At 35.6% G+C, this 144,179-nt stretch overlaps 4 pseudogenes; 2 read left to right on the top strand and 2 right to left on the bottom strand.

Moving 5' to 3' along the window:
- Positions 1-23,916: 23,916 nt before the first annotated feature.
- Positions 23,917-71,698, top strand: LOC118837647 (annotated as a pseudogene).
- A 342-nt stretch (positions 71,699-72,040) lies between these two features.
- On the top strand, positions 72,041-90,824 carry LOC118837651 (annotated as a pseudogene).
- A 28,220-nt stretch (positions 90,825-119,044) lies between these two features.
- LOC118830661 lies at positions 119,045-120,813 on the bottom strand (annotated as a pseudogene).
- Positions 120,814-134,367: 13,554 nt separating this feature from the next.
- LOC118837660 lies at positions 134,368-134,852 on the bottom strand (annotated as a pseudogene).
- Between the last annotated feature and the right edge of the window lie 9,327 nt (positions 134,853-144,179).

The following is a 144,179-nucleotide window of genomic DNA, read 5'->3' on the forward strand; positions in this document are numbered from 1 at the left end:
TTATCATTCATTCAGCCTTAAGATCTGACATAATTATGTGTAGGCCATGAAAATTTTAGGGGTCATTTTGGTATACATTTTTTTCATTCGAAAGAACACATAACAATTACACAGAGATAAAATTACAATTACTATGGTGAAGACTTGACTAAATACAAGGCTTCTAGTAATTTTCCAGCAACTATAGGTTTGTATTAGATGTTCATTGAGAGCTCTCTGATTATTTTCCAATAGTTGCTTAAGCTTTAAGGAGGAATTCAATATGGAAATTAGAGGATCCAGTGACAAGTAAATAGAAGGCTGGGGTACCTAAGAAAGAATTCCATCATCCACTTGGTCAGGAGAAAAGTAAAAATCCTCATCCTGCCAATAGAGATAAGAAATTTTTGTTAAACATCCAGCAAAAGGGTCTGTCTGCCCTACAGAACTCAAATCAGTTTGATTTTTAGAGACAATGCAAACATGCTGAGCAGAAACTTCATTTAACATGGAAAATTAGATATAGGATACAGGGTAAGGTTGCATAGGTTGGAGAAATGGTTAAGCAGACAGGGTTCCATCTGACACATGGCCATTCCACATATAAGTCCATGATTACAGCTAGTACAGTCACTTAGAAAATGAGTTGTGTTGTAAGAATCTATATATTGTCTATTAATATGGGGTAAAGCAAAGTACTCATGTAGTAAAAAAGGTATAACATGGCAGTTACACATTATAGCAACAGAGGACACCTTGAAGTATATAATAGTGCCAACACACAAATTGCTAGTACATTTAGAGCACACTACGGTGTCTGATACCCAATGATCTGGGGGTATATAGTCTTTGAATACAATCTCCCATAGTTGGGAGTCTTCTGTCTGTAACAATCTTGGGCATTTTCTTTTTGTAATAACATATACATATTTGCCATAGAACATTGTGACCAATTAAATAGCAAGGAAACATTAGTATAGGCATATAAGGTAGCAAGGGTTGAGGAATTAAAAATAGTGAAAAATTGTTTCTACTAATTTAGAGTAAGTTGGTGGGGTAGGATCGTCATGGGCAGCCACTGAGCATTAATAGTTAAAGCTTGGGACATGTCATGTCCAGCACTGTGTAGTCTGCTGGAAAGGGTCTCAAGATCTACAGAGTTTATCATGCCCCAACCTGTCCCTGCCTCACCAAGCAAAGTGTCATACCAAGCTCCTTTGCATCGAGCACATGGTTTCAATGGAGGAAAAGTAATATTAGAATGTAGCATTAGTTTTTGCATACTCTGGGTTACGTTAACACAGCTATTAGGGACTCTGACTATTGAAGAGGAGTATCTTATTGGTTGGGCAGGTTGCAGGACAGGATCAGTATCCCTAAAATGCACTTTATTCATACAAATTACATGGATTAGTGTAACAACATGCCAAGTATCTTCACCAGGATAGCAAACTAGTATAGTATTATTTTCCCCTTCAGCAATAACTTCGGTGGCCTTTGGTCTATCTGTGGGCTTACTTTTTACCCAAACTTTGGATCCAACCTTTTTGTCTGTAGGACCAAAACCACCTGTCTGAGGTGAGGATGACTTGGGTTTTGATGCCTTTTCCCAATTGACACTAAAACGAGGGATAATTACAAATTGCTCAACTCATTTTCCTTCAAATGTCTTGTTAGACAAGATGAATATAAGGGAGTATACATTTGACTATGTCTAGGATACATATCAGGAAGGTCAGTAAGTAATAAATATTATTATGTCCCAGTGCACAGCCAATCAGCATGTACACGAGGAGGTGGACCAATAAATTCTATATTGCAGCTGGCCACTGTATCAGGAGGAGAGATAAGTGTTTTGCTAAGGCATGCTGACCTTTAACTGGAGAGAAACTGCTAGAGTCAATGCTTTGAAGCTAGGGAGAGATATGATTTTAGAGCTGGGGTCCAGGCACAGGCAACCAAGCAGAGGCTAATGAGAAATGTTAGAATTAGGGTCCATGCACAAGCACTCCAGTACCCCATAATTTCCCCACTTAAATAGATGAGACCCAAAATCATTTGGGGTAAGGGATGAAGGTCTCAGCTTCTGGATTTGCTTCATGCTGAGAGTGGACGTAGAGCTGTCCCTGCCTACTAGGGTCTCTCATTCAAGGAGTTGGGTCTGTAGCCAGTGTCTGGAACTTGGTCAATGCCAGGTCCAGGGGGGCCATGGCCTTGAACAGAGGTTGGTATCCAGCTTGAGCTGTCATCTGCAAGTGGAGTGCACTGAGCCTAGAAGAGACAAATCTGACAAGGAGAGTTAACAAACAATGATCAAAAAAGCAGTGGGGTGAATATAGATTGGTAGAAATTTGATTGAACTATCAACTTTCAAATCAAGTTACATAATTTTTCTTTCTTAAGCCATCATTCAGATTACTTCACTTTCCTTTATATTTCTACCTTAGACAAGATAGCTCATAAGTTATTACTCTTCACTAACATAACTGTACTGTCTTAAACAAAAGAGGTTCCTGACTTGAAGCTTACAACTGAATACATTGTTGTTTCACATGTTTATTTATCTTTTCTGATTATGTTCACTATGGAAGAAAGAGATACTTCAGAAGTTGAATCTTTTGCATATAATAAGTTCAAACATTAATTTAACTGTTGCTTAGGTCATGGAGTGGCTACAAATTCAGATCAAAACAGCAAGATCTATCCTACTTTAGAACTCATTATATTGATTTAGCAATTAATTATCTTACAAATGAAAGTTTAGTAGGCCTTCTAAAATCACAAAAAAGATTTTTAACATGTTTTCTAAAAGTGTCTCCCCTTTTAAAACTGTTTTAAAATTTATCCCGATGTTAAGAGAAATAATCACTAAACTTTTTTGAAGAAAATTAGTTGAAAACCTATAACATGATAGCTGTCTTTTTCACCTTAAAGCAAAAATAAACCTTTAAAATTGAGATTCATTATAACTAAGTTGGTGTAAAATATCCTTAAGCAATGTAAATTCTCAAAGTATTATAGCAAACAACATTCCTAGTTATTGCAGAATTCCTAGATAGCACAAAGTTTCTTAGTCAAAAAGGTATTGTAATGAAATCTCACATTAGTGACAGTAAGAGACTGATCACAGGGAAAAAAATACTGCTGCTCTTAGAATCCATTTAAGCAAAGGGAACATCTTAAGGTGAATCTTGAGCAGTTTGCATAAATTTCTAATTCTAGATAAAAAATATTAGATTTCCCAGTAAGATAACACAAAAGAGCTCATATCTTTTACTTACTACTTGCTCTGATCACAGAAATTTGCTATAGAAGGAAAAAAGCAGGGGCATGTGACATACCAAATACTACAGAATAAAACATCCTCAGCTTTGTTTAAATTCCGATATAGTTACAGTTCTCCAATCATGCAATATCTGTCCCACCTCATAACTAAACTCAGGAATAGTCAGGTGGGAAACATTTCTTTCCAAAGGAACACAATGGGGAAACTGATCCAGGAGGATCCCATCCTAGATTGAGGCTAAGATTGTCCCCTTAGCTTTTCCGAAATGCAGACCTCCACCTGTTAACAGTACAGGATCACATTCCCTCTAAGTAGCTTGTGGCATTTCTCTCAGACACTGATTTAATGCAGACAACTATACCCAAATTCAAACTCAAAACCAAATTAGTTATGGTCCCAAGGACTTTTTGCCTTAAACAGCAAGTTTCACTTATCACAGCTTAGAGCCAGATAAAGCAATAAAGATTTACAAGGACTCACATATATGAGATTCCATTAAACAGCTTTCCTTCTCAAATTTAAACTTGTCCTGGTGTAAAAACCAATCATTAGAATCCTTTCTGTCTATCATACATAATCTTTGAATTTCTCAGCAAGTTAAATTCATTGTTTAGGACCTACATAAATCAAACAAGTTCTTTTCCCAGGGCTGATGAACTAGCCCATAGACATGGTTTACATGGGCCTTGGCAATTTGTAAAATAAGGAGAATTAACATGGATCCCAGGAAGAGGTTAATACTGGTGCCCTTTGCCTGTTGACCTCCATGCATACAGTATGACTATTCTGAATGGACAGAACCAACCCAATAAGGCTTTACACAATTTTCTTCTTTCCACATACAGCAAAACAAAAGAGTTTTAGGTTTTAGCTTTAAAACAGTAACCCCAAATAACTTAGTTAACAATCTTACAGGTTTCATAAGTGATCGAAATGGTAGTTATAAAACATTATAAGACAGAGTTAGCAAGGCTGATAAAGTAACCTAACTATTTTTACACAATTTCCTCCATCTTTTAGTTTCAACAAAATTCAGATTGAAAATTGCTTTATCTAACACCATTTCTGACTCATGATGGTCACTAGTTTTACAATAGAGGAGAATCTTACTACAACTTAGCTATGCTTTCCCCCTTTTTCTTTTCCCAGGAGGGTAACTCAAATTAACTACCATTACTCCCTTCCCTTGTCTGATCTGGGATGAGAGGAGCTTTTAGCTGCTCTAACTTTTAGTGCAGCCCTGGCTGGGCCAGAGACAGGATGGCAGGGTGAAAGATCTTAAGGGTTCTAACTTTTACTCAAGTAAACTTCACTTTTGTGTTCACTCTTAAAAAACTTTGCTTTTGAAAGTGAGAACTTTGAATTCACCACTCAAGGTGAGTGGGACTCTCGAAAAAATCCAGTGGCAGCTTGTCCCTTCTCCCCCATACTGGGAAGCTCAAAGTGTCTCTTTTTCATATTTATGCATTTCCCAATTTGCCTTAGTGCCAAATAGTATAATAAATTCTGACTTATCTTAAACATCCAATTAAGAGTAACTCATTTCATTTAAATCTGAGGGAAAAGTTTCCTGCTTTCTTTCTTATCTCTCTTCAAATTCCAAATTTGGCCAGAATTGGAATGGAGGGAGAAAGAAAGACAGTTTTTTTCAACAACTTCCCAAAAGTTTCCAAACCTTTTACTCTCAAAACCTCTATTCACACTGTTCATGCAAATAGATTATATCTTCCTTAAACTTTCTTGCCTTTCCTTTCTAGTGGACTTTGATTAAAGCCCCTTTAAAGCTGTGCATACCTTATTTCTTTCTAGTTTTGACCTGATACTTCTCTTACCCTCTTCAACTTGCCTTTTCCATTATATAACCTAAACAGCAAAATACTTTTCTCTCTCTTGTCCAACCGCTCCTCTGAAGAGGCTGGAATCAGAGAGGGAGAGAAAGATAGAGATAGTTGACATTACAGGCTGTTAGATCACACACTTCACACAGAAACACAGACAAAAAAAATGACAGAAAACTCAGAGAGGATTCTTAGGAATCCTCTGTACAAATTACACATTGCTTGGCCCTCAGGAATGTAATGGAGGCCAGGTGCCATGCTATATTGGGGTAGCTTTCTTTAGGAATGGCATATGGCACGCGAATTCTGTACATGGCGCCAATTTTGTGCAATTAAGCTTAATTAGGTTTGGATTCACACCTGCAATAAGACACACTCAGACACTCCCAATGGAATAATGCTTTTATTAAAAGGTGGGGAATACTACATTGGATTTACAACAGCAATTACTAATAATTCCTAATAACACAGCAAAAGTGACAAAGACACAGACAACATAAAGCATCACCATTAAGGAGAATTCTGACATCTGAGTTTTCAAGCTGGGGAATTCCAGTACAGCTATCAGGTTCCTGAATAGGAAGGTCCCAGGCAGAGCATCCTCTCCATGGGTGAGATTCCAACACAATTTATCCACATGGAGACTTATATAAGGCTTTGAACAAAGAAAGCTCACTGCTTACTACCCTGGATATTCCCATTGGGAGGGGAGCCACCCCTCACAATGGAGTCTAGCTAGATGTTATTCTTAGGAGCTAGCTAGGCTCTGAGAATGTCAGTTTCTCCATATGTTTAACCTCAAGAATGTTTATTATTCTTTGCTCAAGATCTGGTCATGTGTGAGAGTTCTGCACAGAAGACAACCTGATACATACGTGCAAAGCCTGCACTATAATATGAAGGATCTTTTGTATATAATGATTTGTCATTCACATAAGTGTACTAATTTTCTTAAATTGATCATATTCCTCATGGACAGGCTAACAATGATGGAGGCTGAAGGGGCCACCTAGTCCAAATACCTAATTTTAAAGATAAGGAAACTGAGGCCCAGGGAAATTAAGTAATCTGTTCAAATTCATTAGGCATCAAAGCAGGATAGACATAAAAAAAATTCTTCTTTCCCAGTCCAAAGTCCTGAGACTATAACATGATTATACATGACTTACTACACTTCTGCTTGATTTATAGATACTAGGGCTGGCACAGGTGCCTATTTTGGGGCAACGCCCAGAAATTTGAAGAGTGGCAGGAAAAAAAAAACCAACTATTGCCTTCTGCACCTTTATTCTCTTCATTTCCCCCATCCCTATACTAAATCAATGCCAATTTATCTCATGATGGTTAATGTGCATAAATTTTCAGTTATTATTCATTACCAGCTAGGTCTCTTTTATATCTCTGACAATTATTAAAATATATTTATATATCTCGAAGTATTTAACTAAAGATTTTTATCACTCTTTAATTTTTATTATCTTTTAAACATTTCAATTTTTAAAATTCTATTAAATGTGAACACATATTTCATGAAAAATTTAACATTTCCCCTTTCTTTTTTTAGTGTATAATGATCACATTCATTATAATTTGAAATAAAGCTTAAAGGAAGAGAAATATGTTGTATATGACAGATATGTGGAAGAAATACATTAGGGAGTGGGAAATATGGGTGCATACAAATACTGGGGAGCTGGCATGACAAAATCAAGTAGAAATTATTAGCTGGAAAGAATATAAAAAAAGCAATGTTGAGCACAGATGATGCGTAGCATGTATGAATGGAAATATCACTAAGTAAAGTTAGGAAAATAGATTGGAGCCAGACTGTATGTGAGGAATTTGCATGTTTTTCTTTAGGCACAGAATTGGTAGTCACTGATGGCTTTTTAGGAGGAGAGTTATAGATAGTGTAGTAGATTAAACAGCAGAGCTGGAATCATGAGGACTTGAATTCAAATCTGTCCTCAGATACCTAGCAACAGTTTGACGTTAGGCAAGTGACTTAATCTATTTGCCTCAGTCTCTTTAACTATAAAATGAAGATAACAATAGCACCTACAACCTCAGTTTATTGTGAATATCAAATGAGATAATAAATGCAAGGTGCTTAGCATGGAATCTGTCACATAGTAAAGGCTATATAAATACTAATGATGATGATGATGATGTTGATTTGAGCCACCATGTGAAAGTGAGGGAAGTGCTAAAAGCAAGATGTATTCTAAATTTCTTCACAAATATTTCCTGAAAAATTTATTAAGAAAGGAGAATGATGCTCTCATGGTTTTAGGCAATTTACTTTTTGACAGTAGGAGTGAGAAGAATCTGGAATTCTTAAGGCCTCTTTACATCCATCATGTTAAACCAAATTAAATCAGTCACTTCTAATTTTCTGTTTGAAGATTTTCTACTTCTACAATTATAGGCTGTGACTCAAAGGGAAGAAAATAGGTAAAATAGTTCTTTTGTATGGTGTAGTGGCGGGGAGACTAGCTATAAAAATTAAGAACAACAACAGCAAAGACAATAGCTAAATGGAGTTTTGAAATTCTCTCCTTTCCACAGAACTACACACAAACTTTTATAGCTACTTCATGGCTTTCTTTAGGTATAATACTTAAAGGTAACTGCTGCTTTTTATCTAATATAATTAAGATTTCTTGTATAAATATCTCTTTCAGTTCTTGGTTTTTTTCTTTTTTTAACAGCCCCAGGAGAATGGGGAATTATTAATGTTATCAAATCCCTACAAAAATACTGGAGAATAAAAATAGGGCACAGGGTACAACAATTAAGTACATCAAACATATCCACAGATTGACAGGGTCATTGCTCTTTCTGCTGCCCGTGGGCTGAATTCCATAAGCTATCTGGGTTATATTGTCATGATAACTGTAACATGCTCTGTAAGCATATCCTAATGACTTTCAAGAATATTACAATTTGATTCACTAGGATGTGAGTCAGCAGTTTTAGATTTTATTTGCTTTTTGGTTTCATTTATTGTTATGATGAGCACATACCAATTTTTCAGATCCTCTGTTTCTGTACAATGAATGGACCAGATTATTTAATACTTAAGATCCCTTTCATTAATGTAAATTGTTGAAAATTTTTCATAACACCTTATAACACATTTATTTAACTATGTGACAATGGCAATCAGTTGTAGACAGAAGGGAAAAAAATAGAAATAATAATGATATGACCTAACTAAAATTTACCTCCAAGGCTCTTTCATGTTATAGAAGGGACTTTGTATTCACAAAGGGTATGGCAGCTTGAAATATGAGTATAACGGCTGTGTGCATATTTTTTCTTTATGGCCTAGCTTAGGAAAATATGTATAGAATCATCATCAGGTTGCCCATAGGGCACTGATTTTTTTTTTTTGCCATAAGACTTCCTGATCCAAGCTGTAGAGGGATTGCGATGTGTACTAGTGAAGGAAACACCCTTGAGAACTGAACTCTATTATCACTGAAGTTTCAAAGTATGCACTAAATGTAATAGTTGTTTATTCTGGCATTTGTGCAATTTTAGCAAAATCTACTTAAAGCTTATTTAACTGAATTTATGTACAAACTTGTTCAAATGAGTGTAGATAAAATTTGATGAAAGTAAAATGTCCCTAGTATGTAACCAAAAATGCCTTTAATGAGCTACTAAAAAAACTGAAGCTGTTAAGCATAAATAATCACATTATGATTCATTGCATTTTGCCTAGGTAGGCGGATAACTCAAGAAGTGATTAATTTATGTTTTTAAACCTTAAATTTCTTAAAATTAAAATTAAGTAAATTTTATTAATCACTGCAATTATTTTTAATAGTTTGAAACAATAATGCAATTTTTCCAACTCCCTTTCAAACAAATAAATCTCCTAGCACTTAATTTAATGTTGGCAGTGGCTTTAGATTCTAGAGTCTGTATTTCAGAACATTCAGTGATACAGAGCCATAGGGCTAGCTCTGGGAAAAATGGTAAAGTAGAAAGAGTTCTTCTTCAGTGGCCTTCCATTCCCTTTCCTTCAACCCACAGCTTCCACCTCACTCTAATCTCTACAGTTCTCATTTTCTCTCTTTTTTTCAGATGTCATCCAGTACAATGCCATCATTTCACAGATGCACAAGTCAAGACCTAGGAAGATCAATTGGTTTAGTCAAGGTTACACAGTTGATAAGAGAGGGATTCAACTGTACAATCCTTTGACTTCAGAATGTTCTTTCCACTGTTTCATTTTGATTCTCATAGGCCTATCTTCTCTTTCCTTATCCATTCCTATTCCTTGCAAGGAGTTTGAAACTGTGCTGACTACATTGTTAGGAACTGTTACAAGGGAATCAAGATCTCTTTTAACCCATTTGACTTATCTCCCCCTGTCTGCTCTATGCTTACATAATATAGTCTTCCTTCTGAAAAGGTCGTGGAGACATTATCTCTATGTTATTTCAGCCTTACAGTCACTAAGGTATAACTTCTCCTTTGCTATACTTTTGGTTTCTAGGATGCAATATGGCTATAAATGCCACAGAATCACACAGTCAAAAAAACTGCCATCATTCTTTTAAAGTTAATCTAAACAACAGCAGTACCATCTCTGATGCTTGCTCCCTTTGTGTCTGTGGGAAAACTCAAACAAGATTATCTATATTTCTCTAACGAATTGTTAAGGATGAAGATACAAAATCAAAGACAGCCCTTGATGCCCTGGCAAGATATAACCTATGGTTATGCCACAAAAGGCATTGGTGGCCAGAGGGAGGCACTTTGGTTTTAAAAGTTACAAGGATGATAATTGTGTCCATAGGAAAGTAGTAGCCTTTCACTCCAGTGCTTTTCCTGAGTATCTGAAGGACATCACCATCATAAGGTATCGCTCTTCAACCCATACACTCTGCTATATGTACTTTATTTCAGAGATACAATTAGTAAACATACGTTTACCTCTATTATGCTTTACCTGATATTAATTGTCAGATAGTCACCAAACAAATATATCTGCTTCTATTTCATTCAAGGAATCTATCCTAGTTTTGTACATGCTTTGAAGACAATTTATCTGAGTAAAGCCTTTATGACTGTATTTTGCTTTACATCATCTAGATTATAAATTTTGATAAACATAAGCCAAGTAGGAAAAGCAAAACATATAAACAATTCAGCAGAGAAGCTCAAGGAGAAACAAACCAAAAAACCAGTGCCAATGGTAAGTGGAGTGGCTATATGTATACATTAATAAGAGGAGTGGATTTGGTAGAAAAAATGAGGTCAATTTTAAGATGACGTGGACTTCCAGGTGGAAATATTCAAAAGGTAAGTGGTGGTGGAGGACTAAAGATCAGGAGACATAACTGTGCTATTTACATAGCTTAGAAAGTCATCTCACTATAGGTAACAATTTAATCCACAGGAAGGGATGAGATAATTAGCATACACAAATACACACACACATAAACACACATGCACACACACACATATGTGGAGGGAGAGAGAGAGAGAGAGAGAGAGAGACAGACAGACAGAGACAAAGACAGAGAGAGAGAGCATTTTCATCAATAAATGTATTATCAAAAAGAGATGGGCTAGTCAACAGTGAGGGATAACCAAAGAAAATTTCATGTACTCTAATGGAATTTTTACAACATCAAGATAAAGCCTTGGAAGATTTCACATGGATGCTCTTAGAAATTCTTTGAAATATTAGAGTATGTTAGCATGGTTCAAAATGGGAATCACAGAAACTGAGTTTCCATCCTGATTCTACCATTCACTATCTCTGTGATTTTGGTTAATTCACTTGTCTTCTAAGATCCTTTACAACTCTAGATCTATGATCCTTTGATACTTAAAATGATTTTTCTATTTTCCTAGTTCTTAAAATATTAATGAGTAAGGACAAAATCTCACACTCCTCTCAGGAAATAAAATAATATTTTAGCAAAGCCTCTTTGAGAAAGTAACTTGATTTGAATTAAGTGACTTTAAAAGTGGAATTTTCAAATGTCTTAGCATGCAAGTCCAGAAAATATTTGGGAACTAATGGGACCTGAAATACACTAATAATCAATGCACTGTTGCTCATATACTTCAGGCCTTATTCCTATGAGGAATATATAATTCTTCAGTTTATTCAATTCCTGCTTTCCAGCCAATGTGTAGATTAGATAAATGTTTTAGTAATATGACTTGATGAGACAGAAAAATGATTCATGAAAACACCCTCTATCAAAACGCATCAAAAGCTATTCCTCTCCAAAGTAATATTGTGTGAGTTGTCAGCACGTTAAAGTAATACATAAGTGCAAAATCCTTCTTTTTAGCCCATTATCTTAAAACTGGCAACACATTGCTACCAAATAAAGTTCAAGTCTCTGAAGATTTGGGATAAGAATAATCAGCTTTTGTTCAATTAATTTCAAATCCCATACTGTATTGAAATTTTAATGAATATTTCTTGTGCTAATTACAGAATTTCTATATTTATAGAATACTGACACCTCATAAATATCACATTCTGCTATTATCTCCATATGTGCTTGTTCCCTCTAAATATAGAAAAGTAGTAATTAGCATTAGAAATATTCATTAAAATTTGAAGGAAGATAAATAAGAAGCCAGAATGTCAGTTATTCGTTCAAATTTGCAAAGTAAAAATATCTCCTGCTATTCCCTAGCAGAATCTAACTTATACCAAAAATTTAACCCAGCTGAAGAAAATTTAAAAAGTCATCCTGTTATATCAGTAAGGCAAGATCCAGGACCTCGAGGGTGACAATGAACATGCCTGTATGGTTCAGAATTGCAAAGTATGAAAAGCTCTCGAGGTTCAGGGCAGAGGGAGTATAACATTTATTTAGACACCAGAGTATTAAATCCCAAGACCAATAACTCCAATTCAATATAGCAGTAATTAAATTCCAAAACCAGTAAGCCCACTTCAATGTAACAACAAGGAAATTATAGCACAGTATCATAGCAAAGAACCAAGTCATCCTGTAACCTTCCCCCTTGCTAGGGCCTTTCTGTTAACAATCACTCATGAATCCTAACTGTCTGCTTGCCTGTGTCCTCTCCTGCAGTTCTGAAAGCCCTTGCAGTTCTCAGAGTCCTTGCAGTCTCCTATATTCTCTGGATTATCAGTTCTCCAATCTCTTGATGCTGTAGATTCTCAGCTGTTTGATCTCCACAACTCTGTGGTCTGCACTCTGTGCTCTGCAGACTCTCTCGATGCTGGCTCTCTTAATGTCTACTCTTCAATCCCTTCTTGATGTCTGCTGCCTCAGCATCATCTTGATGTCTGCTTCTCAATTCTGCTGCTCTCACACTCTGGGCTCTCCTTATACACAGTCCTAGCTGGCATTTGATTGGTTACAACACCTATCTCTGACTGGCTGAATTCAGGCACATTTGATTGGATAGAACTCAGTGCACACACAATTGGTTCTAGTCTTAGCACCTCTCCTTAGGGCCCTGAGGGCTTCCCCCATCTTGTGACCTAATTAGTAAAAGGGTGTTGGCCTGGGGCCTTGCACCTAGTAAGTAAAGGGTGTAAATAAAGGCCCCATTGAATGGGTGAGGAAGATCTTTATCACATTAACACCATACCTAGGAACTCTATCCCTATTTTGCTAAGCTAGAGTAACAGTTAAGTTAATAAAGCAGATTATTAAGTGTCTTCTTTTTACTTAAAGAAATGTCCAGAACAAAGTTAAATAGTATAATGGATTTTAAGTTATGGTCTGAAAACCTATTTTGCAACAGAAATAATAATATAAAGAATAGAGTATGCTTAGAGAAATCTGAAAGAAGAAATCCCCATTGAGATAGCACTAGTTAGGGAGGTTAGAGAGTTCATTTAGACTGAAATAAAACAAAAATCAATTCATGATAATTAGAAGAAATTATCTTATGAAATTGAGGCCAAGATAAATGAAGCAACTTGCCCAAGGTGACCAAAAAGTAAGTGACAGATCTAGGTTTCAAGTTTAGTTTTTTTTTCTAAATTAATTGATCTTTCTACCACACAAGATTGTAAAATATAATATGATAATAAAAGTTTTCTTTATTGACAATCCTTTCCACTAGGTTTCTTCTTCTGAATACTATTTCTTCCAATTTAATAATTAATATACCATGTCAGAAAAAAATATGAAAATTGTCCACTAAACTTGCCTTTCTTTAATCCTTTTTATCTACAAGGATTTTTCTAATCGTATTATGTTAAACATTATAATTACATGAAATTTTCTCATGTAAATACCCATAATAATAAAAACAGAGTAGGAGCAGATTTCCTGACATCTTTAAGGAATAAATTGTCCCTCAGAACATAAAAAGACACTTATTCTCATTACTCACACAAAATAAAATATGATAATAATACTTTAAAATTAATAATTTTGTGAAAAATCATTTTGAAATGCATCAGATACTTCTCTCCTTATTTGTGTATATACAATATACTTTAATCCTTTACTTGATCAGTCTGGATCAAAATTTTCAAAATCAATTATTGTACAATGCTTTTCCTGAAGACTAATTGAGGTATATAGGCCAATTTATCACTACATTAAGTACACAGATTGTTATATTTTAACGGTCTCAAATCTCAAGTCAGTATGACTTTCTTCCCAGAATCTCTAGTTTCTAATCTACTCCTGTTAATTGGGTTGTGACTAGAAAATTCAGTACACAAAGATAAATCATTAAGAGCTGCTAAACTGGATATCTTTATGTCTCTCCATATGGAGTGGCATACATAGGCTTTAAGGGTAGTGATTTTCCTTAATACTAATAGGATTATCTGGTTTTATAATAGTATGTCTTAGTATTAAGGGTTTTTTTTTGAAATTTTACTGACCTATAAGTGGTACACTGTTCCATATTGAAAGAAAATATTTTCCCTTGATTTATTTTTGCTCTTTGAAAAGTTTGTTTATAAAATTTAATCCACTCTTTATGTGATCACTTTATCAGTAAAGGCTCTAGTTTCTAATATTCTCTGTTAAAGATTGTAGAAATGGAATGAATAATGTGGTTACTAATCACCTTGATTTACTTGAGCTCCCTTATTATCCAGGAAAGGCTGAAATAACTGGGAATCAAAATCAGCCAATCAGGAGGCAGAATGAGTGTTGCTTGAGTTTGACATATCAGTGATCCTTTGCAATGTCCACTGGGTGAACTCTGTATACCTCTGCTTTGCCAGCAACCACAGGGCCGTCTCAAAGTTATTTGTACCAGTTCCAAATGGACAGAGCTTGCACAAACATCTTGGTTCCAGGTACTCTGTATTTATCACATTCTCCTGCCTCCCTTCGTTGTGAAACCATACAAACCACAAACCACTCTTTAAACCCCCAATCTTTGTAGCAGACAGAACATGTCACTGCTTCCTGACCACATATTCTGTACTTGCCTAATAAATACTTCTGAGTTTTGCACTTGAAGTACACCTTTGTTCCCTCTATTCAAGCAGATGCTCTACCCCAATGAATTATTCTGCCAATTAATCATATGGTGTCAGAAGTTGGATCCTCAATGATTATGCCTTTAAAGCTATACTTTGATACATGTTTTTCTTTTCTTGAGAAATATTTCAATACTTGAAAGAATATCCGTTCTCAATGATGTATTTACTTCTTTTAGTGATACAGATTTCAATTCATCAGTCCTTTCCATTCTTTGTGACTGTTACCTAAGGCCTGCTGACAATTCTCCACATTAAGGCCACCAAATATGCAATGCCTTTCTTTAGGTTTCTTGATTAAACAGGCACATGGGCTGTCTCTCACTTTGACCATATAATTAGTACATCTTCCTGTCACATTTCCCTTTGTCAATATTTTCACTTAGATTATTTACTTGTTTATTGCTTCATTCTCTACATTCTTTAATCATTTTTATATTTATTCATTTACCATATTATAAAGGGCATTTTCCCCATTCTTATTAGCCATATTTTTTTTTAAAGCAAGGAAATGAAAAACGTAGTTTTCACTCAGAGTCTATCAGTTCTCTATCCATACGTGGATGGGATCCTTAATCACAAGTCTTTTGAAATTGTGTTTAGTCATTGTTTTGTTCAGAGTTACTAAGTCTTTCACAGTTGATTAGCTTTACAATATTGCTGTGACTATATTTGTTGTTCTGGCTCTACTCACTTCACTTTATCACATTTCATTTAAAAATCTCAGTTTTTTTTCTGATAACATCCTCTTCATAATTTTCTATAGGCTAATAATATTATTCCATCAAATGATATAAAATTCCTCTTTCAGGTCATTCCCCAAAATGATGGGAATTCTATCACTTTGCAATTATTTGGCACTACAAATAGAGCTGCTATAAATATTTTTGTACATATGGGTCCTTGTCCTCTTCTTTTTTTTTTAGGTTTGAGGGTATAGACCTAGGAGAAGTATCACTGCATTGTTGAAGGGTATCTACATTTAAATAGTTTTGGAAGATTATTTCCTAGAATAGTAGGATTATTTTACAGCTCCAAAAGTATTGCATTTGTATATTTTTTCTCGCATTCCCTTCACATTTGTTAACCATCTTAGTCAAGCTGATAAGCATAAGATAACACCTCAGAATTGTTTTAAATCGCATCCTTCTATTTACTACTGATTAAGATTTTTTTTAATATGGCTATTGATAGCTTGTTTTTCTTCCTCTTAAAAGTATCTATTCATAACCTTTGACTTTATCAACTGGGGAATGAATCTTATTCTTGTAAATTTGATTCAGTTCCTTATGTATTTTTGAATGGACCTTTAACAGAGAAAATGTTGAAAAGTTTTCCCCCATCAGATTTCAAGTGAATTAGTTACCTTAGTACAAAAACTTATTATTTTTATCTGATCAAATTTACTAATTATACTGCCTAATAAAACTATCTTTTATTTGGTCATGAACTCTTTCTTTATCTAGATCTGATGGGTAATTTCTTCCATGATCTATGAATTTGTCTGCAATAGTATCCTTTATGTCTAAATTACATACCCATTTGGGCATATAACTTGGTATATATTTTGTTTTGTTAGTATATGCCTAGTTTCTGACAGACAATTTTCCAGTTTTCCTAATGGTGTTTGTAAAATAGTGAATTTTCAGCCCAATAGCTAAAACCTTTGAGTTTATAAAACACTATGGTACTGTTCTCATTTACTTCTGTATAAAGTCTTTCTAATCTCTTCCATGATCAATCTTTATATTTTTTACCTACTACCAAAATCTTTTGATGATTATAACTATGTAGTGTATTTTGGCATTGTACTGCTAGACCTTAATTTTTATTCTTTTTTCAGTGATTTTCTTGAAACACTGACTATTGTTTTCTTCAAATATTTGTCAGTTTGCTAGGTATGACATGAAAAATCACAGAATCATAGAATTCCAGAATTCATAGGGTGTTCTGTGACTGTTTACCAACACCATTACTCAGCAGGAATGTCTACACCAAACATCCTGGCAAGTGGTTATTAAATATCCGCTTGAGGATCTCCATGATATAGGGTCTTTCCCCCTATTAAGGCAATCTTTTTTGACCCCTCTATTTATAGGGGTCAAAAACTATGTGATTCTTCCCAATTTCTTCCCATTATTTCTGTTTCTATGCTTAATGCCAAAAAAGCATAATTCTATCCTCTCCTAACCTGACTAACCTCCTAACCTGACCCTGGAAGACAGATCTTCTTCATGCTAAAACTTACCAGTTGATTTAATAATGCTCTTGAATATAGATTCAAAATTTCACTACCCTGACTACCCTGTATAGCAATGTCATTTAACTGTGGTACCAGAGCTCAACACAAAGCCTCAGAATTCTACTGAAGGCAGAGAGCATGTTGGTTACCATATCACATTACTGACTCATATATTGCTTGGAAATCTCTAAAAACTCACACATCTTTTGGTAATCATGCAATTCGTTTTTCTATATTTGTGAAGCTTATTTTTTTATACTCCACATTAAAATATTTCAAAGTAAATTAAAAAGTAGAAAATCACATTCATTGTTATATTTTAATGGGTGTCTGTTCAGTTGTTTATCATAGTCGACAGTGGGCATTCATCATTCATTTGACTTTTGCTTTGTGAACAGTTTATTAGAACTCTTTTGTAAGTTTATAGAATTTAATTATGCAGATTGGAAATGTTTCTGAATTAAATACAATTAGTGCAATATAACCTATAAAGACTAGCATGTAGAAAACCTTATTATTGATAGAAAAGTCCTCTTTGAACTGATTTCTTTATTTCATCACCTCTGTGACAGTTTCCTACACCTTTGCCAAGGATATAAGTCCCTGTTTTGTGCCTTGCCTCACACAATTAATCAGCAGCTCATCAAATAAAGTTCTCTCCATTGCCAAATCATTTAAGGAGCTTCACATAATGTTAATGTAGGTATGTGCAACATTTAATTATAAGTGGAAATTTATGTGACACTTTGGAATACAGAATCAACTTATACCAGAACTAAGCACAGAAGTATCTTTTAGTCTACAAAGAAAGTTTTATTATTGCACAACAAACAGGTCTCTGATCCAGGTGAAAATATATAGGAGCATCAGTCAGTTAAGCAGTGAGTAAGCATTTGTAAGAAGATACTGTGTGCCAGGCAATATTCTAAGCATTCAAGATACAAAGAAAGGCAAAATATAGTCCCTTCTCTAAAAGGAATTCACAATCTAATAGGTGGTGAAAACATACAAACAGCTATTTACAAATGATACATGTAGGATAAATTGGAAATTGGTAATAGATGGAAGGGACCAATATAAATGAGAATCAAAAAAGATTTCTCTTTCAGGTGACATTTTAGCTGTGACTTAAGGAAATCCATCAAGACAAGGAAACAGAGGTAGGGAAGGAGAGAATTTCAAACATGGAAGAAAGCTAGTGAATAGGCTCATTTTCATGAGCTGGAATGTCTTGTTCAAGGAACATAAAGGAATCCATTGTCAATGAAGAAGAGACTATGTTAGAGTAGAAAGTTTAAAAAATGCTAAGGTAGGAGGTAGGGGTGTGGCAAAGGGCTTTGAATGACAGAGAATGTTTATATTTGAACATTGAGGTAATAGGAAGCCACTGGTGTTGATTAAGGGGATGACATGGTCAAATTTGTGACAGGACAGGGAAGACTGACAGGTACACAAACCAGCAGGCTATTGTTAAGTATTTTGGAGATAATAAGGTTTTCATCAGAGTAGTGGCAGCATCAGAGGAGAAAAGGGGAAAAGGTATACAACTTAGAGCAGAAAAAATGTAATAATGATTTCAACTATGTGAAAGAGAGTACTGAATAAATTTGTTTGTTAAAATGTTGTCTATTTTCTTTCCCAGTCTATAGAAAGCACAACAAAATGCATTAAACAGGTGGATTTTTCATTGGAAAATGAAAGAATATTCTGAACATTCAGGTATCAAAAATCTTCCATAAGATGTACCATTACTAGGACTTGAAAGTGTTGTGCCCATGCAATATTCACAGTGGCTATAAGTGCTATGAATATGTGATGCAGTTCTGAATCTATTGCAGTGATCAGGGTGGGACTTTGTTTTTTTGCTGTTTTCTCTGTTAGAATGCTAAAGTGATCAAGTGGCTTTGATTAAGTCTTTCTAGGTGCAAAGCCCCAGGCCCACAACCTTTTGCTAACTAGGTGTGAAGCCCCAGGTGCACACCCTTTTCCTGATTACATGTGAAGCCTTCAGGCCTTATGCATAAGTTAGAATTTTGTTTGGGGACTCTCAATCACTGAAAGCGTGTTGTGTGATTTGACCAGACAGGACCCTGGGTAGCCACTGGAGTCCCCTGGCTTTGAAAACCCAGATGTTAGTGACTCACTGGTAACTATGTAAGTCTTTGGTCAGACAACTAGAGGTCTGTATGTTGATAACTATGTGTGTTTGTTCTGTTTATGTTGTCTCTGTTTGTAATTTCTGTTTGTATTTGCTCTGAAGTTCAGGATGCTGGCTCTTTCCCCTAAACTAAGTGAATGATACATATGGGTCTTTCTCCTCCACAGCAGCTGCTAGCAACTTTGTTATTACAGAATTGAAAAATATAACAGACTCTCTCCATGGAACATGAAGCCAAAACACTTATTCTAACATCAGAAAGCCAAATTCCAACACCAGAAAGCCAAATCCATCATAGCAAAAAAAAAATCTATAAACATTATTAATTCAAAGGGCACTGACATCCCCAAGCCTTCCCTCTCTTAGGGCCTTCCCACAAACAAGGGCAAAAGCACTCTCTGGCTCTGACTCATGTTGCTGTTCTGTCTCTCCCGGCACTGACTGCTCTGTCTCATTTCCTCTCAGTTATGCTCCACCCTTCCTGCTCCACCTCTTCCTGCTCTAGCAGTTCAGGAAGCTCCTTTAACCATAGACTCATGTGACTCAGACTTTCATGTGACACTAAGTCGTGTGACTCAGACAGATCATATGGGCCTCTTAATGTGGGGAGATCTTCAAATTGTACTAATGTTACAGAAGGAGTAGGAGAATGTTTTTACTGTTTTTTTCACCTGAAATGCAAAAGTTTCATGTAAGTCCTAGTTGATACCATGGTATAGGTACCACGCCATAGCATGGTCCAGCGACAGGTACCATGCCACAGATACCATAAGGCACTATGCTGTTGAAATCATGAAACTACAGGTCTTATTTGTTTTAATGGTTGTTTTCTCTATGTGAAAAGGGCTTTGATTTCAGTTACCTATTAGTGAAAACATTAAGGTAACCTTTTAAATAGTAGTAAGCCATCTGTCCATTCCTCAAATGAAATTAAAGCAGATAATTTTCTAAAGTCCTTTCTAAATCTTGGATGCTATTTCAGGCCAAAGTTTCTTTGTATTTTAACTTTCACATCTTTTTCTAGTTTGATGTATGTGCCCATTTTAATTTTGACATTGATTTGATTAGTTAATACAAATGCATATATGCACATATGTATGCATTTATGTACATGCTTACACATATATGTGCATGCATGTGTATTATGCATGTAGACATATACTCTCTATTAGTTTGTATGTGAATGCATGCATACAAATACCTTATACTGAGTGTTAAGGCAATCAATAAAAACTTATAATCATTTATTTCATCTGTTGAATGGCAGATCAATTTGTGAATTCAGTCTAATTTGATTTGCTGAATAGTCTAACTTTGTGGGAAAGCTAAAACATTATGATTTCCTAATTCAGAATTTAAGTGGCTAGGAAATTAAGATTAAAATGAACTGTATTTGAATTCTGCTTAAACGACATGTGACTTTTCACAACTCAATTCCTCATCTATGAAATGAACTCTAAATTAATGCTCTGTGTTATTAATTGATAATCTATGATGTCCCATCTGACTCCATATTTATGATTGTATGATGATCATCAATTAGAAAAAATAAAAGGGAGGCTCAGAACTAAAGAAAACATGGAAAAGTCACAACATTGCAGGAAAAGTTGATTTTTTTTAAAAGATGAACTCAAATCACATTTTAAAAATTTATTGGCATATTCCAATTTATTGGCCATTCCAGAAGTAAATGGATTAATTTGCTTGTTTTACTTCCTATCAGACACATGATAATAATATGACAGAACCAAAACCTTAACAACATGATGAAGAAAATAATAGAAAAGAATTGGCCAGATTTTCTGAACATAGAAAATGAAATTCCAATTGGAATAATTCACAGATTGCCTCTGGAAACACCCACATACACCCCTCACACACACACACACACGAAGATTGCATACTCCAAGACAAAAAATGTTTATATTTTACTTAAAATAATACTAGTCTATTAGGAAACAACTAGAAAAATGGGGGAATGGTATAAAATATTTCCAAAGAGCTTTGGCGATCAGGAGATTAGAACCCAGATTGACCTCTCAGGAAAATCTCAGCTTAACCATAGAGTACAAAAGATGGATATGCAAAAATAAAGAAGATTTTGAAACATTTTTAGATTTAAAAACCAAAACTGAAGAGGCTGTTTTCTTCTCCATCACCCTAGAAAACAGAAATTATGGGTAAATATAGAATTCTGATAGAGGTAACAATGAAGTGTCAGATAGGGTCACTATGGAAAGTATCGGGCAACACCTTGCTTACAATTACAAAAGATGAGGAGGGGGATAGTGGGATAAAGAGGAGTGACTGATGTTCTAGAGTCAAATCAAAGGCTAGCAATGATGAGAAGGTGACCTCTTTCATCTCAGAAAGAGAAGAACCTAGAGGAAACTGGGTGAAGAGGAAGAGGAGAAGATTGAAAAGGAGAATACAGGAAGAAGAACTTACTTTGGTGGTAGAAAAAGGTTCTCTGATGAATGTTCCTATGAATAAAGAGAGATAAGTATTTTATACTATCTGAAGCTTAGAAGATTTGGTGCCTTAAAAGTCTACTTGTCCTGGGATGGTTCAGAATTGCATACCCTGGCAGGGGAGGGGGGCAGTGGAAACTGGTGTCTGGAAGAGTGGGAAAGTATGTGTACAAGGAGAACATTTCCAAGCAAATGTAGAAGAAAAAAAAGTAAAAAAAGTCAAAGTCTATCGACATGATGTAAGTCATTTAAAAGAAAAGTGTAAAATCTAGTCACTGTATATTTTGAAAATCTAAAGGTTTGGTACCATGAGGATATAGCACATGTTACAGTTTAGATAAATGCTCAGAGAATTGAAATCCCAATACTTAGAGTTTTGAGAAGGACCCTAATTGAATAGGTAGTTCAATATTTAAAGTTTTTTGTTACTCCCTTCCTCAGCCACCCCATCCAGATCACAGCCTCTCTATAACTTTAGCAAATAGTCTTCAAGAGTTACTTGTCATCACTCTGTAGCCAACTCTAGGTTTAGCCTTGCCAAACTTAGCTATACTGATCAATAGAAAACAGACCTACCATCCATCATCAGGTCCATAAAAGAGAACATCTCCAGCTTTGTGGAATCTGCCAGGGGTTGTGCTTCCTTGGTACAATCCTCAAGACCCCAAGGACAAATCATGCCAAAAGGATGGGTCACAGCACAAATATAGTGGAATAATTCAATTAAAATTTTGGTTGATCATGCCTCTAAATAAAAAATTAACTAATTTAGTACATTCAAATTAAAATTATTTAGAAGATGTGAACTCTATAAATTAATTACATTTATTTAGTCATTGAAGTTGTGGCAAGCCAAAATTTCAGTTCATATCTGAATTGCTATCACTGCAAAGTTTCTAATTTGGTTATAGGTTGAAGTCTCTGGTAAAGTGTATTACTAGAAATTTATTTACATCCTTGAGAAAACAAAAAACAAACAGCTAACTTATTGTCAAGCTGCATTTCTAACTTCTAACATACAGAATTACAGCAGGAGAATCAATGAAGCAAATATTAGGAAGAAAGAGGTTAGTCTCTTTGTTAAGTCATTAGCTGTCAATTACATTAGACCTAACTGCCAGATTGGCAACAAGCTGAGCCAACATCAGGATTCACAATCATGAACTAGATGAAAAAATAAATCTTTGTATATATTTTCTATTTCAATGACTAGAGAGCAGAAGCAAGAAGGGAAACTCCCTTCTGATTTCAAGGAACATTGTGGAAATCACATTTTTCTCAGCAGCAGTAAAAAGAGACAGATTAAAAGGTTTATATCATATTGTTTCTTAATAAGCTCACATTATGTACTCATTAACAGCTTTGAGATTGTAGAAGAAAATTATTTTATATGGTGGTGAAACAGAGCGTGGAAGGATGATTCCAATATAGTGGGAAATTGGCAAGGGGTAAATTTCAAAGATCTTAAATATCACCTAGTTTTTATGTAGCATAGCAGTAGTTAAGGTGAACGCTTATATCAGCTATGTTTGAGTAAAGCAGTGAGGTTTGTTGGAAAGAGGACAGGATATACTCCTCCAGGCTTATTTAGTCCTATCCCTTTCTTATGCACTGTATAAATTGGTCAATTTATTGCTTCACACTTTAGCCTTGCTTCTTCTCGTGCTTTTGCATTTTTCTCCATATAATTTCCCAATTCTAAAATGGAGTTGCCTTCACCAATTCCAACTTATAGACGTCTTTCCCCTCCTTTGGGGTTACAATTAGATGTCACTTGATTCCTCCTCCTCCCTCAATTTTTCTTCCCTTCCATTACCATCAGTCCTGTGAGGAATGATATTTCCCTCCCTAAAACCATTTCTTTAAACTCTAAAATCATTCTCTAATTATTTTTTGTAGTTATTTATGTATATTATTTATCTCTACTTGATTGTATCATTGAGTAGAGGGAAGATGATATGTACGTGTAAAATATATTATAGATTTTATATTATATATAACATGATATAATATATATGGTTCTTAAATATAATTAAATTCTCAAGGAATATACCCTAATCAAGGGTATGTTCATTTTTATTTTTGCTATTTTTCTTCTCTTTATCTTGTGAAATGAAGGTTCCTTTCCTCTCCTCTCTCCTCTCCTCTCCTCTCCTTTTCTCTCCTTTCATCTCCTCTCCTCTCCTATCCTTAGAATTCAGGTCTCTTCAGAAATAGGATCTAGAATTAGAAGCTACTACAGAGAACACATAGTTTAAACTCTTTCTTTTGCGGATGAGAAAATAGGGGCTCAGTTATGGGAAATAATTTGCTCATTATTACCCAGGTCAGAAGTAGCAGAACCAGGTGTAAAAACCAGATCCTTCAATTTCATGCTCCAACATGTTGCCAAGGTGTATTAGCAAGGCAATAGTCACAATATAGAGCAAGACTGTCATTATGCCTATGCAGTTCTATATCACGAAATATGAGACTCTCCATGTTGAAGGTGGAAGCAGTAACCATATATTCACATACCAGAGAACCAGGTCCCAAAACCAATAAGTCCGACCCATCCAAGCAGCAAATTCCAGATCCAGTAAGTCCACTGTATAATAACATCAAAGAGTGTAAAACAACATCACAGCAGGGAGCCAAGCCATCCCATAAGTTTCCTGCCCCCTGCTGGGGCCTTGCCACCAATAAACACTCACAGCACAGCTAGCACATCTGCTCTCTCCCTCAGTTTTAACTGCTCTCTCTGCATTTCCTGCAACAAACTTTCCTTTTCTTCTCAGCAATCTCCTCCCACCACATGTGACTTACTTTTCCTCTGATGTAAGCAAGTTACATGGCCTATTAATGGGTGGGAAAGATCTTAAAATTTAAATTACCATTACACAGGGTGAAGAGTGAAATAAGTAATGTAAAAGTAAAATAAATAAAATGTGTGTATATGTAATATGCATATGTGTGTATATGTATATGTATGTAGAAATGTATATGTGTATATACATATATGTTCAACTACTAAAAAATACTATGAATGAGTTATTGCTATAAGAGGTGAAAATTTTTAAAAAATGAAATAGCATAAGGAGAGATGTTTTAAAGAAAAAGAACGATTCTACAATCTGATGCTTTCTCTGTTGATTATCAATTGCTACAGACCATTGATATGCTCCACTTTACATTCTAGGCTAATGAAGGACAAGTCTCAACTCAATTTGGTTTTCTTCATACCTCTCTTTGTGTGTCAGGGTAACTAATCATAGCACTGCAATTGGTTTTGAGGACTGGTGTATCATCTTCAAATGAAGCAGGCTGTTTTTAGATGTGAATACTTCTCTCTGTTTAATGACTGTACATAATGTTAATGGAATTAATCTCAAACTTCTTTGTCTAGCATTCAAGGCTGGCTATAATCTGGCTGCATACTATCTCTCAAAGTATATTTTCAAATGATACATTTTATTATATCTCTGTTGTAGCCAGAGTAAAAATATCTCCTGTAGTCTTATCTCCTGATTGAATTTCCCTTCCCTGGGTTAAGTTATGGCATTTATTGATATATTCTAAACCATAGCTATACCTTAAAGGCTAAGGCAAGTGATATATCATTTTTGATAACCTTAGACTATAATGATTTCCCTGAGCTCTTACTTATGACATGTATCACACATTTGACTTACCATATGCTAACTTGCATTATTTATATGTATTATCTGTCTATCTATCTATCTATCCATCAATCTACCTACCTACCTTCTAATTAGAATGTGTCCTCCTTAAAGGCAAGAATCATGATGTAGTAATTTATGAGGTTTTTGACATTTCATGTTGCTTACCATTTCCTTGAACTTATTAAGCAAAAGATTGAAGATAATGTGTCTTAATGTAAGTTTTAATAGCTTAAGATTTTTAGGATACCCTATATATGCATCATGATTTGTTATTTTTAAATCACTATATGTCAGTTTGTAAATCATTGTTATTTTTATAGGCAATGTAGTATTAGTAAAAGAGTGCTGGAATATTATTCAGGAGATACTCAGGTTCAAATCATGTACCTAGCAATCATTGGCAGTGCAACCATGATTAAATAACTTAATTTCTTTGAGCTTCATTTTCTTTACCTCTAAAAGGTAAATAATAATACATGCAGTACCTGTATCATGGTAACCCAGAAATTTCCTTCAAAGACATTCAATTGACAATAAACATTGGTAGAGGAGTTTCTTCATTAGGAGTTCCCTATGCTGGTAAAATCATAGATCTGACTAAAAAAATGTTCTACATGTATTTGCAATCGAAATTATATCTATGGTCTATGTAACAATTCATGAAGTGAAATTTCTAGGTCACACCCAGCCCAAAAATCTTTAGCCAATATGAATAGAGTAAAAGGGCTGTCAACAAAGACATGTAGGAATTGCCAGCATATGAACTTTGGGGATCAGGTTTGACAAAGACAAGACAAGATGTCAATAGAAGCCAGAGGAATCTCTCTACATATATCACCTGTCCTGGAAAATACAGAGTTATTCCACTATCATTGAATAAACTTAGAAGAGCAATCAGAATTCAGTGTAGACTAGCTTATGAGTAGCCAAGCCAGGAAGCAGTAAGAAAAATAACACGTAATAATACCTAATACCTAATAATACCTAAAGTTGTTAGCTCACAAAATGTAATGTCAGATAGAACCCCAGACCCCCAGAAATCATCTTATTCAATCTATATCTGAAAGCAATCATTGTACAAGTAACCCATCCCCTCCTCCAAAGTCAGTCATATCTACTTTTAGGCAGCTCTTTTAGGACATTTTTCCTTAGGTTAACCTTAAATTTGGCCCTTTGCACATTCCACACATTGATCCCACTTCTTGGTTGGGCTATAAAGAACAAATCTAATATGTCTTAACTGTGATCTCATCAAATACTTCAAAATACCCCTTCTCCTAACTAATCGCTTCTCAAATTAAGCATTCTTCAGTTCCTTCAAGTGATTCTCATGCAAGAATGTAGGTCCCTATACCATTCAGATTATTCTAGGTTAGAAAATTTCTAGTTTATTATTATCCTTAGAAAAGAATACCCATAACTGAACAAAATATTCAAAGTGAAGTCTGAGAGATGGCAGAACATAGTGGCATGATCATCTCCTTATTCGAGTAAGGTATGCCTCTCTTAATGTAGCCCAAGTTTGGATTAGCTTTTCTTGTATTATAATTATTAAGAACAAACATAAAAAGATTAAAAATTTTTTGCCCATGTTTCCTCGCTCCTGTATTTTGAAGTTGATTTATTTTATTTGAAGTGTAAGATTTCACAATTTCCTGTATTTGTTTTTTTCTTAATTTTATTATAGTCATTTCAATGGTCTAACTGGCATAGAAGATTCTACATTTCTAGGTCTTATTTTGTCATCCTATATACTGATAGAATAGAAGATCAGTCATTAAGAGCTTACTGTATGCCAAAAATTGTGCTAATACAAAATAGAAAACTGGAATGGCCCTTTCTCTCAAGGAGCTCACATCTGAATCAGAAAAGACAATACCAAAAGCAGGGCTCAGATTTGGTTCATAGGTGATGGGAATGTCTGGTAGTACTTAGACAGGGAAAATAGCATGGTAGATGGCAAGATTCCAAGGACCTTGTGGAATAATAAAAAAAGCAGATAATTTCCTACCAAGAAGACAGTGGGTGCCGGGATTGTAGTATAGATGGTGCTTGAGATATTTCCATCAAAGTTAAGGATTTGTGGGTCAGTATCCAGATGACAATGGGTTTCCTGAACCCAGTGGGAATTTGGGAATAGGCAATGAGGTACGGAAGCAGAAGAGAAAGACACATGACTATCCTCAGTGGCAGGATATGATACTAATATGTCTTCCAAACATGATTGCTGACTTGGGTAGAAGAATAAACATCTTTGGCTCCCAGCCTTCAGGACAATATAAGTAGCTATTCCTGATAGATATAACTATACCTCCAGATTTGGTTTCATCTAAAAATGTAGTGAGTACAATATCTGTATCTTTATGAGTAAATTATAGAAGTAATACATTCATAAATGTTCCTTTAATACCGTCATTCAACCAGCACCAAATGCATACAATTTTATCATCTAATCCAAACCTTTTCTACTAACAACATTACTAATACATAAAATGTGTTCATAACATTCTTTTACCAAATGAAACATTCCCCCCCCCTTCAAGCCTCCATTCAGTTGCCATTGCTTTAAATGTAGTCTCATGTAATCCCTATTCACATCTCAGATGAAAGTTTAAAGGATTTGGCAAATGCTGGTAGGAGTAGGCCACAGACAGGGATTTGGAGATCATTTAAGCCCACCTCCTTATTTTAATAGATGAATCTACTTAGTAGCAGAGAAGTTAAATTACTAGTCTAAAGTAGCAAGTGAAGGAGCAAAGGCAAGATACAAAGCAGAACTAATAAATATAGACCCAGTGCTCTCTGCAACCAGTCATGGTTCCCCACCAAATTTTCAGGAAGGAATTTTTGCTAGATCTCTTTTCCCTCCAGTATTTGCTGCATTCTACTTCCCTTCATGTGCTTTGTTTTTGTCCCCAAGAAGAATGTAAATTCCTTGATATTAAGAGCTATGACATTAGGCATTTTTGGACACTTGATGCTTAGCTGTCTTGTAAATAGGAGACACAAATATGTTTATTCAATTTAATTTACCATATACAAAATATTTTGTTAAACTCATTCCAATTGCTTTGTCATGAAATCATGGTCACATTTAATTACATTTTAAAAAATATTTTTAATAATTAAAGAATTGTCTAGCACCATAATTTTAATCTGATTTTTGTTTTGTTTTCATAAAAAAATAAATCAGTATAAAATTTTTAAGCTAAATAGGATGTATCTCAAAGGGACACAAATTTAATGAAAAAATGGACATTTAACAGGGGAAGTCTGTGCATATTGAATAAATGGCAAGATTTTAAGGACAGAAACATTTGAATATTATAATCAAAATGTCACTCAATGCAAATTACAACAGTCATATCAAAACAAATTAAAACAGATGGAGAAATGCCTTCCTTGCCCCAGTAAAGCAAATTTGGCCCTTTGCTGTATGTTTTTGTCATTAAAATGGCTTTGAACAATCACTACAAATAGAAATATAAATAATTTTATTATGACTCCATGAATTATCACCAAATAAAATGTTAGCTATGAATCCTAAAAAGATTTGAATCATTGTTAAGTAATTTTTTTGGCTGGGGATTGTTGTGTGTGTATGTGTTTTAAAATATTATTAATGTGTTGGTTTTTCTGCCCTTGACACACAAGCATATTTCCTTATACAAAAAAAAAAACAGAAAAAAAACAATTTTATTTAATTGCATATTATACATATTCATTTTTAAACATATGACATATTCAACATGTTAATTATGTTGATTGGTTCTGCAAAACACTTTTTTTAGTTTACCTAAACATAACTGAGCATTTTATTTCCTGTGATACTTTTTGCCATTGGCTTTGTCAGAATAATCTACCAAATAGTGAATACCATCCACAGTTCTAGGAGACTTTTGGTTTCTCAAACACAATCATACTACATTTCTTGACTACTGGATCTTCTGTAACTAATTGGATCCACTGATCAACTTTTCCATTTTTTTATCTAATACAATATTAGTGTTTTTGATGATTATTGCTGTCACCTGAACTGAACCAGCCTCTCTAACATGTGGATGGACAGAGCTGAACAGCACAGGTTAGAGAAAGGAGAGCCAGGAATCAAACAGATGTTTCATTTCAAAGTGAAGGAAATGGCTTGCAAGCAAGGACGCACATTAGACAAAATTATGAAGAATTATCAAGGGTGTTAAGGAGGAACAAAGGTAAAGGAAGGTGGTTTAGCAGTACCAGATCTCAAACTGAATTGCGAAGAGGTAATAATCAAAACAATCTTGAACTGGCTAAGAAATAGATCAGTGGATCAAGTGAACACCATTAAGTACACTGCATATCATAGTAATCTAGAGTATGATAAATATGAAGATGCAAATACTTGGGAAAAGAACTCACTGTTTGACAAAACAAACAAACAAACTGCTGGGAAAATCAGAAGGTAGTTTGGCAGAAGTTAAGTGTAGATCAGCATTTCACATTGTGCAACAAGATAAGGGTCAAAATTGGTACATAGTTTAGACATAAAGTGTGATACCATAAGCAAATTAGGGGAGCATGTAATAATTCACCTGTCAGATCTATGGAGAAGGGAAGAATTTAGGACCAAATAAAAGACAGCAAAAATGTAAAACATGTAAATGTAAAAATGTAAAACATGTGAAAAAGATTAATGGATAATTTTGATTACTTTTTAAAAAGTTTTTGCACAAAAAAACATGCAGCCAAGATTAGAGGGAAAGCAGAACACAGGGAGGGGAAACATGTATAAAAATTTTGTCTGAGAAAGGCTCTACTTCATAAATATGTAGGGAATTCATTCAAATTTTTAGAACTACAAGTTTTTCCTTAATTGGTTCATGGTCAAAAAATATGAACAGGCAACTTTCAGAAGAAGAAATCAATGGTATCTATACACATGAAAAAAATGCTTTTAATCACTATATGATAGAGAAATGCAAACTAAAAAAGCTCTGAGGTACCACCTTACACCCATTAGATAGGCCAACATGACAGAAAAAATGACAAATATTGAAGGGGATGTGGGAAAACTGGTACACTAATGTGATGTTCGTGAAGTGGTTAACTGATTCAACCATTCTGGAGAGCAATTTGTAACTCTGCCTGATGAGTTATCAAAATATGCGTGACCTTTGATCCAGCAATGCCGCTACTAGATCCATATGCCAAAGGATAAAAAAAGGAGAGAAGGATCTATATATACAAAAATATTTATAGCAGCTGATTTTATTGCGGCAAAGAATTGGAATTGAGGGCACGCCCATTGACAGGGAAATGGCTAAACAATTATGGTATATGATTATGATATCTTATTATTGTGCTATAATAAATGATGAGCAGGATGCTTTTGGAAAAAAAAACCTGTAAAGACTTACATGAACTGATGCAAAGTGAAGTAAGCAGAATCAGAAGAGTGTACACTGTAATAGCAAAATTATAGCATGAATTACTTAACAACTCTCAGCAACACAATGATCCAAGACATGTTGGAAGGATTTATTCCACCAAAACTTCTTTTTCCAAATTGTCATCTCTTAGTTGCCAAATCCAATTATCTTTTCTTAATCCTCATTTTTCTTGAATTCTCTGCAGCTTTTGGTACTGTTGATGACCCTCTTCTTTGATGCTGTCTTCTCTCTAGATTTTCAGTATACTACTCTGGCCTGCTTTTTTCCCTATCTATCCAACTTCTCCTTTTTTATTTCCTTTGCCACATCCTTATCTAAATCATGCCCTCTAACCATAGGAATTCCTCCAAGTTCTATCTTAGCACCCTTTCCCCTTTTCACTCTAAGCTTTTTACTGAATAATCTTATCTGCTCCTACAAATTAAATTATCATCTCTATGATGATAATTTCTAAAATCTACCAGTTACAATCTCTGTACTGACCAACCTCCTGTCTCCAACTACCTTTCAGACATCTCAAACTTGATATCCACTAGACATTTTAAACGTGTTCAAAGCAGAGCTCATTTTTTCATATGCCCTCTCCATATTCTACCTTTCTTATTATTGTAGAGGGCAATGCAGCTCCCATTCCATAAGGACCAAAATCTAGGATTTATCCTTAATTCTTCGCCACCTCTCATGCCACATCCACGTGTCTAATTATTTGTAGTTATGTTGAAATTTTTTTTTCTTTATCATGGGTTTAATTTGTAATATGTAGAAAGGCTGATAACGTAAATGGATCTCTTTTTATATTCTGCTACCTTGGTGAAGATAGTAATAGTTTCAATTAATTTTTAGCTGCCTCTCTAGGATTATAAAAGTATAAATCATCTGATAGAAAATTAATAATTTTGACTTATCCATGCATATTCTTATTCTCTCCATTTCTTAATTTGTTTTGTCTTATTGTCACACTTTATATTTCTAGAACTGTTTCAAATAATAGAGACGATAATGGGTATCCACACTTTACCCTGACTTGAAAGTCTTCTAGAACTTTCTTCCTATGGATAAGTCTACTTCTTGGTTTTACTCAATTAACATGTATGATATTAAGGAAAAGTACATTTATTTTGATCTTAAGTTATAATTTTAAAGTATAACTCTTAGGCTCTAAATTTTATTTTTAAAAAGTGGTTGCTATGTCTATTATAATTGTGGCAACTTAACTGTTTTTGTTCCTATTATGTCCTATGTAATTTAATGTTTTCCTTATATTAAAGCAAACCTGTAGTCCTAGTCTAAATATAATATCATCATAGCTTATATTTTTTAATATGTTGTTGTAGACTTTTAGCTTACTTTGTGTGTGTGTAATTTTTGTCAATTTTAATTTGTAATATTGTTCAATAGACTTATTACCTTAGTTTTCCCTGAATTAGAGATCAAGAGTATAATTGTTTCAGAGAAGAAATTTGATAGGATGTATGCCTTTCATGGTATTGCAAACATTTTAAGTAATATTGGAATTCATTTTTCTTTTAATTTGCTTTTCAATTCACTTTCGTACTCATATGTTCTTAGATGGCATTTGAGTTTTTTTTTTTAATTTTCCTTTGGAATTCATTTATGTCTTGCTCAATTTGTTTTTAAAATATTAGATTATGTAAATATTGTGTTCTTATTTAAGGTAATCTGGATATTTTAGGCATTTATAAACATTAACTCATTTCATTTCTTTGAAAATTTAAAATATTTTTGAGAAAGTAGTTTTTTAAGTATTTCATTTATCCATTTATTTGAATTTTCTCATTTAAATACAATTTTTGGTTTTGTCTCCATTTAAAAAAAACAATTTATCCAACAACGTATCTGTTTTATCAATTTTTAAAAATAGATCCTATTTTTCAATCAACTTAATGTTTTTAATTGTCAACAGCATTTAAATCATATTTTGGTTTTTAATTGGGTTATTTTTGCTTTTTCATTATTTTCATTACTTTTTATTCTTTTGTTAATGAAAATGTTTGTAGACATAAATTAACTGTTATGGAATGTTTTGACTGCTTATCAAAATATTTTTATTGTTGTTATTTTTTCATTGTTACAATTTTGATAAAAATATCTATTTCTACCATAAACTGTTCTCTGACCATCTAACAATTGATTATAATTTGCTCATTTAGCTTCTGTTATATTTGGATCTTTCTTCAACTATCTTTTTTGAATACAGTTTATCCTTTACTTTGGTCAGCATTGTTGATTCTAATTATTCTGCTTTTTAATATTTGATTATAAAATATAGTCAACTTTTTTTTATTAAACTTCTATGCATATGTATATTATTTCTATTCTCTTTCAATAATTTCTAGTTATCTGTAAAATGTAAATATTCTAAAATGCTGCTCATGCTCTAACTTATTTCATGTTTAACTTTTTCATAAATTTGTCTTGAATGAAAGGGTCACAATGGAGTCATCCTTTATCATAGCTTAGCTATTTCTCCAAGTAATTAGAATGATTTTTCATTTAGGTACTTGTATGTAATGCCAATTAATGCATATTTTACGAATTTATATAATTTGACTGCCTATATCATCTTTAAGTGTAATACACTTTAATAGTTTCTCTGTCTTAAATGATACTACTGCCTTTTCTAGAATAATTTTACTCTTGCTTTTTATTTAACTAAATTATAAATTCTGTATCAGCCCTGCACTTTAATTTAAATTAACAGTACTTCATTTAACTTAGTAGTAATTCAAAAAAATTATAATTGATAAATGTTTAGCCAATTTTGAATGAGAATAGGAAGGAATTTACATATTCTTAATTTGTACATTTCACCTTTGGGGGAAAAAACGTCATTTATTGGGATAGCAGAATATAGAAGAGTAGAAATATTACTCACATGCCATTTACTAATCATAATGCAAAAAAAAGTCATCCAGTAAAAGTGTCCTAAAGAAATAATGAAAATGCAATTGGAGAGTAAATAACATTGTTAAGGGACTGATATATCAACTAACAAATAAAAAAAATAATTTTAAAATTCAAGGGAAATTACAATAATTAGACAAAATACCAAACTTTATGCAATGCAAGTAAAGCAATTCTAGTGGAATAGTTTATGTTTTGATAAAATTGAAAAAGAAAAGAAAAATGAAATAGACGTGCAATTTTAAAATATTGAACAATTTTATTAAATCTCCAAATAAATGGAAAATTAGAAATTTTGAAAATTAAAGAAAGGATTAATAAAATTGAAAGTAAATAGATGATTTGATTTATAAATACAATAGGAAATGTTTACTATATGATTAAAATAGTTATTTTGTGCTTAAGAGTAGAGTGGAAAACCAATCATTAGTATAAAGAATGAAAATAAGTATTATTTAAAAAAGGAAGAAAAATAATTATTACATTATGTAATGACATGGTGTTATACTTAGAAAACCTTAGAGAGATGACTAAAATTAATGGAAAAATCAAGTTGGCAAAGGTATAATATATTAGTCTCTCATACATCATCATCATTCCTTTACATATAATTGATAATACCTAGCAAAAGCATCTGGAAAGACAAATATTAAAAATAAATATAAGATTTATGAAATATTTGGAAATGCATCTAGTAAGCTTCATGATTGTATGGTAGGAATCTAACTAATACTTTGGTGTTTTTTTAGCATAAATAAAAGCAGACTTAAGTAATTAGAGAAACATTCATTGTTCCTGGGTAGGTCAAGCAAATAAAACAAATAAAACATTACTGTCTAAATTAATTACTTGTTCAGTTCCACAACAATTATATACCCAAAAGAATGTTTCATAGAGCTGGAAAATATAATATGGAAATTCATATGGAGAAAATAATGTTTAGAATTTCAAGGGCTAAAGTGAAAAAAATAAGAAGAAAGTGAGTGGACTTATTAGTCTTGATTACTTAACTCTATTACAAAGCTACAATCATTAAAAAAAGTAAAAGGGAACTGACATTTGAAAAAAAAGATGAAAAAATAAATCAGTTGGATATGTTATATAACAAACAAATGAAGGTAAAGAGAGTAATCTCATAAGTAATATTGTTAAATACTCTAGTCGTGAGCAATAATATGAGGATGAGGGAGAATGAATTGCTATTTTACAATAATCATTATTATAATAATCAAAAAATGTGCTAGAGTAACAATAGCAATTAGATAGAAATTAGATTTAGACAAACACTTCACTCTATGTATCAAGATCGTCTCCAAACAGATGGTTAACCATGAATTATAAAAAAAAAGTGTTACTTCATAAACAAATTAAAGAAACAAGAAAGTAATTTCCTTCTTGATCTATGTATAAGGAAAGAATTTATGACTTAACAGTTGATAAGAGTCTATCACTCAGAATAAAAAAGAAAATTTTTTTAATTTAAAATATTTTTTTTTACTTAGAAATTGAATGTAGTAAGAATGAGAAGGGAAACAGTTAATTATGGGGAAAAATCTTTGTAGCATATTTCTCAGAAAAATGTCTCTTTTTAAGATATTGAAGAAATTGACTCAATGTTATATGTCTAAGAGCTATTCTTTAAAAATAAATAGTCAAAGCATATACCAGGTAATATTCAAAGAAAAATCTAAATGGCTAATAATTAAATAAATTTAAGTTAAAACAACTTTGATTTTCAACTTCACACTTATCAACCTGAAGAAAATTTGACAAAAGAAGAAAAATGACTAAAATTTGTGAGAAAACTGGTGAATGAGTTCAATATTCATGAGCTTTGAATTGATCCATCAATTCTGAAAAGCAATTTGAATTATAAACACAAAATGACAAAACTATGGATAAGTCTTGTTCATCCATGCTAACAATAGGCTATACCATAAAAAATTCAAATAAAGGGGAAAAAAGAATGTATGTATACATATACAAGAATATGTTACAATATTAGTCTTCAACATACGTATGGATCCATCTATCTTTCTATCTATCCAAATATTGATAGATCTCTAAGTCGATCTCTATTTTTACTGTTTTTATGGGGTAGCTCAAACATGGAAATTGCGGATACCCCTATTTGGTATCCTCATTATGAGGAAAGACAGAACAAATTATGATATATAAATGTAATGCCATATGACTTGAAATTATGAAATAGACAATTTACAGAGAAAACTGAGAAGACTTTTATGACCCTCTATAGAGCAAAGTCACAGAAATTGAACAATTTACACAATAACAACAATATGGAGAAAAACTTCTTTATATGACTTTAGAGCGCTGATCTTTGATGAATACAAAGATAAAGGTGTAGTCTAACAATGAAAATGAAACGTGATAGAGAGGTCATTAAGTTAAAATCAAGAAACATCCATTTTCTGATGTGAGTAATGTGAGAACTTCTTTTGCACAGCCTATGCAACTACATATTGAAGGATTTTTTATCTTTTATTAAATTGCTCATTTGGAGATGAAATATTAGTGGGAAGGACAGATTAATTTCAAATTCTTGTTACTTAAAAAAGTAATCTTTAGAAATGCTTCTTTTCATTAAAGTCTCTCCTCCTGGCTCATTCTGAAATATACTTTTACAAAACATTTTATTTTCCTTGTTAGCTCTTCTAACTGCTGAAAAGTCTGGTAGAATTCTGAATACTTTTCTTTAGAACTCTTCCTCTAATTTATGTTGATGATCCTGGGAGTTTTAACTTTGAGTTTTCTTTTATAAGGTTAATCATGTATTTCTTCAATTTTCTATTTGTCCTCTGGTTCTAACGGACTTGGGCAGGTTTCATTTATGTTTTCTTAAAATATGACACCCTGATGGGTTTTTTTGGCCCCGGTTTTCATGGAATCCAATGATTCTCAAATTATTTTTTCCTAATTTCCAAGTAAGGTGCATATGTACATGTGTGCATATTTATTTATGTATGTGTTTTTATTCACTTGTTTTTCCTGGAAATACACACACACACAGCTAGGTGGCTCATTGGATAGAGCACTAGGCCTGGAGTCAGGAAGACCTGAGTTCAAATATGGCCTCCCTAGCTGTGTTACCCTGGATAAGTTATTTAACCTCTGTGTGTCTTAATTTACTTGAGAAGGAAATGGCAAACCACTCCAGTATCTTTGCCAAGAAAACCCCACAGGTGAAGAGTGGGAAACTACCGTATATCTGAACAACAACAGAGATATATACATACGTACATACATACATGCATGCATACATGCATACATACATACATACATCTTACATTTTTGCTTAGCTCCAAGTGGGAGAATTCACCTCTTCTATGACCATTCCAATTGCCATATCAGCTAGTATCTTCTTAGCAGTGGTTCTCAATAATTTTATTCCCATGACTCCTCTAAGCATTTTTGTTGTTCAGTTGTTTTCAGATGTGTCTGATTCCTCATGTCTATATTTGGCATTGTCTTGTCAAAGACACTGGACTGGAGTGGATTGCAATTTCCATCTCCAGCTTATTTTATAGATGAAGAAAGTGAGGCAAACATGGTTAAGTGCTTTGCCCAGGGTCCCACAGTTAGTAAGTTTTTAATTTGAACTCAGATGAGTCTTACTAACTTCAGGTTTGACATTCTATGTACTGTGCCAGCTAGTTGCTCACTAAGAATCTACTTATTACCATTAATTATATCGTCAATATGAACCATGAAGAAGACTTGAACAAGTATTTTCAAGGAAGTATGGTTTTTTTTTAATCAAGTGTTAATAGAAGAGGTAAGGGAGTAGACATGGTAAAACAGAGGTTGACATGAGAGACTTTGTCTAAGAAGTGAAGATATTGGAATGCCTACTGAAATAATCTGAAGTATGAGGATTTAATAGTTACAAGAGTCAGCCTGTAATAGTCTAAGGAAAGCTAGCTAAGAAACACATTGGTATCCCACCAAGGTTCAAAGAAAACTAGCATTTCCTAAATCATCAGTCTGAAAAATGCAGGCCAGTGATTCTTGGGGCTCCCTGAGTCTATTTTAAAGGGGCTGAGAAGACAAAACTATTTTCAAAATGCTAAAACTTTATTTGCTTTTTTTACTCTTTTTCTCATGAGTATACAGTGGAAGTTTCCTGAGGCTACATGACCTATAAATTAAAGATTTAAGTGAAAGCATGAAAATTGAGTTAATATATAATCTGAATAATTATACTTTTTTCCTTACAAATTAAGGATGCTTTTAAATTTGCAAAATTGTAAAACAAGTGTACTCTGTTAAGTATTTTTTTTTATTTTGGAAAATACAGTTATTTTTCATTAAAGGGATATGTCAATGTATAGTTAATTCATTTTAATTTTTAAATGGATTAATATATCATATATCAATAGATATCAACCCATATGAACAAAAACTTTCCTTAGTCCTCAACAATTTTTAAGAGTATAAAATGTTTGATAATTGCCTTTCCAGATAATTAGAAATTCAGTGAAATTCATTTCAAAAAAACAGACAATGAGATAGGCACTGGATATATGGGATACAAAGAGATAAAAATGAAACTCTCCCTGACTTTTGGGACCAAATATTTTGTTGGAAAAGCTTTGCACTTAAAATTCAGATATTTTGGTTCTAGTTCCTTTTCCCAGAATTACAAAGGCTTGTTGAGAATCCTTATCTGGTTACAGGGTAAAGGTACCAACATAAGGAAAAATATATATTGATATTAATATATAAAAATATTAAAACAGTCTCTCCTGCATGTACATAAATAAGTGTCTAAACTTTGCTACTCTTATGATGCAGTTAAATTACTTGTAGAAATGATGTTACTTCTCATGTATTGCCATACAAATGATTGAATGACACAAAAGGCTTAAAAACAAGAGTAGGTCACTCTCAGATTTCTGTTATGACCTGAAAACCAAATGGAAAATGAAGGATATTTCACTTCCTGAATAGATGCCTGGAAATCTGAAAAAAATTGCTTGACTGTTGAGCAGGTGCAATTTGCAAATGGCCATCTTCACTTGTGTTGTTAATAATACATATGAGGCTATTATCATGAGGCAATCCAAATTTATCCCTAGGAGTATCCCTTTAAGACTAATTTTATTACAAAGAACTTTGGAGAGATTAATAATGAATTATATCAGTGAAAATTAAAAATAATAGACAAAGAGGAAGAGGAATACTTTCTTAGGAATTTAAAAATTCAATAAGAATTGAATTGCACTGAAGGTAAAGGAAGATCTTTTGGAAGTTTATAGAGCTAAAGACATTTGGTTCTGGCAGCACAGTAGAATGCATAACTTAGCCTGTGAGTTATAGAATTAACGCTGTCCAATATAGCTACAACAATCAAATTACATCTTTAAAGCACTCTTTAAAGCTCAGTCATAGATTGAATCATAATAGGTCCCTGCCCAAGCTCTACTTAATGGTTATATTTTGAGCCCTTCTGCCTTAGAGTGAACTTCAGTAGTAACCCTTAATCTGTGAGGATCACAGGGCTTCCTAGAGTCAGACCCTAGGAGGACCCAAGTGATGGCCCCTTAGAATGGCAGTAAGATCACAATGCTCCCAAGACAGGGCCGGAAGACCCAAGTGATGTCCCCTTAAGAAGGTTGTGCAGACTACAGGGTTCCCCAAGGGAATCTGAAGTGGTAGCCCTCTTAACACCACAGTGGGGAATCACAGGACACCCCAAGACAAGACCCGGGAGTAAGCCTGAGCTTCTGCTACTCATTGCTTCCCTTCACTTGACCTTAGGAAGATCCATGTGATTTGCCCATTCTCACTCAAAGAACTCAGGACCAGAGTGGGCAGAGGAAGGTATTTTATTACACTCCTCAAGAGAGTGGGTGTAGTGCTCACTGGAACACTCACACTGATACAGCTGCAGGAGCAGGGGTAACTATTCCCTCCACTCCTGCTAGAGTTATGATTAGTTTACAATCTTTATTTTTTACAGTTTTCCTAGGTTATACAGTGTATATAGGTAGGATAATAAGGTTATAGAAGCAAAAGTAAAGTTAATTAGATTTTTCTTGTCTTAGTTTAGGATTAAACTACATTCTTTTACTTCCCCTACTTTCCCTCTTTAACATATGCAAATTATGCAAATCAGTAGGCTTGGATTCTTGACCAAGACCAGACCCTAGATAAGCTTGAACTGCTTCAAGCGGGTTTGGCCTCTCTAATTCCCAGACTGCCTTCTCAAAAAGCATGCACAAGCCTCTGACCTCTCACCTGACTGACCTTGAGGCCTGGTTTCTGCTAAAGCTGGGGTGGGGGAGGGGAGGGGAAGTACACCTTTAGTTCTGTGGAAAAAAACTCCTCCTCCCATTTCTTACATCACTCACTCAAATCAAAGTCAACTGCAAGTCATGTCGTCATTTGCCTGATGTCATGGTCCTCTTAGAAAATGAAGGACAAACACAACAACAATAAAGCTCAATCATTCTAAGTGGGAGAAATGTGTCAACCTAAATTTTAATGAAAACAGTTAATACAACAAAAATGAAGGTCTTTAATTAGGCCAAGTGAGTTGCACCTCAAGGTGCCACACAATAAAGTGCTAGGGTACCCAAGTAGGGGACTGGGAACAGAGTATATATAGGGTACTAAGAGAGAATGACTAGGCTGCAGGTGGGAGGGGTTAGGCATCTTGCAGTTTCACAAAGTAAGTGGTTTTACATAATAATCAAAAATCCATAAAGAAAACTTGGGAATCTCAGGAGGGAAGAGTTTGGGAAATCTACAAAATAATCAGAGGCTGGAATTGAAAAGGCCTGGTCATCCTCAGGCAATTCTTTGGCCTAGGATTGGAGACCAGGGCAGATTCATTCAGTTCTTAGTCCACTGACTTTGTCAATTGCAAAACATAATATGCAAACTAATTCAACTGAATTTAGAAAAGTCATTATTTTCTTTTCATTTTTAAATGTGAAAAAATAAAGAAAATGGAGGATTTTTTTCCTTTTATCAATGAGCAAAGCAAGCAAATTTAGACTCCTGGTGTCTTTTGATCAAATTAACCTAGAAAATGTAGTCTGGAGAATAAGGACTCCCTTTGGTGCTGCCCTCTCTTCCCCTCTCCCTAAGGAATACACTACAAAAATGAAGATATGCTAGAAAGATGTGCCAAGATTGGATGCATTCTGAAAATCTCAAGTAAAATTTTCATGGAATATTTACCATATTGACTTGAAAAACAATGCCTATATTCTAACACCAACCACACTAAAAATCTAGCTAGTGATTTAAGGTTTGCAAATTACTTTAAAAATACTTTCTCATTTTATCCTCACAAACTTAGGAGGTAGATGCTATTATAATTTCCATTTTTAACAAACAAGGAAACTGAGGCAGATGGTAGATCAGTGACTTGTTCAGCTTCACTCAACTAATAAGTTTATGTGAGTTGATCTGAACTCAGGTCCTCTGAAGAGTGCCTGCCACTTAGAGCTTCTAATTTTATTAAAAATGATAATTTAAAATTCATTTTTCAAACCATATACACCTATAGATATTGAAATCTGCCCTTATCTGCAATAACATTCTAGCAGAGAAATCCATGAAAGATGTTGTATATAGTATGAGTCATCTAAGATTCTGTTGACTTTAGTTAATGAGTAAACTGCCCCCCCCCCCCGCAAAAAGCAAAGTGAGTGTGAAACTGCAGAAAATGGGTTGTCAGCTTCAATTAAATATAGTAATCACATTACAAAGACCTTAACAACAATTTTTAAATAAGAAGTAAGGATCAATAGTTGTAAACTGCTCAGAGGCTATAAAAATAGATACTTTCCTAGATTGGAAGAAGTATAGAAGTAAAGTTAAATTAAACAATATCATCTCTTCAGAGAATACTAAACTTATTTTATTTTCTTTTTAGTTCAGTTAAAGCATAGTCAGTAATTCTGTGTGTTTATAATTAATTGGCCAAAGAGACTATCATTTATATGCTATGAAGGAGTTTTGTGTTAACAATGGCTACTTGGGTGAGAGCAACTCAACTCCATTTACAATCAAGCTTCTCCGGAGATGACTTTAACTGAACACCTTAAAAAATGCTTAGAAAGTAGATTTAAAGATTACTGTTTGAAATGCACTTTTCCCACACTAAAGATCATGTTCATTTTGTTTAACATTTGACTGTTCAGATTTAAGAAAAGGTGCCTAATGATTAAGACTTTCTGAAAATGCAATAGGCTGGCATTTGAAGTAGTGAATTGTCTATCTTATCAGCGCACATGATTTGGGAATAGGGCCAAATTCCCAGCTAAAAGTAAGAGGAAACAATCTCAGCAGAGGTCCCATTCATGGAGTGATATTTTACCCACAAACAGATAATGTGGGGAGAAAATTAGTCTCTTAGTTTCACACTCTGGTTTAGAAATGACTTTGTAAATGTCTCTGGTACAACCTCAGTGAAAGGTAGAATTATCTACTCATGCAATATTAGGATTTCTGATCAATATCAAGATGCTCACATCTCTGCCAGTCTCCACTGTGCTGAGTAAGAAAGACACTTTTTCTTCTCAGCTTTCTGAGTGGAAGTGAGCAAGCATCATTGTTGTTGTTTGTTCTTTTTCTTTTAGCTATTCCTTTTCCTCCAATGGGTCACAACTTAACTCTTCTCTCTTGTGAAATCACTAAGTTATTATTTCTTGCTATGATGGGAATTCTGGATACACACTTACCTAGAAATCATAGCCTTGGTCTATGTACAAATGAGGCATGCTTTCTGTGCCCAAAGACCCGTGGTAAACACCATTGCTAATCAATGAGCTTATGCCTGATGCCCAACATATAAGTGAAGTAATGGCTTGGCCTCACACAAACCCCTTACAGATGCAACATTAATTTAATAGTAGAATGTCTATATCATTAATGTTCCCATGGTTTAAAATTTAAATTTGAATCCAAACTTCACAGAACAAATCCCCTTAATAAAAGAATTTGTTTTGTAAAACTTGGACTCAGTCAAAAGGCAACACTCAAGGACCTAGAAGGCTATATGTGGCCTCGAGGCTGCAGGTTCCCTACCACTGGTTTAAATCTATAACTTTTTTTTAAATTTATCTAGCACTGCACAGTAGTAAGCTTGTAGTCAATAAAAATAATTGCTACATAATTATTTGGAGTTAAACATGTTTTCCTCACAACAAATCTGTGGCCCCACTAAGTGTTGTTAATACTAATAATAAATAAATGGGAAAACTGAGGAAGAAACTGCTGAGCAATGAAGTGAATTCAAGGAAAGCTAGGAGAAACCTCTGAAGTGATCAAATACAAATATTTTATTTTATAGATAAGGAAACCACCCCAGAGTAGTGAAGCAACTTGCTTAAGAGCACCCAGCTAGTAAACATTGAAGGAAGAATTGAAATTCAGGTCTTGTGTTCCCACAGAAAGGGCTCTTCCCATTCTATCGTTTATGAGCAGATCAATTGCTTATTAGCATCATTAGTAATATTATATTTTTAAATCAAATAGCTTTATATTTTCAAAGAGTTTTTTGGCTCTGATACTATGTTAGCTGGGTTTTGTATAGGAGAATTTTAATCTAAAGTCTACAAATTATTGTGTCACAGTCATATTGTTACATTATTAATCAAGAAATAGCTTTATGATGAAAATAGCTCTATGATGTTTTCAAAATTGTTCACAATAAGAGAGGTTTTACAAACAACATATAAAATGAAGGTTTTAATTCCATTAGAGAGGCAATTTTTGATATCCATTTGTGCATACATGTGATATATACATGTAAATATCACATATTACATATACACATATTTAAGTTATTACAGGTACTACATAGGAATAGTTCATATTTATATATGGCTTCAAGATTTAAAGTTTTAGTATCTCTTGTTCAATGTTCTAGTTTCAGATACCTTTAGAAACTTAATTCAAAATAAAGACTGCAAACTTTCAACCCTTTAAAATTATTGGGTTTCTTTTAGGTTTTGACTAAATTGGTTCAGAGACTTTAAACAAACAAAGATTTTATTCTTGCCATAGTGTCTCTTTGTCTCCGTTTCTCTGTCTCTTTCTCTCTGTGTGTGTCTGTCTCTGTCTCTCTCTGTGTCTATTTCTCTATACACCCACATTTATACAAACACATAAAGTAATGTATACACACACACATATATTCTAAAGAGTAGTGTGTGTAAGTACACACACACACCTGCAAAAAAAAAGGCTGGTGCCAATTTTATTTAAGTCCTTTTAATGAATTCAGTCAAATTATCAGTAAAAAAAATGATTTTAAAGAGATGTAAACTTTCAAGTGTCGTATATTTCTGAACCATTCATATATGTTACATGAAATAACTTGGATATATGTGTGTACCAACATACATTTTACTGTAATATTTAACACTAAAACTTTTATATCTACTTAAGATTTTCTTAGTGATAAAATAAAACTCTTTTTCATCATAGACAGTGAGAGCTGAAAGAAACTTTAGAGATGATCAGGCCAAGTGTGAATGCAGGAAAATAAAACTTCCTGACTCCAAGCCTGGCATTCTATCCACTGTCAGGCCTATACAATAACTAGCTGGGTTAGTCTTTGAACCCTTTTTGCCTCTGTTTCTTCATTTGTAAAATTAACTAGAGAAGGAAATGGCAAACCACTTCTGTATCCTTGCAAAGAAAAACCCAAATGGGGTCATAAAGAGTCAGACATGACTAAAAACCAACTGAATATGTATGTGTATTTAAAAAAGGAATGAAACAGTACTAACAACTAACTGATGAAATCTTTATCCAAATATATATTCCTGGCAATTTTAACTAATATCATTAATTTTCAGAGGAGAATAATATCAAGACTAAACTGATATAATGGCATACAAATACCTGGGTAACTACATTTTAACTGTTAACACTAATTCACTATTTCATCTTTCAAGGAAAGATCTGGAATTATTCATGGATTTCTTCAGTTTGGGGTGGATAATATTCCTTTCACACAAGTAAGTTAAAACTTAGTGACTGAAATGAAGATATCTATCTTCAATAATGGCTTTAGATTGGAATTTCTCAAAGTGTTCATATGTATGTATATGTATATATGTGTGTTGTATGTGTATTCATAAAGAAAAATTGTAAAATAAGGTATAAAATAATATGAAGTATAATTATAAAATTGTAAAAGTGTAGAAAATTATAATGTCAAGCAGGGTGGGACTTTTTGCTGTTTTTTGTTTGAGTGCTTCTCAGCACTAAGGTAATGAAGTGCCTTTGATTGAGTGTTGACTTTGTTTGATTCAAGAGTCTTTGACTGAATCAAGAGTCTTTGATGACCTGCTTAAATCACAAGAAACCCTAAGTCACATGAATTTGAGTCACATGGTAGTGACAGCCTCTGACTCTAAAGAAGTGAAAATGTTGAGAGAAAGAGAGATGTAAAGACTGCTAGTGGCCACCCTTGTGATTGTTAGAACTGAACAGACTGACTTACCTGTACTGTGAGTTTGTTTTGGGAAGACCCCAGCAGGAGGTCAGAGAGGTTTTGGGATGGCTGTGATATGGTGTTATAAGTTCCTTGCTGTTATGATAAATTGGGCTGACCAGCTGTGGGAACTGAACATTTGGTTATGAAATATGGTTTTCTGGTGTCTAAATAAATGTTATACTTCTTTTCTTTATGGAGAGTCTCTCATACTTTTCAATACAGAACTACATAGGTATATTCACAATTATCTTTGATGTTTTGATCATTGCTTTGCTGTTTCAGCATTTTGCTTGGGGCTCACTCAGTGGAAGAGTGTCATGTGATTTGACCAGAAGTGCTGTTAAGAAGCCCCTCCCTCGCAGCTTTGAAAACCCAGATGTTGGTATTTCTCTCTCTGGCAACTGTTTATGTATTGCTTAGACAGACAACAAGAAGCCTATCTGCTCATTTGTTATATTTTACTCTGTTGATATAATTTCTGCTTGTAATTTCTGTTTGTGTTTTCTCTGAAGTTCAGGGTGCTGACTTTTCCCCCTGAACTCAGTGAACGATATATGTATGTTTAAATAAAGTAAGATTGTTAGCCCCTTAAAGTTATTTTCCTTAGAAAAGCAGATCAAAGAACCTGTGCTAGTAGCCCTCCTGTGCGCTGGTGTTATTGACCTTACATAGCCACAGTAGCAGCAAGTAGCATTGTTGTTACAAAAATATTATTATAAATTATAATGGTAAGATTATAAAATAATTGGAAGATTTTTGAAGCTAAATGAACCTTTTCTATTAATATTAATATTTCATAACTTCTATTTGTATTTTATAGCTTCTATTCATATTTCATATTTTAGCAAGAAGAATATATATGTATATCTTGATGGTAAATGGCTATAATGTCAAAAATGTATCCAATTTGCACTTTGTGGTAAGTTTCAAAAATTAATCAAATTACAATTAGCAGTCAGACAAAGCTTTAGCTTGTTCCTTCAGCAAACCCTGCCTGAGCTAAGCATCTTGTCATAGCCAATTTACTGCAAAAGTAAAATGAGAAATTGCAAGGAGCTAAATATAGTCTTTTTTTTAAAAACATCTACTCCTTCAAAAATGAGAATTTCCTGAAATTTTCATTTTATGAATAAAAAAGACAATTTATTCAACTGTTTTGGTTGCATATGTTACATATGTGTAACAACAATGTTGCTGGTAGCTGTTTGAGGAGTGAAAAGCCAAATACAAGAGCACACAAGAGGGCTGCTAGCACAAGTCCTTTGATCTGCTAAATTCTTCCCTTATCCATAAATCTGACAGATGAACTATTCCATGCTCTCTTAATTTGTTTATCGTATCACCCTTTCTGTGTAAATCATGTACCCATTTTGACATTATCTTGGTATACAGTATTTCCTAAATTGATTAAACATAACTAAAATATGAAATGAGTTTATTTTAGCAGGCTTGAATTTTTCCACTTAGAATTTTTTTTCAGTGCAACTAGAAACTGCTACTCTGTCTGGATCAATGAAACTGAAGTTAGGGATGCAGATTATTTGAAATCCTGATGAAATCTGAAGTTAACGTTTTGCCCCATTTTATAACAAAACAAATGCTGGGACTCGTCTAAAATTGAAATTAAAAAAAAACCCACATTAAAATTGCTTTCTGTATATATGTTTGTATTTGCATGTATAAGCATATATGTATGCATACATACAAATATATATTCCTTCAAACTAAGATGTTAATTAAATTATAGTCCTTAGACTATGGTATATGTTACCTTGGCAACTTAAGGAACACCAAATTTAAAGAATACTTAGAATAAGTTCTTATTACTGAAGAATGATTATATTTCTTTTACAATTCATTTTAATAACTTTTATTTCCCTATATACTTCCTAGATTGAGCAAAAATGTGTTTGTTTGTTTGTTTTCTTATTACAATATTGAGCTTCTGAGGACACAAATACTTTCGAACTAATGCTCAGTGGAAAAATGGGCTGTGTGACTTTAAGGACCTGTGCATGTAAGTACCAGGTATAAAAAAAAAAAAAGATTAAAAATGAGTAAATTTCAGTCCTAAAGGACCTTACATGCTTTAAATTATAACAATCTCTCTTGTTTGGTGTATGTATGTATGTATGTATGTATGCATGCACATGCATGCATAGACACACAGGTATGTTTATATGCATATATGTACACACATATACACAGACATACATATATGTATAAATGTATACATACATATACACACACAAATCACAAAGGCATGCATGTAATATGTTTTAATTACTCAATTTAATTGGGTTGGATCTAAAATGACCCCAGAACATCAAATCCAGCTCAAATTTTGGCAATTACTGAAATTTCACATGAATGCCAAGAAAGGATTGAGCATTAGGATTCACTTTTGAGATGAATTTGATGTTTTTTTTGTTTGTTTTGTTTTGTTTTTTTTGCAAGGGAGAAGGCAGGGCAATTGGTGTTAAGTGACTTGCCCTGGGTCACACAGCTAGTAAGTGTGTCAAATGTCTGAGGATGGATTGGAACTCAAATCCTCCTGACTCCAGGGCTGGTGCTTTACTCACTCTACCCCCTAGGTGTCCTGACGAATTTGATGTTAATGTAGAATTTTGATTGATTATGATATCTGGACCATCTCTCTAGAGTCCTCAGCTAGTTTAATCCCATAATTTTCCTGGATTAATATTTTAGGCCACTATACACCTTGGACTAAGAGATGGCCTTTACACAGTGTTATTTACTCTTGATGTACCTAGGAAAAGACTTCACATAATGATTTTATGAAAATTGAAGCAACCAAATCCAAACAAGTGATTGTGGAACTAGAAATTCTCACATTTAGAATAGGCATCATGGTTTTCAGAGTTCAGCTTATGCCATGTGGAGTTAGTATCCACATTGCTCATTAAACTTTAAAAAAAAAGTCAATCTGAAACATTTTGCTTCTCTCAACTTCTCTAGAAATCACAAGTCATTTCCAGGGATAATCCTAGATAAAGCACAATCTAAGGTATGTTTTGGGTTTATTTTTGTTTTTGTTTATACTGGATGGTTCTGAAGTACCAAGGAATTAGAAGAGCTCTTCTGATTTAAGTTTACTTCTAAGATTTTACCTTGTGACTAAAGGCAGATTCTCTTTTTTAGGTAAGAACATACAGATGTTTATTCGATCTTTTTTTTGTTTATTTAAATATTAATGAAAAAAATATTTCATATTCTTTTCCTCACTCCTGTCCCTCCTCTAGGCTTTTAGAAGGCAGCAATATGAAATCAATTGTATATGTGAAGTCATACAAAACATTTACATTTTACCATGTTGCAAAAGGAAAAAAAAAAACAAGAAAAATAAATAGGAACATAATATTCTTCAATACGCATGAGAATACATCAGTTTTCTTCCTGGAGGTAGATAACATTTTTCTTCAGGTATACCTTAGAAATGTCTTGGATCATTGTATTGATTAGAATAGATGAGTACTTCACAGTTGATCATCTTTACAATATTTCTGTTACTGTGTACAATGTTCTCCTGTTACTGCTCATTTCACTTTGCATCAGTTCATTTCTCTTCCCATGTTTTTTTTTTCTTTATGAAACCATTCTGCTCATTATTTCTTATATCATAATATTAATCTACCATAATTCTATACCACAGCTTATTCAGCCATAAAAATTGATGGGTATCCCCTCAATTTCCATTTCTTTGCTAACACAAAAAGATCTACTACTAATATTTTCATACTTTTTCCCTCTTTTCTGAAGGTTCTATACCTTTTTCTTTGATTTCTTTGGAATACAAACTTAGCAGCAGAATTTTTGGATGAAAGATTAGGTGTAGTCTTATCACCTCCTGGCTTTATTTTTAAATTGTTCTCCATTGTGGTTAGACTAGGTCACAACTCTACCAACAATGTATTAAGGTCCCTTTTTGTCACATCCCCTCTAGCACTTGAATAGTTTCTTTTTCTGCCATATTAGTCAATCTGTTAGGTTTTAGGTAGTACTTCAGAGCTGTTTTGATTTACATTTCTGCAATAAATGAGGATTTAGAGCTGTTTCTTTTACGTGATTGTAGATAGTTTAGATTTTTTTTCTTCTGAAAACTGCCTATCCTTTGACTATTTATCATCTAAAGAATCATTCTTACTTTTATACATTTGGTTCAGTTCCTATATAGTTGAGAAATGAGACCTTTATCAGAGAAAATTATTGTACTCTCTCTCTCCTTCCTTTCCTGCATTAATTTTATTATTGGCTTTATTTGTTTGTTTTGTGCAAAAAGTTTTATTTTTCAGTTTAATGTAATCAAAATTATTCATTATACTTCTGTAACAACAATGTTACTTGCAGCTACTTTGGAAGTATAAGGACAATAACACCAGCACACAGGAGGGCTGCTAGCATAGATTGTTTGATCTGCTTTTCTAAGGAATGCAACTTTAAGAGGTTAACTATCTTACTTTAATTAAACATACCTATATTATTCACTTAGTTCAGGAGAGAAAGTCAGCACTCTGAACTTCAGAGAAAACATGAACAGAAATTACAAGCAGAAATTATATATACAGAGCAAATCAAACAAATCAGCAGACAGGGCTTCTAACTGTCTGTCCATAGCAATACATGCAGTTACCAGGGACTGAAGCACCACCATTTGGGTTTTCAAAGCTGGTGGGGCTCCTTAACAGCTACCCATAGTCTCATCTGACTAAATCAGGGAAATACCCTTCCAATGAGTGAGCCCCAAAGCAAAATGCTAACCTCAGAGTACATATACACTTCTTCAGGGTCAGAGGGCATCACAACCATGTGACTGAAGGTCATGTGACTTAGGCTTTCTTGTGACTTAAGCCGGTCATCAAAAATTCTTGATTCAAACAAAAGCAAGATTCAGTCAAAGGAACTTGATTGCCTTGGTGTTGAGAAGCACTCCAAAAGAAAAAAATTAGCAGCAGATAATCTCACTTTACTTGTCATTACAACTTCCCATGATCCTCACTATCTCTTATTTGGTTATAAAATCTTTCTTTATCGATGGATCTAACACATATTTTTCCCATGAGTCCTTGATTTATTTATGTCACATTTATGTCTAAATGCTGTATCCATTTTTACCTTGTCTTCAGATGTTGGTCTATATCTAGTTTCTTCAAAATGGTTTTCCAGTTTTCCCAGCAATTGTTTGTTTTTTTTTTTTGGTCAAATGCTGAGTGCTTGTTCATATATCTAAAAATTTACATTTTCCCTCAATTTGGCCAATTTCACTTTGTAAGTAGTTCTTTTCTTCCACAATTTTTTGTTCCTCCTTTACCATTTGACTAATTTTGTTTTTTTTTCTAAGATGTTATTTTCTTTAGTGATCTTGTACCACTTTTTACCTAGTTCTTAGTTCTCTTTTTCATAATATTTCTTTCATTTCTTCTCAATTTTTCCTCCAACAATCTTATCTTTAGCTCTTCTGGGAAATCTTATTGGGATTGTGTCCAATTTGCAATTTCCTTTGAGGTTTTGCTTGCAGATATTTTCATAATGTTTTCTTCTTCTGAGATTGTGTCTTTATCTTTCCTGTCAACCTAGTATTTTTTATGACCTGGTTCTATTTCTGGTTTTTTTTTTTTTGCTGAATTTTACAGCCTATTTCACTGCCTTTGAATTTTCTGTTAATGTTAGGATTTGCTTACCAGGTGATGTAAATTTTTTGGAGGGGGGTGGAGAGGGACAGGTGGTACTGTCCCAAGCTTTAGGCTGTTTTATGCAGTTCCTTCTGGGCTTCTATAAGTTTTTAGTGTTTCCAAAGGTTTAGGGCAAAGTGTGATCGCTGCTATTCTTGTCTGTACTTAGGGCTTTACTCAGGAAAGCCCCATGATCCCTTGAAGCCCCAAGTGAGAGTCCTCCTGTGTTTTGGTACTGTGACTAGGTACCATGCTTTCTTATAGCAGCAAGAGTTCCTCTCTGCTATGGAACTGTGACAGAACTGTGTGTGTGGGCAGTGAAATTGCCAACAGTGCTTGGTCCTACTCCCAGCATCATCACTGAATTTCCTATAATGATTTTTGACCATTTTTGATCATTTCTCTTTTCCATCTCTGCACTGAGAACTCCAAAAGTTGGTATTGCTGCTGTCACTGTTGTTGCCGTATAGGCTCTTGTCTGACCCCCTGTTCCATGCAACAGACCTCTCCTTCTGACCTCCTAAATCATCATGAGATGGAAACTTTTCTCACTCTGACTTTTTGTTGGCTATGCTGTTCCAGAAATCAATTTTACATGTTATTTTAAAGGTGTTTGTAAGAAATATTGGGAGAGCTTGTCTGGTTCGCTGCCTCTACACTGCCATTTTGGATCCACATCACCAATTAAGTGTAATGTGTCATTGTTGTACTAAATCTGTACTTTTGTGAAAATAACATTGAATGTATAATTCAAAAAGCAGAATTCAATTTTCAGCTCTTTGCTTACTTTCTACAAAGTTTGGAATAAGTCATTATAGTGAGTTACTATGGTATGTCAGTATTTATAAAGCTGTTTTTTCATTTATTCGACAGAGATACTAAGACTCAACTTACCTCAATCTTCTATCATGATAATCATGAGGTAAAATCTGTTAAAATGATAAAGAATCTAATGTGATTCTTGTAGAAAAGAAAATTTTGAGTTGTTATCTAGATATCAAACAATTTGGCATTTTCAGAACTGTTGGAATGGCTAGACCCAAAGTGTGGTTTTTAGTGCTTTGATATCACTTAGAAGATCACTGCTTCCTTATCCCAGAAAAGTGAGTTTGGCAAAATTCAAGTTTGCAGATGACACAAAACTAGAACTGGTAGCTAATATGTTCCATCACTGAATAAGCATCTAAAATTATTTCAACAGGATAGAACCTGGGACCAGATACATTAGAATCAAATTGAATACAGAGGAATGCGAAATCTTATAGTTGGTTAAACTCAATTTTATACATGAAATATAAGGAAGACACTACAGTTTGTTTAATAAGGGTCTAACCAGACTGAACCTCATTTTATGATTTTTGAATGTGGTATGGTACTCAGAAAGGTAATTTTAAGAAATAATCAGTGGAAGGATTAGGGAAGTAAAAGTCTTACTGCATTCTTGGTTACTAAGACCATATCTGTTATATTCTATTGATTTCTGGAATCAATGTTTTAAAAAAAATCAATTTGTTAGAGAGCATATATATGAAAGGGGATCTAGATTGCTCTGAGCAGCTAGGTGGTGCAGTAGATAGAGCACTGGCTCTGGATTCTGGAGGACTTGAGTTCAAATCCAGCCTTATTATAAGCACATTTATTATCTTTGTGACCCTGAGCAAAGTCACTTAATCCTGTTTGCCTCAGTTTCCTCATCTATGAAGTGATTTGGAGAAGGAAATGTCAAAACACTCTAGTATCTTTGAAAAGAAAAATCCAAATGAGGTCACAAAGAGTTGGACATGATGAAAAATTGACCAAAAAACAAAGAGCACATATAAAAGCAACCAGGTTGCAAACAGAAGTTGAGATCATGCTGCATGAGAATCAGTTGAAGGTATTTGGAATGATTGGCCTGGAAAAGAGAAGATTTAAGTGAGACATGATATGAAAAGTCAGCTAGAATCTTTCCCTATCGAAATATCTTTGTAAAAAGTCAAACTATTCCAAAATAGCATAGTGTAATGACTGGCTTAGGAAAGGAGTATATTACCTCTCCTTGAATTTAAAACAAAGGTAATCTACAATTAATGATAATGTGGTAAAGTTGATTTTTATTTCATTAAATAAAATTTCGGAGGTCAATTTCAACCCTCACATTTCTAAGATTCTAGGTTTATGACACAATTTACAAACAAATTGAACATTCTGCTGATATCTACTTTGCATGCCATTTGTATGTAAGGAGGATTTTGTTATCCCTTTAGAGCTCAGTTTCTCAATATCTATGGCCATGACAATGTCCATGTCTAGTTTCCAGGTGTTAGATAATAGTCCCAGAATAGTCCCAAGGACCGTAGATAGGAATTCCTAGAATCAACAATAGGCAACCCTACTGAGGCTGCACTGTGAGATATAGGGGTGGCATAATTGATACTTACGCTTCTTACACAGAATGATGTTATTGCTAAAGTTAGCCTGTGACTTTAATGTTACCAAGATGCCCTCTTTGTCTGTTGTCCCATAAAGCAAGCAGGCATTGGTCAGTGAGTGGGGAAAGCACAGGGAATCTGTCTATGCCTTGCCTGGCTCCTGTCAAGGCTTGAGGGGATTTATAGGAGTGCACAAGTTGTGCCTGTCTCAGTTAACCCAATTGAGATGTATGGGTGGTAGGCCCCCCACTTCTCAGTGGCAAGAAGGGTGACCAGATCAAGAGTACAAAACCTCCAGGGCCTCCTATGTGTTTTCTTTGAAATACCATTATTATGAATTGTTCTATAAAAAAATAAAAATAAAATTCTTTGAAAATTAGCTAGAAGAGTAGTTTCATTTTATTTATGCATTTTAATAATATGATATTGAAAAGGCATCTTGAAAATAAAACCTTGGGGCTTCTGGTACCAAGATGGTGGAGTGAAGAAGCAACCATCTGAAGCTCTCCAAAATTCCCCTCTCAGGAATCAGAAAACTGCCTTAGAATTGATCTAGGGGCAGGGAAGCAGTTTACCAGTCTGGTAAGAAAGGTCTATCTTACTGGGAAGGGAATGGAATGAGGTCCAAGAGCAGTAGCAGCAGCCAGCCTCACAGGAGGGGGTGTTGCAGCAGGGTTCTGAGTCTGGGGCAATCTACTAGCAAGGCCCTGTCCTCATACAAATCAGCACAGCTAGGCAAGTGAGGAGTCTGTGCAGCACAGCAAGGTCCCACCTGAGCAACCCCAGCCCTACCATAAACCCTCAGAAAGGTCTTGACCCTATTGCTGACCAGTAGTGAGGCCCCAGTCTGTGGCTGGCCAACTGCAAAGAGACTATGTTTCCATAGCAAACCAAAAGCAGGGCCCCACCCCTCCAGCATATCAGCAACAAAATTACTCCTCCAGGACCTGACAGCAGAGAGGCCATTTTCCCATGGCAACACAGAGGCAGGACCCCACCCCTGTGGCAGACCAGCAGCAAGATCTCTCCTTCCAGGGCCTGCCAAAAGAAAGATTCTATTACTATAACAACCCAGCAGCAAGACCCCACCTCTGAAGCAGGCCAGCAGCTAAACCCCACACCCAGGGGAGTTTAACAGGGAGTACCCCCACCCTGATCCAATCCAGAATTGAAGCTTACCTGCAGGAGAAAGCAGGAAGCTAAACCCTGAAGTCTAGTAAAAGCCAATTGTAAGACCTAGAGCTTCAGCACAAAAAGTTTGGGACAGTGCAGGACCAGAACCCAGCTCTCATATAAAAATACTGAGTCACCAAAAAAGCAGGGGTAAAATGAGCAAATAAAAGAGTTTGACTATAGAAAGTTACTATGGGGATAAGGAGGATCAAGGCATAAATTTAGAGGAGTACAATAGTGTCAAAATGGCTACATGTTTCAAAGAAAAATGTGATTGGGTTTCAGGGTCATAAAGAATTCCTGGAAGAGCTTAAAAAGCATTTTAAAAAGTAAATTAGAAAAGTAGATTAAACATCATGAAAAGAAGTGAAAATAATTAATGAGAATCATAATATAAGACTCAATAGCATAGGGAAAGATATACAAAAATTAACCAAGGAAAATAGCTCTTTAAAAAGTAGAATTGACCAAATGAAAAAAGAAGTACAAAAGTTCACTAAAAAAATAATTCCTTAAAAATTAGAATTGAACAAGTAAAAACTAATGATTGTATGAGACATCAAGATACAATGAAAAAAAATTAAAAGAAGTTCAAAAATAGAAAATGTGAAATTTCTCACTGGAAAAAACAACTGACCTAGAAAATAGATCCAGGAGTGATACTATAAGATGTATACCTTAAAACCATGATCAAAAAAAGGAAGAGGAAGAAGATGGAGGAGGAGGAAGAGGAGAGGAGGAGGAGGAGGAGGGGGAAGAAGAACAAGCCTGGACAACATCTTTCAAGAAATTATCAAAGAAAACTGTCCTAATAAAGTAGAAAAAGAGGGCAAAATAGACATTGAAAAAATCCACTAATAACTGCATGAAAGAGATGCCAAAATGAAAACTCCCAGGAACATCATAGTCAAACTATAAAGCTCATAGATCAAGGGGAAACTATAGTAAGTAGCCAGAAAGCAGTAATTCAAATATTGTGGAGCTACAGTCAGGGCTAAACAGAATTTGGAAGCTTTTTCATTAAAGAAAGCTTGGGATATGATATACCAGAATGCAAAGGAGATATGATTACAACAAAGAATCACCTAACCAGCAAAATCGAATATAAACTATCAGGGGAAGAAATGGAAATTTAACGAAGTAGAAGACTTTCAAGAGTTTCTAATTAAAAGACCAGAGCTGAATGAAAAATTTGTCCTCTAAATAGAAGACTCAAAAGACACATAAAAAGGTCAAAATAAACAAGAAAGAGAAGGCATGAGAAATTCAGTAAGGTTAAACTGTTTATATTTCTATATATCAAGATGACATTTGTAACTCAACATCTTTATTAGTAAGAGAACAATTACAAGGAGTATATGTAGACAGAAGGTATAGTTATAAGATGACTTTTATGGGATGATACATCAAAAAGCAAAATTAAAGGGGTGAGAAAGGAAATTGCACTGGAATAAAGGAAGGGGGAGATTGAATAGGGTACATTATCCCACATAAAAGAGGCATGAAAAAGCTATTATGATGGAGGAGAAGATAAGGATAGGGGTGTTGGGCACAACTTAAATCTTGCTTGCATCAAAATTGGCTCAGAGAAGGAATAACATACATGCTCAGTTGGATACAGAAATCTATCTTACCCTATAAGGAAATAAAAAGTGATGGGGGCAATAGAAGAGATGGGGGGACTGATAAAAGGGAAGGTATGTTGGAGAAGGAGGTGATCAGAAGTAAAACACTTGTGAGAAGGAAAAGGGAGGGGGTAAGAGAAAGAGAGGGATAAACAAGTGAAAACATAGCATGGAGGGAAATACACAGTTAATTATCATAGCTATAAATGCGAATGGGATGAACTCACCTACAAAATGGAAGTGGACAGCAGAATGGATTAAAAATCAGAGTCCTACAATCTGTTGTTTACAAGAAACACATTTGAAGCAGAGGGATAAAGACAAAGTAAAGAGGCAAGAGCAGGACCTATTATGCTTCTGCTGAAGCAAAGAAAGCAGGAGTAATAATCATGATTTCAGACAAATGGAAAATAAAAATTGATCTAATTAAAAGAGACAAAGAAGAAAACAATATCTTGCTGAAAGGGACCATAGAAAATGAAGTCATAGCAATACTAAACATTTATGCATTAAATAGCATATCATCTAAATTGTGGAAGAAGTTGAATAAGTTACAGGAGGAAATAGCTAATAAAACTATACTAATGGCAGACCTCAACCTTCCCTGTCTCAGAACTAAATACATCTAACCAAAAAATAAACAAAGAAGAAGTTAAGAAGGTGAATTAAATTCTGGAAAAGTTAGATATTCCTTCCTCTGGAGGAAACTAAATGGGAGTAGAAAGAAATATACCTTTTTTTCTTAGCAGTATGTTGCTCCTACACAAAAAAATTGAACATATATTAGTACATAAAAACCTTACAACCAAATGCAGAAAAGTATAAATATTAAACGCATACTTTTCAGATCATAATGGAATAAAAATTACATTCAATAATGGACAATGGAAAGAGATTAAAATTAATTGGAAATTAAATAATCTAATCCTAAAATATACCCAAATAGGCCAAAGAACAAATCATACAACAATCAATAATTTCATTAAAGAAAATAACAGCAATAAGAAAACATACAAAAATTAATGGTATGCAGCCAAGTCAGTACTGAGGAGAAAATGTATAGCTCTAATTGCTTATGTCAAAAAATAATGAACCAACATATCAATGAATTTGGAGTGCAACTTAAAGAAAACTATGAAAAAACCCCCAAATTTAAAATCCCCAATTAAAAACCAAATTGAGAATCCTGAAAATCAAAGAAGAGATTAATAAAACTGGAATTAAGTGAACTATTGGAAAAAATAAAATTAAAAGCTGGTTTTATGGGAAAAAACAGCAATAAAATAGATAAAACATTGGTTAATTTGATCAAAAAAGGAATGGAGAAAACCAAATTACTACTATCAAAAATGAAAGGGGAGAACTCACCACCAATAAAGAGGAAATTAAGACAATTCTGAGGAGCTATTTTGCCAATGATGTGTCCACAAATTTGACAATCTAAATGAAATGCACGAATAGGTACAAAAATATAAATTACTCAGAATAACAGAAGAAATAAAATACCTAAATAACCCAATCTTAGAAGAAGAAATTGAACAAGCCATCAATGAATGTTCCTATTCCTAAGAAGATATCAGAAGAACCAGATGAATTCACAAACTCAACCAAACATTAAGAAAACAATTAAACAACAATACTATATAAACTATTTTAAAAAAATAGGCAAAGAAGGAATCCTACCAAATTCTTTTTATGACACAAATAGAATGCTGATAATCAAACTAGGAAGACCCAAAACAGAGAAAAAAAGACTAATTTCCTTAATATATAATATTGATGGCAAATTTTTAAATAAAATAGTAGCAAAGAGATTACAATAATATATCCCAGGGATCATACTCTATGGCCAGATAGAATTTATAACAGGAATTCAAGGCTGGTTCAGTATTAAGAAAAGTATAAACAAAATTGACCACATCAAATAACAAAAGCAGTAGAAATCATATGTTTATCTTGAAAGATGCAGAAAAAGCTTTTCACAAAATACAGCACCCATTCCTATTAAAACATTATAGAATGTAAGAATAAAAGGAACTTACCTTAAAATGATAATTAATATTTACCTGAAATCATCAGCAAGCATCATCTATTACTGGGATGAGCTAGAAAACTTCCCAATACAATCACGGGTGAAGCAAGGATGACTATTATCACTCCTATCACTTAATATTATACTGAAATGTTAGCCTTAGCAATACAAGAAGAAAAAGAAATTAAAAGAATTAGAATAGTCAATGAGGACACAAAAGTATCACCCTTTGTAGATGATATGATATTCTGCTTAGAAAATCCAAGCAAATCAACTAAAAATTTACTTGAAATTATTAACAATGTTAGCAAAGTTACAGGATACAAAATAATCCCATATGAATCATTAACATGTCTATATATTACAAACAATATTCAGGAGCACGAGATTGAAAGAGAAATTCCATTTAAAATAATTGTAGACAAGGTAGAGTATTTGAGAGTCTACTTGCCAAGACAAACCCAGGAGCTATATGAACACAACTATAAAATAGTTTTCGCCCAAGTAAAATCAGATCTAAACAATTGGAAAAATATTAATTGCTCATGGGTAGGTTGAACCAATATAATAAAAATGACAATTCTACTTAAATTAATCTATTTTTTCAGTGTCATATGAATTAAACTAAAATTAATTTTATAGAGCTACAACAAACAATAATAACATTCATCTGCAAGAACAAAAGATCAAAGATATCAACACAATCAATTTAAAAATAATGTGAAAGAAGGTGATCTAGCTGTACTGGATTTCAAACTGTATTATAAAGTGGTAATTATCATAACAATCTGGTACTGGCTAAGAAATAGAGTGGTGGATCAATGGAATAGATTAGGTACAAATTATATTATAGTAAATGACAATCTAGTATACAATAAACACAATGATCCAAGTTTTTGGGACAAAAACTCATTATTTGACAAAAAATTTCTGGGAAAACTGGAAAATAGTATGGAAGAAACAAGATATAGACCAGCATCTAATACTGTATACCAAGATAATGTCAAAATGGGTACATGATTTACACAGAAAGGGTGATACGATAAACAAATTAAGAGAGCATGGAATAGTTCATCTGTCAGATTTATGGATAAGGGAAGAATTTAGGATCAAAACACAGAAAGCAGTAAAAAATGTAAAATAGATTATTTTGATTTTATATATAATTAAAAAAAATTTTTACACAAACAAAACCAATGCAACAAAAAAATATAAGGAAAGCACAAAATTGGGGAAAATGTTTGCAAAACGTATCTCTGATAAAGGTCTCATTTCCCAAATATGTAGAGAACTGAGTTATATTTACAAAAATACAAGTCATTCCCCAATTGAAGAATAGTCAAGGGATATGACCAGGCAACTTTCACAAGAAATCAAATCTATCTATAGTCATATGAAAAACGTTCTAACTCACTATTGATCAGAGAAATGAAAATTAAAACCACTCTGAGGTACCACCTCATGCCTATCAAAGGGGATAATATGACAGAAAATGAAAATATTGGATGTTGGAGGGGATGTGGGAAAATTGGAACACGAATGCATTTGTTGATGGAGTTATGAACTAATTTAACCATTATGGAGAACAATTTGGAACTATGCCCAAAGGTCTATAAAACTGTGCATACCTTTTGATCCAGCAATACCACTGCTGGGTCAATATCCCAAAGACATCTAAAAAAAGGGGAAAGGACGTACTTGTACAAACATATCTATAGCAGTTGTTTTTGTCGTGTCTAAGGATGAGAAATTGAGATAATGCCCATCAATTTGGCTATACAAGCTGTGGTATATGATTATAATGGAATATTATTATGTTATAACAAATGGCAAGAAGGATGATTTCAGAAAAACCAGGAAATGGTTACATCAATTGATGGAGAGTGAACTGATCAGAACCAGGAGAACATTGTACACAGTTACAGCAATATTGCTCAGCAAAGAATTCTGAATGATTCAACTACTTTTAGCAATACAATGATCTTAGACAAGCCAAAGAGCTAATGATGAAGGATAAAATCCACCTCCGGAGAAAGAACTGATATTGGTGAATATATGACTGAAGCAGGAGATTTTAAACTTTCTTTCATTTTTTTCTTTTGTTTAATTCTTCTTGTACAAAATGACTAATATGGAAATGATTTACATAATTTCACATGTATAACCTATTCCTGATTGCTTACCATATCTGGGAGGGATAGAATTTGGAACTCAAAACTTCAAATAAAATTGTTAATTTTTTTAAAAGAAAAGAAAACCTCTTCCCAACTTAGCTAACCTTTGCCTCATCTGTACTCTTTGTTTCTTTTATTCTGTATACTTTGTATTTTACCCATTTTCTCAGTGTAAAATGAGGGGATTGGACAGAGAGATGTCTAAGATTCCTTCCATTTCTAAATGGATGATCTTATAGTCATCTGCTGCTATTATTTCTGATCATTTGCTATGTTGTCAACTTTCCTTGAAGAAACCAAACTTTTTAAACTTTCATGTTCCGTTAGAAAATATTACAATTTGTTGAATTCTCAATAAATAACTGATGAATGAAAAAATAAGAATATGCATACATATATGAATGCATGCATATAACATGCATACATATATTTGTGTGTGTGGTACAGGGTATCCTTTTTCAAGAGTGCATTAGGCTGGCCACTTTCTTCCATTCCTCCCAGTTAGGAGACACTATAAATGCTGGAGAGTCAATTAATGCCTATCAAAAATAAAATGAACATTGAAAGAAAAAAAATTACCTGGTAATTATCTTTTAACCAGAAAAACTCATTTTAAAGAACCCTTATATTATTATAGTAATTCATCAAAAGTTTGCTGTGTTAATTCTCATTTTTAGGACCATACTTTTGCCTAAATTTCTTTCACATCACTGTTATTTTTAAATTTTCTTTTTCTTATAACATTTCTTCTCTGTGAACCACAAATCTCTTTAGTTCAGACATAAATAGGAATTCTTTCCTATCTCTAGCAGCACAACACAAAATGTTAGAAACAAAAGTCATCTAAATATACCTGAGGGATTTCTTTCTAACCTTCCTGAAGCAAGAATTTTAGCTTTCATATGTTATTGACCTCACCTTTTGTGAGTGGATACTAGATAAGGAGTGGTGAAAAGAATAGTAGAGCTATTTCTGTCCCATTAAATATGATTGTCAGGTATATCATCTTTGATTTTTATATTGATTTTCATGGGCACTTTGGGAAATGTGGGTCATGGCCTAGAATATTGTAATTCAATGAAGCACTTATCTGAAAATGGCACAAAGAAAAGTAGTTCAAGAGTAAAACATTTCACATCAAAAATCTCAGTACTATTCAGGGTCAGAATTCATGAACTAGAGTTCTTTGGTTTTCTTCTAGTCAGTCAGAAAATCACAGAATCTCATATTTGGAAAGTATCTAATCAATTCTTGAGTAAGAATCCCCCTTACAACAATAACAACTAGCTTCTTCCAAATGATCATTAACCTATGATAAAGCTACTAAGTATATATATTATGCTTTGGCAGAGATCCGATTGCTTGGAAGCTTTTGTTTTGCTTCTGTTTTCCCTTTTGCCAGGTCTATGTTTTATACCCTCCACTAACTGTTCCTAATATTTTCTTATGAGTTTAAGGAGATAAAGACATCAGAAGATAGCTCTTCAAATACCTTAAGATCATTATCAAGATCCTTTAAGCCCAAGTCTACTCTCCTCTAAACTAAACCCTCTAGCCTTTAGGTAGGATCTTCTCCTAAAAGGAATAGTTGACTAATTGTGTCTTTCTCTTGCAAAGTATTTTTAGAATCTATTTCATCCTTTACTTTTTCCTGAAAGTTTATTTTTGTTAACATAAAAAACAAAACCCAGCTTGGCTGGGGTAAAGGAAGATCTTTTTAGGTAACACATCCTAGTTTATCTCCTAATACATTAAGAATACATTTCTTTTTCTTCTTGATCAGTACTGTAATGTGTTAGGCTTTCTTTAAATTATTCTTTCACTATGTCAGGCAAGCTGTCATATATTTTTTTCTCAAAGAAGCAGATATATTTTTGCTGAATATTACACAAAATGAGACTGGCCAATGAGCTCAGCCCCTCTAAGTATGGGTAGTGTGCTACTGGTACAATTGTATATGAGGAGGAGGTTGGAAAGGTATATCAGTAAGACAATTATAGGAAAATATAATGGAAGTGTTTTTGAGAAACTTTAGAACATTTTATTAGGCATTAAGGTTACATTGACAAAATAAGTTATTACTCTAAATTAGCTTCATTCTATTGACAGTCACACTTAAAACAAATACAGAATACTTTGAGTGTGGAAGAAACAGAAAGAACTTAGGTGAATGTGTGCTGGTAAGTTAAAGGATTGTAAATTTTTTCCTGCTATAGATGTTAATATTTTAATTTTCATGCTCTGATTACTAAAGAAGAGACAGCAACTGAGTGGAACTGAACTGAAATTCATCTTGAGCATACACCTCACTTCTGTTAATGTCAATATTTCTAGACATTAAAGAGAGCTAGTTATAGCTTTATAGAGAAAAATTGCAACCCAAGACCTCTCAGACATGGCTGGGGATGAAAATCTGTTTCTTTGTCACATTTAACAAGTTATCTTAATTAATCATGTAACATAAAACCTCCAAAAGTTATGTTGTTTTACTTAATGCCACTTTGCTCTTTAACTCCAAACTTCCTCATTAAATCAAGACTGCATGTGTATGATCCCAAGCATGGCATATGTGTGATGTATATAAACTGGTTTTAAAGTTTGAAGGGAAACTGATCTCATTCATCAAGTTCTAATAATTTCCATAAATAGTAGTATTTCTGAGAAAACAGTGTAAATCATAATTAAGTCATGCTAGGCTTTCTTCAAATCACTCAGTTATTATGAAGTATACATCTATAAACGTATTATTTGTTTTCATTTGTCTGTGTCAAAATTTTTGATGATAAAAATTAAATTACTAACTAAATTATTTAAAATTCATAGTAATCAAACAAGGACCATGACATGCAACAACTTAAAGATTACATATAAGTAGAATTATTCTTCATGATAATTTCTCTACTATCCTCATTTTCTATTAAATTTTAAAAATTTGTGTTCAAAAAGTGTCAGAAAATCAGTAACTCTGATATAGCTTTTAGGGAATAAATTAGTTTCTAGTTGCACTGAAAAAAAATTCTAAGTGGAAAAATTCAAGCCTGCTAAAATAAACTCATTTCATATTTTAGTTATGTTTAATCAATTTAGGAAATGTATTTTCAAAATTGACTATTAAATTCTATACTAAAAACAAAATCAAATATGTGCAGGAAACTAAAAGGCAACAAAAAAGGGTCTTCATATAGCTCTCTGTGAGGTAAAATAAGAGGGGAAAAATATACTTTTCCACTCAAAAGTAGAAAGTAAACAGGGTCTAGAGCCAGAAATCTGTGGGAAGATACTGACTCTAACCTTTACTACTATGATACATTGAGAAAGTCACTTAAACTCTTTAGTTCTTATAAAATATAAAATGAGTATGATCAGATATCTTCCACAGTCATTACTGACACTAAATTGATGATACTTCAATGATTTAAGAACCTAAGTATCAAAGAAAAAAAGCCCTTGTGAAAATTGTCCTGTCTCCTCTGAATTACATCCATCTCCAACAATCTCTATAGGTAGTTTGCTTCCAAGGCCTGATATTTCTTCCTTTAAAATGTGGTTTCTTTGTCGGTGTGGAGCCAAGTCAATGGAGCAGCAGGAAGAAATATAGCTCAGCTATACTGAACAAATTCATTAAAAAGATCTAGAAAATGTACTAGATGTGGTCATAATTGAAAATCCAGGAGCAATCATTTTTAACAGAACAGGTAGGTTACCTATGGCTATAGTTTTCAGTCATGAATGGCTTTGGTGAGAATTTCAGGAAGGGAGAGCTTCCACAACAAGGCAAGAAGAGAACTCAAATCTGACACAGATACACTTATGTAAGTACAGAGTATTCTGTTGCTTAATACATGGGTCATAGAGCCTGAATTAACTGAGTAGAGCATCTGTGACAGGAGATGATATACTAGAATTATCGGGGGTCTTTGATTATATAATGAGCAAGAAACAAATTGAGAAGTAAGCACTGACTGGCTATGTGGCTTTGACTTCAGTTATAGAATGATATCTTGGGGCAGCTAGGTGGTACAGTGAATAGAGCACCAGCCCTGGAATCAGGAGGACTTGAGTTCAACTCTGGCCTCAGATAGTTGATGCTTACAAGTCACTTAACCCCAACTGCCTCATCTCTGTCCTCCAAAAAATATAGTGTTTTATTTCTATCCAGCCCAATTGAAAGCCTAGAGAGAAAAAACAAAATAAAACAAAAATGAGGTGAGAATCCCAGACTCAAAAGGAACCAAGCAGCAATCTACTGAAAATCCATTCAGGGTCAAGCCTACAAGTGTCTTGCTCATACTCAAACGAGGTCAGGAATTTTCAGAGCTCATAGCATGAGGGCAGCAATAAGACTTTGCCTTGATTGGGCCATTTGAGGAGTACTGAAAACTTACAGGTTTCTAGCCTGAGATTCCCAGAAAAGCTGAAATACCACTAATAAATATCAATTTTATATTGTCTATGTTTAAGGCCTTGTGCTAAACTTTCTAAATATAATCTCAACTAAAATCTAGAACTATCTTGGGGGGAAAATATGCCCTAGGTCCTGTAATTAGAAAGTTTGTGAAGACAGATTTGAACTTAAGTTTTCCTGACTCCAGGCCCAGACCTCTATGCACGTATCATATCACCTAGCTGCCACCCACCCCAAACAAAACAACAACAACAGCAGCAGCAACAACATATACAATACCTTTATCACCATAAGTGAAGTAGTAGGAACATAGAAAACACAAAGGCAGGATAGACAACATTTCTGTAAGGAGGCAGAGCCTAGCTCTAACTATAGGCAGGAAACAGGCTCCTAGAGTAAGGTTTCAGGTGTGTTTAAAACACAAACCAGAATGAAAAAATGACTCAATGATATCAACAGGGAAAACCTCAAGGAATTATTGGTCAAGATAAAGCAAGAGATATTTAAAAAAATATATTTTGAAAAGAAATGAGAACAATGCAGAAAGAAAATATGGAGGAAAAGGAGAATTGTGGATGGAAAAAGAATGAATAGTTTGGCATGGGAAGTACAAAACATTAAGTAAGCAAAAAACTCTTTGAAAATTAGAATGGCCCAATTAGAAGATAATATTCAATGAAAGAACAGAAAAATGTTAAAACAAAATAACCTAAAAATAGAAAAAAATGTAAACTATCATGAAAATAAACTGCTAACATGAAAAACAGATTAAGGAGAAATAATTAATAATTTTTAGACTTCATGAAAACCATGATGAAAACAAACTGCTCTGATATTTTAAAGCTAGAAGACAAAATAGAAATAGAAAGTATGCACCGGTGACATTCTAAAAGAAATTCTAAAATAATATTTTCCAGAAACGATGAGGTTAATATTCAGATCATTCAGGTTAAAGGAAAAAACATTGCAAGTGTCCAGAAAGAAATAATTCAAGTACTGAGAAACTACAATCAGTATCACACACAATTTAGTAGCCAGCACTCTATAGAGTGGAGAACTTGGAATACAACATTCTAGAAGGCAAAGTATATAGTTTTAAAAATAAGAAATGGACTTGTAATGAAATAGGAGTTTTCTTATTTTCATTAATGACAAGACCAGAAGTTCATAGGAACTTTGAAAAACAAACACAGGAGTCAAGAGAAACATAAATAAGTTCAACAAGTGCAAGCAATCATTAAAAAAGAAACAAAAGACCCTAAACAAAAATAGATTGTTTCCAATTTAACATGGTAAAAAGACACATATGTTGTCTCAGAGCCCTAAAGTCATCAGGGGCAATAGAGGGATTGTATTTAGAAAGAGAGCCCATGAGTGGTTTTCCTGCATTTTTATTTAAATTTATTTTATAAAAAAAAGAAAGACAAAGAGAAATAAATAATTTTGAGGGAAAGAGAAAAAGAATAGTCTAAATTATTTTAGATGATCAAGGTTGAGAAAGTAAATTCTATACAAGCAAGGAAGGAAGGATTCGGAGCAGTGAGTGACATTTGTCTAAACCAGTCACAGAAAAGAAAATTACACAAATATTTGGATGGATACAGAAATGCATTTCACTCAATCGGAAAGAGAGAAGGGATTTATGTTAATTGAAAAGAATCAAATTTAATTTTTAAAATGCTACATCTCAATTCCCTTTATAGAGATTCAGGGGATTCATCAGAAGACAGTGTCAAAAGCAAAGAGAAAGGAGAATATCTAGAAGGAAGAGGACTGGTCAGCAATATCAGATGTGATTTATTTTTCTTTAAGTCACTTATTTTCACAGATGAAATGGGTGTCAAATAAATTTTACTCTACTACTAATACTCTTACTACTCCTACTCTTACTATTCTACTGCTACTACCTTTGATATAACATATAAAAGTTTGAAAACTTCTTTAAAAATATCTTACTTTATCTTCACAACCCTAGGAAATTGGTGCTATTATTAACTATATTTTAAAGTTTTAGAGACTGAGATTGGTTACTTCCAGAGCTAAAGCCAAGATGGCAGAGTAGAGAAGGCCCTCACTCATACATTCCCCTCTAAACAATTTCAAAATAAGGCCTCAAATTGAATTTTAGAGTAGCGGAGCCAACAGAAGATTAGAGTGAGATATTCTTCAGGCCCAACAAAAGTTAGAAGGTCAAAAAGAGATATCTATGAAATAGGGATAGAGGATGCCCTGCAGTCCATCTGAATGAATACCAGTGGTGGGACTAGATGGCACTGAAAGAAGCAGGAGCAGCTTTAGGAGCTCTCAAGCTAGATATGGTAAAGGGAACTGGCAACTGATCAAAAAGATATTATAAGGTTCCTTTGTATACCACTGCATATAAAGTCAGACTCTGTTTGGCAACTCCATTGCTTAAACATACTTCCGGATAATAGCTATCCCTTCCACATTGCAGGGGTTAGGGGCATAGCACTCCTATTATCTGGAAAATCTATGTAAAATTTTTTTGGTCTTCCCTTTTAACCAGAGAAGAACTCTGGAATTTTTCTCTTTTTTTTTTCTTTTTATTAATTAATTAATTAATTAATTTTTAGTTTTCAACATTCATTTCCGTAAGCTTTCGAGTTTTAAATTTTCTCCACCTCTCTCCTCCCCCCTCTCCCCAAGACAGTTTGCAATCTGATAGGCCTATACATATACAATCTTATTAAACATATTTTCACATTAGTCATTTTGTGGAGAAGAATTAGAATAAATGGGAGGAACCAGGAAAAATAAACAAAACTAAACAACAAAAGAAAAGGAGAGCAAATATTATACTTCAATCTGCATTCAGACTTCACGGTTCTTTCTCTGGATGTGGATAGTATTTTCCATCATGAGTATTTTGGTATTGTCTTAAATCCTTGCATTGTTGAGAAGAGCTAAGTCAATCAAAGTCAGTCATCACACAATGAACTTTAGTTGTTGGAACAGTGGCTCCTCTTGCAGCTGGAATTGCTGGAAATCTGACTTATTAAATAGTGAGGTATTATGGTCCCATAGCAAAAGCAGCTCAGTTAGAGTCCAGTAAGAAAAAAAAATTGACCAAGTGTTTATGGAGTGACATGGCATTCCAACTGCAATATGAAAATATTTTACCAACTCTGAATAAGCCTGCAACTTCATTCCTGCTTTGGTCTAGCTGCTGGAAAAAGAGTAATTGTAGCTAGTAAAAAAGAGGCCTGCAAAGCAATTCAGGACAGAATGCAGGATAGAGCTTTTGGAGCAGTTGGTGATACTGCTGTAATTGAAGACTTTCCTGTTTTTAATTATTTATTTAATACTTTTAGTTTTCAGCATTGATTTCCACAAGATTTTGAAATACAAATTTTCTCCCCATTTCGACCCTCCCCCCACTCCAAGATTGCATATATTCTGATTGCCCCATTCTCCAGTCACCCCTCTCTTCTGTCACCCCACTGCCCCATATCTGCTTTTCCCTTACTTTATTGTAGGGCAAGATAGATTTCTATGCCCCATTGCCTGTTTATCTTATTTCCCAGTTGCATGCAAAAACAACTTTTTTTTGAACATCTGCTTTTAAAACATTGAGTCGCAAATTCTCTCCCCTCTTCCCTCCCCACCTACCAACGCTAAGAAGGCAAGCAATTCAACATAGGCCACACATGTATCATTATGCAAACCTTTCCACAATACTCATGTTGTGAAAGACTAACTATATTTTCCTCCCTCCTATCCTATCCAGCTTTATTCAATTTTCTCCCTTGATGCTATCCCTTTTTGAAAGTGGTTGCTTTTGATTACCTCATCCCCTTATCTGCCTTCCCTTCTATCATCCCCCCTTTTTTATCCTCTTCCACCTTCTTTCCTGTAGGATAAGATACACAATTGAGTGGGTATGTTATTCCCTCCTCAAGTCAAATTGGAGGAGAGTAAGATTCACTCATTACCCCTCACCTCCCGCCTCTTCCATTCCAACAAACTGCTTTTTCTTGCCACTTATATGTGAGATAATTTACCCTATTGTATTTCTCCCTTTCTCCCTCTCTCAATATATTCCTCTCTCATCCCTTAATTTGATTTTATTTTTTAGATATCATCCCTTCCTATTCAACACACCCTGTGGCCTCTGTGTGTGTGTATATATATATATATATATATATATATATATATATATATATATATATACATATACATATACATATACATATACATATACATATACATATATATATATAGATAGATAGATAGATATAGATATAGATATAGATATAGATATAGATATAGATAGATATATAGATATATACATATAGATATATAGATATATATTCCCTTCAGCTACCCCAATACTGAGGTCTCCTGAATTATACACATCATCTTTCCATGTAGGAATGCAAACAAAACAGTTCAACTTTAGGAAATCCCTTATGATATTTCTTCCTTGTTTACCTTTTCATGCTTCTCTTGATTCTTGTGTTTGAAAGTCAAATTTTCTTTTGAGCTCTGCTCTTTTCACTGAGAAAGCTGGAAAGTCCTCTATTATATTGAAAATCCATATTTTGCCTTGGAGCATGATACTCAGTTTTTCTGGGTAGGTGATTCTTGGTTTTAAACCTAGCTCCATTGACCTCTGGAATATCATATTCCAAGCCCTTCTATCCCTTAAGGTAGAAGCTGCTAGATCTTGTATTGTCATGATTATGTTTCCACAATACTCAAATTGTTTCTTTCTGGATGCTTGCAATATTTTCTCCTTGATCTGGGAGTTCTGGAGTTTGGCAACAATATTCCTAGGAGTTTGCTTTTTGGGATCTTTTTCAGGAGGCGATGGGTGGATTCTTTCAATTTCTATTTTACCCTGTGGTTCTAGAATATCAGGGCAGTTCTCCTTCATAATTTCTTGATGGATGATATCTAGGCTCTTTTTTTGATCATGGCTTTCAGGTACTCCAGTAATTTTTTAAATTATCTCTCCTGAATCTATTTTTCAGGTCAGTGGTTTTTCCAATGAAATATTTCACATCGTCTTCCATTTTTTCATTCCTTTGGTTCTGTTTTATAATATCTTGATTTATCATAAAGTCACTATCTTCCACTTGCTCCAATCTAATTTTGAAGGTAGTATTTTCTTCAGTGGTCTTTTGGACCTCCTTTTCCTTTTGGCTAATTCTGCCTTTCAAGGCATTCTTCTCTTCATTGGCTTTTTGGAGCTCTTTTGCTGTTTGAGTTAGTCTAATTTTTACACTTTTATTTTCTTCAGTATTTTTGGGGTCTCCTTTAGCAAGTCATTGACTTGTTTTTCATTTTTTTTCTCCCATACTTCTCATTTCTCTTCCCAATTTTTCCTCTACTTCTCTAACTTGCTTTTCCAAATCCTTTTTGAGCTCTTCCACGACCTGAGACCAATTCATATTTTTCTTGGAGGCTTTTGATGTAAGCTCTTTGACTTTGTTGACTTCTTCTGGCTGTATGTTTCAGATTTCTTTGTCACCAAAAATGATTCCAAAGTCTGATTCTGAATCTGAGTCTGTTTTCTAGGGGATTTCATTGCTGTTTTCAGAGCTACTTCTATACAGCAAGCTCTGCCACACCAAGAGTCTGTCTCCTCAAAGAACTGCCAACCAGGATTGGAGCCCAGTTCCAGGCAGGGCAAAACAAACTTTACATGCCTGTTCTAATCTGCCACTTATTTCCTCCTACCAGGTGTGCCTGGGACCAGAAGCAACTGTAGCTGTAGCTCTGGAAGCAGCCTCAGAGCTGCATCATATCCACCTTCCCCTGGGTGGTGGCTGACCAAGAATTCCTTTCACTCTGTCCCAGCAGTCTTTCCCACTAACCCGCTCTGTTATCTTTGGCATTTTTAGGTTGAGAAGTCTGGTAACTGCCACAGCTCAATGATTTGGGGCCCTACAGACTTTTCCACCTGATTCCTGCTCTGGATTGTCCTAGCGCAGCCCATGCTGGGCTCTGCTCCCCTCTGCTCCCAGCTCCATGCCATAGACCCTTCCCAGGGACCGTCCAGGTTGTCCTGTGCTGGAGCCCTGCTTCCCTCTGTTGTTTCATGGGTTCTGCAGCTCTATAATTTGTTCAGAGCTATTTTTAGGTGACCTGGAGGAGAGCTTAGGTATGTCCCTGCTTTCCAGGTGCCATCTTGGTTCCACCCCCTGAAGAATTTCTTAAAGCAGAAGAGGTGTCTTGTTTATTTATCAGTGACAGGAAGACTGTGGCCTCCGTGCTACTAGCACAGGACCATAAGCTATTACAATATGGAGACCATGCAATGGAAGCTAATTATATAACACCTCAGGTTCCTAAAGATATGTTATTGAAAATTTAAAATACAATTCTTCAGAGAGCAGTAGATGGCATGTAGCAAGAAGTTATTCCATATGTAGGGATATGGTATTCTGGTATAATGATTTCCAAGGAAAGCTCAAAAGGTCTGGAGTTTGATTGCAGATTTGGGGATCCAAAATGTTAGATAATTCTACTTTTGATTACATATTTTAATTTTTTTTAATTTATGGAATAAAATAAACATTTCCACAACCTAGTTCAATTTAAAAAGATGATTATACAGTAAACTGCAAATGTGCTATGCACAACTTGATAATCTTTTGAATTATACAACAAAATTATTCTGTAAATTTCTTTTTTTTTCTTCTCCTACCCTGCCATGACTAAAGAGAAAGGATCCAATATTTTCAGCACTCTATCCCCACCTGCTTCCTCTATATTAGTTCTTCCTTTCACACCCCATTTTTGAGATAATTTCTCTTTTTAATACTTTCCTGCCCAACTTTGTTCTTTAGAATCACTTCATCGTACACAATTCAGTCCCAACCTTTCTTTCAAATTACCTTAGTAATGGTAAGTTTTAAGAATATAATTACTAATAATTACTAATATTAATAACATTTCCATATATCATAATTCTTCCACTTCTTAAAAGTGATTTTTATGAAGTAATTCAATCAATTTTAGATGGTCATCTTTCTAATTCTTTGCCAATCTGGCTTGAAGATAGTGCTGCTGTAAATGTTGTCATGGCAAGCAAACCAAAGCAATAGATATAACAGGAATTCTTTAGGCTAAAGCTCTAGGCCTGGAGGTGTTCTGAGCAGGATCAGCCCTTGAAAGAAAATAAAGTAATAGGTAATGGTGGTAGAATCCTTAACATATCAGCCATCCAGAAAGATCTGATGTCAGCTCTTGAAGAAGCCAATAAAGAATAACTGTTATAAAATTAGAAAGAGCAGTTCATTTTTAAATATACATATACATATATATATATATATATATATATATTTAGCATTTTATTTTTCCCCAGTTACATGTAAGAACAATTAACATTCACTTTTAAAAGTTTGAGTTCCAAATTCCCTCCTTCCTCCCTCCCCAACCCACCCTCATTGAGAAGGCAAACAATTCAATATAGGTTATACATGTTTAGTCATCCAAAACATTTCCATTTTAGTCATATTGTGAAAGAAAACATAGACAAAAAAACTCAAGAAAAATAAAGTAACAACTATGATTCAGTCTGTATTCAGATACCATCAGTTCTTTCTCAGGGGATGGATAGCAGTTTTCACCATAAGCCATTGTACTGCGGAGAACAACTGAGTAATTCACAGCTTACAATCTTACAATATTGCTGTTACTTTGTTCGCCATACATTTCACTTTGCATCAGCTCCTGTATGTCTTTCCAGGTTTTTCTTCTCTTTTTTTGAATTCCATACTTTTTTATTTAATTTTTTTTTTAGTTTTCAGCATTGATTTCCACAAGATTTTGAGTCACAAATTTTCTCCCCATTTCTACCCTCCCCCAAATCAAAGATGGCATGTATTCTGATTGCCCCATTCCCCAGTCAGCCCTCCCTTCTGTCACCCCACTCCTCCTCCCCCCCCCCATCCCTTTTCCCCTTACTTTCTTGTAGGGCAAGAATAGATTTCTATGTCCAATTGCCTGTATATCTTATTTCAAAGTTGCATGCAAAAAAACTTTTTTTGAGCATTTGCTTTTAAAACTTTGAGTTCAAAATTCTCTCTCCTCTTCCCTCCTTACCCACTCTCCCTAAGAAGGCAAGCAATTCAACATAGGCCACATATGTATCACTATGCAAAATACTCCCATATATAGTCATGTTGTGAAAGACTAACTATATTTTGCTCCCTTCTATCCTGTCCCCCTTTACTTAAATTTCTCCCTTGACCCTGTCCCTTTTCCAAAGATGTCCAGGTTTTTCTGAGAGCATCCTGCTCATCATTTCTTATATAACAATGGTATTCCATCATAATCACATACCACATTTTGTATATCCATTTCCCAATTGATGGACATCCCTTTAATGTCCAATTCTTTGCCACCAGGTAAGACCTGCTATAAATACTTTTGTCCATATAAGTCCTTTTCCTTTTTGTTTTTTATTGCTTTTGGAATACAGATCTAGTAGTTGTTTTTGCTAGGTCAAAAGATATGAATGGATTTAAAGTCCTTTGGACATAGTTCTAAATTGCTCTACAGAATGGTTGAATCAAGTTACAACTCCACCAGCAGCAGATTAATGTCTCATTTTTTTCTCACATCCCCTCCAGTATTTGTCATTTTCCTTTTTTGTACTATTAGCCCTTCAAATAGGTATACCATAGTACCTCAGAATTGTCTAAATTTGCATTTCTCCAATAAGTAGTGAGAGCATTTTTTCATATGGCTATAGATTTGATAAGTTCATCTGAAAATTTCTTATCTCTTAATTATTTATGAATCGGAGAATTGTTCTTATTTTTATAAACTTGAATCAGTTCTCAATAGAGTTGAAGAATTAGGTCTTTATCAGAGAAACTTTTTTTTCAAAATGTATTTTCACAGTTACTATAGCTGTTTTTTCTCCATCCTATTTCCATCCTCACTGTTTATTTGGCTTTCTCTCTCTTTTCAGTCTGTCCTTTCTCAAAAATATTTTGCTTCTGACCATCCCCTCCCCAAATCTGCCTTCTCTTCCATCACCCCCATTACCACCACCTGTTCTCACATCCCTTTCCCCTCCTACTTTCCCATAGAGTGAGATAAATTTCTATGCCCAATTGAGTGTCTATGTTATTCCCTCTCTGAGCCAATTCTGATGAGAGTTTAGGTTCACTCGTTATTCCCTCAACTCCTCCCTCTTCCCCTGTACTGTAAAAACTTTTTCCTGCCTCTTTTATGTGAGCTAATTTACCCTATTCCACCTCCCCCTTTTCTTTTTCTTTGTGACCCCTTAATTTTATTTTTTTAGCTACCATCCCTTCATATTCAACTCATTCCTGTGCCCTCTATGTGTGTGTGTGTATATATATATATATACATACATACATATATATATATATATATATATATATATATATATATATATATATATACTCCTTCTAACTGCCCTAATAATGAAAAACTTCTTAAGAGTTACAATTATCATCTTTCCTTGTAGGAATGTACAAGTTTAACCTTATTAAGTCCATTATGATTTCCATTTCCTATTTACTGCTTTTCTTGTGTCTCGTGTTTGAAGGTCAAATTTTCTCTTCAGCTTTTGTCGTTTCATCAAAAATGCTTGAAAGTCCTCTATTTCATTGAATATTCTTTTTTTTCCTGAAGCATTACACTCAGTTTTAGTGAGTAGGTGATTCTTGGTTGTAACCCTACCTCTTTTGCCCTCCGGAGTATCATATTCCAATCCCTCAGATACTTTAATGTAGAAGCTGCTAAATCTTAAGTTATACTAACTGTGGCTCCATGATACTTGAATTGTGCCTTTTTGTCTGCTTGGAATATTTTCTCCTTGACATGGGAAGTCTGGGATTTGACCACAATATTCCCATGAGTTTTAATTTTGGGACCACTTTCATGAGGTAGTCAGTAAATTCTTTCAACTTCTATTTTACTCTCTGGTTCTAGCAGATCAGGGCAGTTTTCCCTGATAATTTCTTGAAAGATGATGTCTAGCCTCTTTTTTGGTTCATGTCTTTCAGGTAGTCCAATAATTTCTCAAATTCTCTCTCCTGGATCTATTTTCCAGATCAGTTGTTTTTCCAATGAGATATTTCACATTGTGTATTATTATTATTATTATTATTATTATTATTATTATTTTGTTTTGCTTGGTTGTTTCTTGATTCCTTACAATTTTTTTTTATTTCTTAAAAACGTTATATATTAGCTTCTATTTCCTAAATTCAAATTTTTAAGGAATTATTTTCATCAGTGAGCTTTTGTACCTCCTTTTCCATTTGGTCAGTTTTATTTTTTAAAGAGTTTTTTTCTTCAATGAATTTCTGGGCCTCTTTTTCCATTTTGCCAATTGAGCTTTTCAAGGCTTACTTCTTCTCATTGCTTTTGTGCCTCTTTTACCATTTCACCTAGTTTGTTTTTTAAGGTATTATTTTCTACAGTATTTCTTTGTGTCTTCTTTACCAAGCTGCTGATAACATTTCATTATTTTCTGGATCACTTTCATTTCTTTTCCCAATTTTCCTTCTAGCTTTCTTACTTGATTTTCAAAATTATTTCTGAGCTTTTCTGTAGCCTGAAACCAATTTCTTTTGTCTTGGAAACTTTGGATGTAGGAGCTTTGATTTTGTTATCTTCTTCTGAGTGTGCGTTTTGCTCTTCCTTGTCACCATAGTAACTTTTTGTTTAAAAATATTTATTCCGTTATTTGCTAACTTTTCCAATCTATTTCTTGACTTTTAACTCTTTGTTAAAGTAAGAGACTGCTTTCATAGCGGGAGGGGATACTGTCTCAAGCTTCAGGATTTTTGTGATGCTGTTTTCAGAGATACTTTAAGAGACCAATAATTTTTCAGTTCTTCCAAGGTGGTATGATCTAAGAAGAGATGTATTTACTACTATCCTGGCCTGTGCTCTGGCCTGTGAGCTACCACAACCATTCTTTTCTGCCCTGGAACTGTGACAAGGGTCACTGCTCTTCTGTTGCTACAAGCTCTGGTGTGCTAATGCTGCTCCTTGCCCTGGGACTGCCACCCAGGACTGTGACCCAGATAGTATGTGCAAACAACAGAGTCTTGCCTCAGTGCTAGCAAAAAAGACCCTTTAATCTCCTCTGACCAGTCATTTGACCCACTTTACCATCTGTGGGCTGAAAGCTTCAGAAGCAGCTGCTACCACTGTTGATTCACTGGCTCCCAAGGTTTGCTTCTGGTTTGCTGGGTCTGGGTCTGTGTTGGAGTGGCCTGCACTGGATTGTGCTCTGCTCTCACCCATTTGTGATAGACCTTTCCTGCTGACCTTCTAATTTGTCTTTGGCTGGAAAATTATTTCACCCCATCCTTTTGTGGGTTCTACTGTTACAAGAATTGTTTTATGGCATTATTTCAAGGTATTTGGAGGGGTTTGGGGAGAGCATAGGTGCATTGCTGCCTTTTCTCACTCTTGGCTCTGCCCTCTTGAAGGAGCAGTTTATAGAGAAGACATTGTCTACTGATAATGTCTTTTGTAAAGCAGTCAAGAAGCCTGACTTACAAGGAAGGTGGGGTGGATATTGCAACTGGCAATTAGTTAGTTAAGAAAATTAAGCCTTGGGGGTGGGGCCAAGATGGCCACAAAACAGCATTTTACTGAAGATCTCTCACAAGCTCTATCAGATACCTATAAGAAAGTGAATCTGAGGAGAATTGAGAGAGTTAGAAGCCGCTAGCCATCTGAGTGGGGCAAATTTCCAAGCCAGGAGAGTCCAAAAGGTCCACAGGACAGATCTGTTGTCTGGGAGAGCACTCGGCATGCAGAGCTGCACAAGACAATACCAAAGTGGAAGCAGCTGCGGAAACCAGTCAGCGACCCAAGCTGGGAGAAAGCTGGGTGCCTGAAGCCAGTGGAGATCCCCATGCCTCCCAACACAGGATGGGACTTCTGCAGAAGCCACAAGAGGCAGCAGAGCAATGCCACCAGACCTGAGACACAACTCCTGAGGCTTGCAGCCCAAAGGTATAAAACACAGTCTTCTTGAACTTCTGGGACACTTAATGGCCAGGTAAATGGCTCCAATCCCCACCCCCCTGATGCCTCAAGCCAGAGAATTCCTCCAGAAAAAAAAAAAAAACACTGAAATAGTGGAGACAGAAGTTGGGCTTCAGTGGCCAAACAGTGGGAGTTCCTGAGTCCTAGAGGGGCAGAACCAGGAGGGACCAACATCAGGAGCACAGATGAACCCTTGTACCCCCAGGGGAAGTGGCAGACACCAGCAAAAACAATAAAGAGCTGAGACCATTGCTGAAGAGAACAGTGCTGGAAGGCAGCCCCAGGGGAAGAGACTTCAGGCAGCCAGAACCCTCCCCCACACCTCAGGAAACTGAAGGCTATAATACACAAAGCAGTAACTAGACTCACAAGCCACAGAACAAGAAACCTGGGACAGAGAGCCCTGAGCCCTAAAAGCAGAAATTCACTGTAAAGCCAGGAAAAAGCTAACCATCATGAAGATAAACACAGAAAACCAAGGACCACTGATTCTTTTTATGGAGACAGGCATGCTCAAAATACCAATTTGGAAGAGGGTAGAAATGACACTATACCCACATCTGACACCTCAAAAGGGAATTTGAACTGGTCTCAAGCCCAAAAATCAATCCTGGAAGAGCTCAAGGAGGATTTTAAAAATCAAATTAGGGAGGTAAAAGGAGAAATGGGGAAAAATGTAAAAAAAAAAAAACACTGGCAAAATCAAGTCCTTAAAAATAAGATTGGCAAAATGGCTATGGAGATTCAGAATCTAAACAGAGAAAATGACAACCTGAGAGAAAAAATCAGCCAACTGGGAAAGGAGACTCAAAAGCAAAATGAAGACAGCAAGTCATAAAAAATTATAATTGAGCAAGTGGAAGCTAATGACTCTATGAGCCATCAAAAAGTAGTAAAACAAAATGTAAAGAGTGAAAAAAATAGAAAAAATGTGAAATACCTGATTGGAAAAACAATTGACCTGGAAAATAGGTCCAGGAGAGACAACTTAAGAATTATTGGTCTACTGGAAAGCCACAATGAACAAAGAGCCTTGACAGTATCTAAGAAGAAATTATCAACAATAACTGCCCAGAGGTCCTAGAAACAGAGGGTAAAATAGTCATTGAAAGATTCCACTGATCACCCCTTGAAAGAGATCCCAAACTGAAAACACCAAGAAATATTATAGCCAAATTTCAGAATTGCAAAGTCAAGGAGATAATATTGCAAACAGTGAAAAAGAAAAAAAAAATTAAAATATCGTGAAACTACGGTAAGGATCACGCAGGATCTTTCAGCTTCTACATTAAATGAAAGGAGAAATGGGAATATGATATTCCAAAGGGCAAAAGAGCTGGGACTACAACCAAGGATCAACTACCCAGCAAAATTAAGCATAATTTTTCAGGCAAGGAGATGAACTTTCAATGAAACAAGGGAGTTCCAGACCTTCCAGATGAAAAGGACAGAACTCAATGGAAAATTTGATTTCAAATATAAAAGTGAACACAGACATGAAAAGATAGACAGGGGGGAAAAACACCACAAACATTATTAATCAATGAGGGCAAATTAATTACATATTTATATAGGATTATATAATCTTATGTATGATATATATATATATATGTATATATATATACATATATATAAATATATACATATATATATATAAATATATACATATATATATATATGTCAATCTTGAGAATATTACAGTTATTATGAGAATTGTAAGGGATACACACAGGGAGCCAAGATGGCAGCTGGAAAGCATGGACTAGTGAGAACTCCTTGCCAAGTCCCTCCAAAAACCTATAAAAAATGGAACTGAATCAATTCTAGAACTGCAGAACCCACAAAATACTGGAGGGAAGCAGGGCTCTAGCCCAGGACAGCCTGGATGGTCTCTGGGTAAGGTCTATCCCCCATGGAGCTGGAAGCAGAGCAGAGCAGAGCAGAGCCCAGAACAGGTGGCGTGGACCAACCAGACCAGGAGCCAGGTGGAGCGAGCCATAGCGCCCTGAATCAGTGAGCTGCAGCAGTTTCCAGACTTCTCAACCGACAAACACCAAAGACAACAGAGAAGGTTAGTGGGAAAAGCTGCTGGGGACACGGGGATAGAGTTTGCGATTCAGCCACCCTCCTGGGGGCAGCAGAGGTGGGGCAGCTTCAGAACTACAGCTGCAGTTGCTTTCAGCACCAGGCCCACCAGGTGGGAGTAATTAAGTGGCAGATCAGAGCAGGAGTGCACAGCCTGCTGAAGATCTAAGTCCAGTCTGGGTTTGGGGTTTTGGGGAAGGAGGAGTGCTGGTGTGGCAGAGCTGGTGCATCCCCCCAAGTTTGGAACATAGAACTCTTTACTCTACAAGCAGTCATACCCTCCTGAAAAACTCAAGGGTCAGGAAAGTTGGCTAGGAACATGGCCAAGCAGCAAAAATGCACCCAGATTCAGTCTCAGACTTTGGAATCTTTCTTTGCTGACAAAGAAGAACAAAACATACAGCCAGAAGAAGTCAACAAAGTCAAAGAGCCTACAACAAAAGCCTCCAAGAAAAACATGAACTGGTCTCAGGCCATGGAAGAGCTCAAAAAGGAGTTGGAAAATCAAGTTAGAAAAGTAGAGGAAAAATTGGGAAGAGAAATGAGAAGGATGAGAGAAAACCATGAAAAACAAGTCAATGACTTGCTAAAGGAGACGCAAAAAAATACTGAAAAATACACTGAAGAAAATAACACCTTAAAAAATAGACTAACTCAACTGGCAAAAGAGCTCCAAAAAGCCAATGAGGAGAAGAATGCCTTGAAAGACAGAATTAGCCAAATGGAAAAGGAGGTCCAAAAGACCACTGAAGAAAATACTACTTTAAAATTAGATGGAGCAAGTGGAAGCTAGTGACTTGATGAGAAATCAGGATATTATAAAACAGAACCAACGGAATGAAAAAATGGAAGACAATGTAAAATACCTCATTGGAAAAACCACTGACCTGAAAAATAGATCCAGGAGAGATAATTTAAAATTATTGGACTACCTGAAAGCCATGATCAAAAAATGAGCCTAGATATCATCCATCAAGAAATTATGAAGGAGAGCTGCCATGATATTCTACAGCCAGAGGGCAAAATAGAAATTGAAAGAATCCCCAGATTGCCACCTCAAATAGATCCCAAAAAGAAATCTCCAAGGAATATTGTCACCAAATTCCAGAGCTCCCAGGCCAAGGAGAAAATACTGCAAGCAGCCAGAAAGAAACGATTTGAGTATTGGGAAAAAAATCAGGATAACACAGGATCTAACAGCTTCCACATTAAGGCACCGAAGGGCTTGGAATATGATATTCCGGAGGTAAATGGCGCTAGGATTAAAACCAAGAATCACCTACCCAGAAAAACTGAGTATCATGCTCCAAGGCAAAATATGGATTTTCAATAAAATAGAGGACTTTCAAGCTTTCTCAGTGTAAAGGGCACAGCTGAATAGAAAATTTGACTTTCAAACACAAGAATCAAGAGAAGCATGAAAAGGTAATCAAGAAAAAGAACAAGAAAAAGAAATTGCAAGGGACTTACTAAAGTTGAACTGTTTTGTTTACATTCCTACATGGAAAGATGATGTGTATTATTCATGAGACCTTAGTATTAGGGTAGCTAAAGGGAATATGTGTATATATATATATATATATATATATATATATATATATATATATATATACACACATATATATATATACATACATACATATAATACATATATATATGTGTGAGTGTGTATATATGAATATATGTATGTGTGTGTTTGTGTATATATATACATATATATATATATATATGTATATATATACAGAGAGAGAGAGAGAGAGAGAGAGAGAGAGAAGAGAGAAGGGCACAGGGTGAGTTGAAGATGAAGGGAAGATATCTAAAAGAAATAAAATGAAATTAAGGGATGAGAGAGGAATATATTGAGAGAGGGAGATAGAGAGAGATAGAATGGGGTAAATTATCTCACATAAAAGGGGCATGAAAAATCAGTTCTCTAGGAAGAGAAGAGAAGGCAGGTGAGGGGGAATGACTGAATCTTATTCTCATCAGATTTGACCTGAGGAGGGAATACCATACATACTCAATTGGGTATCTTACTCCACATGAAAGAAGGAGGAAGAAGATAGAAAAAGGGGGGATTATAGAAGGGAGTGCAGATGGGGGAGGAGGTAATCAAAAGCAAACACTTTCTAAAAGGGACAGAGTCAAGGGAGAAAATTCAATAAGGGGGATAGGTTAGGAAGAAGCAAATATAATTAGTCTTTCACAACATGAGTATTGTGGAAGGGTTATACATAATGATACGCATGTGGCCCATGTTGAATTGCTTGACTTCTTAGGGAGGGTGGGTGGGAAGGGAAGAGGGGAGAGAATTTGGAAATCAAAGTTTTAAAAATAGATGTTCAAAAACAAACCAAAATTTTTTTTTTCATGCAACTAGAAAATCAAAAACACCGGCAATGGGGCATAGAAATTTATCTTGCCCTACAAGAAAGGAAGGGAAAAGGGGATGGGAGGGGAGTGGGGTGACAGAAGGGAGGGCTGACTGGGGAACAGGGCAACCAGAATATATACCATCTTGGAGTGGGGGGGAGGGTAGAAATGGGAAGAAAATTTTTAATTGAAACTCTTGTGAAAATCAATGCTGAAAACTAAATATATTCAATAACAAAAAAAAAGAAAAAGAAAGGAATACACACAGACTGTGGATGTCTGTATAAAACAATTGATATAAGAATAAAAACATAATTAAAAGATGTAAAGGGAAGGTAATGGGAGAAGAGGTAAGGAGGTAGTAGAAAAGGGTAAATTACATCAAATGAAGAGGCACAAAAACACATTATAGTAGAGGGAAAGAAGGGAGGAAAAGAGTAGTATTTTACCTTTACTGTCATCAGACCTGGTTCAAGAAGGGGATAACATACCCCGATAAGTACAGAAATGTAACTTGTCCTACAGGCGGTAGGAGGGGAAATTGGGACAAAAAGGAGGGGGTGGTCAGAAAGGAGGGAAGAAGTAGCAAGTAGAAAATGGTAAAATAAGGGAGGGGAATCAAGAGGGAGGATAAACTGAGGAAGGTGGTGGTCAAAAGCAAAACTTTGTTGGGGAGTGAAAGGGGAAAGGGAGAAATAAAAGCATAAACACAGGGTAAATAGGATTGAGAAAAAGACACAGATAGGAATCATAATTGTGAATGTGAATGGGATGAACTCTCCCATAAAAAGGAAGCAGATAGCAGAATGGATTAAAATATGTAAAACTACAAAATATGCTGTTTACAAGAAACATATTTGAAAGAGGGGGATACACACAGGGTAAAGGTAAAAAGCTGGAGTGAAATACATTGTGCTTCAGCTAAATTAAAAAAAAAAGCAGGAGTAGCAATCCTAATCTCAGAGAAAACAAAACTAAAGATAGATTTAATTAAAAGAGATAAGGAAGGACTCTAAATCCCACTAAAAGGCACGATAAACAATGAAGCAATATCATTTTTTAACATATATGTACCAAGTGGCATGCCATGCAGATTCTTTGAGGAGTGGTTACGGTTGAAACAGAAAGAAATAGACCTCAACTGCCCCCTCTCTGAACTTGATAAATCTAACCTCAAAATAAATAAGAAAGAACTTAAAGAGGTGAACAGAATTTTAGAAAAGGCAGATATGATAGACCTCTGGAGAAAACTGAATGGGGATAAAAAGGTATATACTTTTTTCTCAGCAGGACATGGCACATACTCAAAAATTGACCATGTACTAGGGCATAAAATCCTCACAATCCAGTGCAGAAAGGCAGAAGTAGTCAAAGCATACTTTTCAGAGCATGATGCAATAAAAATATTTGTAATAAAGAACCACGAAAAAATAAGCTAAAAATGAATTGGAAACTAAATAATCTAATTGTAAAGAATGAGTGGGCCAAAGAACAAATCAGAGAAACAATTAATAATTTCATTCAAGAGAATGACAATAATGAGACAACTTACCAAAACTTATGGGATGCAGCAAAAGTAGTACTTGGGGGAAGTTTTATATCTCTAAATGTTTACATGAATAACATAGAGAAAAAGGAGATCAATAAATTGGGCATGCAACTGAAAAAGCTACAAAAAAAATGAAAATACCCAATTAAATACCAAATTAGAAATACTGAAAATCAAAGGAGAGATTAATAAAATTGAAACCAAGAAAACTATTGAATTAATAAATAAAACAAAGATCTGATTTTATGAATAAAACAATAAATTTAATAAACCTTTGGTCAACTTGATTAAAAAAAAAAGAAAATCAAATTACCAGTATCAAAAATGAAAAGTGTGAGTTCACCTCTAATGAAGAGGAAATCAAAACAATAATTAGGAATTATTTTGCCTAATTGTATGCCCATAAACTTGACAATCTCAGGGATATGGATGAATATCTACAAAAACATAAATTGCCCAGGTTAACAGAAGAGGAAATAAAATTCCTAAATAACTCCATCTCAGAAAAAGAAATTGAGCAATCTATCAATAAATCCCTACGAAAAAATCTCCAGGGCCAGATGGTTTTAGATGTGAATTTTATCAAACACTTAAAGAACAATTAATTCCTATGTTTTATAGACTATTAGGGAAAATAGGTGAAGAAAGAGTCCTACAAAGTTCTTTTAATGACACAAATATGGTACTAATACCCAAACCAGGTAGAATATGAACAGAGAAAGAAAATTATAGACCAATTTCCCTAATGAATATTGATGTAAAATTTTTAAATTAAATATTAGCAAAAAGATTGCAGCAACTTATCAGGAGAATACTACACTATGACCAGGTAGGATTTCTTCCAGCAGTGAAAGGCTGGTTCAATATTAAGAAAACTATCAGCATAATTGATCATATCAACCACAAAACTAGCAGAAACCATATGATCATCTCCATAGATGCAGAAAAAGCCTTTGAGAAAATACAACACCCATTCCTATTAAAAACACTAGAAAGCATAGGAATAAATGGAACCTTCCTTAAAATTATAAATAGCATCTACATGAAACCATTAACAAGCATTATTTGTAATGGGGATAAGATAGATGCATTCCCAATAAGATCAGGAGTGAAACAAGGATGTCCATTATCACCCCAACTGTTGTATTTGGTACTAGAAAGGTTAAATGTAGCAATAAGAGAAGAAAAAAAGTGAAGGAATTAGAATAGGCAAAGAAGAAACTAAATTATCACTTTTTGCAAATGATATGATGATTTACTTAGAGAATTCTAGAGAATCAAGTAAGAAACTACTTTAAATAATAAAGAACTTTAGCCAACTACCAAAAATTATTTTATAGAGCTGGATGACATAATAACAAAATTCATTGGGAAGAGCAAGAGGTCTAGAATATCTAGGGTATTAATGAAAAGAAATGCTAGGGAAGGTGGCCTAGCCATACCAGATATTAAACTGTACTATAAAGCAGCAGTCATTAAAACAACTTGATAGTGGCTAAGAAACAGAGTGGTGGATCAGTGGAATAGGATAGATACACAAGATGGAGAAGTCAACTACAATAATCTACTCTTTGATAAACCCAAAGAATCCAACTTCTCGGCTAAAAATTCACTATTTAACAAAAACTGCTGTTAAAATTGGAAAATGGTAAGGCAGACACTGGGCATAGACCAACATCTTACGCCATATACCAAAATAAAGTCAAAATGCATTCATGATTTAGGAATAAAAGCTGATAGTATAAGCAAATTGGCAGAGCAAGGAATAGTTTACCTCTCAGCTTTATGGGAAAGGGAAGAATTCATGACACAACAAGAGATAGAGAGCATTACAAAATGCAAAATGGATAATTTTGAATATGTTTTTTTTTAATGCAATTTATTTATTTAACATATTTGGTTTTCAGCATTGATTTTCACAACAGTTTGAATTACAAATTTTCTCCCCATTTCTGCCCTCCCCCCCCACTCCAAGATGGCGTATATTCTGGTTGCCCTGTTCCCCAGTCAGCCCTCCCCTCTATCACCCCCCTCCCCTCTCATCCCCTTTTCCCTTCCTTTCTTGTAGGGCAAGATAAATTTCTACGCCCCATTGCCTGTGTATCTTATTTTTTAGTTGCATACAAAAAGTTTTTTTGTTTTTGAACATCTGATTTTAAAACTTTGAGTTCCAAATTCCCTTCCCTCTTCCCTTCCCACCCACCCTCCCTAAGAAGTTGAGCAATTCAACCTAGGCCACACATGTATTATTATGTATAACCCTTCCACAATATTCATGTTGTGAAAGGCTAACTACATTTTGCTCCTTCCCAACCCATCCCGCTTTATTGAATTTTCTTCCTTGACCCTGTCCCCTTTCCAAAGTGTTTGTTTTGGTTACCTCCACCCCCATCTGCCCTCCACTCCATCATCCCCCTGCCTTTTATTTTTTTTTTTTTTTATCTTCCTCCCTCTTCTTTCCTGTGGGGTAAGATACCCAACTGAGTATGTATGGTATTCCCCCTCAGGCCAAATCTGATGAGAGCAAGGTTCACTCATTCCCCCCTCACCTGCCCACTCCTCTCCTCTCCTAGAACTGCTTCCTCTTGCCACCTTTATGGGAGATAATCCACCCCATTCTATCTCTCCCTATCTCCCTCTCTCAGTAATTTACTCTCTCATCCCTTAATTTCATTTTATTTCTTTTAGCTATCTTCCCTTCATCCTCAACTCACCCTGTGTCTGCTCTCTTTCTTTTACATATATATATATATACACATACATACACATACATACATATACACATAGATACATGCATACATACACATTCACTTATATATATACATAAACATATATATATGCATATATATATATGCATATTCCCTTCAACTACCCTAATACTGAGGTCTCATGAATCATACTCATCATCTTTCCATGTAGGAATGTAAACAAAACAGTTCAACTTTAGTAAGTCCCTTGCAATTTCCGTTTCTTGATTACCTTTTCATGCTTCTCTTGATTCTTGTGTTTGAAAGTCAAATTTTCTATTCAGTTCTGGTCTTTTCACTGAGAAAGCTTGAAAGTCCTCCATTTTATTGAAAGTCCATATTTTGCCTTGGAACATGATACTCAGTTTTGCTGGGTAGGTGATTCTAGGTTTTAATCCTAGCTCCATTGACCTCCGGAATATCGCATTCCAAGCCCTTCGATCTCTTAATGTAGAAGCTGCCAGGTCTTGGGTTATTCTGATTGGGTTTCCACAATATTCAAATTGTTTCTTTCTGGCTGCTTGCAGTATTTTCTCCTTGATCTGGGAGCTCTGGAATTTGGCTACAATATTCCTAGGAGATTTCTTTTTGGGATCTATTTGCAGAGGCGATCGATGGATTCTTTCAATTTCTATTTTGCCCTGTGGCTCTAGAATATCAGGGCAGCTCTCCTTGATAATTTCCTGAAAGATGGTATCTAGGCTCTTTTTTTGATCATGGCTTTCAGGTAGTCCAATAATTTTTATATTATCTCTCCTGGATCTATTTTCCAGGTCAGTGGTTTTTCCAAGGAGATATTTCACATTGTCTTCCATTTTTTCATTCCTCTGGTTCTGTTTTATAATATCCTGATTTCTCATAAAGTCACTAGCTTCCACTTGCTCCAATCTAATTTTTAAAGTAGTATTTTCTTCAGTGGTCTTTGGGACCTCCTTTTCCATTTGGCTAATTCTGCCTTTCAAGGAATTCTTCTCCTTATTGGCTTTTTGGAGCTCTTTTGCCATTTGAGTTAGTCTATTTTGTAAGGTGTTGTTTTCTTCAGTGTATTTTTCAGTATTTTTTTGGGTCTCCTTTAGCAAGTCATTGACTTGTTTTTCATGGTTTTCTCGCATCCTTCTTATTTCTCTTCCCAATTTTTCCTCTACTTCACTAACTTGCTTTTCCAAATCCTTTTTGAGTTCTTCTATGGTCTGGGGCCAGTTCATGTTTTTCTTGGAGGCTTTGGTTGTAGGCTCTATGACTTTGCTGTCTTCTTTAGGCTGTATGTTTTGGTCTTCTTTGTCACCAAAGAAAGAATCCAAAGTCTGAGACTGAATCTGGGCGCGTTTTCGCGTCCTGGCCATATTCCCAACCAACTAACTTGACCCTTGAGTTTTTCAGTGGGGTATGACTGCTTGTAGATTACAGAGTTCTATGTTCTACATTTGGGGGGGAGGTGCCAGCTCTGTCAGAGCCGCACTCCTCCTTCCCCAAGGACCCCCAGTCCAGACTGGGCTCAGATCTTCGGCAGGCTGTGCACCCCTGCTGTGATCCGCCACTTAATTCCCCCCACCAGGTGGGCCTGGAGCCGGAAGTAACAACAGCTGTAGCTGCCCCACCTCCGCTGCCCCCGGGGCTGGAAGCCGAACCCCGAACTCCTTCCACTCCCGCAGCTTTTCCCACTAACCTTCTCCGCAGTCTTTGGTGTTTGTGGGTCGAGGGGTCTGGTAACTGCTCACGTATTCAGGGCGCTAGGGCCCCCTCCGCCCGGCCTCTGGTCTGGATTGTCCACGCCGCTCAGGCTGGGCTCTGCTCCACTCTGTTCCCAGCTCCCAGCTCCCAGCTCCGTGTGGAATAGAGCTCACCCAGAGACCATCCGGGCTGTCCTGGGCTGGAGCCCTGCTTCCCTCTGCTGTTCTGTGGGTTCTGCTGTTCTAGAATTGGTTCAGAGCCATTTTTATAGGTTTTTGGAGGGACTCGGGTACGGAGCTCACTCTAGTCCGTGCTTACCAGCCGCCCAATTTTGAATATGTTAAATTGAAATGTTTTTGCATTAAAAAAGCCAATGCAAAGATTAGGAGGGAAGCGGAAAATTGGAAATAAATCTTTACAACCAGTGTCTCTGATAAAGGCCTCATCTCTAAAATATAAGGGAACTGAGTCAAATTGATAGGAATACAAGTCATTGCCCAATTGAGAAATGATCAGAGGATATGAACAGGCCATTTTCAGAGGAAGAAATTAAAGCTATCTATAGGCACATGAAAAAAAGCTTGAAATCACTACTGATTAGAGAAATGAAAATCAAAACAACTCTTAAGTACCACATTTCTCCTGTCAGATTTCCTATAATGACAAAACAGGAAAATGAAACATGCAGGAGAGGATGTGGGAAAATTGGAACATTGTTACATTGCTGGTGGAGTTGTGAACTGGTCCAGCCATTATGGAGAGCAATTTGGAACTATGCCCAAAGGGCTATAAAAGTGTTCATACCCTCTGACCCAGCAACACCACTTCTAGGATTGTATCCCAAAGAGATCTCACAAATGGGAAAAGGACCCATATGGTAAAAAATATTTATAGCAGCTCTTTTTGCAGTAGCAAAGAATTGGAAATCAAGGGGATGCCCATCAAATGGGGAATGGCTGAACAAGTTGTGGTATATGAAAGTAATTGAATACTATTGTGCTATAAGAAGTGGGGATGATACGGACTTCATAACAACATGGAAAAACCTAAACAATATAATGCTGAGTGAGTAGAGCAGAACCAGGACATTATACACAACCATAGATATATGGATTCTGTGATGACTAACCCTGATAGACTTTGCTCTTCCAGCAACACATGGTACAAAGACAACTCCAAAGGACTCACGATGCAGAATGCTATCTACATCCAGAGAAAGAACTATGGAGTCTGAATGCAGATTGAGGCACACTTTATGCTTACCTTTTTTCCCTATTTTTCTCTTTTGCTTTTGTTTTGGGGGTTTTGTTTTGGTTCTGTTTCTTCTTTCTCATGATTCATTCCATTGGTCATAATTCTTCTTTACAACTTGACTAGTGTGTAAATAAATTCAATGTGAAATTACATGTAGAAGATATATCAGATTCCAGCCTGTCTTGGGGAGGGAGGGTAGGAGGGGGGGAGGAAAATCTGGAACTCAAAATTATGTAGAACCAAGTGTTGTAAACTAAAAAATAAAACAATCTCAAAAAAAGAAAATTAAGCCTTTAGCAAAAGTCACCTCAAGGCTGGGATGTGACATAGACCTTGGAATATTTGTTGGTCTCTTTGACTTGAAAGCAGCTGGTTTTAAAGATCCTCTTCTGGCTTCTGGATCAGATGGAGTTGGAATCAAATTAAAGATTCAACATTGCAATAGTCATGCTAATCACAAGATTTGGTTGCAATGTATGTCAGGGACACACATTTGGCTCATGAATCAGAACGTCTGTTCTTCCTTGATTGCTTTTCCTCTAGAAAACTAGATTTCAACATACCTGAAACTGTCATTGATGGTATAGCAAAGGCATGTAAAAAAGTAGGACAGCTAAAATGCCTGGCATTTGTCCTCCTAGAGAATATGAACTTGCTAATTTTGCTGCTGGTGCTGTGTAGTGGGATTGAAAGCTCCCTCAACTGGACAGAATCACTGAGGGGGATGTTATCATTGGAATGACTTCTGGAATTCATAATATTGGACTCAGACTTACAAAGAAGATTGTTTGTTATCATTGGAACAATTTCTTCTGGGGTTCATAGTAATGGTTTCAGACTTATAAGGAAGATTGTAGAAAATTCTTGCCTCCAGTTTTCCTCTCTAGTACCTGATGGATGTGGTCATAAAATTCAAGGGGAGTTGTTTTAAAATCCAAAGAAAATTGTTTCACAAATAACACATGGGAGGCATTAGAATTTTTAGACTCTAGCCACTAACAGGTTCACTCTTGATCTGGGCAGACAGGAAGTGCAGGAAGATAGCTGTGGAGTGGTTAATAGTCTTGCATTATTCTAGTCTAGTCTTTTCAAAGGGTTTTGTGATAGTGGGAGCACCATCTACTACAGCATTCCCTAATCACCCTTCTCACAGGGGCCAGTAAGAATATAGTAGGAGCTACAACTCCTATGGAATCCCGTAAGCCTCAAAGGGGTCAGTGAAGGCAAACACAGATTCTCCACAAGCATTGATGGGGGCAGATCAAGGCATACACACAATTACACTGTCATATTCCCCTGTGGGTTCCCTACTCACTGACCAGTGCCCACTTGCTTTATAGGGCAACAGACAAAGAAGGCATCTTGCCAACATTAAACTCACAGGTTAACTTTAGCACTATCATCAATCAACACAAATGTAGTATCACATTATGTCACCACATATCTCACTGTGCAGTCTCAATAGGACTGTCTATCAGGAATTACTATCTAGGATTCTTGGAGCTATTCTGGGAGTTATTATCTAATACCTGGAAACTAGAGATTGCCATGTTAATGCATTCTTGAAACTTCCATCTAAAAAGAATAACAAAAATCTTGCTTACAAAGAAAAATCTATAGCCAAACATTTTTACCTGTTCTTTATTCAGGGCATGTTAAGGCCTTTGCCCATATTTCTGGAGGAGGACTACTTGAGAACATCCCTAGAGTTCTTCCAGAGAAATTTAGGGTGAATTTAAAGATGCTCAATGTTGTAAGATCCCTATAATATTCTCATGGCTTCCACATGAGGCTTGCCTCTCAGAGGAGGAAATGCCTAAGCCATTCAGTTGTGGAATCAGGGCTGTCACAGTGGTATGGAAAGATCTGGCTGAGCAAGTTCTGAAGGATATACACCAGCAAGAGGAGGAAGCCAGGATAATTTGGCATGTAGTTACTTGTGCTACAGGTTATTCCTGTATGAAAGTCAATCATCTGATACAAACAATGCAAATAAATGGATCCATTACATTAGTGAATGAATCTTTAAAGGGTTTTCTTGTCCAACAAAAGAGAGTACAAGTGTTTGTCTTAATATCTGGAAAAGGCACAAATTTCTAAGCCCCAATAGATAGTACTCAGGAACCAACTAGTTGTGCACAAATTATTATTTTTATCTCTAACAAAGATGATGTGGGAGGTCTAGAGAAAGCATGAAGTGTTGGAATTCCTACTAAGGTAATTATTCATAAATTATATAAAAGTCACTCAGAATTTGAGAGTGAAATTGACAGTGTCTTTGAAGGATTCTCCATTGACCTAGTCTGTCCTGTAGGATTCATGATAATTTTATCTGGTAATTATGTCCAAAAGTAGAATGGTAAAATATTCAACATCCACCCATCATTGCTCCTCTCTTTCAAGAGTTCAGATGCCCAAGAGCAGGTTCTTGAGACTGGAGTCAGAATCACTGAATGTACAATACATTTTGTGGCTGAACAAGCTGATTCTGAACAAATGATTGTTCAGAAGGTGGTCCTGGTAATGAGAGGTGACACAGCTACAACTTCATCCAAAAGAGTAAAAATAGCAGAATATAAAGCATTTCCCATGGCTTTACATCTCCTGGCCAGTGGTGCAGTAAAACTCAGGGAAAGTGGAAAGATTTGTTGGAATAAAAAGGAATAAAACTCTCTAAATTTAGGGTGAAAGGATTTGGATTTATTTATCAAGTATGGTAATTTTTACTGTCATATATACAAAATACTAGGTAACAGGGGAATGCCTTACACCTCTGTTTGTTAAAAATGATTCATCACTAACAGACTCCTCATACAATTAATACACCACTCATATGTATGAAAATATTTTTAGCAAGTCTTTGTGTAGTGGTAAAAAAATGGAAATTGGGGAATGCTCATCAATTGGGTTAATGGCTGAATAAGTTGTGCTCTGTGATTATGATGGAATATTATTACGCTATACGCACAGCAGAAAGAAGAGTAGGATGGTTTCAGAAAAACCTGGAAAGATGTATATGGACATGTGGAAAGAGAAGTGAGAAGAACTAGGAGAACATTCTGCACAGTGACAGCAATATTGTATAGGTGTGAATGATTTGACTATTCGGAGCAATACAATGATCCAAGACAATTACGAAGGAGTTTTGATGAAAAATGTTATCCACCTTGAGAGAAAAAAATGATGGTGGCTGAATGCAAATTGAAGTATGTTTTTTTACTTTTCTGTTACTTTATTTTTCTTTTACTTTTAACTTTATTTTTTACTTATTACTTTATCTTTCTTTTACTTTTTCTTTATTTTTCTTATTTGGCTTTTTAGTTTTTGGTTTGTATTTTCTTTGGCAAGATGGCTAATATGGGAATGTTTTTTGCATGAGTTCACATGCATTATTGAAATCAAATTGCCTGCCTTCTCAGGAAAAGGAGAGAATTTGAAAATCAGACTTTTATAGAATGATTTTTAACTTTTTTGTTACATGTAATTGTGAAATATTTAATGAAATGAATAATAATCTATTTAAAAAGAAGTAAACTAACAAAAATAAGATTGATATATAATAATGATTAGTGTTTTGCTGAGGAATCTGCCTGTTTCCAACCTAACACCAAACAATGCAATATAAAATAAAACTATATGTGAAACAAACAAAAGAATGAATTGTTTCTGCCTAAAATTATTTATAAGACTTCTTAAAAGTACTCTCATTACATTTTCACATATTTTGACAAATAACAGCATTTGGTTTTGTCATGCAGCTTACCTCTCAATGACTTCCAGGTGTTTCTAAAATCTGAATCATAAATTGAGTCATTCATTTATTTACATTTTGCTAAATAACTATGGCAGGTATTGAGATGGATATAATAAAAAGTAAATTGCTTGCTGAAACCACAAGAAATAGCAACCACATAGGAGAGAAGAGATATAAACATAAAATAAATGCATTGTAATGTAAGGTGTGATAAGAGCAAAGAAAGGGATGATCACAGTGTTGTGACAGGTTAAAGGTAGGAGAGGCCTATCAAAGAACAGAAGTTTGTTTTCATTGAGAGTAGTCAAAAGTATGCTCTAAAAGCTGTAAAGGCAATGACAAAAGAGAAATTAAAATATTTCGAATAATGATAGCTTTGTTGCAACATTTCTCAAAATTATTACATTGAAAAGTACATCAGTCACTTAGATGTATGTTTCAAAGTCATCTAAATTTCTTTTTAGCCATAATCGTAGTGCTGATTTCTCAAAATCAAGTAAATTGTGCTGATATTTGACTTTATATTATATATGATATGGTTATTCTTGTGGCAGAGGATTTTCACTGAAACTGCTAATATGGGGAAAGCAAAAACAATGAAAATTCCTCTCAGATTTATTAATACATCAATTACGTCCACCAAAATATATTAATTTTCTTTATACTCACACCCTTTTTATTATATATAAACTTGATTATGTATCAGCAGGTTGGAAATTAATCATAATAAATAATAATAAATAATAGCATTTACATAGTACTTTAAAGTTTATACACTTATTTCAACAATCCAGCTAGCAGCTTCTGTGGGGGTATAAGATCCACCAACAACCAGTACCCAGAAAGCTGCCAACACAGGTCCTTTTGATCTGCTTTACTTAAGGAAAGCAATGTTAAGGGTTTAACAATCTTACTTTAATCCAGCATACAAATAACAGCCACCCAGTTCAGGGGAAAAAGCCAGCACCCTGAATTACAGACCAAATACAATTCATAGTCATCAACATCTGGGTGTACAGCTGGGGAGCTCATTAGAACGGCTGGCCCAGAGTAACATACCACTCCTGCTGTGGCTCAGAGCTCCCAGCTAGAATGCTAATCTTTGCACTTATATATCCTGCTCAGGGCTGGAGGGCCCTGACCTTACCCAGGCTGGGTGTGGAGAAGTTCCCCACGACCAATATCACATCAGATACAAACCAATTGTCTTAGTGCTGAGAAATATAAACACATCCCACTTTATCTGCCCCATTCAAACAAAGGCCAGAATCATTAAAGGTCAACATCAAGTTTTTCAGGGGGTGGAGACAAGATGGCGGCTGGTAAGCAGGGACTAGAGTGAGCTCTGTACCCGAATCCCTCCAAAAACCTATAAAAAATGGCTCTGAACCAATTCTAGAACAGCAGAACCCACAGAACAGCAGAGGGAAGCAGGGCTCCAGCCCAGGACAGCCTGGATGGTCTCTGGGTGAGGTCTATTCCACACGGAGCTGGGAGCTGGGAGCTGGGAGCGGAGTGGAGCAGAACCCAGCCAGAGCGGCGTGGACCAACAAGACCAGCAACCGGGCAGAGCATGCCCTAGCACCCTGATTCAGTGAGCTGCGGCAGTTAAGAGACTTCTCAACCCACAAACACCAAAGACTGAGGAGAAGGTTAGTGGGAAAAGCTGCGGGAGTGGAAGGAGTTCGCGGTTCGGCTTCCAGCCCCGGGGGCAGTGGAGGTGGGGCAGCTACAGCTGTTGTTACTTCCGGCTCCAGGCCCACATGGTGGGAGGAATTAAGTGGTGGATCAGAGCAGGAGTGAAACAGCCTGCTGAAGATCTAAGCCCAGTTCGGGACTGGGGGTTCTTGGGGAAGGAGTACTGCGGGTCTGACAGAGCTGGCACCTCCCCCCCAAACGTGGAACATAGAACTCGTTAGTCTACAAGCAGTCATACCCCACTGAAAAACTCAAGGGTCAAGTTAGTTGGTTGGGAATATGGCCAGGCAGTGAAAACGCGCCCAGATTCAGTCTCAGACTTTGGATTCTTTCTTTGGTGACAAACAAGAACAAAATGTACAGCCTAAAGAAGACAACAAAGTCATAAAGCCTACAACAAAAGCCTGCAAGAAAACCATGAACTGACCCCAGGCCATAGAAGAACTCAAAAAGGATTTGGAAAAGCAAGTTAGAGAAGTAGAGGAAAAATTGGGAAGAGAAATGAGAAGGATGCGAGAAAACCATGAAAAACAAGTCAATGACTTGCTAAAGGAGACCCAAAAAAATACTGAAAAATACACTAAAGAAAACAACACCTTAAAAAACAGACTAACTCAAATGGCAAAAGAGCTCTAAAAAGCCAATGAGGAGAAGAATTCCTTGAAAGGCAGAATTAGCCAAATGGAAAAGGAGGTCCAAAAGACCACTGAAGAAAATACTACTTTAAAAATTAGATTGGAGCAAGTGGAAGCTAGTGACTTTATGAGAAATCAGGATATTATAAAACAGAACCAAAGGAATGAAAAAATGGAAGACAATGTGAAATATCTCATCAGAAAAACCACTGACCTGGAAAATAGATCCAGGAGAGATAATATAAAAATTATTGGACTACCTGAAAGCCATGATCAAAAAAAGAGCCTAGATACCATCTTTCAAGAAATTATGAAGGAGAGCTGCCGTGATATTCTAGAGCCACAGGGCAAAATAGAAATTGAAAGAATCCATCGATCACCTCCTCAACTATATCCCAAAAAGAAATCTCCTAGGAATATTGTCACCAAATTCCAGAGCTCCCAGATCAAGGAGAAAATATTGCAAGCAGCCAGAAAGAAACAATTTGAGTATTGTGGAAACCCAATCAGAATCACCCAAGATCTGGCAGCTTCTACATTAAGAGATCGAAGGGCTTGGAATGCAATATTCCGCAGGTCAATGGAGCTAGGAATAAAACCTAGAATCACCTACCCAGCAAAACTGAGTATCATGTTCCAAGGCAAAATATGGATTTTCAATCAAATAGAGGACTTTCAAGCTTTCTCAGTGAAAAAACCAGAGCTGAATAGAAAATTTGACTTTCAAACACAAGAATCAAGAGAAGCATGAAAAGGTAATCAAGAAACGGAAATTGCAAGGGACTTACTAAAGTTGAACTGTTTCGATTACATTCCTACATGGAAAGATGATGTGTATGATTCATGAGACCTCAGTATTAGGGTAGTTGAAGGGAATATGCATATACATATATATATATGTTTATGTACATATATATATGTGTGTATGTATGTATATATCTATGTGTATGTATGTGTATATGTATATATATGTGTGTTTTATATATATATATATATATATATATATATATATATATATATATATATATATGTAAAAGAAAGAGAGCAGACACAGGGTGAGTTGAAGATGAAGGGAAGATATCTAAAAGAAATAAAATGAAATTAAGGGATGAGAGAGCAACATTCTGAGAGGGAGATAGGGAGAGATAGAATGGGGTGGAGTATCTCGCATAAAGATGGCAAGAGGAAGCAGTTCTGTGGGAGGAGGGGAGAGGGCACGTGAGAGGGGAATGAGTGAACCTTGCTCTCATCAGATTTGGCCTGAGGGGGAATACCATATATACTCAGTTGGGTATCTTACCCCACAGGAAAGAAGAGGGAGGAAGATAAAAAAAAAATAAAAGGCGGGGGGATGATGGAGGCAAGGGCAGATGGGGGTGGAGGTAATGAAAACAAACACTTTGAATAGGGGACAGGGTCAAGGGAGAAAATTCAATAAAGCAGGATGGGTTGGGAAGGAGCAAAATGTAGTTAGCCTTTCACAACATGAGTATTGTGGAAGGGTTATACATAATGATACATGTGTGGCCTAGGTTGAATTGCTCGACTTCTTAGGAGGGTGGGTGGGAAGGGAAGAAGGGAGAGAATTTGGAACTCAAAGTTTTAAAATCAGATGTTCAAAAACAAAAAAAGTTTTTGCATGCAACTAAAAAATAAGATACACAGGCAATGGGGCGTAGAAATTTACCTTGCCCTACAAGAAAGGAAGGGAAAAGGGGATGAGAGGGGAGGGGGTGATAGAGGGGAGGGCTGACTGGGGAACAGGGCAACCAGAATATAAGCCATCTTGGAGTGGGGGGGAGGGTAGAAATGGGGAGAAAATTTGTAATTCAAGCTGTTGTGAAAATCAATGCTGAAAACCAAATATGTTAAATAAATAAATTTAAATTTAAAAAAAAAAGGTCAACAGCAAAAAGCCCCACCTTAATTACTATTACAACACTTTACAAATATTATCTCATTTAATCTTTACAATCATCCTATGAGGTAGATTCTACTATCTTCATTTTACAGATGAAGAAAGTGAGGCAGAGGTCAAGTGACTTTCCCCAAATCACATAGCTAATAAATGTTTGGGCTAGATTTTAATTCAGATATTTTTTTTCTTTTGACTATAGGTCCACTATGAATCTAGTTGCCTAAGAAAACATACACATGCAATTAAACCCCTAGTATGAGTTGATTTACCATACCTTATATTCATATGGCAATTCTTCTTTATGCAATGAGATTGATGGGGTGCTTATGCTTGGGCTCCAGCCCTAAGACCATGTCTTTGAAAGGAACCCAGTTTCCTGTGAGAAAATATTCCCTTGTTGCAGAATACTTACATACCTGACCCTTTAATTCCTTAGATAAAGGACAGACTCAGGGGTTCCTGGCCCTAGGATTTTGTCCCTGTGTGCCCCAAGAACTCTCCTTCATGCCAGATCCCCAAGGTCCATGTCTCTGACAGTTAGACAAAAACTGTCTTTTCTCCCTCGATATCTGGTATCAAGAAAATTGTCTCTGCAGAGTCCCTGCATTTTCCCATTCATAGATTATACAGGTGCCTGCTCCCAAAGACACCTGTATCCCTGATATATCCCTTGAAGTCCCTATATTACCTAATCAGCTTTCTTGACATTCTTTTCCCTTGCTCTTTTCGATATAAACTCCAGCACCATCCTCACTAGGTTGTAGGTTCCCTTGGAACTTCAACTGCTTTTGCTAAAGCATTAAAATAAACTTTTGCCACTTGATTAAGAGAAGGCTTGAGTGTGTAAATTTGTTCCAGGCAATATCACCTTGGCATTCTTGGGGTCCCAGAACCCCTAGCCTCTTCAAAATGGCCTCATTTTAGTGCCACATTTTTGAAAACTGTTCCAGCTAGACAGAGACCGCAGAAAATTTTAAGGAAACTTGTAGACAAGTGATAAAATCCTACGATTTTTTTCAGAATTTCTTATTAAATATACAATGTTGAGGATATTTAATGAATTGCTATATGTACACTGGTTTAGATATGGCCCAAAGAAATAAATGATATTATAAAGTTAACATAATTAAGGTGTCCTTGCCATGGGATCTTTATCTTTTACCACATTTTCATCCTATATTATTTGTATAGTTGAAAGAAAAATAAATACTAACAAAAACAGACAAACAAGATGGGAAATCTCAAGATAAGTATTAGTATGCCTAGTTTTTCTTAACAAGTTGAAGTAATCTATGCCAAGCATATTACATACCAAAATCACAGAAGAAGTTTATAAAATAAAAAGATATAGAGATAAAATACACTATATTTGGTGCTTTTACAAAGATACAATTATATAAGTACAGGATGGGGTACATTTGACTATGAAATAATTGATTAATTAAAAGAAACATAGCCAGACATTATCATATACACCTGCAATCCCGTCTTTTGCTGGAGAGACTGCTGCTTGTGGATTGCTTGAATTTGGAAGTTCTAAGCTACAGAAGAACTAAAGCTAGCTGAGTGTTCAAACTAAGTTTGGCATCAATAAGATGGGTTTTCAGGAGCTAGAAAACTTCCCTGAGTAGGAAATGGAGCAGGTCAAGGCTTCTGAAGGTTTATCAGCAGCATGGTCTTCCTCTGAGTGGCCAATTTACTTCCAGCCTAAGTGAGATAAATCTAGAGGACCAATCTTTTTTTTTAAATAGTTAATAAATAGGAAAAAAGGAAAGTTTAGTTAGGTACTAATTAATCATAGATCAGTAGTACAATCTGGCATTCAAAAAGCTCTTGTTATTCTAAATGAAATTAGTAGACATATAACTTTAAGAACGAAGAAGGTAATAATCTTGCTGCTTTCGGCCTATTAAGATCATATTCACTTTTGTGGAATTCTGTGTCTTTGTTGATTTGGAACTTTCCAGAGGGGATCAACCAAAAGAAAAAATGGTTGGGGTGAGAGTTTCAGAAATTGGTTGAACTGGCTTAAATAACCAGTGGTACATTTTTTTTTAAAAAAAGGGTTTTTTTGAAGTGGAGTACACAGGGCAATTAGGGGTTAAGTGACTTGCCCAACGTCACACAGCTAGCAAGTGTCTGAGGCTGGATTCAAACTCAGGTCTTCCTGACTCCAGGGCTGATGCTCTACTCACTGAGCTGCCTAGCTCGCCTATAACAAGTAATACTTAAATTGGAGAAAAGAAGATTCAGTAGTGATTGTAAAAGTTATCTGCAACGATATGAGGATTTCAAAGGTAATTCGACATTTTGCTTGGCTCCACAGGGCAAAGCTATGATAAATTGGTGAAAGTTGCTTGGAAACAAATATCAATTAAATATAAGAAAGATTTTCCTAAAAATTAGAAAACTCAAAAAATGGAATGATTCTCTGATTATGTACTATATCATCTCACTGCATAATCATTGCAGATTTTATGCAATTTTTTTTTTGCGAAAAGTGGGTGCAACCATTATATATGAAGCTTTAAAGAAAAAACTTGTGTCGGTATTACTTGTCTTTTAGTTTATACCAGTCTTACAACTTTTCATTCACTGAAAACTATCTTTCTGCAGCCCTGTTTCCATGCAGTTCAGTAAACACAATTATTTTTGGCTTGAAGCCCACAGAATAGTTTTTATATTTACCTATAATCAGAAAGAAATGCTTCATACATTAATGTATCACTGGCAGATTAACTATACAGTATAGCTAGCAGGAAAAGATTCAGGTCCTACCTTATCATGAGACTTACTCATGGCAATTTCACCTGCCTGACCCTTCTTCCTACAGCACTTCATTGGTTTGAGTGACAATACTGTTAGTACTGTAGTGCTCTAAACAAATCACTCAAGTCAGCTTTTGGAAATATATTGACAATCCACGTGCACTGAGAATCCTAGGCTCTCAGCTTGCAATGCATAACCATATGCCACTAGGGAATATATCACTGCTCTGTTCCTCTTTTAAGTGGTGTGATAAACAGAACTATACCAGGCAACAATTATGTGATGAAGGTTATAAATCTATTTTTGGACTGAGAAAACATGGTGCAACAATTATACAGTGAAACATGATATTGAGTTCCCTATTGCTACATTATTTCAAACAGGGAGTGGATAATCACTCTTCAGGGACATCATGGAGAGCTTTCATGTTTCAAACATGAGATAGATTAGATGACATAAAAAGTACCCTCAAAATCTGAAATTCTATGATTGCATAATATTTTGGGGTACATAGTAGGTGCTTAATATATACTATTTAACTTGATTTGAGTTGATTTGCTAAGTCATCTCCATTTCTGAAATGTGGTATGTGTCAACCAGATAGAAATTTATACTGATTCAATCTTTTTTTTTTCTGAAAAATTACAAAGTTGGGTGTGGGTATGATGAGATCCAGGAAGTTATTTGGGAATTTTAATGAAAATCAATGGCTGAGTCACTACTATTCTCCTTTTTGTCATCATATACAAATAGCAATTTAGTCTATGACCATTGTGTAAGCTGCATGCATATTGTTGAGTGTCCCAGGGGATTTAGCATTAGCATTTAGCATTAGCAACTTCCACTGCCTTATGTTCTACTTTCTCTAAGAGCCCAGTAGGGAAAAAGCCAGGCAACAAAATAACCAGCAAGGGAGTGTATTTTATTATTTTTTGATGTAATTGTGCTATACCTAAGCCTCCAACCATGTGGCTTTAGCAGTTTATCCAATGTGCTTACACAAGACTACAGAATTTTAGCTATCCTATGCAATTACCAACAAGTCCTTAGGATATATTTTCTTCCCACTAGCCCAGGCTTATTTGGCTTCTGTTGGCAGCCCTTTATTTAAGATCAGTATAGTAGTAAGAAAGAAATACCATTGCAGATTATTTAAAAGAAAAGAAAAAATTAAAAGTTAAGAATAATTTTATTGATCACTCCCTACCCCATGTCTGAGAAATCTCTTTCAGTCTGACTGATCTTCTATATTTATATAACACAAACAATCTGTGTTTCAGCCACTGAAAATTTTACAAAATAAATTAAAAGAACTTACTAAAATTTAGGTTAGGAGGCTTTTGAAAAAAATCCTTCCTATTGATTCCTCTAACCCTTTCTCAGCTGCCTCTTGAGGTCATGTGGTTCTAATTTCTCCAGTATCTGACGATCATATAATGACTAAAGGAAGAGGATACCACTTCTGGGGTGTGAGTCATGGCCTCTGCCTTAAGAGAAGGCTTGGGAAAAGAGAAAAATGTCCTACTCTTCGTACTGAATTCCCATGAGATTTCCACAAACTGCCAGGTCAATTCCAATTAAGTTAGTTCTGTTTGGTGATACTGGTCTTGCATTATTTTGATAGGTCCTTATTTTTCCTGATTACTGAAAGTAGAAGCTTGGATTAATGCTATGGTGCCAACTATAGTCAAAGTGAGCATATTAGTTGACCACTTACTTTGGCCAGCATGGCCACCAGGGGTCCTCTCTTCTTCCTTCTTCATTTCTAATTCAAAGAACAAACAAAAAGTCCTTCAATGAGAAAATAGGGAAAAAAGACAAATGCCTTATGTTCTGTATAACTGCATAAATTCTCATGCCTACCCATGTGTTTCACTGATATTTTTTTTTTCATTTTCAGGACTTCTTGGAAGGAAGGGTAGGGAGCAATCACCAGAAAAACCTTCTACAAATATAACAGTTTTTGCACTTTAAAATGTCCCTGCAATATTCATCGTAGATTCTACATTTAAAATAATCATTAAGCTTCAATGACAGACTCATTTTTAGCCTGAACTACTAAAGAATATCCCCATATACCAGCAAAAAGAAAAGAAAAGAAGAGAGAGAGAAAGAGATGTCAAGACTGAATTCCTTGGCATTATCAAATGTTTCAACATTGGATGTACATTTAAAAAAAATCAATGGCAGGGGAGGATTCTGGGAAGATGGGAGTTGGTCAGAAAACTTCCTCAGCAAAAGGGATACAACTGCCTCAGAGCAAACATGGCCAGGAAAAATAAACAAAATAAACAAGAGAAAGGGCAGAAAAGGGGTCCTCCTCAGACAATATGAGACGATGTAAAGAAAAATTCTCAGTCCCATTTTGTATCCAGTGAAGAGTACATACCTCCAGGATAGGCCCTAGGTCCACGTAAAAAAGAAAGTTGCAAGCCCTGGGCTTTGCTGGATTGGGAGGCTGCCTTGGTCCCAGCCACAGGAACTTTTACTTCTGGAACAGTGAGGGGAGTTGGGCATCTGAGCCAGAAAGATGGAGGGAACCTCTGCTGACAAGGAATGCCACACCCAGGTGTGTTGCAGCGAAACAGCTAGTGCTGTGGTTGGGGGGATAGGCGAGTGGGGGTGTGTGTGTGAGAAGGAACCAGCACAAATCCAGTGAGTACAGAAACAGTGGGGTGCAGATGTTGTTGGCTGTGGGTACTTACAGGAGGCTGGAGGTCTTGGTTTGGATTGAGGGTCAGAGAGGAGAAGTAAAGGAGGATCTGAGGTCAGAGACACCCGTCCCCCAACATACCCCAGGATTAGAGGTACAAAAATTAAGCTAATATGAAAAATATGCACAGGCAAAGGAGAAAGAATCCAGGCATAGAGAGCTATTATGGGAATAGAGAAAACCAGGGTTCATCTTCAGAGGAGGATAGTGAAGCAAAGAAACCCTCTTCTACCCCAAATGGTTGCCTGTCCAAAAACAGAATTCATTGAAGTACTTAAAAAAGTCTTTAAAATCCGATGAGAGAGATTGAGGAAAAAGTTAAAAAAATAAGAACAATCCAAGAAAAACAAGATTATGAAAAGAACGTCAACCAATTAGAAAATGAGATCCAGAATCTTAAGGAAGAAAATAACTCCTTGAAAATCAGAATTGGGCAAGAGGAAGCCAGCAAAATTATAACAGACCAAGAAATAAACAAAATATAAAGAATAAAAAAAAAGGGAATGTGAAACATTGCATAAGAAAACAAATGATTTGGAGAACAGATCAAGAAGAGAAAACATAAGAATAATTGGACTACCTGAAAGCTATGATCAAAAACAAAGATTGATACAATAGTACAAGAAATAATTAAATAAAATGGTTCAGAAGCAATAGAAAAGAGGGGAAAGGAGAAATAGAAAAAATCTACCAATCACTGCCTGAAAGAGATCCTACAAAGAAAATCCATAGGAATATTATTTCAAATACCAAAACCCTTAGCTTAAGGATAAATTATGAGCAACAAGAAATATATATATATATATATATATATATATATATATATATATATATATATATATATACATATATATATATATATATATATATATGGCTGTGCCACAATTAGAGTCACACAGGTCCTAGAAGCAGCAACACTGAAAGACCACAGGTCTTGGAACACTATATATCAAAGAACAAAAGAACTGGGCTTCCAACAGAAAACATCATACCCAGCAAAGCTGAGAATAAATTTGAATGAAAAACAATACACAACTTTGATGAATTGTAAGACTTTCAGTACTTTGTTAAAAAAAAAAAAAGCTTGAACTTAATAGAAGATTTGACATTTAAGGGCCCAAAGAAATATAAGGTAAATACCAAAGACCAATTACAAGGGACTCAATAAGGATACACTGTTTATCTTTTATGTATGTAAAATGTATGTCGGAGATTGTTGTTAGTAATTGGGCAGTTCATAAGAAAGATTGGCATGATATGACTTCAAAAACAAAACCATACTGGAAGAGCTAAAAGGACTAATCTTATACAAATGAGGTGTGAGAGGAAGAAACAATACAGAGGAAATAGGTGGGAGAGGAGGGCTGTTAGTTCTGGAAACCTGTTTTCATTGGGAATTAGTTCAAGAGGGAACAATATACATATATCTAGAAGAGTATAAAAGTTTTTTATTTTTAGAAAGAAATAAAAAGCTAAGGTGATGGGGGGAGAGGATAAGGGAGGGATGTTTAGGGGAGTATGAGGGAATAGGTCAAAGGAGCATAAAAAATGGTGTTCAGATTTATGGGAATGGAAGGATAGGGGAGGGATCAATGGAGGGGGGATAGGTTAAATAATAGGGCAAGGTAGCTGTAGTAGCGATTTGGATTTGAAGATCTTTCCCACCCATTAATAGGCCATGTGACTTGCTTACACAATAGGAAGACTAAAATGTACATGGTGGGAAGAGCTTGCTAAAAAAGAAAAGGAAGTTATGTCCCAGAAAATGCTGAGAGAGAGAGAAAGATATTATGGCTGCTGGTGGCTGCTAATGGCTGCCCTCATGATTGTTAGAACTGAACAGGCTGACTTAGCTGTACTGTGAGTTTGTTTTGGGGAAGGCACCAGCAGGGGGTCAAAGAGGTTTCGGGATGTTGAGGTGCCATGTTGTGATATTCTGTATTGAATGTTTTGGGTTCCTTGCTGTTATGATGAAGTGGACTGACTGACTGTGGGAGCTGAGCATTTGGTTATGGGATATGGTTCTCTGGTGTCTGAATAAATGGTTTACTTCTTCCACCTTCTATGTGGAAAGTCTCGTACACTTTGCAATACAGAACTACATAGGCATTTTGACAATTATCATCTACATTGTTATTATTGCTTTAACATTCCAATAGCCTAAGAAATATGTGCAAACATAAAAAAAGATTAGGGGTAGAATCCTTCAGAGAAAGTGTATGTTTATATATGTATGTATGTATGTATATGTACATATCAATATTTACATGAAAATGTATTCATACTTAATTGTAACTTCTGGGGTATAGAGGGGAGGAAAGCGGGAAAAAAGAATAAAGACTGCACTGCAGAGAGGAAAAGGAAACCTACAAGGGAGCAAAGAAAACATGGACAGCATTCAATATAATGCATAAAATTTAATATATAGGCTTTCTCAAAATAGAAATTTATTGCTATATATTTTGAATTCTCTTACATTCTGCTGTGCACATGACATGTTTTTTTTTTCTTATTTTATATTTAAGTTTATGCTTCTGTTTCTTTCCTTTATATATTGAAGTTTTAGTATTCAAGTCTAAAATAAAAAAAAAAGATTAAAAAAATCAGTGGCAATGACAACTTCTTTGCCAATTCACCGTAAGGGCAATGGGAGCTTTACAAGTGACTTACAGCTGAAATCTTCATTTATTTGTTGACTGCACCATTAAAATGATAGTTGCTTAAAATCAGAGACTGACTTCACTTTCTATTTCTACTCAGCAATACTTAACACAGGGGTCATTGAACATAGTCATGACTTAATCATTCAGCTATTCATTCATGCAGACAGAAGGAAGAGTGAAGGAACAAAAAGCAGAGAACTTGGGTTTCCAAGCCTTTTTTTTTAATTTTGACATTTATTACCTGTGTGATCTTAGGCAACTTATTTACCCTTCCTGGGTCTCCACATCTTCATCTATAAAGTGAAGGTGTTGTATGAGACTACTTCCAAAGTTTCTTTTAATTTAAAATATATGATTATTTGATTCTAAAATCATTACATTAAATGTTCAAAGGAGTTTAAAAGAATTGAACTAATCCATATGTTGCCATGATAGATTATGGAATTCTTATTCATCAGGAATTTTTAAAAAATGCTTGCCTTCTATGCAATCTACCACCAAATTCTACTTTCTCAGAAAAGATTTGCAAGTTCATTTCTAAGTAATTCTTTTATTTGTGTGTCTGGTGAAAAGAAAAACATGACCTAAAAATTTGGGGGGTATTTACACATAATCATACCAATATCTTGCCACTATGATTACACCAGTGAATATATTTTTTTCAGTTGTCAAATGGACTTCATTTTTTTTCAGGAGGGATAACTCCAATCAATAATTAATTGTAGGATAAAATATCCAATGCATCCATTTTCCAAAAAAAACCAAAATGACATTCACAAGCACATGAAACTTTTCTGCTGCTCAATATTTTCAAGGTAAACCCTTAACACTAAATTTTCCATATAATAGCAATAAAAACTAAAAAAATCATTAAAAAGTAACTGAGAAAACAGTTAACATAGTTTAACTGGGAGCATACATATCAATGTGTTAGTTCACAGTTCAAAGAAATTGAGCTTGAAATGTTCATTTGTCACTTCTGATATCACATTCCCAAGAAACAATTCCAGGTTTACCTCTAGCATTCTAACTCTATTGAAGACATCTGCATAATTCAGTTGGGAATTAGTGTAATTGACCAATTTCTAAAAATCTGATTAGCATGAATAAATAGTAGAGCTTATTTCTTGATCAACTCAATCTAGTGGTTTTGAAGCTCTAAAATGGAATACATCACATATAAATTGCTAAACAGAATAAAAATACCCACAAATATTGAACTTTTAAGTAAAGTGGAATTTATATAAAATAAATTTTCTAATTAAAAACACAATTAAGTTGTAATGCATAATCACATTTTCATTGAATTTAAATAACCATATATGCATTTTAATGGATTCTCTAATTATACAGAGACATTATATAAATTAAAAATACAAATTAAAAAAACTTTGGACAACACAATTTCAAGCTTCTTAAGCACATATGGATAGTATAAACCAGTTCTTATTGATTTAGCTAATTATATTTTCTTCTCCATCTAAAAGAGATGCTTCACTGAAGTTTGAATTGCATGTTTCATTAACATCTGACAAAATTCTGCAAAAACAAAGATGTCTTCTGAATGTCAGGATATTCAAGTCTTACAAATTATAGAATTACAATATAGTTTTAAAGAAATATTAGTTTCAATCATCCTGAGTTTTACTCTAACACAATCATGAATATTCGATTACAAGCTATCATGCTCTTATTAATTGAATTGTGTCTCAGTGGATAAGATATTTTGTTAAGTACAATATTAGTTTTTTTTTCCTTGTCCAATAGAAACAAGGTCTAATTATTTTCATTGAAATATATTGTCTTCAGCATCTTTAGAAATTTCACTATTTTATAACCACTCGTGCTATAATTTAAAAGGCTAGAGAAAAAAAATCATCCTTTGAACACTGGAAAATATCTTTATCATATTGATAACACTGATTAAAAGCAAGCAAACAACAAAACAAAACAATCATTTCATAGACCCATTTGGAATGGTACATATTATTATTTTAAGCTGTTGTCAACACAAACTTCAAAAGGAGAGCTATACTGTGTTGGACTTCAAGTCAGGAAGACTTGGATTTCAATCCTGTCTTTGGCAAGTCATTCAACCTCACTTCCAATCTTTTCCTCGATCTGTAAAATGGGACAGGTGGTTAATAAGACTTATATAACCTACTCCATATGCTATGATGAAGTGTAACCAAAATAATATGTTCAAGGTATCCAAATGTATGTATCCTTTTCAGTGTCACTCTGGACATGTAAATTGGTTGTTGTCCTTTATTCCCAAAGAGGACCAAAATGACACTACTATGCTAGAGTCAAAGTTACAGTATGTCTGACTGTTGCTGATCAGACCAATAAGAGCTTGGAATGTTCTACCATAGGTTGGACACAAATAGTCCATGTGAACATTTGGGGTGGATTCTCTAAATTTGAGCATCTCATGTTTCTTTTGAGTTACTTTAATTCTGATTTGTTCATAGAGCACAGCATCTTCTCTGATGTGGGCATGCTATGCTGAGCAGTCCTATGCCAGTGTCTCCCGTGTCACATAATCAATTCCAAAGTTCTTAAGAGACACCTTGAGAGTACCTTTGTATTGCTACTTCTGACCACCATGTGAATACTTGCCCTGTGTGAGTTCTCCACAGAATAGTCTTTTTTGCCAGGCATATATTTTGCACTTGAACAATGTGTCCAGCCCATTGGAGTTGCGCTCTCTGAAATAGAGTTTGAATGCTTGGCAGTTTAGTTTAAGAAAGGACTTAAGTGTCTGGTATCTTATCCTGCTAGGTGATCTTCAGAATCTTCTTAAGACAATTCAAATGGAAGTGATTCAGTTTCCTAGCACAGCACTGGTATAATATGTACAGTTTTATAATAATGCCCAGTTTTCACAGGCATACAATAATGAGGTCAGCACAACAGTTCTGTAGATCTTCAGTTTGGTAGTCAGTCTAATACCTCTTCTCTCCCATAATTTCCTTTGTAGCCTTCCAAACACTGAACTTGCTCTGGCAATGCATGTATCAACCTAATTATCAATGTGTACATCCCTGGAAAGTACACTGCTGAGGTAAGTGCACTTATCCACAGTATTCAGGTCTTCTCCATTTGCTGTAATTGAGGTTTCCACATACAGATGGCATGTTGTTGGCTGATGGAACTCCTATGTTTTCTTGCTGTTCATTTTTAGGCCAAAATTAGCACAAGAAGCAGAGATTCAATCCATACTTTGTTGCATTTCATCTCAGCTTCAGAGGCTGCATTGAGTGCGCAATCATCTGTGAACAGAAAATCATGCACCAACACTCCCTCCACTTTGGTCTTGGCTTGTAGCCTTTACAAGTTAAAAATTTACCATCAGTGAGGTAGCTGACCTTGATGCTGCATTCATCTTCATTGAAGGCATTTGACAACATGGCTGAAAACATCATGAAATTAACACACAATGCTGATGAACTTCTCTGGGCAACCAAACTTTGACATTATTTTCCATAAGCCCTCATAACTGAGAGAATCAATGGCCTTCGTCAGATCTATAGATGTTGTATACAGACTTCTGTTCCTCTCCTGACATTTCTTCTGGAGTATTTGGGCAGCAAACCCCATACTGACTATTCCTCAACCCTTTCTGAAACCACACTTGCTCTCAAGTAAATGATGCTCTTCCAGGTGATGGATCAGCCTATTAAGGATGACTCTGGCAAGAATCTTGCCATCAGCGATTAAGAGAGAGACCTCCCCTGTGATTGTCACAGCACACTCTATTTCCCTTATCTTTATAAAAATGGACAATGGAGGCATCCTTGAACTCCTGGGGGATAATCTCCTCTTGCTATATAACCTGGAAAATTTCAATCAGCTTTTGTATGAGCAAAGGACACCCTACCTTGTAAATCTCAGCTGGAATACAATTAGCACCAGGTGCTTTGCCACATGAAAGGAGCCTAATGGAATTCAAAACCTATTCTTAGAAGTTGAAACTTCAGCCAGGAAAGGATTGACTTCGATCCTGAAATGAACAGTCAGTGACTTCAGCACCTATTGATAATGGTCTGTTGGGAACACTATGGAAATTTTTAGCCTATTTCTCTACGATCATGTCCTTATCACTGATCATTGTGGCTTCATCAGCACTGAGTAGTTGAGATGTACCATTGGTCTTTCGCCAGTAAATAGCATTCAGGGCATCATAAAAGTGCTTTGGATTGTTACTATCAGCATAAAACTGAATTCCATATGCCTTCTTATGAAGCCAAGAATCCTGCTTCACTTGTACTTACTTTTGATGGAATTAAACGCTACCTTCTTAGACATGGATGAACTATGCTGCTGGTAAACCCTGTGAAGTTTTTGTTTTTCATTTAGAAGCTTCTGAATTTCCACATCATTTTCACCAAACCAGACATGATACTTGTGAATGTTCTAACCCGGATGAGTAAATGCAGTGCTGTACACCAAATCTCTGAAAGCTGCCCACTCGTTTTCTGCTCCACTTTTGCCAATTCTGTGTTGGCTCAACTTTCCCTGCAAGTGAGCAACAAACTGTGCCCTCTCAGAGAAGAGCTCTAATCTGTTGACATTAATTCTTCTGATGATCATTTTGTCTTAGGGCTGCTACTTTTGTTGAATGTGAATATTTAGTTTGGTAATTAGTCCAGCACTCTGCCCCCACATTGCCTTTGTCACTCTTACATCCTGTCTCTTCTCCTTACAATCACATAATCTATTAAATGCCAGTGTTTACTGTGAAGGTGCATCCATGAGAAGGTCATGAGATGCACATATCTTCAGGGGTAAGTAACCATTGCTGTGGTTGTTTCCAACTGCATTCCTCTCCAGGACTCCCTCCCAAGTCTGATAATCTGAGCCTACTCTAGCATTAAAGTCACTCACAATTAGAAGCTTGTCCTCTTTTGTCACATTGATGATAAGGGTCTCCAGGTTTTCATAATTTTTTTCTTTGACCTCCTCAGGGTTTGGAAGCATAGGCACTGATGATGGTGGCACAACATTTTTCTGCAAGTGGCAATCACATTGTCATGAACTTGTTGTTCACTTTTTTGCTAGGCTTACAAACTTGTTGACTAGATTAGTTTTAACTGCAAGACTTACACCAACTTCACAGTGCTCCATTTCACTGTGACCATTCCAGAAAAACATATATCCAGGTCCAAATTTAGTAAGCTGTCCTTCATTTGCCAGCCTTGTTTCACTCAGGACTGCCATTTGGATGTGATTCCTGCTGAGTTCAATTGCAACAAGAACCATTTGTTTTTTAGGTCTACTGGATTTTGTGTTGTCTATAAGTATGAACACATTCCATGTGCTGAAAGTGTGTGAAATCATCTTTGCACACTTTTTGATACATTTTTTTGTGTGTGTTTTGACCACAAGGTGGAATCTCCATCTCCTGCAGTAATCAGGGCAGGGTTAGGTAAGCAGACAATTTTTAGGGCACTTTTTCTAGCTCCTTCCTCACACCAGGAGGTAACTAGCATGATCCTTAAAAGGCTGCTTATATACCTAGGGGGCTGCCAAATCCCAGTACTACTTTCTGTGAGAAGATGACCCTATGGCCTGCACTGCCTGTGTGCAGGATTGTGACTACAGCTCCCAGTGTATCTACACCTGCTGGTTTGTGACTTGCCTCTCACTACAGGACTTTGAGATAGGTAAAAATGGTAAAATGGTATGGGTGATATCTTTTGATTCATGTGTACATTGAATTTAAGTGAGGCAGAGTTGAAATAATTGGACTTACTTTCTCATCTAGAGTCATCACAATCCAATGGCTAGACACTGGTGATGGCTCAAGGTACAGTGGGTGAAGGTAGCAACAATCTTGCTAGCAGGTACTGTGGCTGTGTAAAACCACCAACAACCAGCACACAGAAGGGTGCTAACACAGTTTCTTTGATCTGCTTTACTAAGGAAAGAAACATTAAGGGATTAACAATCTTACTTTAAGCCAACATACAAATATCATTCACTTAGATGAGGAGGAAAAGCCAGGACCCTGAACTTCAGAGTAAATACAAATAAATTACAAACATCAAAAGACAGACCTTGTCTGATTCAAATCACAATTCATAGTTACCAGGGAAGCATCAACATCTGGGTTCACAAGCCAGGGGGCTCTTAACTCTTAAAATGACTGTCCAGAGTCCCACACCACTGTTCCAGTGATTGAGAGTCCCAAGGGAGAACACCAACCTCTGGGTTTATATATCTTGTTCAGGGTCAGAGGGCGTCACAATGTGTGACTCAAACCCACATGACCTAAAGGCCTCTGGCATCACACACATGCCACTCAAATCCATACAAACCAGGCTTTCCCTTGAGACAAGGAGGTCATCAAAGACTCCTAATTTAATCAAAGAAACAAAGGCCTGACTCATCAAGGGCACTTGATTCAATAAGTGCTCCAAAAGAGAAAACAGTAAAAAAGTCCCACCTTAATTAATATTACAGTGACTTTGGCATCTTTGATGTCTAACCAAGCTGTAAGTGCTTCACAGCACCTGCTTCAGCTGCCTTCAGGGGCATTGGAACAAATTGTTCTCATCCACCCATTCCACTAGAGGAAATCTTCACATGTTTGGGGTAGACACCCCCTAACTCACCAACTGGTTTGAGACCCATCGGTTATGCTCAGCCTGGTTTAGCCATCTGCCAAAATGCTTTACTAGGGTATGGCCATTGCACATGCTAAAGTTTCTTGGAGCCACAGGTGAGATTTAAGTGGATCAGGTGGACACCAAAGGTGGAAAGTAGCCCTGAAAAGGGCTCAGCAGCCTTCACACGAGAGGTACTACTCTTCCCTGAAAGCATCCTATACCACAGACATGTACATATAAAGATTTGAAAATATAAATCAGTAATGTAGTTGCTTTACATTATTGATACTAAGCTCACATTTTGCCCTACCCAATAACTTACCAAACAAATAAATGTACTGATTCAAAACTTTATAATGATCACAGGAATGAGACAGCTTGTACTTCAAGAAACTTATAATTAATTTAGAAATCAAGGCATATCTAGAATAAAAATTGATTAAAATAGAAGACAATAAAACAAGATCTAAAGGAACATGTGAAATGAGTATATTAGATAATGAATTCAGATGAAGGAGAAATCGTTGTGTGATAGAGTGGCCAACTAATGATGGTTCACTGACAAACTTTGCTTGATTTTTGGCCTTTAATATAAGGAAGTCGCATAGGAGAGGAAATAAAAGTCTATATGATAGAGCATCATGGATTTAGAAGTAGAAATGGCATAAGTATGTTCAGATAAGAGTGAGGGAACCAGCTTGACTGGAGTGGGGTTTTTGAAATGGAATAAATGGAAAATATTTAGAAAGATTACATCAATGTGCAAGATGAATTGGAGTGGAAGAAAAATGCAGATTGGTTCCTGAAGCTATTTTTATATTGTTACCAAAAAAATCAGTTAGCTAACGCTTTGTCATGAGAGGTAGCAGCTTAAGGAAAAAGAGCCCTAGAAATGGAGTCAAGAAAGACCTGGATTTGAACCTTTCTTCTAGTGCAATAAATATATGACTAAGACAATGACTATTTAATCTTCTGAGTCTCCCTTTCCTCATTTTTAAAAGGAAGATACCAATACATGGAATACATACTTTGCAGTATAAGGACTAAATCAGACAGCCAAGGAATCAGGTTATCAAATATAGATTATTTTGTAATTATAGAATACATGTAAAGCATTATATTTGTCTTATTTTCAGTTATCATTTAGAAGAGAATCAGCTAGGGGAAGAATAGAGAGAGATCTGGCCTCCAGATCTGGAAGATTGGATTCAAGCCATGCCAATGATGCAAAATGACTGTTATCCTGGGCAATTCATTCAACTTATTAGTGCCACAAAAGATGTTCTAGAGCTATAAATTCAAAAGTAGTTACTCATTTGCATTCATTGGTAAAGGAAGTTACTTTACCAGGAATTATGAGAGTTTCCTTTAGAAAGGTTAGGACCAATACTTTGAAGCTCACTCCACATTTCATTTTCAGCTCTGCTTAGTATGAACTCTATGGAACAAAATGCCACCACATTATATAGCTTTTGGTGTCGTTCCCACCTGCATCTCCCTTTCAGCTTCCTTTTGTGTGCTGCCTTCTCTCATTAGATTGCAAGCTCTTTGAGAGACTGTCTTTCTTTTGTTTATTTGTATTCTCTGGAGTTAACACAGTGCTTGACACATAGTTACTCTCAATAAATGTTCATTGAATTTTCTATACCAAGGATATCACTGATATAATAAATATACATTCACATTACATACATACATATATACAAACATTCATGCATGAAAACATGGGGGAAGGAAAAAAGGAAAAAAGAAAGGAAAGAAGGAAGGAAGAAAGGGAGGAAAGAAGGAAGGGAAGGAAGAAGAGAAGAACAAATTTACAGACATTATGTTTAGATTATAGCACAAAAACATGAAATATATCCTTAAACCAATTATGTGATACTCTCATTTAGAAAAGACATATGGAGATTCAGACATCAAGATATAAATATTCTTATTTCTGTTTTCCCAACTCTTATCATCAACAAGAGTAAAACTAAGTTCTATTCAAAGGATTCTAGAGAAAAAATAATGTATTATTATGGGCAGCTGTAATATTAATTAAGGTGGGACTTTTTTTTACTGTTTTCTCTTTTAAAATGCTAAAGTAATAAAGTTCCTTCGATTAAGTCTTGCTAGGTGCTAAGCCCCATGCCTAGATCCTTCTGCTGATTAGGTGTGAAGCCCTTGGGTCCTAAGAATGTTACATAAACTCAGAGGTTAGCATATTGTTTGGGGCTCTTGCTCACTGGAAGGGTTCTGTGATTTGACTAGACTCTGGGTAGCCATTGTTAAGGAGCCTCTCCCCCACCCCAGCTTTGAAGAAACTCAGATGTTGGTGCTTCTCTTTTTGGTAACTATATATGTGATGTCTTGATCTGACAAAGCCTGTTTGTTGAACTGTGTTATTTGCTGTTTATATTGTCTCTCTTTGTAATTTCTGTTTGTACTTTTTCTGAAGTTCAGGGTGCTGGCTTTCCCCACCCCGAACTAAGTGAATGATATATGTATATTTGATTAAAGTGAGATTGTTAACCCCTTAAAATTGCTTTCCTCAGAAAACGGATCAAAGAACCTGTGCTGGCAGTTCTTATTTTTGGTCTTGTTGGGTCTTACGCCTCAGCAGCAGCTGCAAACAGCATTGTTGTTACAGCAGCTAGGTGCTGAAGTAGTTAGAATGCCAAGCCTGAAGCAGGAAGGATCATCGTCCTGAGTTCAAATATAGCTTCAGATACTTATTAGCTGTGTGACTCTGGACAAGCCATTTAACCCCTCTTTGCCTCAATTTTCTCATGTATAAAATGAACTGGAGAAGGAAATGGCAAACCACTCCCATATCTTTGCTAAGAAAACCACAAATGGGATCATGGAGGGTTGGACACAACTGAAACAAGTGAGTTTTCAGGAATTTTCCAGGAAAAAAATAGTGGAAATCGCAAATGCCAATGAGCAATACACATAGTGAATGGGCCTCTTAAGTAAACGCATATACAAGTCAAATAAAAAACAAATGTTGAGAGCCTATCAAATAGATAAATTGAGGCTATAGGATCTAATCAAAGGACAATGAGTGCATGGGCTATGTGAATAAAACCATTCTTCATGTATCTTCTCAGTCATATAAAAGTAGATCACCAGCAGCGTCTTTGAATAGTAAGTTGTTGTTTAACTCACCCACCCTCCCCCACACACCTAGACCGCTTTCATCAATAATTTCATATGTATTAATTTGTTCAAACCACATCAACTATATTTACTACCCATGTCTATTTTAAAAATAGAAGTTTCCGATCTTTTTTGAAAGTAGTGTATTTCACAGAAGAGGAAGAGGAGAACTTTTAACATATTCGTTTTTCAAGTCCTCAACAAAGATTTTCTTGATCCATTTCTTTCAGTCTCTCAATCCAACTGAATTCTAAAAACCATAGAAAAAATGAATGGCATTGTATTCTAAAATGCTTAACACTAGTATTATTGATATAATATATAGGGAGCTTATAAGCATTGGCTTATCAATTGAAAAGACAAATTAATTCATTCAAAATATATAGTTTAACTCCTTTTAATGAATAGTGTTTACTGTATAATTGAATGGTCCTTTTCATTATTAATGTTCATTATAATTTAAAGTGTCTAAGAATATATCCACACTAACCCTGATGTTCAATATGTAGCCTATTTCTGTTATTTTAAAACAACAAAACAGATGGTTCATTGTTTAGGGAAAATGTTTAAATGCATTCATTCACATGCATTGCTTACTATTTAAATCAACCCCTTAATGGATTCTATAAATCGTTCTCCCTGGAAGAATTTCCTTAGGAAAAAGGCAGAAATCAATATGAGAATTCAATAGTAAAACCTCACTTTTGCATCCTGTCAAGTTTCCTACAATTTTTTTCAACCACCCGATTTGCACAACATCATACAAGAGGCCTCAGAAATTCCTTAAAGTAGTTTTTTTAAGAGCAAAGCTATCTTTTGGAGGCTTGACAGTGTTGTTCATAAATAAATATCTCAGACATGTTACATTGGAAGAACTTTGAGCTACTATTTGTCTTCAAATATAACCACCTTTTATGTGAGTGATGGATTGAGATTGCTTTTTCCTGATATATTTTATACATTTTATTCCTGTATTGTGTCTTAAAAAGAGAAGATTGGAGTAGAAACCTCATAATTTGGAATATTTTTTCCCCAAGGATATTGATTACTTTTTGACAACTTCATTTCTAAGTTTTATAGAATGGAAATCATGGCACAATGATGACTTGGTCTATGATCTTTTGCTTTTTCAGAAATGTCCAGGCATCCTGTTGATTAGCACTGAGTGACTCCTCAAGAAGATGAACAGAAATGACTCTGGTAAAAGATTTCTATGGCTCTTTTCTTCCCTAAGAAGAAAAATTTAACTGGCTTGGAGTGAAATATTTCATGTTTCTCTCAAGAACATATATGCATGAATATTTTCTATCACTGAAACATAGAATAGCAGGGTCAAAAGAGTTCTGCATTTTGACTAGGAGGGCTTGGATTCAAATTTTGGCCCAGTCACTTATTGGCCATGTGATCATTATTTGCCCTGTTTGGAACCTCTTATCCGTAAAAAGAGGAGTTTGGACGACATAACTCCAATGTCTCTTCCACTTCAATTTCTATTTATGTATCTCTATATGATTTTGTATCCTACAAATAAATACAAACACTTTTGATGCCAATAGTAACTTTTATTTAATTTGTAAGTATTCAGAAATCATCTTCTTCCCTGTCCTTCTCCCAACTGATGAAGGAAAAAAATACACTCCTGTTAAAAACAGGCATAGTCATGGAAAACAAATTTCCACATTTTTGGTCATGACTTTCAGGTAGTCCATTGATTCTTAACTTTTTTTTCAAATTGATTTATTCCAAGTCTATTGTGTTAACTATGAGTTCATTGTGAGATATATTCACTACCTTACAATTTCTTCTCTTTTTACAATCTATCAATTTTGTTTTAGTATTTTTTTGTTATCTCATGGAGTCATTACTTCCAGATTCCTCCAGTCTAATTTTAAGAGATTTTGGTTTTTTGGTCAAGATTTTATAAATCTTATTCCATTTCCTTTCCAGTTCTACTATATCTTTTATTTGTTTTCCATTTTTCTTCTACCAATCACATTTAATTTATTTTGAGAAATAACTATTTTTTTTCTTTTGCTTTATCTCCTGCAGTAATTCAGGACAAATGTGTGCCCAAGTTGTGTTTTTCTTTGAGGTTTTGCTTGTACATGTTTTGAAGTCACTTCTCTTTTGGATTTGTATCTTGAGTATCCCTTTCACCATGCTATCTCTTTATGTTGATAGTGTGTGTGTGTGTGTGTGTGTGTGTGTGTGTGTGTGTGTGTGAGTTTGCTCTCTCTTTTCTTTCCATTTTAAAATCAGGCTTCATACACTTCTTGAGTGAATGCCTAAATTGGTACTCTGATTATGCTATTCCAGAATATTTAAAAAACCCAGCTCAGGATAGGGTTGGGAAAGTTTTCAGTGTTCCTGAAGTCTGATTCAAGGCAAAATCTGACTGTTTCTCTACTGGTCTCTATTTTTTTTAATGTAGGTTTGGGTCCACAAACCAACCCTGTGAACTTACCAAGTTTGGAATCATCAATTATTAGCCAGTGGTGAGGTTCTGCTGGTTCAGAGTGATAGACACCCAAGCTCCCTTTGGTTCTACCCTGCTTATGCTGTTGCAAGCCTCAGACTTGGCTAAAACTATGACTCTAAAGCAGTCCTGGGAGTTGAGCCACACAGATGCTACCTGCTTCTGAACTTACTCCTTTCTCTGCTTAAAAAACTCACACTTAAAAACCACTCTTTACTCTGACCTGTGACCCTTAAGCTCAGGTCCCTCTTGAATCCTAGTCTTCCCTGTGTCTGTGATTCAGAACTGAGAGTGAGTAAAAAACTGCCAGTTAACAACTGTTTCCACACTGTACACAACTTTAACCCTTCTGATGAATCTAGGATTTCCTTTTGCCCTAGTACATACCCTCTTCCTTTTGCTACACCCTGTCCCCAGTGTCTACAATCCTCTCTTTCTGTCCCCCTATTTTGATCTGGGCTAGAAATTTGGCACACTGTGATTTTTTTTCTTGGATTACTCAATTAGCATTTTGTTAATTATATTTTCTAGATCTGTTCAGAAGAGTATTTTTGCAGGGGAGTTTATTGTGTTTCTTTCCACTACTCTTCCATTTTAGATATGCCACTGTCAACAATAATTTCTTTTCTCTTTTTTGCTCTAGTTGCACATCAGAATTATCTAGTAAGATATTAGGTTAGCAAATGTACCTCAATGTGACAAACCTTTTTGAAGTGTGTACTATGCACAAGGCACTTGACTTATAAAGCCATAGCTTAGGTGTTTTATCTGAACTTTGTCCTACGATGATGACATCAGGGGAAGCACACTTGTTTCCATACATCATCCTCAAACAGATAGTATGAGAATCCAAAAGAATGCAAGGGAATCAAGAAAGAAGAAATTTTGTCAGATACCATAAAAATTAAAGAGGGAAGCAATATTGGGAAAGGGTTATCAGATTAACTGCTAAATTTACCTTTATTGAACCTGGAAGGAACTGTTTCCCTTTTAGATAAGGTTATAAACCAAATGACATTAGGCTTGAGAAATGTAGGGAGACGTACATGTAAACTACTTCTTTTCTTGATGTTGAGCAGTAAAGAATGGATGAAAGACAAAATGAAAGCTTGAGGACATAAAGGGACAAGAAAAAAATTTTAAGGATAAGCAAAATTTGACTATGTTTTAAGATGGAGAATTTTAAAAATATATTATTATTTTAACCTACTCATTTAATAGCAACTCATTTAATGTCAACTTTTCCAAAACATGTCTCCTTCTCATCATATCTCTTCAGAAAATCATGGAATTTTCTAATGGCTAAATAGGTTTTTAAGATTCAAGTTTAGAAATGTCTGTTTTAAATTTGGTATGTAACTTTTTGCAATGGTGTTTTCTTGGTTGCGTAAATAGTATCTAGGTGGCTTTCATCAAATGTCTTGTTAGACAAAACAAATGTAAGAGAGTATACATTTGACTATATCCAGGATACATATCAGTAACGTCAGTAAGTAGTGAATATTGTCATGATCCGGTGTACAGCCAATTATCAGTACACAGTATCAGTATCAGGAGGACAGATGAGTATTTTGCTAAGGCATGCTGCCCTACTTTGCTAGGGAGAAACTTCTAGGGCCAATGTTTTGATCTAGGGAGAGATGTGATTTTAGAACTGGATGTGGTTTTGTAATTGGGGTTCAGGCACAGGCACCCAAGTAGAGGCTATTAGAATTAGTATTCAAACACAAGCACCCAAGCACCCCATCATGTGTGTGTATGTGTGTGTGTGTGTGTATTCTTCCCTTTTTGAACCAATTCCAATGAGATTGTGTTTCAAGCATTGCCCCTCCATGTACTCTTCCAGTATAAAAGCTCTTTCTTGAGTGCTGTTTTTATGTGAGAAAATTTATCCCATCTAACTTCTCCCTTTCTGCATCTCTTGGTGTGTCCTTGTTTCTCACCTCTTCATATTTTTTTTGGTGGGGGGAATCATTCCAACACATTATAACAATAATATTGGTGAGAGTTTCCATTTTGGGATCTCTTTCAGGTGATGATTGGTGAATTCTTTTAATTTCTATTTTACCTTCTGTTTTGAGGATATCAGGCCAGGTTTCCTTGATAATTTCATAAAATGTGATGTCTAAGCCTTTTGTTTGATCATGGCACTCAGGAAGTCCAATAGTTTTAAATTAGCTCTCCTCAATCTACTTTCCAGGTCTGTTTTTTAAAAAGAGATTTCATATTTTTTTTTCATTCTTTTGACTCTGTTATAAATTTTTTATGGTGCCAATTTAAATAGATTTTATTCTCCAGGACAAGAATTGCATTCCACTTGTTTACAGTACTGATAAAGTGCAATGTTGTTCACTTTTCTCCCACTACACACATTCAAGTATTCAGAATGCCCAGATTTACATGGTAGCTTAAATGTTACTTTGAAACTGCTACTGCCTTGGCTACAAATTTGAGTCCTTCAATTTTTGGAAAGCTGCATGGAATGCTCTTTCTACTGATGTGTTCAGTTGACCTCTTCAATGGTGGGTCCAGAAGAAGCACTTCCAGATGGGTCTGCTTCACCCCCTGGGAACCTACCAGGCATGCCTCCTGGCATGCCCCCTGCACTCTGGTACAGCTTAGTAATGATGGGGTTACAAACCTTCTCCAATTTTTTCTGCTGATGTTCAAATTCTTCCTTCTCAGCAGTCTGGTTCTTATCCAACCAGTTGATTATTTCATTACATTTGTTAAGGATCTTCTGTTTGTCTTCATCCCCAATCTTGCCTTGCAGTTTTTCATTCTCTATGGTGGCCTTCGTGTTGAAAGCATAAGATTCCAGAGAATTCTTGGAAGACACCTTGTGTCTCTGCTTCTCATCCTCAGCCTTGTATTTCTCAGCCTCCTGGACCATGCCCTCAGTGTCTTCTTTGCTCAGACATCCTTTGTCATTGGTAACACTGATCTTGTTCTCCTTGCCTGTGCTCTTATCCACAGCAGAAACAATGAGGATGCCATTTGCATCATTGTGAAATGTTACTTCAATCTGAGGAACACCCCTGGGTGCTGGGGGGATTCCTGTGAGCTCAAATTTGCCAAGCAGGTTGTTATCCTTTGTCATTGCTCTCTCACCTTTATAAACCTAAATAAGCACACCAGGCTGGTTGTCTGAATAGGTGGTAAATGTCTGTGTCTGCTTGGTGGGGATGGTGGTATTGCATTTGATCAGAATGGTCATAACTCCACTAACAGTATCAATTCCAAGGGAAAGAGGAGTGATATCCAATAGCACCAAGTCCTGCATATTCTCAGATTTATCTCCAGATAAAATGGTAGCCTGGACAGTTGCACCATAAGCAACAGCCTCATCAAGATTAATACTCTTGTTGCATTCTTTGCCAGTGAAGAAATCTTGCAGAAGCTTCTGGATTTTGGGGATTCGAGCAGAACCACCCACCAGGATGATGTCATGAATCTGTGATTTATCTAGCTTGGCATCTCTCAAGGTCTTTCCCATAGGGTCCAGTGTGCCATGGAAGAGATCAGCATTTGGCTCTTCAAAACGGGCTGGGGTGATTGATGTATAGAAGTTGATACCTTCATAGAGGGCTCAATACTGGCTTGGGTACTGGAAAAGAGGGTATGCTTAGCACGTTTGCAAGCAGTGCAAAGATGGCAAACAGCCCTCTTGTTCTCACTGATGTCCTTCTTGTGTTTTCGCTTGAACTTGGCAATGAAATGGTTGACCTTTCTGTTGTCAAAGTCCTCTCCACCCAAGTGGGTGTCCCCAGCTGTGGACTTGACCTCAAAGATGCCATCTTCAGTGGTAAGAATGAAGACATTGAAAGTACCACCTCCAAGGTCAAATATCAACACATTTCTCTTGGCACCAACCATTTTTTCCAAGCCATAAGCAAGAGCAGTAGCAGTTGGCTCATTGATGATTAGGAGCACATTGAGACCAGCAAAGGTTCCAGCATCTTTGGTGGCCTGGCATTGAGAATCATTGAAATAGGCTGGTGATGTGACCATGGCATTTGTGACAGTCTTCTCAAGGTAAGCTTCAGCAATTTCTTTCACCTTGGTCAAGACCATAGAAGATACTTCTTCTGAATAGAAACTTTTGGTCTCCCCTTTGTACTCCACTTGGTCCTTAGGTCTGCCTGCATCATTCACCACCATGAAAGGCCAATTCTTCATGTCTGAGTGTGCAACTTCATTATCAAATCTCTGACCAATCAGACGTTTGGCATCAAAAACTGTATTGGTGGGGTTCATTGCAACTTGATTCTTTGCAGCATCACCAATTAAACATTCAGTGTCAGTGAAGGTGACACAGCTTGGGGTGGTCCTGTTTCCTTGGTTATTAGCAATGATCTCCACTTTGACATGGTTGTTGGGGAGTCGGGGGTTTTAGCTGACCACTGTGGAGGAAGAAAGGCTGCTGCTGCACTGAGTCTATAAATTTTTTCTTGATGTCTCATGGAATCATTATCTTCCACTTGCCCAATTCCAAATTTTAAGGAATTATGTTCTTCAGTGAACTTTTGTATCTCTTTTGTCATTTCTTCAATCTACTTTTGGGTTACTTTCTTCACTTCAGTAGATATTTGTACTTCCTTTTTCATTTGACCTATTTTGCTTTTTTAAGCATTATTTTTCTTCAGTGAATTTTTGGTCCTCTTTTTACCATTATGCACTTTTGTTTTTTAAGATATTATTTTCTTTGGTATTTATTTGTGTCTCTTTTTGCCAAACTGTTAATTTCCTTTGCATAATTTCTTGCACCAATCTCATTTCCCTCCTCATTTTTCCTTTATTTCTCTTATTTATTTCTTCTAGGAATTTTTATTGTGCTTTGGTCCAATTAGCATTTTTCTTTGAGACTTTGCTTATAGTTGTTTTCTTATTGTTGTCTTTTTCTGAGTCTGTCTTGGTCTTCCCTAATATCATAGTAACTCTTTATTGTCAAGCTTGTTTTTTGTTATTTGCTCATATTTCTGGTATATTTCATGACTTCAAACTTTATGTTAAAGTTGAGCTGTGCTCATCTTGATGGTGGTGAGGCACTGTCCCAAGCTCAGGCTATTGTTTGTTTTTTTTTTTTTTTTGCTTGTTTATTTGTTTTGCTGCTGTTTTGGGAGCTACTTTTGCAAATTTTTGGTGCTTTCAATTCCATGTGATACAGAGAGAAGTGTAGTCACTGCCATCCTTGTTTGTACTTTGATCTTTATCCAAGAACTTCTCCTGCTCCTCTGTAGCCACAAGGTCTAGCATTCATTTTGGCTTTGTAACTGTGACCAGTGCCCCTCCTCCCTTGTGACCAACCACAAGAAATTCTCTCTTCCTTGGAACTGAGATCCAGAAGTAAGAATGAGCAAGCAAGTCACCAATCAGCACCAGCTACACTTAGTGCCAGCTAAGGGTGCCCTGTAATCTCTTCCTGACCAGTTGTCTGACCCTCTTACTTTCTCTAGCTGAGAGCTCCTAATGCTACTGCCTCCCTCTAGGAAATCCTGAAACTCTGCCATTACCTTAGATTCTATTTCTTGGGGCCAATGAAAGTTCGTTGTCTTTCAAGTCTTTCAAGAAAATAAAAAGAAAAGTAATGGTAGCCACAAACATCCAAAGCAGGTCCATTTAAAAACTCTTGTGAGAGGTCACTCCTCATCTACTTCAGTTTTTCCAGAGGAAAAATGGTGAAGTTGAAAAGAAAGTTAGGAAGGTCTATCAACTCCCTTTAATAGGGCATCACCAAAAAATGAGGTATCAGACAAAACTCCCTGAGCCAACTACTTCTTGTTATGGCAGCTATAGCACTTTGAATTAATCATAAGTATTTTTTTTACTTATTTATGGACTGTTCTCCTGTAATGAAGGTACAATTCCAGTAGGTATGTTTATATTCCCTATGTGGTTGTACTTCCAAACTTCCCAAAGGCATAAAATCCTGTGACCCCAGAAAATCCTAAATAAAAGTTCTCCATCCTGTAAGTATTAGGAAATTCATGGAGGAATTCTCTAACATAAATAAAGAACAAAACGTTTAAGTTGGTTTGACCAAGTTCATACAGATATTAAATGATGAAGCAGGTTTTTTTAATGTAGTTCCAATGCTGTTTCCACCGAGACTTACTCCTACCTTGGCCCTGGTCATCACACTAGTAAATGAAAGAGATAAGATGATAGCCATTTTCAAATACTCGAAAGCCTCACTTAGAAGAGTAAATTGATTTGTTCTGCTTGGCTCTGCAAGAGGAAGAGTGATAGGGTGAAAGTGCAGAGAGGTAGATTTAGTTTGATATAATGAAAAACAATGTCAAAAATTAGAGATATCTCAGTTGAATAACTGTCTCAGGAGAGAGTCGGTCTTTCATTCAGGAGAGAGGGATGTCATACAATGAACTGTTAGTAAGTTATGGGTTGGAATATAACTGGGCTATAACTGGCCTATTGTATAGGAGAAACATAGCGGAGACTTTTTCTTTTCAATTATCAAGAATAGATTTTTTTTCTCTCCCTTTGACCTTCTTCCACCCAACCAGAAAAAAATAAAAAACAATTTTAAGAAATACAAATAGTCCTGAAAAAATCAATTCTCTAAATTATCATGTACAAAGAAATGTTTCTCCATCTGCACCCTGAGTCTATGATCCCCTTTTCAGGATGTAAGTAACATCAGTCATCAGAGGTCATCTGGAACGAGCATGAGTAATTACAATGATGAGTATTCTTGAGTCATCATAGTTGTTTATGTTTGCAATGCTGTTACTATATAAATCATTCTCCTGGTTCTATATGCTTCAGACTGTATCAATTCATACAAATGTTCAATAGGTATTTTTTAAAGAATTGTTCTAACCAGAAGAAACCTAGATTGCGGAATGGGGGTATAGAAGAGAAGACAGGTAGTAGGTACAGTTAGATAAAGGATATAATCCTCCTGAGAGAGGGAAATGTTTTATCCCTACTCCTCTGAGAGATGGCAGCCCTATGTACTTGTGGTTTCCCTTCAATAGAATGCAAACTTTATGCTAGTAGGCATTGTTTTATCATTCATACTTGTATCCCAGCACCATTCCTGGTACATAATAGGTGTTTATTAAATACTTGCTGAGACTGATGAGCTGATAAAATAAGGACTTTTGTAGTAAATATCTGAGTGGCTGCACATCAGAGAAGAGGTGCTCACTCAGGAGAGCACCTCAGAATAAAACACAGTGATGCCATTTGGTAGATTAGTACAGGAAGGATAGTGGGAAAGTTGCAAAGAAGTACTTCAAATCCATCCCTAGAATCATGCCCTAGCTCATGTAGATGGCATGGAGCAAATCCATTCTTGTCTCATGGTAGTAACTGCTTATTTGTTATAAGAACTCTATTACATGGGTTTTGGAATTGTGAAAATAATTTATAAAAGAAAATAAATATAATGGAGGTGAGATTTTTTGAACTGCGAAAAGTAATCTGTGCATTCAGGCAAGATTAGAGTTTTGGTTCCTAGAAAAGGGAAAGATTGCATTTGCTGAAGGATACCTAAGTGTGGAGAACAGTGATAAGGTCTAAAGCGGAGTGAGTCTCAAGATAGTAGAATTGGTTGTGCACAATTCTGGTCTTAAGATGTTTTATTCCAGCTCTTGGGCAGAGAGCAGTGTTGGAAAATATCAATAACTGGCAGTAGTACCTAAAAATTAATGTTGACATTAGTGGGAAGTGAGACTGCATTTAGGGTGCAATTTTTTTCTGTTGCAAGGAATTCATTTTTCTATATAATCGAAATTACTCATTGAGAGTTCTCTTTTCTCTCTTGCTCCTCATCTCATTTGTCTCCTAATGTCAGATGCCTTCCATCAATGTTTTCAATATTTTTTCCTATACCCTTATCTCACAAGAAGAGATGGCTCTTCTTACCAAGGGAAATTCTTCTATATTATTAAGTAATCTTACCCCAACCTGCTTTCCCCAAAATATTTGCCCCTATTTCTTCCCTACTTTCTCACTTTTTCCTGAAACTCTCCCTATATAATTGTTGCTTTTAAACAAGTGACTCCTGCACTTCCTTTTCTCTCACTAGTTTCTTAACTCTGTAGTTAGGCTTCTGATATCGTTATTCAACTGAAATTGCTCTCCTTAGTTATAAATGATCTCCGAATTGTCAAATCTAGTGGTCTTTTCTCAATCCTTATACTTTTTGGTCTCTCTGTAACCCTCAATACTATTGATCACCCCCCTCCTTTTGGTACCCTCTTCTGTCTAGTCTAGGCTTTCTGACCTTATTCTTTCCTGATTCTACTTGAACTTTCTGACCACTCCTTCTCACTCTCATTGGGGGATCTTCATTCAGGTCATTGTCTTATCAATGCCCTCCAACATCCTGCCTTGGGTCACTTCTCTCCTCCAATTATATAATTTCACTTGGGGATATTATCAGGCATCATAATTTCAATTTTCATTTCTTTCTAGATGAGTCCCATATCTATTCGTACATTCCTAATTTTTCTATTAATCTCCAGGCTTTAATCTCCAACTGTCTTTTGTGCTTCTTAAACTCAGTGTATTTAAAACTGACCTCATCATCTACTGAGTTTACCCCACTCTGCTTCCTCTCAATACCTCACTTCTTCCTGACTTTCTTTTTACTCTATATGGTACCACCATATGCTCTAGTTACTCTAACTTGAAACCTTTGTGACATCCTTGATTCCTTATTTTCTTACCTCCTGTTATCATTCATTGAGAACTATCATTCCTACCTTTTAAATGTCTCCTGTAAACAGTCTCTTCTCTCCTTTAACATGATCACCACCCTAGGGAAGGCCCTTATCACCTCACACCTGGACCATTGTAATGCTTTTTGATTTCCTTAACTCAAGTTTCTCCTCATTTTTAGTATATCTTTCATTCAAATTGATATTTCTAAAACTTAGGGCTGACCATGTCACCACTCTGCCCCCAATTCAATAAACACCAATGACTCAAATATAAAGTCTTCTATTTGATTTTTAAAGCCATTTATACTCTGACCCCTTACTACCTTAGCAGTTTTCTTAAATATTGCTCCCCTCCATGTATTCTGTGATGCAGCAGCACAGGTTTCCTTGTTTCCCATTATATGACAACCCAAATATTCCTTGTATTTTCATCCCTGTCTCCTGGCTTTACTGGCTTCCTTCAATTCTCAACTAAACTCCCGTCTTCTGCAAAAAGCTTTTCCTGGTCCTACTTGATGTTAGTACTTTTCCTCTGAAATCATCTTCAATTTATCATGTATGTATCTTGTTTGCATGTAGTTGTTCACATGTTGTCTCTCCCATTGTACTGTGAGCTTCTTGAGAGCAGAGACTGTTTTTCCCCTCTGTTATTTCCACTACTTATTAATTATGTGGCATATAGTAGGTACTTAAATAAATGCTTGTTGATTTAACTACATTTACACTCAGGTTAGAAAAACCACACAATCTCCCTTCTGCCTAATCACCAATCTCTTACCTTACACTTACAAGAAATTTGAGTCTTTCTTTCCCTTTAGACTCTACAGGGTGTACCCAAGCTATGCAAGGTGAGAAGGGGAAAATTGGATTATTTTAGGATTTTAAAATTCACTGGTAGCATTTGGTGGATATTGCGGAAGTCATTTAAAAATGGTCTAAATGTTGTTCCATATTGAATTATGGAAAATAATTTGCCACTATAAATCTTATTAGCTTATTTCGTGTTCATTTTATTTTTATGGTGTAGTGCAGGAAATCAAGAAGTACTGTGAATGTTGGTTAGAAAAGGAATCCTTTTATTTTGGGACATTAAGCTACTTATCTTCCTATGCAGAAAGGAAATCCATCTGACTCATATAGTTTTAAAGAATGAATCATTCTTTAATTTCAAGAAAAAGAATAAGCCTTGATATATATGTAGGTATAAATATAAGCTTCTTGTCAGAAATAGCATTTATAGATATTCAGTTCATTCAAAGTGAAAACAAGAGAGGAGAAAAAATCGAAATAAAACAAAGCCCATTAACAACCCATCTCTGCAGATCTCATATATAAAACAGATATGCTAATTGTATTTTTCCTCTAAGAGCAGATTTCAGAACTTTTTTCAAACATTTCTTCTCAGTAAGGAGTAGAAATTAGAGGAATACCTTAAACACTGTAGAAGCATATTGGTCCAGAATAGATTGATCAGTGAATCTTCAATATGGAGGGGACCTTTAGCCTCTACTTTTACCTGTATCTGAAAAGGAATGCTATTGGTTCACTATTACTCAAAGCAGAGTTTAAAATTCTCTCCCTGCAAATTTCCTAGTTATACTCTTTAGAGACAAATGGAAGAAGCCTAATGCTTTTTCTGCATGAAATCCATTCAAGTTAATGAACACAGCTACTGTCATATCCCAAGTTTTCTCTTTCCATGAGTTCCTTTAGTCAACTATTTTATAGCACAATCTTAACTCAGTATCCTGAATAGCCTTTCCTGAATATTGTCTAGGCAGCCAATGTCCTTAAAATGATATTCTTAGGACTATGGACAATCCTCTAGATGTCATCTATCCTGGGCATTATACCAGGTAATCACTTTATATTATAGATATTATAACAAAAATCAGGCTTGACCAAATCCCCACATCTCTATCCCCCAAGAAAAAAAATTTGTCACCACTATATTCCTCCTCATCAGGGTTCATATCCTTAGAGCAATTCTTTATTCTCCCTCTCTTGACCCTCTCCTTCTTTTCATTCATGCCTAAAATGTTTAGTTGATTGCTTAGTCCTGTTGGTTTTACTTCCAAAATAGCTTTCATATCTCTGAATTCCCATGGTTACCATGCTAGCTTAAGCTATTATCACCTCTAACCAAACATAATGTCCTCGTTGTTGGTCTTCTTGCTGTGAATCTCTCCAATCTAATCCCCATAAAACTGCCAAAATTATCTTTCTATGTGTAACAACAATACTGCTTGCTGCTACTGTGACTGTGTAAGACCAACAACACCAGCACACAAATAGGCTGCTAGCACAGTTCTTTGATATGTTTTTCTAAGGAAAGCAACTTCAATGGGTTAACAATCTCGCTTTAATCAAACATACATATATCATTCACTTAGTTCAGGTGGAAAAGCCAGCACTATGAACTTCAGAGCAGATACAAACAGAAATCACAGAGACAATATAAGCAAAGCAAACACACACAGATATCAACAGACAGGCATCTAGCTGTCTGACCAAAAAAAAAGAGAAATCACAAGGGACTTACTAATGTTGAACTGTTTTGTTTAGATTCCTACATGGAAAGATGATGTGTATGATTCATGAGACCTCAGTATTAGGGTGGCTGAAGGGAATATACATATTCATAAATATGCATATATATATATATATATATATATATATACACACATACATACATACATATATGTATGTATGTATGTATGTATGTATAGACAGAGGGCACAGGGTGAGTTGAATATGAAGGGATGATATCTAAAAAAATAAAATCAAATTAAGGGATGAGAGAGGAATGTATTGAGAGTGGAGAAAGGGAGAGATAGAATGGGGTAAATTATCTCACATAAAAGTGGCAAGAATAAAGCAGTTCTGTAGGAAGGGAAGAGGGGGCAGGTGAGAGGGAATGAGTGAATCTTGCTCTCATCAGATTTAACCTGAGGAGAGAATAACATACTCACTCAATTGGGTATCTTACCCCACAGGACAGGAGGAAGAAGATAATAAAAGGGAGGACAATAGAAGGAAGGGCAGATAGGGGGAGCAGGTAATGAAAAACCAACACTTTCAAAAAGGGACAGGGTCAAGGTAGAAAATTCAATAAAGCAAGATAGGATAGGAAGGAGCAAACTATAATTAGTCTTTCACATCATGAATATTGTGGAAGTGTTTTACATAATGATATGCATGTGGCCTAATGTTGAGTTGCTTACCTTCTTGGGGGGGGTGGGGAAGGGAAGAGGGGAGAGAATTTGGAAATCAAAGTTTTAAAAATAGATGTTCAAAAAAAGTTTTTGCATGTGACTAGGAAATGAGATTCACAGGCAATAGGGCATAGAAATTTTTCTTCCCCTACAAGAAAGTAAGGCAAAAGGGGATGGGAAGGGAGTGGGGTAACAGAAGAGAGGGCTGACTGGGGAATGGTGCAAACAGAATATATGCCATCTTGGAGTGGGCAGGAGGGTAGAAATGGGGAGAAAATTCCTAATTCAAACTCTTGTGAAAATCAATGCTGAAAACTAAATATATTAAATAAATTAAATAAATGATTTAAAAAAAAGAAATTAATTAACAAACTTCTAACGTTAGCCTACATGTGTCAGAGACTCTGCTAGATGCAGAGGATAAAAAAAATAAAGCTGAATTATTTTCTGATCTCAAGGAGTTTTCATTTTATGTCAGGGAAATTAAATAATCATTTAACTTAGAACATGTGCTAGAGGAAAACTGTCTTTTAAAAATTAGAAAAAAATTCCTTCAATATGGAAAACATCTTCTACTATTTGTTTGTAGCACGATTACATATTCACATATAGGTTTATATGATTTTTTTCCTCATTTTACTTTTAAAAAGATCCCCAAAATGTAAATATTTAAATGATAAGATGAGTAACTTTTGGGTCTTGAATCTGGTCAACAAGCCCTGGAAAGATGCCAGTTTTCAGAGCACAGTTGCTAGAATACTTCCTAATTAACTTGTTTGTACCATTTCTAGAGTCAGTCACAGGTGTCTTTTTTTTAAATGGGACTTTTATTAGCTTTTCCCCCTTCACTCATATCCTCTAGCTATTACAGATGTTCTTTGAGTATCACATCATTATTTCACTCTGAAAGATTCACAAAGCACCCCAGGGTGCACTATTTCATTGGTATAAGCTTGTATCTGACTTTCTCACTACTTTGGTTTCTAAATCTCGACTTATACCTGTACCCAAACTCAATTTTTTTTTTAAATGAAAGCCTTAAATTGAAAACTCATGTTAACTTCTCCCTCTATTCCCTTTTTTTCTTGATTTATACAATTCTTGGGAATTTTGATTGTGAAATAGGAGGTAATGATTTCAAACCTTCACAGTCTTATATGTAGTAAAATGAAACTGGAAGCAGTATTTTTACTATTCTTTCTATGTATTCATGCTGTCATGGATGAAATAGTACTCCAATACCTCTTAAATTCAATATATTTATTTAGGGTTATTATTTTCTCTTCTGTGCTCTTAACTTTCTTCGTAACTTTCATAAATAGGAAAACAAACAAAAGTATTAGATCTAGATAGTGATCATGTGACTTGACAATATGACTTAGCCCAGCATTGAAAGCCTTAAAATACGTGGTTTCCATTGATTTTTGTAACATTTTTTTCACATTGTTTCCCTTTAGACACTGTATTCTAGCCAAACGGGCCTTCTCTACATTCCCAATAAATATATTGTATCTCATTGCTGGTACCAGGTCTCCAATGTGAAAATGCATCCTTTCCTTTTTGCTACCTAATGGAACTCTTAGCTGCTACCAAGAACAGCTCAAGTGTTACTAGTGAAATTATTTTGCTTTGTGTGAGCATATAGATATATACACAACCATATAACATGCATGTGTACATGCTTCACACATGCACATGCATACACAGAAAAGTGTATCTTTGTGTAGCTGTAGTATTTGTGGTCATATGTTCGCATACATGCGTACACAAAAAAAGTAAAAAAAAGAGTGTGTTACAAAAAATTACAGACTTGAACAAGCAGAGAGGTAGAGAGAAGAAATACATATGTGCACACATATATATGTATATACATATATATGCATGCATTTGTGAATTTCTGTATTGTATATGTATATAGGAATGTGTGTGTGTGTGTGTGTGTGTGTGTGTTAAATGTGGCTTCTTGGATCATTTGTATTTCACAGCTATAAATCCTTTTCAGCTATCAAACTGGACAAGATAGTCACCAAAATTCCTTCTGAATCTAAAATTCTGCAGTTTTAGTATTTCTGTAATTTCATCATTAAGAGGAATCAAGAAAAAAATAGAATGGCATTACTGGACTGTTTTAAATCATTCCTGTTACGCAAGTCTTCCCTGGGTCCTTGAACCACTTAATGCATTTAATCTTATGTATTCTCCCTCAGCAAATGAATGGGTTTTATCATGCTTCTGTGATTTTCAATACACGAAGAAAATACAGAATGCAGTATATCTTTATGAAATGAAAACTAGATGAATGTTTTGATTATTTATATGAAATTTTGTATTTGATCATCTTTCTGTCTCTTTGAATAGAGATAAAGTCTGTCCTCTTATTAGCCCATTTTATCATCTGTGATTTCTTTACAATTATGATACTGAAACTGAACAGTTATCTCTCCTCATGTTTTTATCTAGTAGGTGTTTAGGAAGTATTAGTTATTGATAATGACCTTATTATCCTTTTTCTGACACAGTAGACCTAAAATGACATTTTAATTTAATTTATTAAGCATGGGGACTTCTGATCTTTGAAACTCTTCTTATGACATCTCCAAATGGTTTCCATAAAGGAGTAAGCAGAAAATCTCACCTTCCCCAATTGGGAAATCAGAGTACATGAAAGTTACACTAAAATCCACACCTAGAGATGAATTTGCTAGTCTTTCATTAATGCCATCCAAGAAGGGGGCATGACAGCTATCACAAGCAGGATTGAATCTTCTTTCTTCTTTCATTCAGTGAGATCTGTCGAGTGATATCCACATTCAATTACTTATTCTTAGGAGAAACAGACTTTGAATTTTTATTTCTGGCACTCAGGTTTATCTGTTACTTCTTCAATTTAATGAAAAAATCTAGATAAAATGATAATATTTAATTCTAGCTATGAAAAGAGTCATTCATGTAACATAAAAGTTAAAGGAAGAGAGTAATACAAAGACAGAAGTCAGTTTCAGAAATTAAACAAGATATTTCTTTGGAAGGATATTCCCTCTTAGAATATAGGGTGATAGAATTTTCTAGTTGAAGTGAGCCTTAGCAATTACATAATTCAAGACATCCATTTGGAGTTGCAATTATCATTTATAAGATATCATGTATGAAGTTGGCTTTAATTGAGCTTTTACGGAAGGACTAGAATAGTTGAAGGTTATGAGGAAATGGAGATCCAGGCAATAAGCAACGGCCAATATAAAGGTAAAAATATAAGAGATGGAATATTGGACGTGAGTAACTCCAAGAAGACCAATTTGTGAATGGACCACCAGGAGCCAGGATGACTGATTAAATAATAAATCACTATAAGTCACCCATCTTCACCTCAAAATAACCATAAAATAGTGTCCCTAAACAAATCTTGGAATAGCAGAAACAGAAAAAGACAGGGTAAAGCAATCTTTTAGCCCAAGAAACTTTGAAGGTCATTTGGAAAAGTCTGTCTTACTTGAGTAAAGGAAGAGTGAGGTGCAGAACAGGAAGCATCTCAGCAAGCCACCAGCAAGCCCCACCTCAGCAAATCAGTGGGAGATGCTGAGCCCCAGAATGGTGAAGCAGGCAAATACCAACACAACTGCAATACCAATGCATTAGTGTTCCAATTTTCCCACATCTCCACCAACATTTATCATTTCCCTTTTTTCTGTCATATTAACCACTCTGACAGATGTGAGGTAGTATCTCAGTCATTTTCATTTGTAATTCTTGAATCAATAGTGATTTAGAGCATTTTATATGACTATAGTTGGCTTAAATTTCTTCATCTGGAAACTGCAAGTTCATATCCTTTGACCATTATTTCCCAATTAGGACATGTCTTGTATTCTTATAAATTCTGTATATTCTTATAAATTTGACTCAGTTCTTTATATATTTTAGAAATGAAGTCTTTACCACAGACACTGGCTATAAAAATTGCTTGCCAGGTTAGTGCACAACCTTTAGTTTGTGCACAACCTTTTAATGTAACCAAATGTAATCATTTGATTCATTCAATGTAATCAAATTTAATGTAATCAAATGTAATCAAAATTATCCATTTTGTGTTTCATAATGATCACTATCTCCTGCTTGGTCACAAATTCTTCCCTTTTTCATAGATCTGACAGTTGTACTCTTCCTTGCTCTCTTAATCTGCTTATGGTATTTTTGTGGTTTTATGGTCTGTTGTGGGGTTGTCTCAAAAGAATTCACAGACTAAGATCTCCATCCCAAGCAAAGGCATTTACTGAGGATTGTGCCTCTCAGGAAGCAGCCTGAGTTTGGAGGAGGAACCGGCAGCCAAGTGAAAGCAAGATGGGGATTTTTATAGAGTATATGATGCTTGTTACACAACAGAAAATATGAATAATACATGAATATTAAAAAGGCAGGAGGGGTTTATGAACAGATTAGGCAATGTGGGAGGCATTGAAGCTTTGATAGAACTGCACATGTGATTTCGCATAATACATATGGAAAAACCTATTTGGTGGGGCATGTATTTACAATAATGATATTATAAGAAGCTTCTCCACTTCATAAGTTCACCTAAAGGACAGACTGTGCTATTACTGCCCAGGCACTTACTTAGGGAAAGTCCCTTCTTTTGTTCTGGTGCCCACCTCCCAGAGCTCAGGCACCTGGTGGTGCATCTTTCTGAGTGACATTTGTGGCTATTGTGTTCCTCTCTGAAATTTGATGGATGTAGTTGTGGTTGAGTGAATGGACACACTTTGCTATTTCTGTGAGGAATATGAAGAAGTTGGAATATTGAGTCTGGGGGCAGTGGCTGGCTAGGGACCATGGCTGTGGCAGTGGCTAGGATTCCATCACATAGACATGCCTGCTCTTCTAGTGAAGCCCGTAAGGAAGTTATAATATTGGTGCTGGGGGCAGCTTTGTTAGGATTCCACAGTATCATCCCTTATGTCTAAGTCATGTACCCTTCACAAACTTATTTTGGTATAGGGTGTGAGATGTTGACCTATGCCTAGTTTATGCCATACTAATTTCCATTTTTCAGAGCAGTTGTCGTCAAAGAGTAAGTTCTTATCCCAGAAGCTGGAGTCTTTGGGTTTACACACAGTAGATTACTAAAATCATTGACAGTTGTGTCTTGCATACCTAACCTGTCCTACTGATCTATCACTCTATTTCTTAGCCAGTACCAAATAGTTTTGATGATTGTTGCTTCATACTATAGATTTAGATCTTTTATGGCTAGACCACCTTCCTTTGCATTTTATTCATTAATTCCCTTGATATCCTTGAACTTTTGTTTTTCCAAATGAATTTTATTATTTCTTTCTAGCCCTGTAAAGTAATTATTTTAGTAGTTTGATTGGCATGGAACTGAATAAGTAAGGTAATTTAGTCTGGTAACTGCCGCAGCTTACTAATTCAGAGTGCTAGGGCCCCCTCTGCCCGGCTTCTGGTCTGGTTGGTCCACGCCGCTCAGGCTGGGCTCTGCTCCACTCCGTTCCCAGCTCCCAGCTCCCAGCTCCATGTGGGATAGGTCTCACCCAGAGACCATCCAGGTTGTCCTGGGCTGGAGCCCGGCTTCCCTTCTCTATTTCTTGGGTTCTGCAGCTCTAGAATTTGTTCAGACATTTGTTATAGGTGTTTGGAGGGACCTGGAGGAGAGCTTAAGCAAGTCCCTGCTTTGCAGTTACTACATTGCTTCTACCCTGCCCCCAAAACCTAATATTTTAAATTACAATTCTGTGGTTATGTCTCACTTTTTGGTTCCTTAGATAACTTCACAAACATGAATTAAAAACAGAGAATGTACTTCCTATGAATCAAGCGAAGCTTTATTAAGATTGTAGTAAATGCTTTTTTGGGGGAATATCATACGTAGATGTTGTCAATGCAAGTATATTCAGAAGATTAGCTGTTCAGTTTTGTTTTTCAAAACCAGTTGGATGAATACAAAACAATTCACTGAACTGACAATCCAAAATCACACTGTCATCAACATACGCAATGGGATACACTGTGCCTCATATACCTAATGCTGGACATTCAAATAAATGTTCAGTTCTACGTGGTCATATATAACACCCACTACATCTCCCTCCTGTGGAAGTTTGTTCACAAGCAACCTATTCTTTTCTTCATTATTGTAGTAGAGGGTTCCATCATTCCTCATCAAAAGGCTATGAATGTCTTGGCTAAGGGGGATCTGATTCAAATTACTTTTCTGAGTTGCAACTCCTGTGCCCCAGATCCTTGTGGACTGTATTTTGAATTCAAAGTAATTTTTGTTCTGATGCGAAGGTACATTGACTAAAGGACTTCCTGTCACACCTATCCTTTGTCAATTTTTGACATTGACAACATCTCTTCACATGTGCTGCATATTCAGCTGCACTGCCAGCATCTCTATCACTGCAGCAGTGTGGGCAGTAGAAGATGAAAGACCCCATTGTTCTGGGGCCACCTCAACAGGGCGCCAGAGGAGGGGCCACCCTCTGGGCCACAGTACAGGAGTAGGTGCCAATAATCATGATTTCTATTAGTATTTTTATTGATATGGTAAATTATACTGATATTTTTCATAATACTGAACCTACCCTGCATTCCTGGTATAAATCTCACTTGGTCATAGTGTATTATCCTGGTGAATTATTGTTATATTTTTGATAATATTTTCTTTAAAATTTTTGCATCTATATTCATTAGGAAAATTGGCCTACAAAATTTTTTCTCTGTTTTAACTCTTCCTGTTTCAGGTATCAGCACCACATTTGTGTCATAAAAGAAATTTGGTAGAATTGGATATTACTTATTTTTCCAAGTATTTCATATAGTATTGGGATTAGCTGTTCTTTAAATTTTTGGTAGAATGTTTTTGCAAATTCTTCTGTCCCTAAAGAAATTTTCTTGAGGAGCACATTGATGGTTTGTTCAATTTCTTTTTCTTAAATAGGGTTATTTTAGTATTTTGTTTCTTCTGTTAATCTGGGCAATTTATATTTGGGTGAATATTCATCCATTTCACTTAGATTGTCAGATTTATTGGCATACAATTATGCAAAATAGCTCTTAATTATTGTTTTAATTTCCTCTTTGTTGGTGGTAAATTTACCCTTTTCATTTTTGATACTGGTAATTTGCTTTGCTTTCTTTTTTGTAAATAAAATAACCAATGGTTTATCTATTTTATTGCTTTTCTCATAAAATCAGCTTTTAATTGTATTCATTAGTTTGAAAGCTTTATTTCAATTTTATTAATCTATACTTGGCTTTCAGAATTTCTAATTTGGTATTAAATTCTGGATTATTAATTTGTTCTTTTTATAGTTTTTTGGTGGCATGCCCATTTCATTGATCTGCTGTCTCTATTTTATTTATATAAGCATTTAGAGATATAAAATTTCCCTTAAGAACTGCTTTGACTGCTTCCCCTTAAGTTTTGATTTCTTGTCTCATTATAGTCATTCTCTTTGATGAAATTTACTCTTTCTGTGATTTGTTATTTGACCCACTCATTCTTTGGGGTTGAATTATTTCGTATCCAATTAGTTTTTAGCTTATTTTTCCATGACCCTTTATTGCATATAATTTTTATTGCATCATGATCTGAAAAGTATGTATTTACTATTTCTGCCTTTCTGCACTTGATTGTGAGATTTTTATGCTTTAAGAAACGGTCCCTTTTTTGTGTAGGTGCCATATGCCACTGAGAGAAAGGTATATTCCTTTCTATCCCTATTCAGTCTTCTCCAGTGGTATATCATATCTAACTCTTCTAAAATTTTAATTATCTTCTTATCTTCTTTCTTGTTTATTTTGTGATTAGATTTCTCTAGTTCTGAGAGGGTGAGTATGATATCCCCCAATAGTATAGTTTTCCTATCTATTTCTTCTTGTAACTCATTTAACTTCCTTAGAGTTTGGACTGTATGGCACAAGGTGCATATATGTTGAGTGTTGCTATTACTTCACTGTCTATGGTACATTTTACCAAGATGCAGTTCCCTTCCTTATCTCTTTTAATTAAATCTGTTTTTGCTTTTTCTTTGTGTGAGATAAAGTTTGCTACCCCTGTTTGTTTTTTTTTTTACTTTAAATTACTTTTGATTAGAGAATTGCAAGTTAAAACAACTCTAAGGTATCACCTCACAACTATTAGATTGGCTAATATGTGACAAAAGAAAGAAAATAAATGTTGGAGAGATTGTGGGAAAAATGGTACACTAATGTACTGTTTGTGGAGTTGTGACCTGATGCAACCATTCTGGAGAGCTATTTAGAAGTATTCCCAAATGGCAATCAAACTGTGTATACTCCTTTGATCCATCAATACTACTACTAGTTCTACTAGGTATTACAAAGAGAAAATAAAAAAGGGGGAAGGACCTATATGTGTAAAATATTTATAGCAACCCTTTTTGTGATTTTGAAATATTTGAAATTGAGGGGATGACCATCAGTTGGGGATTGGGTGAACAAGTTGTGGCATATAAATGTAATGGAATATTATTGTGACATAATAAATGATGAAAAAGAGAGATTTAAAAACAATGACAACAACAAACACACAAACAAACCTGGAAAGATGTATATGAACTGATGCAAATTGAAATAACAGACCTAGAAAACATTGTACATTGTGTCAGCAACATTGTATCATGATCACTTATGAAGAACTCAGCTTTTCTCAGCAACAAAATGACCCAAGATAAGTACAAAGGATTCACAAACCAAAACACTATCCACATCCAAAAAATAACTAATAGACTCTGAATAAAGATTAAATCATACTTTTTCGTTCACTTTATTTTTATGGTTTTTTTTTCTTTTGATCTGTTTCTTCTTTCATAGCTGTGACTAATATGTAAATATGTTTACATGATAGCACATATATAACATATCAAATTATCTACCATTTTATTAAGAAGGGAGGTGAAGGAGAAAGGGAGAAAAATTTTGGATTCAAAATCCTGTAAGATGAATGCTAAAAATTGTTTTGACATGTAATTGTGAAAAAATAAAATTCTGTTAAAAAAAGAAATAAAAGAAAGAAATGGCCAATTTGACTATATTATAGAGTATGCAAAGGTGTAACAAATATGCAATCAAACCAGAAAACTAGTTTGGAGTTATATTGTGAAGGTCTTTATTGACAAACCTAAGAGTATTTAAATTATTTAAGAGTCAAAAAGGAGTGACTGGACAATCTTGAGCAGAGTAATAACACAGTGCATGCTTCCTAAAACTCATTTTGTTACCTGTGTGAAACATGTATTGGCATGAGAAGAAAATTGTACTGAAATTGTCTAAGTGAGATGTGATAACAGTCTGAAACAGGGGTAGTATTTATGAATGAAGAGAATGGGACAGCTGTGAGATATGTTGTATAGATAGCATAAGTAGTATCTGGTAACTGATTCATTAAGTCTAACAGAGGAAAACAAAGAGTAGAAAAATATTGCATTTACAAACATCAGGAAGTGAGACAATCGTTATGCCAGTGAAAGATATATTAGGAGCCGAGACAGCAGACTACAAGAAGCAGATGAACTCTCCCAATATTCCCCTCTAAAGAACTTTAAAATAATATGTCAATTCAATTTTGGAGAGGCAGAGCCAACAAAAGGTTGATGTGAGACATTTTTCTAGCATAAGACAACTTAAGAAATCAGAAGGAGACATTTGTGACATTACATTAGAGGTTGTTGTTGCAGAACCCATGTGGCAGCATGTATCAGGAGGGCAGAGTTTATAATCTCAAAGAGGATCATAAACATGTCTGAAACGTTCGGAACCGCCGGATATAAGAAACTCTCAAAGTAGAAGGCAGAAGAATCAAAACATTTATTTAGGCTCCACAGTAACCAACCCATGAACCAGCAACCCCATTTTGATATATTGATCAAAAGCTTCCAGGCCCAATAAGTACGCCTTGAAAGAGTAACCAGGAGGCTACAGAGAAGCATGATTGCGTAAAGCAAAATCATGTTTCCCCCTCTATGGTAATTACCCACTGGCCTGAAGTCTTTGTTCAGCTTTCTCCCGTAGGTCAGCTCTGCTACTGGCAGCTCCTGTTTCAGCTGTGTCTGTGGCTGTGGCTGTAACTGACGTAACTGCCGTAACTGTCGCTGTAACTGTCGCTGTAACTGCCGTTGTAACTGTCTCTGGCTCCAACCGGAAAAGGAAAAGAGAGGATCTTCCAGCTGTCCTCTCCCCTCTTATAGAGTTTTTGACATCATCAAGCACCGCCTGAACGACCAGGGCCGATTGGTTCTTGACTTGGCCCCTCCCCCTAGCATAGCCGTTAACACCTCCCCTCAGCCAGCCCCATGACTCATCACACAGGAAGTTGTCTGCTTCCTGGAATGCTCCTTGGGCCTCCTGCCCCGGAAGAGCAAGCCACAGTGTCCAGAGGCTCAATGAGGTAAGCTGAGTCATTCAAAGAAAACAAAGGCCATTCTGGCTACACTCCACCCCTTGTTATAGGATACATAATCTAATCAGCCATGTATCCTAGAACATACATTGTGATCCAATTACAAAGGAAACTAAAACATATCATTCATTATAAAGCAAAACATATCATTTGGTGACATTCCTAAATATTGGTTTACGATTCAAATGTGATCCACCCCTAGGTCCCAGCAAGATAATCTCTTCAATCAATCATCCCCAAAATAATTATTAATAATTCAAATGTCCACCCCTAAATCCTTGTATCCATTACATAGGATCAATAATATCATAACAATAAAACAACACAGCAAGGATAACACAAAATAAGTAAACAGAACACTATCATCATTTCCACCCCCCTTGAACGATTGGGGCTCAAAATCTTGGGGTGAGGGGTGAAGGTCTCATTTTCCATAGCTTCTTCATGCTGAAATTGGATGTAGAGATGGCCCTGCCCCCAAAAAGTCCCATTCCAGAGGTCATTTCTTTAACGAGCTGGCAGGAATTCCAAGAATGCTACATGCTTAGGCAGTCACCGGAAAGTGCAGGGTGCTTAAGCCTGAAGGAAACAAAACTAGCAACAAGGTTAGCCAAAACAAAGGACAAAAAGAATAGACAAGTATGGACTATAATTCTTCAAATAAAATCATCTCAAGTTTGGTTGAGATTTCAGTTATGCAAAGATCCAACATCAGAGCCAAACTCAGGTGGGAAATGAGACAGAGACTAGGATTGTCCTCCCAGCCTTTCCCCAAATGTACAAGTTTTCATCCGTTAATCACACAAAGTTACCTTTCCTCTGAGTGGCTTATGGCATTTACCAGCATCAGCCATACCTGTGGAGTCTGTGAATCTATTATTATAACCTATTCACGGTAAAATATATGGTTCAGGGGTACGATTTGGTAATTATTTTCCCCTGAATAGACAACTGTTACAGTGTTGTCCTTCCCATGGGCTATAACTTCTGCAGCCTTTGGAATATCATCTGGCTTCCGTTTTACCCATACCTTAGCTCCTGACTTTATTCTATCAATGGAGCAAGACCCTTTTGCCCCTCTAGTAGTTATTTTGGGAGGAGGGTCAGTTTTCACAAAGGGTATTTTTTCACAGGGGATAATAATGACTTGAACCATCCTATCATTTCTACAAAATTGTACAGGTTTTTTACCCATATTCTGGAGTGTCACAACAATTTCTTTTTGATAATTAGAATCTATCACTCCAGCCAATACATGTATTCCTTGAGCCGCTAATCCTGGTTTAGGTAATATCCGTCCAAGATGATTCTTGGGGATTCTCATACATACTCCAGTAGGGGTTTTTCTTATCTCTTTCCTATTTAACCTAAAATTCTCTATACAATGTAAATCATATCCTGCTGAACCAGGTGTTCCTGGACTTGGTAGTGGGACATCTTCCCTCACAGTCCAAAATTCAATGTTTTGGATCTCACATGTTTGCTGTTCTCTGATCTGCAGATTTGGGGTCATCATTCTGGCTAGAGGTGTACTCCCCCCTAAGGGCCTATTATTCAAATTACGTAAGGCAATAGACAAATTATCCTTCCAATGTCGATATGAATTATTTGAGCTTAATTTTCTCAGCTGTTCTTTCAACAATCCATTCATTCTTTCAATTAGCCCAGATGCTTGTGGGTAATATGGAATATGATATATCCATTCTATATTATTCAACACACAATATCTTTTCACTTCTTTGCCCTTGAAATGTGACCCATTGTCACTTTGAATCTGCATTGGGGTTCCATAATATAAACTTACAATATCTAGAGTTTTACAGGTGTTTTTCTGAGTTGCGTCTTTATAAGGACAAGCCACTAGTACACCTGAATAGGTGTCAACACACGTACATACATATTTACATCCTTTATCCTGGGGTAGTGGGCCAATATAATCTATCTGCCAAATTTGGGCTGGAACTTTTCCCCTTGCTATTTCTCCAGTAACTATCCTAGGAAGAGTTCGTTCTTTTTCTAATTGGCATATACAACACTCCTCTGTTATTTGTTTTAACAACGCATGAGAAATACTGATACCTCGATCCTGTGCCCATCGATGGGTGGCCTGGACCCCTAAATGGCCAGCAGTCTGGTGGACCCATCTTGCTAAGGCTGGGTCATCAGTTGAAGTCGGAGTAGGGACAATACATTCAGTAGCAATCTTTGCTAGTCGATCCGCATGTGCATTGTACTCACGTTCTGGTGTGGTCAGGGTTGCATGAGCATCAACATGAAAAACTGACAGATTTGTAACCAAAGACATGTCCCATATATTTTCCCATAACTCTTTACCCCAAACTTGTTTGCCATGAATCTCCCAATTCTGATTCCTCCATATAGGCATCCACGTAGCTAATCCATTAGCTACCGCCCACGAGTCAGTAAATATATGACACTGTTCTCCTTTCTCTGCTCTGATGGCCTGATGCACTGCCATCAGTTCAGCATATTGGCTACTTCCACCTATCCCAGAACTTTCCAGAGTTCTCCTTGTACAGGGGTTATAGGCTACTGCTTTCCAATGTCTCTTCTGTCCTAAATATTTTGCTGTCCCATCAGTAAACCAAGCATGTTTCTTCTGTTCTTCATTTAGTCCGTCATATCCATTATTCCATTTCACTAAGGATGGTACCATCTGTTGCTTAGATTCAAGGGGCTTTTCATTGCTCTCAGTATCAATGATCGCCACAGATTCATGTAGAGCAGAAACTCCATTTTTGCCTGCTCTGGACCTATTCTGAATATACCACTTCCATTTGATTATGCTTGCCTCTTGTGCATGTCCAATTCTGTGAGAAGCTGGGGTACTCATTACCCAAGTCATAATTGGAATTCCAGGCCTTAATACCACTTCATGACCCAGAGTTAGTTGCTCAGTTTCTACTAAAGCCCAATATGCAGCTAACAGCTGCTTCTCAAAAGGTGTATATTGCACTCCAGATGAGGGCAGTTTCCTTGACCAAAAGCCTAAAGGTACACTTCGGCTTTGTTGTTTTTGCCACAGACTCCAATTTGCATAGTCATCTTGTACAGTCACTTGTAACTCCACTGGCCCATTTTGCATAGGCCATAAGTCTAGAGCTAATTGAATAGCAGCCTTTGCTTCCTCAAAAGCTCTACTTTGTTCAAGTCCCCAGTCAAATTCATATTTCTTTCTGGTGACTTTATACAAGGGTTTTAAAATCTGTCCCAAATGTGGGATGTGGTGTCTCCAATAACCAAACAGCCCTATGAACTTTTGGGCCTCTTTCTTATTGGTAGGGGTGGGAAAATCCTGGATTTTTTGTCGAGCTTGTGGGAGAATTTCTCGCAGTCCTCTATTCCACTGTATCCCCAAGAATTTTACAGTTTGAGCTGGCCCTTGAACCTTTGCGGGGTTGATTTCCCATCCTTTGCTTTTCATATGGTCAATTAATAATGCTAAACTCTCCTCCACCTCCTTTATATTCTTTCCCTGTATCATGATGTCATCTATGTAATGTGTAAGCTGTACACCAGGTAACTTTAATTCATCCAAATGTTCAGCTACAATCCTGTGGCAAATAGTTGGGCTATGAATATATCCTTGCGGCAGGCGTGTAAATGTATACTGTCGGCCTTGCCAAGTAAAAGCAAACTGATTCCATTGCTTGGGGTCTATTGGGATCGTAAAGAAGGCATTGGCCAAATCAATAACTGCATACCAAGTCCCTTCACGTTTTTGTATTCTCTCTATTAAAGTAACCGTGTCTGGGACAGCAGCATACAAGGGAGGAGTCACTTTGTTCAGCTGTCTATAATCTACTGTCATCCTCCATGTTCCATCTGACTTTCGGACTGGCCAGACAGGGTTGTTCCATTGAGTAGTTGTAGGGACTAACACTCCTGCCTCAACACATTCTCTTATAGTGTTGGCAATTTCATCTTGCCCACCTGGCACACGATATTGCCTCAAAGTAATTATTTTAGAAGGTTCGGGCAAAGTGATTGGATCCATCTTGATTTTCCCCACTAAGACTGCATTAATGCCCATTTTCCTCACAGCAAATTGGTATTTCCCTTCGGGTAAATTTAAGGTCATACCCTTCAATATGTCTATTCCAATGATGTATTCGGGAATAGGCACAATAACCACACTATATTCTTTCTTGGGCAACTGTCCAATTTTCATCATCAATTTAACTTGTCTGGCTGATATTTCAGTCCTTCCTAGTCCTGTGATGGTAATAGGAGTTCCATGGCTGAATTTGTCTGGATTTCCATAAATAAGGGTGGCCTCGGCCCCAGTATCTATTAATGCCTCAGTTACCGTACTTGACCCATTCTTCCAATATATGGTCAAGTTAATGTGAGGTCTGCAATCCAGCCTGTGTATTTCCTTAATTTGGACTGGGGCTCGGCCTGTATTCCCTAGTATTCCCTTTCATGTGGTTCACTTGGGTATGAAGGTTCAACATCTGTAGCATTTGCAGGAGCAGTTCTGATTTCCCTATCTCTCCTGTTATCAAGGCCTTTATCTCTGTACATTCTATATAATTCATTGGTTGGAATTCCATCTATCATTTCAAAACCTACCCCTGCTCTCAATAAAGCAGTAAACATTTCTTTCCTTGTTACTCTCCTTTGGCGCCAAGTTTGCTGGTTATTCACCCTTCTCTCTCGAGGAGATCTATCCCTTCCCCAGTCACCTAAGTCATGTAACTGTAAAATCTTATTTATCACTGTTGTAAGACGGCTCCCTACTTCTCCAAGTAATAAATTCAAAATTAGTTGTTTATAAGCAGGGGGAGCTGTCCTAATTATTAAATTCCTATGAGGCAGTCCCATTGGATCATTGTAATATTTGTCTGCAGTTCCTATCATAATGGCAGTCTTCATTACCTCCTCCTTTAGTCTCATGATACAATCTCTAAGTGAATACCAGGGTCTGTGCTCAGTGGGCCACATAGAATCAGTAGCATATCTCTTATTGCATCCCACAGCGGCTAATGCCAACAGAGTAGTCCTGCTATCACCATCTCCTTGCTGATGATGTTCCCTAAAAGCTTGTTGAACTAGAGGATCATGGCTGATACCTATGAATCTCATGCAGTCTGTCCCATCTACTGATATTCCACTGGCCCCTTGATCACTGAGTCTTACCATCCAAGATATCAATGGTTCTCCTATTCTTTGGCTGAATCTACTCAAAATATCTGTGACCTCTTGCGGTGAGAAATCTTCCTGAATTTCCCTTGTAACTGAATCTTCACCTCGGGTTTCTGTCTTCCTCCT

Source organism: Trichosurus vulpecula, chromosome 1 (genome assembly GCF_011100635.1).
Source record: "Trichosurus vulpecula isolate mTriVul1 chromosome 1, mTriVul1.pri, whole genome shotgun sequence".
In the NCBI taxonomy this organism is placed as follows: domain Eukaryota; kingdom Metazoa; phylum Chordata; class Mammalia; order Diprotodontia; family Phalangeridae; genus Trichosurus; species Trichosurus vulpecula.